The 144179-nt window shown below is 45.3% G+C and overlaps 1 protein-coding gene across 2 annotated transcripts; it reads right to left on the bottom strand.

Moving 5' to 3' along the window:
- Positions 1–53232: 53232 nt before the first annotated feature.
- Positions 53233–121012, bottom strand: LOC137335827 (PH and SEC7 domain-containing protein 4-like). 2 transcript variants are annotated; one of them, XM_068001278.1, is made up of 16 exons: positions 120859–121012; positions 116342–117490; positions 99573–99684; positions 99021–99462; positions 94335–94526; positions 92131–92211; positions 91874–91986; positions 90532–90590; positions 89017–89106; positions 87920–87963; positions 85292–85467; positions 83356–83426; positions 80296–80441; positions 76826–76970; positions 74650–74793; positions 53233–57140 (listed from the first exon to the last, which is right to left on the bottom strand). In XM_068001278.1, exons 2-16 carry the CDS (start codon positions 117386–117388, stop codon positions 56895–56897), a joined length of 3108 nt encoding a protein of 1035 aa, XP_067857379.1. In that variant the 5' UTR covers positions 117389–117490; positions 120859–121012; the 3' UTR covers positions 53233–56894. The 2 variants fall into 2 exon arrangements, with proteins under 2 accessions (XP_067857379.1, XP_067857380.1); XM_068001279.1 differs by having other exon boundaries at positions 116342–117487.
- Between the last annotated feature and the right edge of the window lie 23167 nt (positions 121013–144179).

The following is a 144179-nucleotide window of genomic DNA, read 5'->3' as shown; positions in this document are numbered from 1 at the left end:
TATGCCACCGAACTTGCATATCCAAAATACTCACAGTGGTCTGAGGCTGCAAGCTACTCCCCATCTCCTGCTATCTCAAGGAGTATGGTGGGGGGAAGATTGGCTGAAGTGCCCTTTCATGTTTTTCAATTCTTTGTCAGTTGTCCTTTTGTGAGAAACCTGCATTGGAGCTGATGAACTTCCTGCTTTCTCATCTATCTGTATTATAACAAAAAATTCAAATGTTTGATGCCTGTTGAGGCAGAGAATAGAAAATCATTTAAAAGGGAATTGGATAAGTATTTGAAAAGAATATAAAAGGAAAGGGCAGGGAAATGGGATTAAAGTAGACAACACAGTTGAAAAGCCAGCATGGGTTCAGACATAGAATCATAGAAAGGTTACAGCATGGAAGGAGGCCATTCGGCCCATCGAGTCCACGCAGGCTCTATGCAAGAGCAATCCAGCTAGTCCCACTCCCTTGCCCTATCCCCGTAGCCCTTCAAATGTTTTCCTTTCAAGTATTTATCCAGTTCCCTTTTGAAAGCCACATTGAATCTGCCTCCACCACTCCCCTGGCAATGCATTCCAGATCCTAACCACTCGCTGAGTAAAAAAGTTTTCCTCATGTCACCTTTGGTTCTTTTACCTTCAAGGCCAATCATCTTAAATCTATGTCCTCTGGATCTTGACCCTTCCGCCAATGGGAACAGTTTCTCTCTATCTATCTATTCTGTCTAGACCTTTCATGATTTTAAATACCTCTATCAAATCTCCTCTCAACCTTCTCTGTTCCAAGGAGAATAACCACGTAACTAAAGTCCCACATCCCTGGAATCATTCTAGTAAATCTTTTCTGCACCCTCTCTAAGACCTTCACATCTTTCCTAAAGTGCGGTGCCCAGAACTGGACACAATACTCCAGTTGTGGTCGAACTAGTGTTTTATAAAGGTTTATCATGACTTCCTTGCTTTTGTACTCTATGCCTCTATTTATAAAGCCCAGGATCCCGAATGCTTTTTTAACTGCTTTCTCAACCTGCCCTTCCACTTTCAATGATTTGTGCACATGTACCCCCAGATCTCTCTGTTCCTGTACCCCTTTTAGAACTGTGCCCATGATATGTTAAAAGTGATTAATATACAGAATTTCATTAAAGGTTTGGCTGAATGGTGTAAATGCAATGTCAGTGGTAAATTATCGTGTGAGAAAGCGGGAAGTACTGTGGTAATGGTTCACAGTAAGGAGATGTGGTTTAAACACACTTAGCACCACAAAGTCTTAATTGCCATAGACTGCACAATTCTGGCCTTTGGCATGAAAATTAAAACATGCAATCCAGCTTTTCTAAACACAGAAAATAATTTAAATATTGATTTTTGTTGATCTTAACCAGGGCACATTTGGGGACTACAATAGGCCTGAGTGCTCCTGAGTTGGGGAGGGAGGAAAAAATCTGCCAGGGTTCCTGCTCCTGAGCATTATCCAATGGATGTCAGGTGAGAACAGGATCAGACTTGACTGTGATTTCACCCCCTGCCGATCCTGTTGACACATAGAGCCTGAAATTCCAACTGTTTGGTAGGATGTAAACCTGGCAGATTGAACTGTGCGAGAGGGGCAGAATTTGGGACTTCGAGGATATGCCAGTTTCATGCCACTTTTAAGTTCCGCCCTAACTTCCACTGGAATTGAGGGAGAGTGCAGCCGTGTAAATGTTGGGATTAGATCAGATGACGTCAGGGTTTTGAGAAATAGGTCCTGAAATTTGGGTTGCTCGGCTCCTCAGCTCCTCAATCATTTCACCCTTTGTAGGGAAACAGCACCCTCCCTTTCTTCCACTTAGATTTTCATTCTCACTAGTGCTCAGTGCTTCACCAGTGAAAACCTTTCTGATTCACTAACGCCTTTCTCCTGGGGAGGTGCCTCTGAGCTGGTGCTGGGGCAGGTAAGATGTCATGATGGGATTGGAGATGATGTGATAGAATTTGCAGATCTGGAAGTGACAATCGGTTTGGCTCTCAAAGTGCCTGGTGGCCATTGGAATGGCTGATCTCTTCTTACAAAGCATCCCCTATAATGTGAAACATAGAAGAGCTTGTTTAGCTGTGTGCCGTATGGAGTAATTTTAACTTGAAGTCAATAGACAGGAAAACCAGGTAGGTTTTATAATTGGCAGTCGGTCCGATACCATCTGTTTTACACCATTGCTGAGAGTTAAAACTACCCCTAGTGAAATTTTCCCTGGCTGAGGGTATTGCCATACTTTGAAAGAGCACATAATGCTGCCACTACTTACGATGAAATTTACCAATTCCTCATCTTCTGGCTTTCTTGTAGGTGTGATTCATCCTATGTCAATTTCTCATCTCGGCTATCTGAATCACCTGAGTTAATCTGTCTGGATTGGTGAGTGTAAGGGATAATCGAGTGGGTCAATTTCTGCTGGCAGTGCCAGGTGTTGAAGATTCTGGCATTGGCTCTTTCAATCTCGGCAGTTTCTTTCTTGCTTCCAACTTCCGTGGAGATAAGAAGAGTGAGAAATGTAATGAGTTTCCTGCTGTCCACTTTTTCCTTCCTGGTAGGCTCATGTAAGGGTCTCCTCAGAATATTAGTCGCAAAAATAAAAACCATGTCTCACCTTTGACCATTAGCATTTAGTCAGCACAAACCATCCGTGAGTGCAGGCCCTCCCACGTTTCCATCTCCTACAGCAATAGCTAAGTGAGTTCCTGGGATTTGCCTTGCTTCCTCTTCCTGCTGTCACCTTCTGATAGCCTGTTATTCTCAGGAATTGTATGCAATCTTTTCCTGCATGACAAAAGAATGCTTGTTATTGTCAGTCGCAGGATATTCAATTTGACAACTATTTCGGAATTGTCATTGCCTCTCTTGAGAAATTCCCACCGGTAGGGATACTGTATCCATTTAATTGAAGTCTTCCATGTGCAGTTGTCACTACAGATCCTTCACCGTACAAGGTGGTACCCTTAGATCTGTGAATGCACTTTTAGGGCAAATATAAGTCTACTGTCTAAATGCACAATATCTAAAGAAATGCAGCTTGTAGCCATCACACTTACGTTTGCTAACCTTGTGAGGTCGTTAGATGTTGTTGTGCATTGGAGAGGGATCCTCTGGGTAGGGAGTTGCCACTTACTACTTGTGCCACTTCTTTCCACATGCTGTACTGGCAGATCACTTGCCATCCACTCCCACTATTCCACGCACCCACACCCCACCCGCGCCCCCCCCCCCCCCCCTTCCTCCACTATGCCTAATTTCAATTAGAATCATATTTACATAATTCTCCAAGAAGTTTCAAGACCCCTGGTTCTTTCTTGGATTTGGAATTGGTGCATGCTGATACTGTTCTAAGAGCAGTACAACTTTAAGAGCAGCACTTGCACCTTTACCAGAGATTCCTCCACCCATCACCACCCACAAATGTTCCAGCTTTCCGGCGTAACTGGGCAGTTGCTGTCGACACAGATGCTTTTGTCCCGCCCTGCACCATGTACATTTTCTGACCCTGCAATTTAAGATCGGGTCAGCATCAGGTCAGTTGGTTTGGTGGGACTTCTGCTCTGCTGCACTTATGCTAGATTATGGGACTTGGAATTTAGGGGCCCTTGTGCCCAGGCTCACACAAGGATAGTCACTTGGGTGAAGTACAAGAGGGTCAACAGGGTCCTGGAACAGTACAACACAAGTCAATGTCGTTGGGAAAAGAGAGAAACTTGGAAAAAACAAAACATAACAAATAATGAGTGATAACAGATAATGTCACAGCTGATGATACAGTCAGCCTGTATTGGCCATGCCCGATGGTAACCAATAACCAGTCAGAAATCTAAACAATGGATTTATTTCTTTCAGAATACTAATGCGACTATAATTTCAGTGAGAGGACATTTGTATTTTAACAGTCCACGGCTCCAGCACTGTTACACTTACAGCTCCTTGTTCCAGTTCAGAATATGTGTCCTTAATGGTTCGCTTTGTTTCCAAAGAACCAGTGATATTCCTAAAACTCTGTAGGTACCTAATTGGTTTTTGACTGAATGTGATCAACCCTATAGAATCTGTTTGACAGAATCTACTGGAATTTTGTGGACTGATTCCAGGATTTAAGAGAACATTGGGTGTAGGTTTTTAATTTCAAACATACACTGTCATGAAGCAATACACCCACCTCCCTCCCCTCCCAACAACAAAAAAGATCTGCAGTCATTTTACGATCCCCTGTCAGGCTTTGTCAGTGCATGTTATTGCATTTGACATGGCAGCTTGTCAAAAGTCAGCTGTCAAGAGATGCCATCCTGGGACCAATTAGTGTCACACAAATAACAAAAGAATGAGCAGACAGACACTGTGGAACTACCAGAGTATGTTAGTGTCAAAATACATCCCAGAATTTGGTTTTCTAACACTTGTCTGGCAACTCCATAGTAAATACCTACCCAGTGTAGTGATTACTTCGGGCACCCCTGTACCACATGCTATTTGATAAGCACAAAGGTGGGCCGTTGCACTGTGCCCAACTCTGTCAATACTTTCCAAACGATAACTGGGAGGTCATCGTAGCCTTTCCTGTCTCTCCACTTTATCAATACTATGACCAGTACCTTCTTTTATTCATTCTCGAGATATGGGCAAGGCCGGCATTTATTGCTCATCCCTAGTTGCCCTGAAAAGGTGGTGGTGGGCCTTCTTCTTGAACCGCTACAGTCCATGTGGTGAAGGTACTCCCACAGTGCTGTTAGGTAGGGAGTTCCAGGATTTTGACCCAGCAACGATGAAAGAACGGTGATATGTGCCCAATTCAGGATGGTGTGTGACGTGGAGGGGAACCTGGAGGTGATGGTGTTCCCATTCACCTGCTGGCCTTGTCCTTCCAGGTGGTAGAGGTCGCAGATTTGGGAAGTGCTGTCGAAGAAGCCTTGGTGAGTTGCTGCAGTGCATCCTATACATAGTACACTCTAAAGCCACGGTACACCAGTGGTGGAGAGAATGGATGTTTAAGCTGGTGGTTGGGGTTCCGATCAAGTGGACTGCTTTGTCCTGGATGGTGTTGAGCTTCTTGTGTGTTATTGCAGCTGCACTCATCCAGGCAAGTGGAGAGTATTCCATCACACTCCTGACTAGTGCCTTGTAGGTGGTGGAGAGGCTTTGGGGAATCTGGAGGAGAGCCACTCACCGCAGAAAACCCAGCCTCTGACCTTCTCTAGTAGCCATGGTATTTATATGGCTGGTCCGTGGTGACTCCAGGATGTTGATGGTGGGGAGGACGCGACAATGGTAATGCCAGTGAACATCAAGGCGGGGGGAGGTGGTTGGATTCTCTCTTGATGTAAATGGTAATTGCCTGGCACTTGTGTGGCACAAATATTATTTGCAACATCAGCCTGAGTCTGGATGTTGTTACGGTCTAACTGCATGTGGGTATGGACTGCTTCATTATCTGATGAATTGCGAATAGAGCTGAACTCTGTGCAATCATCAGAAAACAGCCCCAATTCTGACCTTATGACGGAGGGAAGGTCATTGATGAAGCAGCTGAAAATAGTTGGGCCTAGGACGCTCTTCTCAACATTCCTCTCTTGTTCCTCCTGTGCTCCAAACACGCCATTCTAAGCAGTCTTCCTCATTTTCACTGTGTTGAAATCAAAACTCATCATACCTTCTCCTTCTCTAACGCATTCTTTCCGAGGCACTGAATGCTGTATCTCGTGACCCTCTTTTCAATTTTGGCGGCATGCTGTCCTATGGGGCGTTATAAACCTCGGTTTCTCCATTTGAAAAAAACGTTGTGCCATCCTCTGGAGCGGAGTCACACTTCTACTCAGCACCTCCGTCAGATGGACCAATAAAGAGCAGGAATCCATATTATGAGGGAATCCAGGTCCGGTGATGCAGCAAGTTAGTGCCGTACAGGAATGAAACTCATTTACCAGTTGCATCACATCTCTTACTCTAATACATTCTTTTTCAAGATCTCAAAACTGTGGCACTCCTCACCCCCCTCAGTCTTCCCTTCAACCTGCAGTCTACATGTTTTTAAAACGTAAGCTTGATGTCACCTAACATTAATTCTTGCTTTTGTTTGTCTTCTCTCCTATTCTTTTCAACCGCAGTGCCGTCCTGAGTCCTGGCCCTTCACCTGAGTTTCTCAACAAAATAAAAAATCCCCAAATCATGCCTGGTTATGATTACTTCTTAATTAATGAACTGTACTATGGTTTCCTTCAAAGCCTGTTTTATGTAATTCTCAGGGAATTTTTAATCGTCACTGTAGTATTGTGAAAGGAAAAGAAAGAAAATAACACCTGCCCACTTTTTTTAAACCTTTACAATTTTTTTATGATGAATTCACTCTCTTGAAACCTAGCTTCAGCAACGTTGAGATCTGGTGGGCTGTGCAGTGAAGTCCATAGACACACAAGCCATATGATGAGTCCCCATGGGATTTATAAACATTGCATTTGATTTATTGGTTGGTTTGACATGCGCTGGTTTTAAAGATTCAGGGTTAATAAACTAAACCTGGGTGATGAATTAAAAGAATCTGCAGAGTTACACCCTGCGAATGCCAGTGAGGGCGTTCAGTCATTCCCCTTTATTTTCCTAACACTATTCTGACTCTTGCTGGGATAAACATGGATACTGGTCTGTCTGTAATCTCTAATCATTTCTCAGTGACTCTTTCTTTGCTGAGGAGATTTAACTGTATCAGCTTCCAACATCTTACAGGAGCAATAGAAAACCAAAGAGGCATATTTAAAACTAATACCCCAGTATCTCAACATTCCTAGCCATAGCTGATACCCAATATATTGGGGCCTGCTGAATGTGTCCTTACAGATGACTGTACACCTGATGAGAATTTGCACATCATGTGTATCAAGGTCACCAAGCATATCTGCTAATTATTCTGCCATTAATCTGTGCCAATTCAGACTGGCAGGCAGTTTCTCCAAGGAGAACTGACTGATGCATGACTGCCAGGTAAGACGTTGAACTACAATAGTTCCTGATGACAATGTCAAAAGCTTAAAAGCCATGCAACAAAGCATAAGGAGGTGATACTGCCACAAGAATTGTCATAAACCCTGATTTATTGAGACCCTATCCAATAGCACTGGGGTCTCACTGGCAGCAGATGGAGGTCATAAAATGAGGCCTTTAAGCTTGTGCGCCACATTCCTACTAAACCCAATTATCTGGCAGCCAATTTAGTGAAGGATGAGTAGGTCTCACTGCAGACTTGAGAATGCCTGCTTTACATAGTATGATCATTCAGAAGTTTCCATGCTGAATTTCTCAGTGTTGGGCTATGTTTTACCTCAGTGCTCTCCTTGCCCTTATAAACTGGGCGCTTCTCTGGGAAACCAGCCGAGCCTGCTTTATATCTTTTATTAAAGCTAGTGCCTGCAGTTTTGGCCATCACTGCCACTGTAAAGGGTGCAGCTAAAGCTAGGTAGGAGGATGGGGATCCTTTTGGGTATTCCAGTCATGCTGCATAATGTGGATGAGCACGATGACTTCACGAGGGGACATCATCTTCAAATGCAAAGGTATGTGCACTCTTAGCAATACCCAGAATAAACATACTATGCCAGTCATACCAGAGCATATCAGAGATCTGGCTCCAACATCTCTGCTTCACTGGAGAGGCAGTGACCAAGCTGTGCTGTAGATGCTCTTCAGATCAGGGAGTCAAAGGTTATAGCAGGTAGACGGGAAAGTAGGGTTGAGGTCAGAATTAGATCAGCCATGATCTTATCAAATGGCAGAGCAGGCTCGAGGGGCCGAATGGCCTACTCCTGCTCTTAATTTGTATGTTCATATTACATGGTATGGCTCTCTGTAGCTGTGATGGTGACAACCGTATTAACTTCTTGTGTTATAGGATTTTGCAGGGAACATCAGTCAAATCTTGATCCCTCCTGACTCCCCAAAGCCTTTCCACCATCTACAAGATACAAGTCAGGAGTGTGATGGAATACTCTCCACTTGCCTGGAAGAGAGCAGCTCCAACAACACTCAAGAAGCTCGACACCATCCAGGACAAAGCAGCCCGCTTGATTGGCACCCCATCCACCACCCCAAACATTCACTCCCTTCACCACCGGCGCACTGTGCCTACAGTGTGCACCATGCACAGGATGCACTGCAGCAACTCGCCAAGGCTTCTTCGGCAGCACCTCCCAAACCCACTACCTCTGCCACCAAGAAGGACAAGGGCAGCAGGCACATGGGAACAACACCACCTGCATGATCCCCTCCAAGTCACACACCTTCCTGACTTGGAAATATATCGCCGTTCCTTCATCATCGCTGGGTCAAAATCCTGGAACTCCCTTCCTAACAGCACTGTGGGAGAACCTTCACCAGATGGACTGCAGCGGTTCAAGAAGGCGGCTCACCACCACCTTCTCAAGGGCAATTAGGGATGGGCAATAAATGCCAGCCTCGCCAGCGACGCCTATATCCCATGAACGAATAATTTTTAAAAATCAGCCAATCTGATGTCCACAGATGCATAAACTAAGTGACATGCACCATGTTTGCCAGTGGAAATACCTTCATAACTTTCTGAATGAAAAGGATCCAACACCTGAAGAGGGCACAGAACTTTTTCAAATTGGTAGGGTTTCCAAGAGTGCAGTGCATTGTTGTTGAAAAGGAGGAGGAAAAGGAGGAGTATAGAAGAAGCAGGTAGGCAGAATGGATCAAAATACGCTAATCAATAATTAATTTCAATAATGGCACCTCCTGCTACTGCCCAGCTGTGGCTGTGCATTGTATCCTTCCCCATGCTGTTTGCAGTCTCACCAAATCTTTCTGCTTCCCCTCCTGCCACCTCTAGTTGATGATCCTCACTTGTGATTTGTGTTTCACCCAGTGTCCTTTCCTCAAACACATCAATTGTAGGCTTTGGGGTGCTAGGATTTGAGCTGGAGCTTGGGGCAGGTGGAGTGCTTGACGCAACGTGCTGTAAAGTGCTTAGATCAAGTCACAACTTCCTCAAGGCTCAGGTTGGGAAGAAACAAGAGGAATAGAAAAGGAGTATATTTTTCAGTGTAATCCCAGGTAAATGACTTCCAAGACAAATAAAATCATGCAGCATCGTGCAGATGAGTAACAATTATAGCCCCTGCTGGCAGGATTTTAAAATGGCATCACAATCTGAAATATCAGAACAAATGCAGGGTATTTGCTGGATGGTGAAACCACATGACTCCAAATTCACCTTTCCCTGTGGATTTCCATCTAAACAGGACAAATTTGCTGTCAGCTGCTTCAGTGTTGGCCCACTCCAGTCCTAGATTTCTCCCAATGATTGTGGGCAACCTTGGATTGTAAACAGAGCAGTTGAAGTGCATCCCCTGTGGCTCCGACCACTTCCCTCCATGGCCCTAACTACTCCAATTCGTTCAGATAGGGTTTTTCCATCACAACTCTTTTGTAGTTGGCCTGTCAAGAGGTCTGTGCATGGAATTATTGGCACCCCACTGGCAATGTGCCATGCAACATCTGTGAAATGAAGGTGTGCTGCAAAAAGGCAAAAATTCTGTGTGTTAGTTTGGCAATGATCTCCTTGAGGGACTGTCAAAATGGGGTCATGTCTTGTATGAAGGAATAGTATGAATGTATGCAAAGGTGGCTACACTTGAAACATCTTTTGATGCCACTATACTTTTTCTGCATTTGGGCTTGGGTGCATCTGAGAGCTTCATTCACTCACCCTGCAACCTCCTCCCAGCTTGGGCTTCTGCTTTAAGAGGTGGGTATTCTTCCACTCCAAAGAGTACCACCTTCCTTCGCAGCACGTCCTGCAACAGGACCAACAAGGCATCTTTACTGAAGGCAGGGTCATCATTGCATACATATCAAAATGTTTGCTGCACCTCCACCTTCGGCCAGCTGGGCCATTCTTCAACACCCTTTAAAGGTGAACAGTTGCTGAATAATCCAAATTTCTGAGCCAAAGTCAACCAGCTTCTAAATCTGGAAAATATGCACAGGGAGCCCATTCAAATTAAGGGGTGAGGCTTAAATGGGAAAATTGGGCCTGGGCAGTCCCCACATTGCTGCCATGTGTGGGTGTAGCCTTGATATTACCAGGATAGGACCCATAGAGGAGATTTTCATCCCATCATTTAGGTAGGATCAAATCCGGGTCCCAAGTGGTGAGACACCACTGTCTTGCTTAACACATTAGCCAGTTCCCTCATCTTTGGCCAGTTTCATTGAACAGATGGTTGATATGCAATTTGTTGTCAAATTATGTTTTTTGAGAAAGTAGGACACAACAAGGCTACTGTAATGAAATAACAAAATAACTGGTTTCTTTTTATGAATAAAACGTCCATATGTCTATCCCACCACATGCACACGTCTAGAGGGCCCAGAACAGTAATAATACATTCACCAGAAAGCCTTCTCACCCCAACCCTGCAGCTACAGCAGGAGATGTCGTCTGTAAAAGGAGGTAAACAGGGTGGTGGGGGGGGGAGAAATCTGAATAAAGTCATCATTAAATAATCAAGAGGAGGATCTAGAATAAGTTCAATAGGAACATTATTTTTCCTTTAGTAGTAATTTCCAGTAAGATGCATACAACTGAATATCCCTCTCTCTATACAAAGAGAAAGGAACTATACAAGCAAAGGTGCTGAGTTGTTAGTCTTTTCTTTTCTGCAGCCTTGTTAAGGAATACAAATTTGGAGCTCAAATAGGGGATGCATTATAGTTAAAATTAAAGACATTAGCATTTACCATTAGCTCCCCTTAAATGACCATCCTTTTCACTTTCTTCTTAAAGGGTTTGCCATATATGGCAAATTTAATCCCATAATGGCCCTGTGATCACTGAAGTGCTGCAGTTTCATTAGACGTAAATCAATTGTGTAACAAAACCTGAACGGAAACAAATACACTCTGAAGTCAACCTGCTTGAACCATCCATTAACATATGACAGCCTTTTATTTGCATATTAGAATAGGCCTGGACTCTCTGGGGACAGGTTAACCCTAGTGATAGCCGCAGCGCTAATGAGATTTAATTCCTTAATCCAATAAATAAATTGGCATGGCTGTGTACAATGCCTGTTTGAAAAATCTGCCAAGAAAAGGCCGAAAGGCCTTGCTTATAAACCAGGTTTATTTTCTAACACATTCCACTGAGAAGGCTTGGCTGCTGCTTAGGTACAGTTTACCGTTGTTGAGTAAGGAACTCGTTTGCTACGGGCTTTAATTTGTTGATCAGGATACTCACAAGGGGTGTTTGATGTCCAGATTTATTTGCGGAAAGCCAGTGGTTTCATTCTCTAACAAACCTAAAATGATTCAGTTTGTACAGAGTTCTGTGGATCAATGTCCCCAACCTACCCTCCACAATCAAAGATGTACACCATACACTTCAACTAAAAGATTTACACAAAAGCTAGAGCAGGGATGATCAGTGAGGGTTCCTGTTCCAATTACTATCTGTTGATGCTTGTGAATGTGTGGAAGTTGGGTATCAACAGGATCAGGATTGCTTGTGCTGCCCCCATAATCGAATAGCTTGGCAACACACACTGTTCAAACTTACCTCACCCAGATGGCCATTATTCTTAAGTATCAGTAGACACCTAGGCCTTGATTTTAATCCCCCACCCCTGACGGGCAGGAAAGGGTCGTGCAAGGGGTTAAAATCCTGAAAATCGAGATCTTGCCTTCTACTCGCCATGTTCCTGGCCGACATAATATCGGCAGTGATTCATGGCCTGAACGAGGCTCCCGCTAAAACCAGGCATAGGGCCTACTTAAGATTCAAAAGTTGTGGCCTAATGATGTTCATCAGTGCTGTGACATATGTTTAACCTCCACGTAGGGGGATTCCCATGCTGTCTGTTGCCCAGCAGCAGCTACATGGCAGGAAGAGCCGAAGAGGCTCAGTTAAGTTTGAAAACTTTGCCTTTCTTTGGACTCCTTGTGGGCCAGGAACACCAGGAGCACTCCCCACCAAGCCCCTCAAGGAGTCCTTGGGCCTCCCAGCCCCGGTATTCTCCACCATCTTCGGGGAATCCCCAGCACAGCCTGCCCCCATTGATCACTGGAAAAAAAAACAGGCCTCCCCCTCCCACTGCGATTAGAGGGAATCCCCTCCAGCCACTGACTGCTGGGGACCGTTCCCATGGGTCCCTGGCTGCGGCCAAATTTACACTCCCACCCGCTGGCCAGGTAGTCAATCGGGCGGGACTCTGGAAATAATTATTCAAATGAGGCCCTCCCATTAAGATCGGCAGGACCTCCACGTCCCCGACCTTTGCCAGGTTTGTTGCCCGCCACCGGGCTCCACCGCCCCTTCCCACCCCCCTGTAAAAATTGAGGCCCTGGTGCCAGTGGAACTGTACCTCATTAAGAGTCAGCACCTTCAGCACAATAAGGAATAAAATGCATTACCATTAGTGGGAACCTCTTCAATAGTTTATTAAGGTTTATTATGTGTTCAAGTAAAACGTCTTGCATGGTATTTAACAGCTCCAAGCAACTCAGTGCATGCGGTGACATCACCAAAACAATGATATGCATATGGATTGAATTTTAAAAAATTTTTAATTATCAATTGCAATTACGATATGGTGAAAAATGATGAGTTAATGCAACACACTGGACTGTAGACACATGCCAAGAAGTAGTTTCAGGCTCACACCTGCAGTCATTCACAAACTCAATCTCAGCTGTGCTGTGACAGGGCCACTCGGTCTTTAAATCAAATATCGATGAGCCCACATGTCCCTCATGAGTACTCTTGATCAAAGAATCAAAGGCTGTGACAAAAGGGTCCTCACTTAAAAGAATCGACTGTATCTAAGCAGTGGCAAGGCCTCCTCAATGGAATGTAGTAGAAAACAATCTGCTGATAAGCAAAGCTTCTTGGCCTGTCCTTGGACCAACAGAGAGGGCAGGCGCTTCCCTACAGGGAGGGAAGGTTCCCCCAGAGCACTTGCACACACAACTCATAGTTACAAATTTCAAAGCAGCACTGCTTGAATCCTGGGAACAGATTGCTTGTTTACTCACTCCACCAGTGATGGTGTGTGGTGGAGGAAACCCCAAGAAAGGGGATGAGGAGAAAATGCTTGTTTTTCCCTGCCTGGAGCTAGTGCCTGTTTAAAACATTCTTACTTGCAGTACATTATGTGCACTGCCTCTTCCTCTTTTGACAGACAAGGAACTGGGGCAGTGGCACAGACCAATAAACCGCATAATTTTAATTTCAACCCGTGCTGCATCAATAACATGGCAAGTAATTCTTCCAGGCCTGTTGTTCTAAAACAGAAATAGTGACAAAACCTTCATTTTTGCAAGCAGAATACACTTATTGGTTTATATTTTAGTCAATTTTTTTAATGAATATTTTTGGGCAACAAGATTTTCTATTTTTGAGGCAGTATAGTGAAACACTCTTACAATTAACTTATACTTGTCATAACAAACTTAAGACGAGAGTTGACACTTGGACTAAGTTCAGTTGGGTATTTGAATCTCTCACTATGAAGTTAAATTACACAAAAAAAACACCCATTAGAAAGGGATTACACTCCTCCTTGTGCTGTACTTGACTTGATGTTGAAATTTGATTAAAAAAATAACAGAAATTCTGCTTTTTGAAGAACACCTCATGTAATTCCAAATATTGTCACAAATGTAGATTTTTCTTTTTTTTACTTGTGCTTTCCATAACATTTGACGTTTGATCCTGGCTCAAACTAACTTTGTTGGGGGAGTAGTTAGGGGCCTTGATCAGTGATCTATGTGCTCATTGTGGCTCAATCCCCAATGGTTACTCCCAAACTTGATCAAACTAATAAAAGTGTTATAAATTAGACACAAGTTAGCCTGTCTTGGAGACAAAGCAATGCAAAACAGGGTTCAAATCTGGACCTTTAGTCCAGATTCAGGAAATCTGAGCTGTGTCAAGCCAAGTCAAATTGATTAGGTGTAAACCTGTGGCAGGGTGCAGGTGTGCCAGTTCCATTTAGATGCGGGATCACTCATCCAACCTACATGTGGAATTTTGATTAGAGAATGTTAAATGATTCTCAGTGTTTTATGGTTTTGTAATAGATGGGGGTTAAAGTCCAAATGAAACGAATTTCACAGGATCCAACAATTAACTTATAAGCACCACCCTTCAAAACACAATGGGCTGTAAGACTATGTGCTGTATTGTTGTTTGAATTATAATATGTTAGGGTGAATATTAAGGTGCCTATTATAACACACAGTAACATATTGTTTTCATGGTATACTATATATTTGGTTCAGAAAGAATGGTGGTGAGTGAGCTTTGCATAGTGGCTTACAGACAAGCCAGGAACTGGTCCTGGTGAGGGCTGTAGGTATTTAGCCATATTGCACTGCCTGTTGCATCAATGTCCATTGCGTTTTTTGGTCATGTTACCATGGCTTCATGAGTCAGTTGGATTTTTGCATGTCTCTTCTTGTGCTGCTTGTTCTATATTGGGAACAAGGATTGTATGTTAGCCAGCTGTTAGTAGTCAGCCAAGAACAACGGCCAGATTTTAGGGAATTTCTCCTGATTTAGTTTCATTAAATAAATTAAGTTTTCTGGACTGGACGAGAATCCATAGTGCCTCAGCCCACACTAAACTGGGGACTTTAAAATTTAGAAATGATTATCAGGAAATAATATTAAGGCATTCCTTGAACAACAGAGAACAAATATTCACAAAAGAAATTGCTATTTGCTCATCACCCATGAGGGCAGTAATATGAGACTACATCTAGTTGGGCTACTGGAAACAGTGAAACATAGTATAGTAATAGTGCATATCTCCCCGCCATCACTTGACTATGTTAGATACAGCAAAGCCTCTGAGGAAGTAAGTACTCACAATAAATTTTGAATTTTAAAAGAAATGACAGTAAAAAAGTCTGATGTATTTATTTTAGAGAAATCAATGTGAACAGCCAAGGCCCATCATGCAGGACACCACCAAGGTTGAAAAGAATATGACTGAAGACAGGAAATAGTGATTAGGTGACAGTATACATGTTTTAAAAGTATTTTATAGGAAGAAGAGAAAACTGAGGAAGGTGAGATGATCCACAAATTTTGAGGTCCTGGAAAGAAATGAATCAAAGTAGGAATCTGTACAACTGATTTCAGCAGTTATACAATGAAACTCACATTTCTCAGCATTTTAACTGTATGAATAGGATTTTATTTTCTTCTCTTCTATCTTAAAGACATTGACTCAAGGCTAGGATCCACGGGTGCCGTTCACTTTATAGTTCCTTGGCAAATGACCATCCTTCAAGCATGAAACCTGACTGTAACTGTTAGAAGGCTATTCCAGCAAGGGTGCATCACAGCCAAGCCAGAACAGATTTTCCCCTTCCTAACTCAGGGACATTGAAGCTGCTTGTAGCCCACAGCACTGCCCTGGGATCAGCTACCCAAGCACACAAAGGGGCTAGAACCTGGGGCCTTCTTGGTTGGTATGGCTGAGCTACCACTTTTAACTACTGACCACAACCTAGATCTAGTACGCTTTATTTGTTTGGATCACTGATTATCCCGTCAGTTATTTATCCTGTTTAAGTCCCAGTCACGAACACTGTGTTCCATTATTTTCTATCAGAATAGGCATGGTAACAAAAGAAATAAGTGTGTGACAAAAAGTGGCTGCACAACAAACTTTTTCTTCCCTTGACTCTTGAATTTCATGGTCCTACAGATCAAAATGGTTGGTGTTACAAAAATACCACTGACGCATACAGAATGCTGGGGTCTTGATTGCACCTAGAAGAGAACTCTTTTTACTTGTTCTTTCTAACCTTTGGTCGGTTTTCTCAGTAACCTATTAATACCAATCTGAAAAAATATTTGTGAGGAAATACTGTTTTTTTAAATAAAACCGCAATTTATATGCTTTCATTTAAAAAAAGTGTCAGTTGTAGAGAGGATAATTTATCACCTTGCTGTTGGCAGGTGCAGTGGAATTCTGCAGAGTGGAAACTGTTTTATTCTGTAATAACCAGAGCCCTGAGTGGAGGCGGAGATGAAGGAATAATTGGAAATAAAACTTCATGATGCAGAAAATAAAAAGGAGATTAAACAGATGTGCATGTTTTAAGGATCATTGGTTTTGTCCTTTTGCAAATCACTGTATTTTAAGCCAAGCCTCCTGTTCATTTACATTAACTTAAAGCTGTACCACTTCAGAGCAGCAATAACCACTAATACAGTGATTATACAGTGCTTGATGTGGACGTTAAACATGGTATATTTGAAAATGTACTTATTTTAATTTCATGCAACATGCAAACTTACCTTTTTTCCATGAGGAATAAGTAACAGACTTCCTATCTAATACAAAACAAATCAAATCAAATCAGAGTCAAATCCAAACCAATATCTGCACTGAAATATGTAATGTTGCAGCAAGTAGTAAGCTAGCGAAAATAGAAAAGCTTGAATTGCCTTGCAAGAGCACTGGGTCTTGGGTTGCAAGAAATTCTAGCAGGTTATCAAATTGAAAGAGTAGCTACACAGATTTACAAGGAATGAAAACAAAAGAATTGTACCCATCCTGAGTAGTAAAGAATGAGTCCAACTCAAGATGTTAAGCACAGTGAAATGCCACAGCATTGTGTTAAGGTTAAGATTAAGCACGGTGAAATGCCACAGCACCCATGACTTCTCACATGCTATCATTCCAAGTTACTTTCAGATAGCTCCCAGAGGTTAACAGAAGCATCCAGAAGTAGCTCACCCACCTGCCCTCTCAGCTAGACCATGGCATGTGGGGAGCAGCACAACAATACAGGAGGAAAATAAATTTTAAATTGGGGCAAAAAAATTAAAATATGCTATTTGGAGATTAGAATCCAAGGTGAGGTGAGAGAAGGATGATCACTAGGTTTCAAAATGAATGTCTTGGCTGAAATAGCTGATATCAAATGTGAGCCATATATTTTATGTAGAAAGGAGTGACCACCAGGTAAGATGATTTGCCCTCCGACAGTCGTAACCAGTGACCACTGAGGAGACAAAGGTAATCAGAGTTTGCAATTGCAAAATTACCAACCTCCCTCCAATTTTTAAAATGATATCAGAGAGATCAGGTCAACTAAATTGGAAGAACTCTAGTTGTGCACCCAAGAACCGTGGGTGGGGATTGAACAAAGTAGTTGTTTCCACTCGTTTTTTTCACCAGTGATAGTCATGTGTCTGATCTAAGTACTGCCAGAACACCATGATAAATAATGTTGCAATTACCAACGGCAATGATAAATGCACCAAATGGAGGGTGGGCAGATTTCCCAGAGAGGAAAATCCAGCCTTATCTTTTTCTTTGTACCGATTTTCATCCCCTTTTCCTCTCCTGAACATGTAGAATCCTGCTGGGGTATGGTTCTGTGGTCACTGATAACCCTGTACAACCTTACCCAAGTGGCCATTTTTCTGTGTAAGCACAGACCAGCTATTCAACCACAGAGACATCACAGCTAAGTCAGTTCTTGTCCTCACCTGACATCCACAGGTGTTCACTTTCCAGAAGGAATCATAGTATAATGATCAGGGAGAGAGATGTGCAGCTAATTTTCCTCCCCTGCTTGGCCCAGGGATATTTGAGTCCAATTGTAGTGTTTCCCAATGCAACCCTAAATCAACTAACTTAGCACAGCAATGTTATCTTTTAAAAACTTGCCCTTTATTTAATCCATTGTTTTCACCTTCTCTTTAGCTCTCATCTTGTCTCACAATAAGTTGCTTGGCATGAGTAGATGCCAGGCAACTTTCTTCTTCTACATTTATTAGCAGCTGGGTCAACTGAAATAATGGTCCTGGAGCAAATCACCTACCCACCCACTTGCAAAGAGAATGACGGGAGGTACTACTACTCTTACTGATTGCTTATTCCACCAATGGGGCGTGGCAGTGTGTGTGCGAAATTTTCAGCCTTCTCAGTCTTGCATCTAGTGCCGTACAGTTGAGCTTATTTAGTCCTGCACAACTGCATGGGTCCATGGTTCTTGGTTGGCCTCAGGGCCTTTGCCAATCTGAAGGGAACCTTGATTGGATGCCTGTAGGGCTCTTTTCACGTTAAAGTTCTCATCTCATCGCATGACATGCCCAAATAATTGCAGTCAACGGGAGGTGAAAGTTGATGGTTTCAGAGACAGAGGGTTTTGCTGTGTGCCTCCTGACTGCCCAGTTCCTGACGTAGTTTTACCAACAGACTCCAAGTATTTATTGGAGGCACCATTGGTCAAAGATATCCGGTCTTAATTTGTCACAAACTGTAGGAGTCCATGTGTCTGCTCCATACGTCAAGACAATAGTATAATTTGAGCTTAGTTGCTCGTTGAATTCTTGACTTCTACATGGTCGTGTGAAAAGGTCACATAACACCTCTGGTGATCTATTTGTTGCCACATCTCTCCTTCAAAAGCACCTGAGCTGTGTATCGAACTCCCAAGGTAGTTGAAATTGTCAACTAGCTCTATGGTTTCATTCTCTGTAGTGGAAACTGGAGCGTTTGCTACTCCGAAGTGCTGCACTTTGGTTTTCTGCCAGTTGAGCTCAAGGCCCAATAATTCACTCTCATCGTTGAGGATACTCAGTGCCAGATTTACTACCTCTAGCAATACCACAAGGGCAATATTGTACGCCTAGTCAAAATTGGTGAATGCTTCCAAACCTAGTTCAACACCGTTCATACTTTGAACAACAGTGCACTCCAAGATCCAGTCCATAGGTAGCAGAAACAGATCAGAGCTGATGATGCATCCTTGTCATACTCCAGATCCAGTTTCAAAGAAGGGGCTAGTATCATTGCCTATGTGCACGCAACTGGTTGTATTTTTGTTTAAATTGAACCAATTTATTCAGAACACCCAGTCGCTTTAGAAATAACCAAATAAGTTCCTGTGCAAGTCAAAAGCTGCCCTGAAATCAATGCAGGCTACCCATAGTAGTTTTTTGGTGTTCACTGCGTGTTTGGGCTATGATGTTAAGCCCCAATATTTGGTCGGTAGTGGAGCTATCTGGTGTGAATCCACTCTTCTGCGGTCATGTCTTACTTAGAGTAGATCTTTAATCCTTCCAAGAATTGTGTGTGCAAAGGCTTTTTCTGGAATTGAGAGGAGGATGATTCTTCTGCAGTTCCCACATATGGTTTTGCTATCTTTGCATTACCCAATTGGGATTATTACTCCACACTTCCGATCTTGGGGTATGACCTCTTTCTCTCAGGCACTACATATCAACTGATGTCGGAATTTAGTGTCTGCATCTCTGACTCCTTTCAGCAATATTCCACGTATAACTGGAGACCGTCTGTTCTTGAGTATCTTAAGCCTCTGCTTTCGAGACAGTCGGTGGATTACAGTGATTGTGTAGTCTGGTATGGCTTCATTTGTTGCATCTCGCATTGCCTCAGAAATCTTCGTAGGGTTGGGGGGTTCAGAAGGGTTTCAAACCAGCTCTTCCTTTTTACCATTTTCTCAGGTGTGGTTGATAGTAGCTGACCATTACTATCTTTGACTGAACCAGAGGTTGATTTATGATGCTCACAGAGCAGCTTAATTTTTCGAAAAGTGGTCCTTGTGCAGTTAGATTTTAATAGCTGCTCTGCTTCATTTGCTTTCTGAAAGGGCCAGTTTTTTTTTATTCATTCATGGGATGTGGGCGTCGCTGGCGAGGCTGGCATTTATTGCCCATCCCATGAACGAATAAGAATTTGCCTTCATACTACCCTGAGACAGCATCCATGTAACTGTTCATATGTGCCAATCTCCTTTTCTCCACAATGTCAAGGGCTTCTTGGCTTATCCACTCATTATGCCTTCTCTTTGTGGTTCCAAGGGAAGATTTAGCTGATTGCATGAGTGCTGATTTGAACAAGAACCATTGTGTTTTGATGTCATCCCCAAGGCAGTCAGTCTCCAATGCTTCTGGTACCTACTGTTGGTAGACCTGCAGATAATGCTCCTCCTTTAATTTGGTGATGTCCAGATGCACCAAGTGAGACGAGATTGTTCTGTTTGTTGGCAATCTTATGGAGATATTAGCGATTAGGATACAGAGGTTGGAGCTGCAATCAGTCCTGCAGTAGAGGAAAAGTCAATTGAAATGGGGGGAGGGCGGATATAACATTTAAAGGAATAGTTTCCATTGTGGAATGGATCAGCAGCAGTTCAGGCATGAGGTTTAGACACTGAGGAGTTGTTGCATCAGGTTGCTAAAGAGCTTGTAGCTTTTAAACACAAAATAAATGCAGCACATGGGGAGCTGACTGCTGTTGTATCTATTAAGTCTTCCCTGATCTTGGTGAAAGTGTAATCCATATTGTCACCAGATATCTCAATCTTCATCTCAGCTCCCCTTCCCCTCTCTCCTCTGAATTCATTGCCCTCCTGTCCTCCCTGAACCTCTCCCTCGATGTAAACTCTCCTACCCAGATAAGGCCTTACTATCACCTATGGCCTCTCGACTCCCATCGTCTCAATCACAGACAAGGCCAACTCCAAGCAAGAAAGATGAATGACACAAGTTAGAATGCTAAATTAATAATAAGTAATTCTACAAGAAGAGTGAGTCAAATTTTTCGACAAGCCAAGTAACCCAGGAAGGTCCTAGGTTTGACCCAGGGTTTGTGCTGAGTTAGCTGATCTTAATCAGGATGGGAATAGGGAGACCACTAATGAACTTAGCACCCATATACTAGAAAAGAGGAAAATGATCCAATCATTATCCAGTGATTCCTGTTCGAAGTGCAGGCATGTGGCGGTCACATAAGAGAACTGAGGTAGATCTCCAAAGTTAAATTTCATGCTAACAATCACTGACAAGGCTCACATATAATGAATGGCCACTTGGACAAGGTACCGCAGCAACACTTAGCATCCCAGAACTGTATCTCAGCAAGGAGTTAATGCCTTCAGAAGAAAAGAGAGAGAACTGGTGAGGTAAAGGATTTTTTTTGTTTAAGTGTGAATTGGTAGCAAGTCAAATGACCATTTTGGCAGGACATCTGTGTGTGTGTGTGTGTGTGTGTGTGTGTGTGTGCTGGCTGAACCTTCCCCCCAACACACATACACATGCTGATTGAAGTTTACGTTTTCATATTGCGGGAGAATGCCTGTTTTCTTTTCACCAGTCAGAATTCCTGGTGTGAAGAGACTGATAGAAAAATAACAAGGAAGTTGAAGTGGGCAGCTTTAGCACAGAGGAAGTAAGTCATTTGTTCCTGAGCAGCCAACCACGAGAAGAATGAGAGTCAGTAGAGCTGGAGGATCCCCTTTTCTCTGACTTGTGAGGAGAAGCATTGTCAAGTCAGTGAAAGCAAATCCATAAACTGTGCCACACTTTGGAGAAAAGTTACTTTGCAAAGAATAGTCCTCTCTTCTGAACTCTTTCAGCTCCATGCTCCCTGGAGAGAGCATTTTTGTACTAATACTCTTCATTAAAAGATGTGCCATTTATGTTTCTTGTAATTGTATTCAAAAAGTAGATGCTTTAACAATTCCTTTTCCCCTCCCATACTTTTAATCTTTCATTTTCTTTCTTTACTTTGCAATTGGAAGCGCTTTTCCTCATCCTTGGTGGTTTCCTCCATCTAGGAACGACTGCAGAATTGAGGTTTCTTGACCAAAATGTGACCCAGTACAGATTTTTTCACAACCAGGGTGGTTTAAAATATTGACTTTTCCATGAACAAGGTTGTACTGAACAGTTTGCGATGTAAACTTTTCCATTACCTCCAGTGCAAGTCAGCATTACAAGCTTGGCTCAGTTGTTAGCACTCTTACTTCTGAGTCAGAAAGTTTTAGATTCAAGTCCTATTCCAGTACCTCAGCACATAATCCGTTGTGACACTCCAGTGCAGTACTGAGGGAGTACTGCATTGTCAGAGGAACTGTGGTGGCTATTCTTCATCTGTGAGTGTAGATAGTGAGTGTTAACAGGCTATTTGACCCTGGAGAGCCTCACGGCTGAGACCGATCTGTCTTTAACAAACATTCACAAATGTGCTTTCCAGCAGGGGTCACTGGATAGTGCTCTGGAACGGGAACCCAAGCTGATTTCCCCCCGATCCCCTCTAATAGCCGAAGGGAAATGAGGCTAACCATAGTGTTCGAATTGCTGCCTCTGCTGAGGAATCTTATTTTTAAAAACTGAATCGGAGTGAAATTCCACAGGGGTAATGGCTGGCAATGACACTCTTAAAAGGAGAGCAACTGTGTTTGCATAGACAGTAAATGACTAAACATACAGCCATTCATGCATGCGATTTATCAGAGCACTTCTGTGCTACTGAGCTTCAGTGCTTTTCAGTTCTACATCCTGCCTCTTCCAGTACACTTACTTTGAGACAATGGACACACAGTGAGGTAAATTTTGGATTCTTACATTGCAGCAAAAATACATCATTTCAGCATAATCCAAATTAACTGGTCAATTCTGCTCCTCTCATTTTCCATGGCACACTTCATTTTGTGATATCATAAAGAGAGGCTGAGAATTAATGTAACACTCACTCACTGCCAATGTTATTTTGTCTGAAGTGACATGCCAGTCATGCTGCGCATTACTCTACACTAGTGACAACTCTCAGCGCATATTTTAGGGAAGTTCTTGCAATAAATAAACATCAATATTTGACCCAGAGATCTTTGATTGAAACAACCACTCTTCATGATAAAAAAAAGTAAGCCTTTTTTTTTGCTCAAGAGGGAATAATCTCAGTATTTGTGTTGTGCTGTGCAAGATTATTTCCTTCCTGGTGCCCTTCTGGAATTTTGGCATATTAATGGAGAGTGTAATAAATCAATGGAATTAGTTAATATTTATTCAACTAAAGTGTTACTTTGCTGTAGTGTGGATCAGCATTCAGGTAAATATTAAAATTAGACATTTAGGATATCTTGACTCAGCTGGTCATGGGATATAAACAAGATACATAACTGATGGGATAATCAGTAACCCAGTCAAATTGTGTGTATTACATCTGGGTTGAAGTCACCATTAAAAATGATAGCTCAGCTATATATACCAAGCGAGTCTCAAGTTCCATCACTGGTCTGTACTGAGTTAGCTGATCTTGGAAACAGGGGTGCTACAATTGGACTCAGTCTCCCTGGGCTAAGGATGGATGGAGGAATCAGTCAGGGCTCTTGCTCCTGATTGATATCCATCTACTGGTGCTGGAAGTGCTAATTTGTTTGACCCAAGGTGAGGATTGGCTGAGTCATGTCCCTCTGAGGTTGAACAGCCTGCTCACACTCAGTCTGGCATACAATTGAAGAGTGGGCACTTGGAGAAGAAAATGGAGTGCAAACCATGCCCGTGGAACTGTGTCCCAGCAAGAAATTAACCTCTTCCAGAGAAGGAAGGAAGGGTGAAACATTTGGCAGAGAAAAATTAAATTAAAAACTGGACTCTACCCATTATGCTTGCTTGTGTATGATAAATCAACCTCTACTTAGACAACAAACCCTGACTGCACAATGTTTTCAAAAAAACCTGCTTCAAGTCACCATAAATTCAGCTGACGGAAGCAAACCAACAATAGAATTAAAATCACACATTTGCTTACTTTTAATATCTTGCCTATAGTACACTGACGTATCTGCATGTACTAAATGTAACTTTACATCACTTCATAATATAGTGAAGTTATGTCAGTGTGAGATGGTGACATTTCTGCTGCATGTAAGGACCGTACCTGAGCAGCTAACACTGCTTTCATCAAACAGAGGAAGTGAGGGCAAAAAATGTGAAAACAGAAAAAAGCACCATGTACAGACTGCAATAAAAATTCTGAAAGAAGGGAAACCAAGGAAGAAAAAGCACCTCCTAAACCTTGAGGCTTTAGGTCACCCACCTAGCCATTATTATTCTAGTTAGGCTCTAAAAGTAATGCCAGACTGCCTCCAACATTTCTTGACTCCTGAATTCCTCATTGTTAATTAAGTTAAAAAATCACTGTCACTTTTCATTAGCTAAGCTGTGCAGAGTAATATGGCAGACCTCCCATGCCTTGTTTTACTTGAATCCTGATTTCTATAATGACATGTGATGCAACATATTGTTCCTCATACCTAATTAGTCTGAAAACACAAAGGACAAACACAGTAATATCAGTGGTGTGTAACATGGCTCAGAGAAATTGCTTACTGCTAAGGATAGAAAGGGTGACTATTAGAAGGATAGAAAAAAAAACCTGTCATGGTTTAGAATCCTGACGGTGTGTGTGTAGGAGCTGGACAAAGAAATCAATGTGGCATCACCAGCTTGTCTAAATGTTTATGGCACTTGTATAAAACACTGGCTCTGCATCAGCAGAATGTACCCAAACTGCTCCTAATTAGGAATGGGAGGATGCTCACCATGTCTAATGGCCTTCCTATTAACCTACTGAATGAGTTTCTATATATCATTATTGGTATATGGCCTTATCACTTGTAAACTTATAATGACCAATATAATATAAGTGTTTCTGGGATATTATAATGTATTATTGTAAATATATTGCTACCAGTCTTCTATAAGATGTAACCACATATTTGATGACTGTATTACATTTTTGAAGACTCCTACACCTTATTTTTAAAATGATTTTTCTCATTTTGTTAAGTCCCTCATATGTCACACACAATTCTCCAGCTGACAGATCAGGCAGGCGAATTATTTGCAAATATCAAGCAATGGCGCTCATTAACTATATATAAGGTGTGAAAGCCGCTTTGGTTGAATTGTCCCACTGATTTTCCTTCTCTTCCTACAGGTAAGCACTTAGCTTCCTCTTACAGTAGTTGGGTCAGGGAGCATCTATAAAGGAAGGAGAAACAGGGATGGGTCAGGGAACGTCTGAAAAAGGAAAAATTTAAGGATGCATTTAAGGGGAAGCTAGATAAACATATGAGGAAGAAAGGAACAGAAGGATATGCTGATAGGGTTAGATGAAGAGGGGTGGGAGGGGTCTCATGTGGTACATAAACACCGGCATAGACCAGTTGGGCCGAATGGTCTGTTTCTGTGCTGTAGACTTTACGTAATAAAGCCACCCCATGATGATCAGCCAAGATAGGAATCGCAACATTTGAGCAATCACAAGCATGGTGTCACTTTCTTTTCATTTTCACATATTTTTCACGTGTAAGACTTTACATCAAATACTGGCAGCCCCTCCAACTGTCGAGGGCATCACAACCAAACACAATACGGTCCACACCTCATGATTACTTTCCAACAGGGTCCCAGAAATGGAAATGCTGGCTGATTTCCCCTCTCCCAGCCCATGGGCACTGAAGCCAATTGTAGAATCCTTACCACCACCCTAGATGAGATCAGCTAACTCAGCACAGACTAGGCAAAACCTGGGACCTTCCTGGCTTGGATAAATTCACTGACTCACTGGATTTAAAATAAATTATTACAAGCGGCTCTCCCGTTGTATTGCACATTATAAATCAGTTGATACGCTGTTTTACATTTACTTTATAAACTATAATGCACAATGTAATATACTGTAGTTAAAATGGAGCTGTGTTTAATCTGGCATATCCTTTTATGACTAAAAAGTATAATCACTGTAAATAAACACAGCCTGAGGTCTATCACAGTTTCGTTGCAGTGGGAGGTTTGTACATCGGAAGACGCTTGTAAATTTCTAGCCCCTGGTCAGAAAAAACAGTGCAAAATGACTGCCCTTTTTCTCCTTCTATATTTGTGACACTTTGAAGTCTGTCGAATTCTGTCAAACTTACATTTCAACAGATCTTCCATGGCTTTGCCCCTGGTGAGTCAGAGGTTATGCTGTTGTAAGCAAGAAGGGTGCACATTTCTACTGAAAACTATTCATAAGGAAGTTTGTAAGAGATTTGTTCCGAGATAGTGGAGTAAGTATTTTTCAATATTAAGGGCATTGAGGGGACTGGGAACAACTTGGGGTGGACTGGTAACCTGGAATTACTCTGTGTATATTGTGTTAGACCTCTGAAGAATGATCAGAAAATGGATAGGATCAAGATTCTGCAGGGAGCATGGGAAATTGGTTGACCCTTCGAGATTCTAGCAGAGGTGGTTAACATGGACTGCAGCCAAAGCGTAAGAACTACGGCAAGTGCTTGAAGGAGAAAAAATTGCAGGGCTATGGGCAAAGGACAGGGAAGTGAGACTAATTGCTCAACTCTTTCGAAGAGCTGGCACAGGCACGATGGGCCGAATGGCATCTTTCTGTGCTGTGTCATTCTACGATTAGGTAAAGAAATAGGAAACCAAATAATACAAACTCCAGCTATGTACTCTAAATGAAGCCTGAGGTTCCTGCCATATAAGTAGACTTTCCAACAAAAGGGAACCCAAAAATCTTCTACAGGCATATAAATAGTAAACGGGTAGCAAGAGGAGGGGTGGGGCCGATTAGGGACCAAAATGGAGACCTACTCATGGAGGCAGAGGACATGGCTGAGGTACGAAATGAGTACTTTGCATCTGTCTTTACCAAGGAAAAAGATGCTGCCAAAGTCACAGTAAAAGAGGAGGTAGTTGAGATACTGGATGGGCTAAAAATTGATAAAAAGGAAGTACTAGAAAGGCTGCCAGTACTTAAAGTAGATAAATCACCAGGTCCAGATGGGATGCATCCGAGGTTGCTGAGGGAAGTAAGGGTGGAAATTGCAGAGGTATTGACCATAATCTTCCAATCATCCTTAGATATGGGGGGTCGTGCCACAGGATTGGAGAATTGCAAATGTTACACCCTTGTTCAAAAAAGGATGTAAGGATAAATCCAGCCACTACAGGCCGGTTAGTTTAGCCTCAGTGGTGGAGAAGCTTTTAGAAACAATAATCCGGGACAAAATTAACAGTCATTTGGACAAGTGTGGATTAATTAAGGAAAGCCAGCATGAATTTGTTAAAGGCAAATCTTGTTTAACTAACCTGATTGAGTTTTTTGATGAGGTAACAGAGAGGGTTGATGAGGGCAATTCGGTTGTTGTGGTGTATATGGACTTCCAAAAGGCATTTGATAAAGTGCCACATAATAGGCTTGTCAGCAAAGTTGAAGCCTATGGATGAAAAGGGGCAGTGGCAGCATGGATACAAAACTGGCTAAGTGACAGGAAACAGAGAGTAGTGGTGAACGGTTGTTTTTCGGACTGGGAGAAGGTGTACAGTGGTGTTCCCCAGGAATCAGTACTAGGACCGCTGCTTTTCTTGATATATATTAATGACTTGGACTTGGGTGTACAGGGCACAATTTCAAAATTTGCAGATGACACAAAACTTGGAAATGTCGTGAACAGTGAGGAGAACAGTGATAGACTTCAAGAGGACGTAGACAGGCTGGTGGAATGGGTGGACATGTGGCAGATGAAATTTAAAGCAGAGAAATGCAAAGTGATACATTTTGGTAGGAAGAATAAGGAGAGGCAATACAAAGTAAAGGGTACAATTCTAAAGGGGGATAAGGAACAGAGAGACGTGGGGGTATGTGTGCACAGGTCGATGACGGTGGCAGGGCAGGTTGAAAAAGCGGTTAAAAAAGCATACGGGATTCTGGGCTTGAGAGACGTAGAGTACAAAAGCAAGGCGGTTGTGATGAACCTTTATAAAACACTGGTTTGGCCACAACTGGAGTATTGTGTCCAATTCTGGGCACCACACTTTCAGAAGGATGCGAAGGCCTTGGAGGGGGTGTAGAAAAGATTTACTGGAATGATTACAGGGATGAGGGACTTCAGTTTCGTGAATAGACTGGAGAAGGTGGGGTTGTTCTCCTTCGAGCAGAGAAGGTTCAGAGGAGATTTGATGGAGGTGTTCAAAATCATGAGGGATCGATACAGAGTAGATAGAAAGAAACTGTTCCCATTGGCAGAAAGATCGAGAACCAGAGGACATAGATTTAAAGTGATTGAACCAAAGGCGACATGAGGAAGAACTTTTTTACGCAGCAAGTAGTTATGATCCGGAATGCACTGCTTGAAAGGTGGTGGAGACAGATTCAATCATGGCTTTCAAAAGGGAATTGGATAAATACTTGAAAGAAAAAAATGTGCAGGTCTACGGGGAAAGGGCAGGGGAGTGGGACTAGCTGGATTGCTCTTGCAGAGACCTGGCATGGACTCGATGGGCCAAATGGCCTCCTTCTGTGCTGTAATCATTTTATGATTCTAAATGTTTTTTTGGGGGCATTTATGCTATCAAGGCAACTCAATGAATAAGAACATTCATTTTATTCTGAATTATTTTAACTTATGGGTTTATTATATATATTACTTTTCGCAGTAAATCTTCAGATAGTTGAAAAATCAGGATGGCAGCTCAAACCAACATCACCAAAATTATTTTAGGAATTTGAGGGGTCGCTACCTGCTACCTGCCAGTTTCAGGGCTGGTAGCTTTCACGGAAAAAATTGCTCAGTATTCTGTTGCCTTATCGTTGCTTGATCATACTGGACTACTTTAGAGTCATTCAAGGTTTAGTCAATATGATATTCAATGACAATTTAACAGATAAATCCTCACTTCAGTCCATCACCAATGGCATATGAACATGTGACACCCTGAGGTGTGTTGGGACAGACATTTAAATGTATAGATGGAAGATGCACATATTTTCCTATTTGTTTTCCTTATAATGTGTCCCATTCTGTTTTCCTTACAACTTACGAAAGTAGTAAGGTTAAAAATATTCCTATTAATGTCCCTTTTAACTGGTCATTACCCTTACCTGGCACCATTAACCGTCCGTCGACCCTTGCAGCCCACGTGCCAATTGCGCGCCAAAACTGCCGCATGCGCATATAAATCGGGCCCGATGATAGGCATGAGCAGATCCGCGCATCGGTTGCCAATGCCAACCGAGGGCCTGTGTGTGAAGTTCGGGAGTGAGTGATGGACAGAACGAAAAGGAGAAAGTCAGGGGGACAAATACAGAAACTCAAAGATTAGAAACGCAATCAGAGGAAAAATGGTAAGCTTATTGGAGCTGCCTTTTACTAACGACATTATTAGCGAGAACTTAACAGCAGAGTTTGCAGGACGTTAGTACATCTGTATACAGTTGTTGGCTCCTCTGGTGGGCACTGTGTCACCAAAACCCACAGACATTAAGGAAGTCTTGGGAAACACTTTCAGCTCCCCTGATGTCTCAGCGAGTTTATCCATTGAATAGATGAGCCATTCGGATCGGAAAAATCCCAGGCTCAATCTCTTGTTTGTGCTGAGTTACCTCATCTCAGCTGAGACTGTGGAAAGATGCTACAAAAGGTCTCCGAACCCTGGCCTCGGGAGGAGGACTTGGGTGTAATGCTCTCCATAGTCAAATAATCTGCGAACACCCATTTGGCCCATGTGCCAAGGTGCACACATGAATAATACCCATTTTGGTGAGGTATCAGAGAGTGTTTGGTGCCTATGAAATAACTCGTCTGCTAAGCAATTAACATCTTCAGAAAGGGAGGGGGAAAATTGTTGAGACTAAAAGAAAATATTTTTTTAAAAATGCTTAAATATTCTCAACTGTGTTCAATCACATGCTGAATTGTTTTTGTACAGTAAGTTACAATTGGCAGTAATTTGATTTAAGGACTCAAGCTGTTTTAATGGATGAGCACAAATGTCAGTGTGGGGGAGAGATAGTCAACACTGTAATAAAAAGAAACATTAGGTTTGCAACTGCTTTCAAACTTTCACTAACTGATGACACCGGTTCCCTCTTTCCCCCCTTCTCCCTCCCCTGAGATTCAAAACAAAGACAAAAGCTGGTTTTGGCTTTAAAAACCTTGGATTTAATAGGGCACAGATTATTTAAGATCAAGATTAGTATAGCCCTTGTACAGGCGTGAGCCTGCATAACTGTTGAAAAAGTTTATGACCCTGGAACCCCTTGCCAAGATGTGGTTCACTGATAAACTTCCTTAGCAACAAAGTAGCAAACAGTCACTGTTGGTTGTAAAAACATGCCTCATCTTAAAAAACAGGTTGAAAGATTCTAGACTAATTGAGCTACAGGGCTGCTTTGTGGAGCAATCCTTGAATACAAGTCATAAAACTTTAACAGTCATGATGTTTCAGAATTGTACCTGAGAATACCAAACCCAAGATTTAAGTGTAGGCCAGTATGACTTGAAACTATTCCAGTAATATCTGTCCATAGAAGAATTTCAAATAAAAGTTTAAGAATATAGTTTTTTTTTGTGAATTCTCTCCCCCTCTCGGGGCATTGCCTCCTTGCTGCATGCGATACACCACCACGGAGATCGGTCATGCTGTAGTGTCTTACTCTAGTTGCCAGTTTTCATATGTATGCTTGGATAGTGAATGTTGGCACACTGTTTGACCAGGGAGGGTAACAAAAATGAGCTCAATCCAGTCCTAAACTGATGACCATATGCATTCACTTTCTAGCAGGGTTCACTGGATTGGGTGAAGAGAGAGCCTGTCTCACTTTTTCCCCTCCTTTAGGCCAAAGTGCGAAGGTTAACTGTGCCCTTGCTCCCCATTCTGGCTGAGGAAACAGTTCTGGGTTGGATACAGTTATCCTGAGCTGCCAGAATCCCCCCAAACCTCGCCCCCCCCACCCACCGCCCCCAACCCAATATCACATGAAGGAGGTTGTATGATTTGAAATAAAGACAGCAAACACATCATTGATTCCCTCTAACTTCAAGTATTAGATTTTTGTTAAAAAACAAAATATACAGCAAACATATTTTCATCAATATGAATAACAAAGTGCTTTTCAGGATTACGGGATATGGGATAACAAATACAAACAATGGGAAAATGTAAGAAATGAGACAGGTTCTTAGTATAAGTTTATTTACTAATCTGTTGCAAAACCCTTATCATTTGGATTTCTACTTGCTCCAATGGATTCTATGATTGCAAATCCAACGTTCAGCGCACAAAATAAATTACAAGGTAATTGTCTGCAAAAATTCCGAGGTATGGTTTTTTCCATATTCTGTTGTTAGTGCAAAAGCTGGTATGAGTAGAGCTGTCAGCTTTGGCTCAGCGTAGCACCCTTGGGCATGATTTTAACTCGGAAAAATGGGTGGGTTGGGGGCGGGGGGGGGCAGCAACTATTTAAAATCTAAAACCTGTCCCCAACCCGCTTCCAACCCACCCATTTACGGTTTTAACGGAGGTGAGACGAGGGACAGGCGACCAACCTGCTCTCAGGAGGCGGTTTGGTCACTAAAAGCTTTCAAGGAGGCTGCGGGCCTCCATTTTGATAGTTTTTTTGTTTTTAAACCCTAGGGACTGGGATTCCCGTGCCTATTATTTTGCGCCACGTGAGAGGAGGTGAGAAGGCCCGAAACAGGAGGTAGTTGCCTTAATAGCACAGCTTGTGGGCCTGGAGTGCTTCCCCAGGCCCAACAAGCCAACCAGCAGCGACCAGCCCCACGGTCTCCGACCCCTCCCCCACGATCTTTGATCCCCCCCTCAGGAACTCCGATCCCCCACAGGATCTCCGACACCCCCTCATGATCTCCAACCCCCCCTCACGATCTCCAAACCCCCCCACGATATCTGACCCATGTGATGACCCCCGACCTACCCCCCGATGACTGAGCCCGCCGATGACTGAGCCCGCCGATGACACCTCCTCCCGATGACACCTCCTCCCGATGACTGAGCCCTCCGATGACCCCCGATGACTGACCCCCCCCCGATGACTGACCCCCCCCCGATGACTGACCCCCCCCCCGATGACTGACCCCCCCCCCCGATGACTGACCCCCCCCCCCGATGACTGACCCCCCCCGATGACTGACCCCCCCCCGATGACTGACCCCCCCCCCCCCCGATGACTGACCCCCCCTCCCGATGACTGACCCCCACCCCGATGACTGACCCCCCCCCGATGACTGACCCCCCCCCCGATGACTGACCCCCCCCCCGATGACTGACCCCCCCCCCCGATGACTGACCCCCCCCCGATGACTGACCCCCCCCCGATGACTGACCCCCCCCCCCGATGACTGACCCCCCCCCCCCCGATGACTGACCCCCCCCCCCCGATGACTGACCCCCCCCCCCCGATGACTGACCCCCCCCCCCCGATGACTGACCCCCCCCCCGATGACTGACCCCCCCACCCCCGATGACTGACCCCCCCCCCCGATGACTGACCCCCCCCCCGATGACTGACCCCCCCCCCCGATGACTGACCCCCCCCCCGATGACTGACCCCCCCCCCGATGACTGACACCCCCCCCGATGACTGACCCCCCCCCCGATGACTGACCCCCCCCCCGATGACTGACCCCCCCTGATGACTGACCCCCCCTGATGACTGACCCCCCCCGATGACTGACCCCCCCCGATGACTGACCCCCCCCGATGACTGACCCACTGACCCCCCCCGATGACTGACCCCCCCCGATGACTGACCCCCCCCGATGACTGACCCCCCCCGATGACTGACCCCCCCCGATGACTGACCCCCCCCGATGACTGACCCCCCCCCGATGACTGACCCCCCCCCATGACTGACCCCCCCCCGATGACTGACCCCCCCCCGATGACTGACCCCCCCCCGATGACTGACCCCCCCCGATGACTGACCCCCCCCGATGACTGACCCCCCCCCGATGACTGACCCCCCCCGATGACTGACCCCCCCCGATGACTGACCCCCCCCGATGACTGACCCCCCCCGATGACTGACCCCCCCCGATGACTGACCCCCCCCCCGATGACTGACCCCCCCCCCGATGACTGACCCCCCCCCCGATGACTGACCCCCCCCCGATGACTGACCCCCCCCCGATGACTGACCCCCCCCCGATGACTGACCCCCCCCCGATGACTGACCCCCCCCCCGATGACTGACCCCCCCCCGATGACTGACCCCCCCCCGATGACTGACCCCCCCCCGATGACTGACCCCCCCCCGATGACTGACCCCCCCCCGATGACTGACCCCCCCCCGATGACTGACCCCCCCCCGATGACTGACCCCCCCCCGATGACTGACCCCCCCCCGATGACTGACCCCCCCCCCGATGACTGACCCCCCCCCCGATGACTGACCCCCCCCCCGATGACTGACCCCCCCCCCGATGACTGACCCCCCCCCCCCGATGACTGACCCCCCCCCCCCCGATGACTGACCCCCCCCCCCCCGATGACTGACCCCCCCCCCCCGATGACTGACCCCCCCGATGACTGACCCCCCCCCCGATGACTGACCCGCCGATGATTGAGTCCCCCCCCCCCGAAGGTTGAGTCCCCCCCCCCCCGAAGGTTGAGTCCCCCCCCCCCGAAGGTTGAGTCCCCCCCCCCCCCGAAGGTTGAGTCCCCCCCCCCCCCGAAGGTTGAGTCCCCCCCCCCCCGAAGGTTGAGTCCCCCCCCCCCCGAAGGTTGAGTCCCCCCCCCCCCGAAGGTTGAGTCCCCCCCCCCCCGAAGGTTGAGTCCCCCCCCCCCCGAAGGTTGAGTCCCCCCCCCCCCGAAGGTTGAGTCCCCCCCCCCCCGAAGGTTGAGTCCCCCCCCCCCCGAAGGTTGAGTCCCCCCCCCCCCGAAGGTTGAGTCCCCCCCCCCCCGAAGGTTGAGTCCCCCCCCCCCCGAAGGTTGAGTCCCCCCCCCCCCGAAGGTTGAGTCCCCCCCCCCCCGAAGGTTGAGTCCCCCCCCCCCCGAAGGTTGAGTCCCCCCCCCCCCGAAGGTTGAGTCCCCCCCCCCCCGAAGGTTGAGTCCCCCCCCCCCCGAAGGTTGAGTCCCCCCCCCCCCGAAGGTTGAGTCCCCCCCCCCCCGAAGGTTGAGTCCCCCCCCCCCCGAAGGTTGAGTCCCCCCCCCCCCGAAGGTTGAGTCCCCCCCCCCCCGAAGGTTGAGTCCCCCCCCCCCCGAAGGTTGAGTCCCCCCCCCCCCGAAGGTTGAGTCCCCCCCCCCCCGAAGGTTGAGTCCCCCCCCCCCCGAAGGTTGAGTCCCCCCCCCCCCGAAGGTTGAGTCCCCCCCCCCCCGAAGGTTGAGTCCCCCCCCCCCCGAAGGTTGAGTCCCCCCCCCCCCGAAGGTTGAGTCCCCCCCCCCCCGAAGGTTGAGTCCCCCCCCCCCCGAAGGTTGAGTCCCCCCCCCCCCCGAAGGTTGAGTCCCCCCCCCCCCGAAGGTTGAGTCCCCCCCCCCCCGAAGGTTGAGTCCCCCCCCCCCCGAAGGTTGAGTCCCCCCCCCCCCGAAGGTTGAGTCCCCCCCCCCCCGAAGGTTGAGTCCCCCCCCCCCCGAAGGTTGAGTCCCCCCCCCCCCGAAGGTTGAGTCCCCCCCCCCCCGAAGGTTGAGTCCCCCCCCCCCCGAAGGTTGAGTCCCCCCCCCCCCGAAGGTTGAGTCCCCCCCCCCCCGAAGGTTGAGTCCCCCCCCCCCCGAAGGTTGAGTCCCCCCCCCCCCGAAGGTTGAGTCCCCCCCCCCCCGAAGGTTGAGTCCCCCCCCCCCCGAAGGTTGAGTCCCCCCCCCCCCGAAGGTTGAGTCCCCCCCCCCCCGAAGGTTGAGTCCCCCCCCCCCCGAAGGTTGAGTCCCCCCCCCCCCGAAGGTTGAGTCCCCCCCCCCCCGAAGGTTGAGTCCCCCCCCCCCCGAAGGTTGAGTCCCCCCCCCCCCGAAGGTTGAGTCCCCCCCCCCCCGAAGGTTGAGTCCCCCCCCCCCCGAAGGTTGAGTCCCCCCCCCCCCGAAGGTTGAGTCCCCCCCCCCCCGAAGGTTGAGTCCCCCCCCCCCCCGAAGGTTGAGTCCCCCCCCCCCCCGAAGGTTGAGTCCCCCCCCCCCCGAAGGTTGAGTCCCCCCCCCCCCGAAGGTTGAGTCCCCCCCCCCCCGAAGGTTGAGTCCCCCCCCCCCCGAAGGTTGAGTCCCCCCCCCCCCGAAGGTTGAGTCCCCCCCCCCCCGAAGGTTGAGTCCCCCCCCCCCCGAAGGTTGAGTCCCCCCCCCCCCGAAGGTTGAGTCCCCCCCCCCCCGAAGGTTGAGTCCCCCCCCCCCCGAAGGTTGAGTCCCCCCCCCCCCGAAGGTTGAGTCCCCCCCCCCCCGAAGGTTGAGTCCCCCCCCCCCCGAAGGTTGAGTCCCCCCCCCCCCGAAGGTTGAGTCCCCCCCCCCCCGAAGGTTGAGTCCCCCCCCCCCCGAAGGTTGAGTCCCCCCCCCCCCGAAGGTTGAGTCCCCCCCCCCCCCGAAGGTTGAGTCCCCCCCCCCCCGAAGGTTGAGTCCCCCCCCCCCCGAAGGTTGAGTCCCCCCCCCCCGAAGGTTGAGTCCCCCCCCCCCCCGATGACCGACCGAGCCCCTGATGACTAACCACCCGATGACACATGAAAACAGACCCCCCCAATGACTGAGGCCCCCGATGTCTGATCCCCCGATGACACATGAAAACAGACCCCCCCAATGACTGAGGCCCCCGCGATTCCTGACCCCCCCCGATGACTGACCCCCTGATTGTCCCCCCGATGACTGAGTCCCCTTGATTACTGAGCCCCCGATAACTGAGCCCCCCTGATGACTGAGTGACCCCCGATGACCCCCCCCGATGACTGAGCCCCCCCAATGACCCCTGACTCCCCCGCCCCTGCCGCACCTAACACCTGCTCGCATCATCTTCCATCCTCTTCTCCCGTCCGACTGAGGCTCGCCTTGCAATCAGGCTGGCCTGTCGGGTGGAAAACTGCTAAAAAAAATAAAAGGTGCCCGAATGTGAAAATCATAAGGACGTCCGGGAAACCCGTACTTCTGGGTTTCCTGTCAGGAATTCCACCCCCCCGCCCCTTCCCGGCTCCCTGATAAAATCATGCCCCTTGTGTCTGAGTCAGAAGGCCATGGGTTCAAGCCCCACAACAGAGACTTCATCACTTACTCTCGGCAGACACTTTCGGATGAGACGTTAAACTGAGGCCCAGACGGCCCTCTCAGGTGGACGTAAAAGATCCCTTGGCAATATTCGAAGAAGAGCAGATAGGTGTTCTGGTGTTCTGGTCAACCTTCATCCTGCAACCAATGTCAATCGATAATCTGGTTCATGATTTCATTGCTGTTTGTGGGACCTTGCTGTGCTCAAATTGGCTGTCACAGTTCTCTGCATTAGAATAGTGATTTCATTTCGAAAGTAATTCATTAATAGTGAAGCGCTTTGGGACGTCCTGAGGTTGTGAAAAGCCCTATATAATTGCAAGTTCTTTCTTTATTAATGAATGGAAGACAATGCACCTCTACAAGTACTACATAGTTTAATATATTGTGCATAGTTAATTTGCCAGTAGTGAGTCTACTGTGGCATGTTCATGGCAAGTAAAAGAATCTGTTAGAACATAAGAACAAAAAAATAGGAGCAGGAGTCGGCCATACGGCCCCTCGAGCCGACTCAGCCATGGCTGATCTTCGGCCTCAACTCCATTTTCCCACCCAATCCCCATATACCTTGATTCCCTGAGTGTCCAAAAATCTATCGATCTCAGTTTTGAATTAGAAGTTTGTGAGAGACAGTGAAGGAAGTGGATAGTGATGAAGTGCTTTTTGATTGGTTACTGGAAAACTTGAGCAAATCAGAAAAGCATGGCAGACATTTTGTGTTGTGGACATTTTAAAGTGTGACGTGTACGATATGAAAACGTCCAATATATCAGCAGTGAATCTCCCATGATGTTACTCACAGGTGTCATCCAGGACCAGAAGACTTGGGATTGGCTGCCTGACTAGGAGTCCAGTGGAAAGACTCAGCAGATGTCTCGGTTTGGAGTGGAACTACAGCACTTGGAGACCGCGCACGCAGGAGGCTGGGACCGCGCACGCAGGAGGCTGGGACCGCGCACGCAGGAGGCTGGGACCGCGCACGCAGGAGGCTGGGACCGCGCACGCAGGAGGCTGGGACCGCGCACGCAGGAAACTGAGATCACGCACGCATGAAATTGAGATCAAGCTTGCAGAAAACTGAGACCGTTCATGCAGGAAACTGAGGCCATGCACGCAGGAAACTGAGATCACGCATGCACAGAAGCTTGAAAGAGAAGGTCTAGTTGTACAAAGCAATCTCCAGGAAAGGAGTGAAAATCAAGCTTGAGGATGCAGAATTTTATGGGTAAGTGTAAAGATGTTTTTTGTGACTAATTTAAGTTTTTATGAGTATGTCATTCTACAAATCTTGGGGATAAAAATCTGCAGGAGTGGATCGTGATGTGTGACATGGGCCGCTGACCTCGCCAAAGCTCATTGGGCTGGGGGCATCGTAATTAAAGAGGTAATAACAGGGACCCACCCCGGTGGGGAATATCTTGGACTCCAGCCATGAAGAGGCTGGGAATCCCGGCGGAGGTTGCTGGTTCTGGAAGGGGTGCGGCTTCCCCCCCGGAAGTTAGTAATACTTGGCCCCCTTTGTAAGTGGCCAACTTTTGACACAAAAGAAATCTTTGGTATTCAGGGATCTAGTCCAGGACCCAGGACCCAGGCCTGGACTCCCCAAGTCGTCCCTGCGTATGCCTTTTGGCTGGCCAGTGCACCCTGGTCTCACCAGGCTGCTGAGGATACACCAGGTCCCTTTGTGGGCCAGTAATGCAGAAACTACCAGTATTGGGAGTCTCTCGCCTCACCCCCTCTTTTGTCAATGGCCTTATTTAGGGTGGGCAGAGACTCCGCCCCCATCAGGCCATTCAGGAAACTCTGTCTTCAGGCCAGGACATGGTGTGACTGGATCCTTGCCCAACTTGCAGGTGTTCCACCAAAGTTAGAGGAAGTGAATCCCAAAGCCGTGGATTTCTGGCCTACTTATTTTTAGTGCTGTGTCCTCAACAATATGATGGCTTAACCATGTTGAGCAATTATGAAGCCTTTCTGCTTTTTGCTAATTTTCTATTGTTAGCTGTTTGCTGACTTATCATTCTTGGCTTTCCTACCTGCTCAGGAATATTTTGTGCAAACAGTATTTTTAAGTTAACAGTGATTTGTTGCTTTTTTTTAATGAACATAATCCAATAAGTGTGATGGACAGTGGATATAAGCCTAGGAATCACTTTTGGTAATATTTGCAAATGAACTTTTGACACATTTGCTAATATTGGGATAGTAATTTCTATGCTTTAGTGTGCAGTTTTTATTAGTAATTTACTGCTGAACAATCATTGTCATGCTGTGGTAGGATGTAAGAGTTGTAGGTCAATGGCATTGTGTGATACACCTCCAGCTGCTACATAACTATTGGCACGTTCACTTAGCTTGAGTTATTCCGCTGCACTTAGCGCAACTGCCACATAACATTAAAAGTAGTTGAAGAAATTTTTTGAGTGCAGTCTATGAACAATATATTATACAGAATAACGAAAAACTGCCATTGAGTTTGAAGGGGAAAAAAAGTGATTTTAGTAACGTTTATAAACTGCTTTCGTGATTAATCATCAGAATGCACCTTGAGCACTTGGCATCGTTTAAGAGACAGTTGTGCGCTGTGTGGGAAGGATTGCAGGTTTTTCTGGATGGTCGAGCTCGGATGGACTGATTGTCCTTCCTCATTGGTATTTATCTTATGATCCTGTGACTCATTGCTAACCATCTATGATCCTGTATATATTGGTCCCAAAAAGGAAATACGATCTATGCATTGTGAAAAGACCACTCAGTTGATCAAGGCCGTATCTGTTGTTAAAAATCCTTTGAAATCTCTGACTTATCGGACACCATCTTGTCCTGGATTTAGTCTTGCACTGCTCCACAATCTCTTGTACAGCAGAAATTTGTCAAATTCCCTCTTGAAATAGTTCCATGCCAACTGTACTATTATTTGAGATCTAAATACAGGAATGATGACATTCCTTTTCTTTCTAGAAAGGGGATCCACACTGCCCGGTATTATCCCAGTCTAAGTGGAGATACATCATGTGCTTCAACAGGCACATGTCTCATGGGTGCTTAAAGGATATGTTTGTGATGGTGGCGGGACTGCAGTTTATTGCCGCCAGCAGTGAAGGTTGTGCTAATCTGTGGATCACAGTCTAACTTTTGAGCTCCATGGGGCAGGCCCAACAGAGTGGACTTGAAGGAATGTCCTTGATAGTCACAGGAGCGTCTGTCACTTGCCCTGTGGCACACCCCCACGGAGAAAGGAACAGGATGAGACAAGAGCAAGAGAGGGTGTGGGCATCATAAGAATAACGACCCAACCTGAAAAATAGGCCGACCTGTGCATATCCTTGGCCAACTACCCCGTCACTTTATAGTAGGCACAATTATGCTGACAGACTCATTATATTAGTGTATGCTGCTAGAAATATCGTAGGAAAAAAGTATACAATGGCTCACCTATATGTAAACTAATGCATGATTTTTGTTTAGAATTTTTTTTAAAGTAGCAATACGCCTAAAGCAGAGAATGAATCTTGCAGCTGTTTATATGACAAAAATGCTTTTGGATTTATTTTGGAAAGAGTATATAGCCTTTAATTGTCGTAAATGTGCATAAACAGGAAGCTCTGGCCACTGTCTCAGTTTCCCAGTTAATGAAACTGGTAAGACTTGTTTTTCTTTGAGCTCACATCTGTAGCAATCGATCATTGCAACTGGTTGTTCCTTGTTTGGTGGAAAGTTGTGCATGCAGCCCAATTCCACCTCATACAGATAGATAAGGAGAGATGAAAGGGGGCACATGTGAAAATAAGAGGAAATGCAAAGCTTGGGACAGGCCTCGGGCCCAATAGCCCCTCTTCTTCATTAGCAAAGCTATCCTGATAAGAGTAATAGGTAAAGGTCTTGACCTCCTACCCTCTGGCTAGAAGGTGATCCCACTGTAGTTTACTCTTTAAGTGAAAAGGTTCTCTGTGAATGTGAGGGTTTGAATGAATAAACTCAGATATGTAAATTATGTACCAGTCAATTAATAAGGGAAAGAAAAAAATCTTTAAGGAATTGCAATGGAAAAAAAAGGCTAAAAAAATGTTCGACATAAAAACTGGGAGTTGGCACTCTTGAACAGGAAAATAATTTTAAGAAACAAATGAGTATGTACAGGTTGTTCAAATAATGTGTCTATGTTATCTGTCACTGAATACAGAGTGTTGCTGATATGCGTAGAGTCCTAGTTATAAAGTGACCAGTAATTCACATTTTATATGGAACGTATATATAACACTGTGAATATTAATTAACAAAAGGGAACGTTCAGGCAATCCACTTTAAGCACAATTAAAAAGTGTTCTTGCTTCATCAAGAATCATACAATCTTACAGCACAGAAGGAGGTAATTCGGCCCATGCTCTTTGATTATTTTATCTATTTAAATAGTTAAAAGGTTCCTCCAATGCCTTTTGGTGTAGTGCTAAGTTATAGAGACCAGAAGCTTCCGAGTTTGATTCCCTTATTGATCTTAACCAAGCAGCAATTGGAGTGCTGCAGTTTGGCCTATAGCACCCTGAGCTGGGAGGGGGAAAATCAGTCCCTGATTGCTTGCTAATGGCCCTTGTTGGAACTATGGGTATGTGGAAATCTGGAGAATCTGTTGGTTCACATATGAAGAATGATCACTTAGACAAACTAATGGAAGGCTTTTGGCCCTTGTGGAACTGTAACTGGCAAGAAGTCAAAGGCTTCAGGAGGGGAGAAAATGAGCAATCCCCCCCAAAAAAAAGTTATGATATTACTAGAATTGAATGCAAATGCTGATTTTTTTTTTTGGTTGCAAAAAATTGATACAGTCTAAAGTATTAAATATATATTGTATAAGCAACTATATAGGATTTTCTAAAGTAATATCCAGTGCAAAAAGGGCTAAATGTCATAACACATTTGATCAAATGCACTAGAAATGCCTTTTGCGCTTATTTGGTGTATTCTCTGTTGGTTTATTCATTGATGTGTGAATTTTGTATTGATGCATTTTGCATGTATGTAAATTAGCTGTTTCAGAGTGTATTACAATTCAATTCGCAAAATCTTTGTTTAAACATGTCCAGTTTTTGTATTGTTTACTCTGGAGTTTTGTTATTTTCTCCTCCTCCTATTTTCGCTCCTCCCCTTCTCTTCTGTCCTGAAGGCGTTGACTCTTCGCTGGGGTTTGTTTCAATGGTTACTGGTCGTTCCCTAGTAACCGAGGCAAAAATGGCCATTCTTCATGGCATTGCCAAGACAGAGCTTGCACAACAGCCGAGCTCAGTCCTGTCCTCACCTGACATTCCAAAGTGAGATGCTAGGAATATCATCATGCACGGGTTTGCACATATCTCTGGCTGTATTCTAAAGTTCCTCACCCCTGGCTGTTGCCTGGGGTTTGAGAATTGGATTGCTAGGGCTCAGGATCCTCCTGTGAACCTGGGACTGCAGGGTACACATCCCTGCCGTAGGTCATTAGATTTCAGTCTGTCTTTTATCAGATTTCAGTGTTGTTCCTATATTGTTGAGTTGGTAATATGTTATTTCTGTTACTGTGTAGAATAAAACATTTTCTGGTAGTGACAGCATTGTTTTCCTTTAGGTAACTGATCCTGTTTTTCAAAGTTACAACAGGGGCTCACTGCAGTGTATCAATATTTGCAGGAGTCTTTTCGCATAGAAACGTTTGAAAACCACTGATAAAAAGGTAGCATTTTCTTTAATTGCTCCCCCCTCCCCTTGCCCCTGACATCAAGGCCAAAGATGTGGAACTTGCCATATGAGGAAGTGAACATAGATGGGCTTAAAGAAAAACAGAAAATACCAGAAACACTCAGCAGGTCAGGCAGCATCTGTAAAGAAAGGAAAAATAGATGTGCTTAATTTAGTCACTGTACCATTTGATGCCACTCCAACCATAGTATGTGAATCCTTACTATCGGAAGGCAACAGAGGAGGAAAATATTGCAGTTGTACTGAGTAGATCCGGCCTGCATCAAGTGATCTCACACCAGTAATGTCGTGCCGTCAAATTTAATGTAACCAGTCATTTCCACCATAAGTTCCAATTTGTTTATGGCTTTTTTCAGTACTGTTGTTGTGCTCCAGGTTTGAGCAGACGCGGTTGTTTTTGCTTGCATTTAACAAGATTCCTGTGAAAATCTTAGGTTACAAAAAAGCACGCTGTATGACGACCAGTCTCCATGGAATCCTACACGCAGCACTCTGCCCTCGTAGGCATCCAATCAAAAGTGACAGGAAACAAATGGGGCCTGACCCACACACACCAGGAGGTGAGATGTCCTCAAGGCATCAGGGAAGATGAAATGACAGTGTTATTTTGACACAATTTCTTAGGGCTGTCATTTGATCCCAGAAACACACAACACCGTGTTACACAGGTTTTGAACACACCAATTGGCCTATCTTTTAAAGACTGTGTCAAATTTTCTTCCTCGGCCCCAGTCTCCCACTGAACTCTGTGTCCTGTCCTTTGTCAGGGTCCATCAATTTTTTGAAATATTTTGGTTAAATGCGCTTTTATATTGGGTCATTTGTCCTCTTTGCTTCCCGTTACTGTACCAAGGAGTACTGTGGTAGTGTTCCCAGTAACAAACACTCTTGTGTGTGACCCAGATTGTAAAACAAATTCATGTAATGAAGGTTGGAGCCTTAATCAGCTGAAATACTGTAATTTTAAATAAACACACAACCTAACTTAGAGTTAAGTTTGCTGATGCTCGTGCTTATTCTGCTCATTTTTTGTGACAGTGCAACATTTCACTGATCTTTGTTTCAATTTTTAATCAGAGATGTGGATGATGGTGTTTTTTTGAGCTGTACAGACCACAAGATCCCAGTTTGATTCCTGCTCCATACTGAGTTAACTGATCTCACCCAGGATCGCAGTTGAGGTGCTCAAATTGGTTACAATGCCCTTGCATTAAAAATCAACCAGAGTTTTTGCCCATGATCTTTACTCAGAGAGTGGTTAGAATGTGGAACTCGATACCACAAGGAGTAGTTGAGGCGAATAGCATAGATGCATTTAAGGGAAAGCTAGATAAGTACATGAGGGAGAAAGGAATAGAAGGATATGTTGATAGGGTGAAATGGAGTAAGGAGGGAGGAGGATCGTGAGGAACATAAACACCAGCATGGACCAGTTGGGCCGAATGGCCTGAATCTATGCTGTAAATTCTATGATTATTATCCAGTGATTCCTTTATGTCATCTGAGGACACGATCAAGTTAAGTTATGATGCTCACCACTGTCAAATAGTGTGCCAGCGGGCACTGACTGAGCTTCACGTATGATGAGTAACCACTTTGGTGAGGTACCGAAAGATTGCCGGCAAGAAATCGGTGGCTTCAGAAGGGGAGGGAGAAAATTGTCGAAACAAATATTGCAATCAAAAAAAATCTATAAGTAACATGCTTCTCCTCTAGATGCAAAACCTTGAAAATAAATCTTTAAAACTGAAAATCCACTGTGGTATTTAATTTATCAGCAATATCTGAGGATTTCTAGTCTCCAACCAAGACATTTTTCTGCAACACATTTTCCCAAAAGGTATTGCTTTATTTCATGCTCCCTTTCATGTTTATATTGGAATGGTTCCAATAGAGTCCATAATCCAGTCTCAATGTAGAACCCCCTGGAACTGTATTGCTGTGCATGCAGTGCGTGCATTTTGCCTGGAGAGCTGAGCTTAATGACCTCAAAGTGTGTGCAGCGGTAGGGTGTGAGTTTAAACAGCAAGAACCACATAGCTTACCAGCACTGGTAAGCTTCCCCGCTGTTTGTGCAGCCAGGACTATTCTCCTGTCGGTGCATTGGCTTGCATGGCTATCTGGAACAGGACTACTCCTGAGGTCCCATTAATGAGTCACGCTGGCTAGTGCCCTGGGGTACTGCAGATCTGCCTGGCTCAGGTATCAGATACTCATCCAGTGACCAAAATTATTTTCTTAATGAGCAGCATGAATCTCCTGGGTGTGGTTGTCCGTACAACTCCAGTGCATCGGGCGTCTAATTTTCTTCTCTTTCACCTCCTTGAAGAGGCCATCAGGGTCATTTCAGCCATGTCACAAGTGCCTACTTGTAAACTCAGGTTAGGATCTGAGATGAAAGAGGTGCATTTCAGTGTTCAGGCCAGCTCTTTCCTTATAAAAACTATCTTTGAAAGATTTCCTCTCTGTATTGATCCATCAGGCACGAGAGGGTGAGTGTCACAACTTCCTTTTTAATAGAGAAAATGAAGAGAGGGATGTAATTTATAAACAGCATGTGCCTCGTGGTGAAAAAAATGCAGTGTTTCAAATGGGATTCTCGACAGGATGAGCTGCATAGTTCAGAATACAAGATAAAGCATGAGTAAACTTTTGAAATGGACTATTTTTTTAAAAATTGGGCAGGGATCTTCATTTGTGTGATGGCACCAATGCATTAAGAAATTGAAACCTTAAGGCAATATTGTGAGTCTGCACTGCTGGTAAGCTTTGTCACTATCGGTGTTGATAATTGTAAACAATTTTACAACACCAAGTTATAGTCCAGCAATTTTATTTTAAATTCACAAGCTTTCGGAGGCTTCCTCCTTCGTCAGGTAAATGTTCAGGAGCTCCTTGAAGCCTACGCATTTATACATATAGAACAATACATGGTTCTATATGTATAAATGCGTAGGCTTCAAGGAGCTCCTGAACATTTACCTGACGAAGGAGGAAGCCTCCGAAAGCTTGTGAATTTAAAATAAAATTGCTGGACTATAACTTGGTGTTGTAAAATTGTTTACAATTATCAACCCCAGTCCATCACCGGCATCTCCACATCATGACTATCGGTGTTGGCAGTGTGGACTCACAAAATGAGCCCATTTATCGAGATGCTGTAATCTCAGACTGGTAACAGTGTACACTATGCATCTCTTCACAGTAAAAGATTTTCACAGCGGGGTTGCCACCCATCCAGTTTTGAAACTGAACCATCTGGATTTTGAGTCATATGTTTAAAGACTTGTAAAACATAAAGCAGATGCCAAGAGTGTTTTACGCTCACTTTTTTTTGTATCTTGTGTTATAGAGTCACTAGGCCTTAAAACTTTTCAAGAATTTTCATCAGCAGCAAAGCAATGCTCAGAATTTGAGCCATGATCAGTAGTATATCCTGGTTCTGTCGAGTAAGTGAACAGTATATTCAGTTACTACAAAATAAGTGAGCAGTAAATTAGTAACTGCAGAATAAGTGAGAAGTTTATTCAGTAACTGCAGAATAAGTGAGCAGTTTATTCAGTAACTGCAGAATAAATGAGCAGAATATTCAGTAACTGCAGAGTAAGTGAGCAGAATATTCATTACAGCAAAGTAAGTGAGCAGTCTATTCAGTAACCGTAGAATAAGTGAGCAGTATATTCAGTAACCGTAGAATAAGTGAGCAGTATATTCAGTAACCGTAGAATAAGTGAGCAGTATATTCAGTAACCGTAGAATAAGTGAGCAGTATATTCAGTAACCGTAGAATAAGTGAGCAGTATATTCAGTAACCGTAGAATAAGTGAGCAGTATATTCAGTAAATGTAGAGTAAGTGAGCAATATATTCAGTAACCGGAGAGTAAGTGAGCAATATATTCAGTAACCGGAGAGTAAGGGAGCAGTATATTCAGTAACTGTAGAGTAAGTGAGCAATATATTCAGTAACCGTAGAGTAAGTGAGCAATATATTCAGTAAATGTAGAGTAAGTGAGCAGTATATTCAGTAAATGTAGAGTAAGTAAGCAGTATATTCATTACTGCAAAGTAAGTGATCAATATATTCAGTAACTGTAGAGTAAGAGAATATATTCAGTAACTGTAGAGTAAGTGAGAATATATTCAGTAACTGTAGAGTAAGTGAGCAATATATTCAGTAACTGTAGAGTAAGTGAGCAATATATTCAGTAACCGTAGAGTAAGTGAACAGTATATACAGTAACTGGGGTTTAAGGTTGCGGTATATACAGTAACTGCAGAGTAAATGAGGGTTAAATTCAGTAACCGTTGTGTAAGTGAGTAGTACATACATTATCTCTGTAGAGGAAATATATGTGCAACACATTCATCTTCTTTGATGTAAAGTGCACAAATGTAAAGTGTTCTTGACTAGAACTCATATTTTTTTACTTTTATCTACCTACCCACCTTTCCAGCCAGACAGCCATTTCTGTCCGGCAGGCTGCTGGTCTAACTGTTCCGTCTGTCTGAATAGAGAGATGCATGCAACATTCACACAGTCTCGGTGAACATGATTCATATTCACAATGCTACTCGTGGTTGTGATATTTTAAATCTGAGCAGCCCAGCAAGAGTTTAGAAGCATTGGGTCCAGTGCCCTTCAGTTTTAGAGGTTGGTTCCAGGACATGTGTTTAAAGACACTAAACAGTTCTTTTTGCTGTTTCATTTGGATGGTTTCCCATTTCCCTCCGTTCTCCACCTGCAGGCAATGAACTGACAGTACAACCAATTCAGGGTGAAAGATCAGCTTCACAGAACATTAACCTCAGCATATATTCATTTACCAGAGAAGAAAAGAAATCGGATTATTGGAAGTCTTCTAATAAGTGTTACCTTTCAAAACTGGGCTCAGCTTCAGACTGCAATGTATTGTAGAGCTGGACTATCTGGTTTGTGCTTTGCACAGGCTTACTCTTTTTAAAGGGTCATCCTTCTTTCTTTAGACACAATGCATTCTCCCGCTTTCTGTAGCTTTTTGTGAGTTTAAGCTAAATACACTTCTAAGGGTACGGTAGCGTAGTGGTTATGTTACTGGGCTAGTAATCCAGAGGCCTGGACTAAAATCCAGAGTCACGAGTTCAAATCCCGCCACGGCGGCTGGCGAATTTAAATTCAATTATTAAATTTTAAAAAAAATTCTGGAATTAAAATACTAGTATCAGTAATGATAGCCATGAAACTACCGGATTGTCGTAAAAACCCATCTGGTTCACTAATGTCCTTTAGGGAAGGAAACCTGCCGTCCTTACCCAGTCTGGCCTATATGTGACTCCAGACCCACAGCAATGTGGTTGATTCTTAAATGGCCTAGCAAGCCACTCAGTTGTAAAAATCTCACTAGGGATGGGCAATAAATGCCAGCCTTGCCAGCGATGCCCACATCCCGTGAACGAATAAAAAAAAAATGCAAGTCAAATGTGCTGTATTACTGTAAGGAGGTCCTGCCTAATCAACAGGGTCAGCGTTAAAGATCAGGCCATAGTTCCTGTAATGGCCTCATGGCTAAATGTATTGCCCAACGGAACACGAGGCCCAGAAAGCCTCAGGTTTGATTTTGTAATGAGTTAGTGGTTTTATCTAATGGCTCCCGCAGGAAGGCACGTTGGACCTCAAAGCTGTGAAACTCCTTATCTCCCTCAATATTCCAAAATCTATGGACTTATAACCTTCTCAAGGGCAATTAGGGATGGGCAGTAAATGCCGGCCTCGCCAGCGACGCCCACATCCCATGACCGAATTTTTAAAAAAGATTGTCATCACCAATCTATAATTAATTGATTTATCCTACTCTTTCCGACTTTGACCTTATCCTATACTATGGACCACGACCCTTCACCTAAGTTTCTTCATAAACAAAATGCCACCTTGGGCCTCCCTAATATCCCTGAATATCCAAGTTATTTGGAGATGGTCTGCTATCTGTAACTGTACTGCTGTTGTGCAGCGTTGCGGTTTGGCTGTGAACTGTATGATGTGCGTACTCAGAACGCTGCTGAACTGTCAGTCGGCATTGATATAGATACAACTTTGGAACTAAACCGTAATGTAAACCCTTCGTACTGATCTCCTGCTGTTACAAAGCTCACATCGCTAGCTCTTAGGCACATACCAGGCTGTCACAAATAGAAAGGTACAGAATTTGAATATTCAACTGAGTCTCTGGAATTAGGTTTGGCACTATTTTAGTCTTCACAGCTCAGTTTTTAAGTACGATGTCCAAAAATTTGCACAGTAAACAAAACACCAGTAGCCTGCTTCTAAAAGTAAAGGTCACTATTTTCTAGTTCTTTGTTTTATGATGGGGAGGTGTTCGTGATAAGGGTTTCTGATCAATTCTCAAATCTCAGGACTCGGGTCACGATCCCACAGCCTTTCTTCACCTCCACACCATCCCTTGTCTGGTTTTCGTCTTGGCAAAATATGGCCATGCTCCTTTTATCAAATACTCAAACAGTTTCCCCGTTACTGCACCTTCACAGAGAATTTATCACTACCGTCCCAGCCAACATTCTTCCATCAACCAACACCACCTTAAAAGAAGATTAACTGGTCACTCATTTAATTGCTCTTAGTGGGACCTTGCAATGCATTGACTGGCTTCTGCATTTGTCAACGTAACAACAATCAGTGCACTTCAAAATATTATTTGCATAATGGTTTAAGACATTTCAGAGAGGAATGATAAAATGCTATAGAAATGTAACTCTTTTGATTTACATCAGTCAGCTTTTAGCTGTTTGTAAGTGTGCAATTTGTACACCGATCTGGGCCCTTGTGTATTTGACATCATTACATGAGGGTGTATTGTGTCCAGTTGCATTGTGCACTGGTGTATACTCGAATAGCGAAATCCTACCTGCATATAATGAATATGTTCTTGAAAACTTGGGTCTTCAATGATTGACATACTTCACAGCCATCAGTAATGATGGAATCTACCTTTGATCTGTGCTGTCTGTCTACAAGATATAAAGAACCATACGATGATGTAGCTATATTTCATTTTCTATTCTCAGTGCCTGTGTGTATGGAATATAAAGCCCTAAAATTGACCATGGTGTAAGCACTCCAACTTTTGCATCCTGACCAATCTGGAGTTACTTCTGCCATCCGCGTAAACAACACTTGGGGCTTTTTTTACTTGGAAAACTGAGGCTTTTTTTCATTAGAACAATGCAAATTATGGGGCACTATGATAGAAGCGTTTAAAAGTATGGGAGGATGGGACAGGGTAGATAGAAACTGCTTGCAATAGTTAGGGTGTCTGGAACAAAGGGTCATAGATACAAAATTAAATGTAAGAGATTTAGAGCAGATTGGTGAGGCCGTGGAATTCACTTGAATTCACTTCCAGGGTTAGCGGCTGAGGCAAAAATGATGTCAACATTCAGGATTAGATTGGGTAGATGGATGAAGGAAAAGGCAATACAGGGATATGGGAACAGGTCAGGTAAATGTAATGAAAGAAAGAAAGTAAGTTACATTTATATAGAGCCTCGCGACCTCAGGACGTCCAAAAGCGCTTCACAGCCAGTTAATTAGTTTTGAAGGGTAGTCACTGTCGTAAAGTAGGGAAACACAGCAGCCAATTTATGCACAGCAAGGTCCCCCAAACAACAATGAGATAAATGACCAATTAAACTTTTTTTAATGGTATTGGTTGAGGGATGATTATTGGCCAGGAGAACTCCCCTGCTCGTCTTCAAATAGTGCTGTGGGATCTTTTAGGGCAATTTTCTCGCATGGACGGTAAACACATATACTGACTTGTTGGGCCAAATGGTCTGTTTCCATGTTGTGTAATTTCTATGTAACGTTTCGGAGGAAGGACCTTGCCTGAACTGGGATCACTGTTGGTATCTGTGTAAATGATAGATCCTTGGACCAATACCCTGCTTGAGCTGGAGTCAGTCCCATACTTGTATAAGTGCTGCTTTGTAGAATCATGCGACAGTGGCCTCACTTCATTAATAGTTTTTACAGTGCGACTAGACAGTACAACATCAAATCCTGCAGAAAATGCTGTCGTGCGTACTCAATGGCTTTTAAGTGAGTGTTCACCATATTCGCCTAATCATTACTTTGTGCAGTGAGTAAGAACGCGCAAACTGCTGACGAAAGTTTTTAATCCCTTTTTAAGAGTTTCCTGCAGTCTCCTTTTGAGTGTCTTTAAAGCTAATCTTTGAATAAGAGAGAGTGAAGTGGAGCCTGGAGTGGCTCTCCTGCCGGGTTAATAGGGCGCTAATGAAGTTTGGGCTCCACTGTTTGTTTTCTTAATGAGTCTAACAGAGAAACAAAAGTTACAATGGAACATATTTTAGAATGTACTACTGCAGTGATGGCCCCCTGTTGTGTTGGTATTTTGCATCGCTTTGGTTGATGGTTTTATACCACTAACTATAAAAGATGCTCTGATTTCATATCTTCAGTGAAATGAGCTTTAAAATATTCACTTATTTCCTATTAAAAATGTGTTGCCGACAAGAAGACTTTAATGATGTTTTGCCAGAGCATAGAATCTACAGGCCTTTAAAATCCAAGCTTTGCACCTAATCATTACTTCCTGATGTACCTTGACTTTTCTCCGACTCTTTCAGCCTTAGTGATGTCCTACATTGAGTTTTTCAATAATAAAAATATGTGCCTGGTTTGGGGTAAAATGAATCAGATACATTGGGATACAGAATTGTGCAATAATACTGTATGAGAAAGAAAGAATCTGCATTTGTGTAGCATCTTATCACATCTCTTACAAACATTCCAAAGCATTTCACATTAAATGAATTACATTGTGCAGTTGTTATGTGGATAAATATGGCAGCCATTTTGCACATAGCAAGATTCCACAGTTAACATTGAGATGAATTGCCAGTTAATCTGTATTTTGGTGGTGTTGATTTAGGGAAGAATATTGGCCAGGACACTGGATATGGGATGGTTAACTTTCATGTGAACCACTGGAACAGGTAGACAGGACCTTGGTTTAACACCTTATTTGAAGGAGGGCACTCCTGACAACGTAGCACTCCCTCGGTACTGCACCGCAGTGACAGCCTCGGTCATGTACTGGGGTAAGAGTGGTTTGAACACACGGCCACCTGACTCGGATGAGTGCCAGCAACTGAGCCAAGCTGGCACTTGAGATGTGTAAATGGGCGGGGTGGAATCACATTTTGGGTAGTTTTCAGGGTTCCTTCCTGTTAGTCTTTTCTTTTGCTCTTTTTGTTTTCTCCCATTGTTCCGACTATCCTTTCTTTTGATGTTTACTCGACTCTCTTCCCTCAGTTTTTTTGGGGAAGAGGGAAATTCCTCTGTTAGTGGAAAAGGAGCATGTCTGTTCTTCCCCGTAAATAATGACCCACTAATGAAATTGCATTCTCAAAAACTATAAATGTTAGCTAAGGGAGGTTAGACGGGGCCGTTAATATAGGGAAAGTAAAGGGGCTGACAACTTGTTAAAACATCTCCAACAGGAATTTCTAGGTTAATATCACTAATTTCCTGTTAAAAGAGGAATGTTGGGCTCAAATTTGCCTTCAACCTGTCTGAATCTGTGTGCAATGTGAGCGACTTGCTGTCAGGTGGCCAGTTTGTGCACTGTGACCATCACGAGTGACATCAACCTAGTAATTTCTGTTGGCAATATAACGGGATGAGCACTAATGCATTTGTATGACATTCCACTAGCTGTTACTTTAACAAGCAATGCAATGCAGGGTGAGATGTGGACTCTGCAAGTACTCTCTCGGACAGCATGTAGTGTTCATACAGCTGCCGTCTGTCACTCGGTGATTGTGAAACTAGGTCTCATTAGTTTATTAACTTTATCCTTGTTGGAAAAGAGGTGTGCTGAGTAAAAGCTTAATTTTCCCCGCTTGTCGGCCAAAACCTAAACTGGGCACAAAAATATGCCAGTCTTTTTATGAAGCTGCACAAAACAAATATACAAAACATTTTGATTTATTCAACAGCTATAATCTACAAATGGGACTTAGAAAACAGTTATTATATAGACATCTTGTTGAAGAACTTCTGTTCGAATATTATAATACTATACGGCACACATTTTACAAACGTTAATTTTTACTAAAAAAGCACATACAATTAATTTTCATTTAACAGAAAATAGACCTTTTTGAACATATTCAACATTTCATCTATATTCTTGTCTGTATATTGCACACTCAGTATTATATATTCTTCATCCAATGACCTGAGTTGCACATATATGCAATAAAAGTAGAAAATGCTGCAAATACACAGCAGGTCTGTCATCATCTGAGAATTGACGAGTTAACATTTCGCATTAGATTTTTCATTAGAATTAGAAATCAGGACCTGAAATATTAAACCTGACCTTTTCTCTCTTTGGTTGCGCCTGTGTACTTCCAGCATTTTCTGTTCCTATTTCAGTTTTCCAGTTTTCTTCTTTTTATTTGCATTTAAGAGCTGGTTTCTTCCACAAAGGCAGAGGCTGCCCCCTTGTGGTTCCATTCTGCAAGATCCGTTTTCGAGATTCCTCAAGACGAGGTAACATCTGCACTGCCAGTAATTTTTTAAAATTTGTTCATTTTTTCCATCAAATAACCATTCAAAAGTAATTGGCCTTGAGGAAACTTCATTTTCACCTTCTTTCCATCAGACAACTCGTATGGGACGAGACAAAATTGTTCGGATGAATGGTCTTTCTCTGCTTCTAAAAATTCTTATTGATGACGATAAACCCGTTAAAATAAACAGGTTACGGCCTGCGTTAAAACGGCAGACATAAAATGCGCTAAGCGTCTGTCTACTACTATTATTAACTGTGATTTCTAGGCTCTTGTTTTTTATATAATGAAACATGGCTGGCATTAACCGTGAGGTGGAGCCATTATGGCTGCAGTATTCGAATTTGGACACTTGTTTGGATTTTTAAAAGGGAGAAGCAAAGGGACAGAATATATCCCTCATTATCACAGGTGAGAGTGCTATATTTAAAAAATTTTTTTGACACTTTCACTTCCTGATAGACTAATTGAATGAGGAGGAGTAGATGTTTCTGACCGATCTGTGCTCGGTGTGTGTATTGAGTAGCTAGTGTTGAGTGTGATGGTGATTGGTTTGTGAATGAATCTCATACACATAAGCTATGTGTCTGTCCAGTCACTATGCTAAAGAGTACAAGTAAGAATTGCCACCAGTTTGACACACAGAACACGATTGTGATAATCATTTGGAGAACCCAAAGTTTGGACCCAATCAGTGACAAAAATTAGATTCAAATAAGCTGATTTTTTTTGTTCTAACTCATCACTTCCCTGCTGACTGGGAACATTTTGTTAATTTTTTTTTTAGCATATACAGGACTGGAAGAGGCGATTACAGCCTATCTGCTGTTGGTCAATTCTTACACTCGCTTGCTTCACTCCTCCGCCATGAGGATTGCCGGACACAGTATTTCCAGGACTCCGCTCTTGCTGCCCCCGAGCAGTCGGCAGGAGGAATGTGAAGGTAACTGCCCACTTTTGGCTTCTCCCTCCTTTGGTGGAAATGAGCTGCACGCCCTCTATCCCTCCTTACACACACCGCCCCAGCTGGGATCGTGGCAGCGGCCCACAAAACCGAATCCCACGTGGAAAAACCGGCACAGTGAAAATTGCCTGTTTATTTTCTCAGGACCAAAAAAAAAATTGTCCAGTTGTAGTTGAGAATTGTAAAGCTGTCTCCGTCCAACTACCGAGCAGTCCAGCTTAATCGTGCTTAACAAAAGTTACAAAGTGCATGGCAGATTAGTACTCAGAATTATCGGTGGGTTTTCCGTATAATGTACTGCTAGGTGTGTGAAATTTTCATACCGCGACCACTTGAATTGTGAAAAACGCTCAATTGAAGATTGTGTCCTGTCTGGAGAGAGTACTTTGAGCTGTAGAACACTGGTGTTACGTAATCTTTTGAAAAGAACATGTGGAAGTCAAGAATCCGACCAGTAACCAAGCTCAAATTATACAACTGTCTTGACATATGGAGCAGACACATTGGCTCCGACAGTTTGTGACAAATTAAGACCAGATATCTTTGACCAATGGTGCCTCCAACAAATACTTGTCCGTTGGTAAAATTAGGTCAGGAACTGGGCAATCGGAAGGCACACAGCAAAACCCGCTGCCTCCAAAACCATCAGCTATCACCCTGTTTGGAAAAGCTGAAAGTTCCCCCTGAAAATGTACATCTTATGGTCCTTTACAATTACTATTTACTGACTGTGGTCCTCTGTGCTATTCACCTTTGCGCTTCTGCCATCTCTGACTGAATCACATGCTTAATTTCAGAGCATTGGTAATTCAGTCACCAGTTGAAATAAAAGCAGGAATTACTGGAGACACACAGCAGGTCCATGAACATTGGAGAGAGAAAAGACAGGTTAACATTTCAAATGGTACCCTTCATCAGAACTCCGCTGATGCATTCTGATAAGGGGCCTCCACCTTAAACGTTAACCTGTTTTTTTCTCTTTCAGGTGAAGTGGACCTGCTGCGTATTTCCAGTGTTCTCTGCATTTTTCTTTACCTCTACGAGAAACGTAAATCTTGTTCCTAGGCTCTTCTACAATTGCGTGAGAAGTTGGTTTCGAATTCGATACATGATTATTCTGTGTGAAAATGAATTCATACCTGAGATTCAAACAGTTGGACTTTCATCCAAATTATTTCAGCAAAAACAAAGAAAGTGAAGACTGAAAAAAGTCTGGAAAAAGTGCAAACAGACAAAAGATCTGAAAATAAAGCATATGTCGACCATCTGTTAGCAAATCTGGGCTTTACAAAAAGCAGCATGAAGCATTCCACTCATAGTGCAACAGCAGCATGGTCTCGGAAAGCTTCTTTCATCGGCAATATTTCAGGGAGGGAAACCTTCTTAGTGCAATCGCCTGGACAGGTGATACCTGCAGCCAATCTGTATAGGGCTGCAATCCCTGGGACAGAGCAGCCTTAATATCGAGCTGAACAATCATTGGCAGGACCTTTAACATTTTGTCTGTAGCAGAAGGTGGGGTTGATCTGGAGAAAAGGGACAGGCTTTGTTAGCTCGAAAGGCCTTTTCCTCTTCCTAAAATTTCTTGAAAGGACTTTTAAAAATTCTGCAGTTAAAGCTAGTTTATCACAAATAATTCCACTTCTAGCTTTGAAAAGACAATCTCCTGGACATGGTTAAAGCAAGACACCACGATTTAAGTCTCCACCTTTGTTACAGACTTCCACACATGCTGAGGTTGGACGTGAGGGACCACACACATTGGGGCCTGCTCAATACTGCCAGATCCTGGTGTGGAGAAGAGCCAGCACTGCAGCTCCTGATCGAGTCCGAAACACACCTCGTCATTGCCAATGCTGGACTTTTCATTCAAAGTACTAATAGATTTTGGCTGCAATTTAAAAGGCTCTGCATTCTATTGCGAGAGCTAGTCAGTCATTGGAATCAGATTAACACCCCAGCAGCCAAAGCTGTGCCATAGCCAGTCAGCTTCGCAGCGTCGAAGCTAGCAACAGATCTCTGAATCAGCTTCAGTTCTTGGAGAGGTTTAAATGATTGATCTCAACATCATCACAGGTCGGGAAACCACTGTTTAGTGACCTGTAGCAACGGTCGTCCGTTAAAAAATAATTCTTTACGTAGCCTGTTGTCTGTGGGAACTTCACCTTCATAAACACACACAAACAATGCTTCCTTGATGGCTCAGTGAGTTTATCCACTGAGTAGTGGAGTCACACGAGGACCACAATGGTCTCTATGTTCCAGCCCCCACCAAGGAGTCAATGCCTTCGGGTGGTGGGGGGAGAAAAGAGAGAACAAAATATGCACACAAACCCCATCCTTTGGGGGGAATGCTGACTTTGTGCGATCGTGTAAAACAGGCGATAGCGAATCGGCAGCCCATTTTATGTCCCTCCCCATTTTTATTTCCATTGAAGTCAAATGAGATATAAAACAGGCTGCCGGTTCCTTAGGGCTCATTTTACACCATCACGCGAAGTCAAAATTACCCCCACTGTGTTGAGCTGTGGGATCTGTGCTGCCCAGCTTCTGGTAAAATACAAGCATCTCAAAGAGGAACCATATCGTTACTAAAAGCTGCATCTAAATCCATAGCAAGGGAAACGCACAAGTTCTGTGTGTTGCTTGGTAACCGACAGACACCTCATGGTTCCTTTTCCATTCTGCCAATGGTGATAGGAATGATCTTTAAATTATTTAACTACGGTGGAGGCAGCAATTGTACTTTTTTTTCAGAAGAGCCAATTTATACAACTGTTTTAATAGGTTTTGGTGGAGCTCTCTGCTGTTTGATACGACAGTCGAGAGGCTTCCTTGCATGCCAACTTCTACATGGTTGATTCTGGGCAGTTCTTAATTTTGTTTCTGCCCTCCTTACTGGAGTACTGTTCAACGGACGCCAGCTGTTGCCTTTCTTTATGTATGACCCTGGACTGTCTACCTTGGCGGGTATCACAGTCAAGCTCCATGCAAATTTCACCCAATGCCCGCGAATAGAATTACACAGAAATTACAGCACAGAAACAGGCCATTCGGCCCATCAGGTCCATGCCGGTGTTTATGCTGCACACGAGCCTCCTCCCACCCTACTTCACCTTACCCTATCAGCAAATCAGAAATGTCCCAAAGCTCTTCATGTACAACAAATCTGTTTTTGTTGATGTTGTTTGAGGGAGGAATGTTGGCCCAGGAGACTGAGAAAACATTTTCCAGCATAAGTCAGTGGAAAGCGATCAGGTGCTGGAAAACTCGGCTGAGGTCAATTTGATGCCTCGGCTCACTCCGCACAGATCAGGGAATCAATTGGCTTGAGTGCTACACCGGGCAGCGCTTTGATCCATTAAGGCCATCGGTGGAGCTGCCTTGCAGTTTCACAGGGCGTGAGGGAGCCTGAGCGAATCCAGTGCGGTTCCACAGCCAGTGAAGGAGCTTCATGTGAGCTACAGTGTGGGTGAGCCAGGAGGCCACGTACTTAAACAGCAGGAAGTGCTTCAATAAATGTTATAAATTACAAAACAAATTTAAAGTTCACATTGAAAATACAAAAATAAAAGGACCTGCCCTCCCATATTCTTCCCTAATATTTTGCCGAATATTTTCCAGACTATTTTTCTTGATTTCCTTCATATGCTTGGTTACACCTGGGGGCTGATTTTCACAGCCCCACTCAGTTTTTTTTTAAATCAAAGATTTGACCTTCAAATATTTGTTTTGAATTCCTTTTTCGGGTAACAGAATTTTGTTGCAGTTGGTTTCATATCAATTTTCTGTGCCTGCTGGGAATAATCTTCCGGTAGGTTCTCCGCTCTGACACGTTTCTCTTCACCTTGACAACTGGCGCCGATTCCAGGTTGAGCGACGGACTGGAGTGCGATTTCTTTAGGGGGCTGCTTTCTCTTTCCATGGTGTCAAACAGCTGAACCTCCAGCTTGTCCAGGTCATCAGTGGCTCCGTTCAGCTTCACTTTTAGAAGCTTCACATAAGTGTCATATCGGCATTTCTACAAAAAGAGTAAAAGGATTTGAAAATTGGCAGCACAGTGTTTTAGTGAGAAACCCAGGTGAAGGGTCAAGGCCCACAGCGCTAAAGGTTGCGAAACGTTGGAGAGAAGATGAGTTAAATCAGGAAGTCAAAATTAGGTGATGCCAAGCATCAGTTTAAAACCCTCAAGATTATGGGAGAAAAGAAAGGCTAGATTCTCCTCACCCTTACACCTTCCACCTCCCTAACATTAGGCTTCTCCATACCATTACTTCTCCAATACCAGGCTTCTCCTCATCTTCCACCTTCACCTTCTCCAATACCAGGCTTCTCCTCATCTTCCACCTTCACCTTCTCCAATACCAGGCTTCTCCTCATCTTCCACCTTCACCTTCTCCAATACCAGGCTTCTCCTCATCTTCCATCTTCACCGTCTCCAATACCAGGCTTCTCCTCATCTTAAACCTTCACCTTCTCCAATACCAGGCTTCTCCTCACCCTTACACCTTCACCTTCTCCAATACCAGGCTTCTCCTCATCTTCCACCTTCACCTTCTCCAATACCAGGCTTCTCCTCATCTTCCACCTTCACCGTCTCCAATACCAGGCTTCTCCTCATCTTCCACCTTCACCTTCTCCAATACCAGGCTTCTCCTCATCTTCCACCTTCACCGTCTCCAATACCAGGCTTCTCCTCATCTTAAACCTTCACCTTCTCCAATACCAGGCTTCTCCTCATCTTCCACCTTCACCGTCTCCAATACCAGGCTTCTCCTCATCTTAAACCTTCACCTTCTCCAATACCAGGCTTCTCCTCATCTTCCACCTTCACCTTCTCCAATACCAGGCTTCTCCTCATCATAAACCTTCACCTTCTCCAATACCAGGCTTCTCCTCATCTTCCACCTTCACCTTCTCCAATACCAGGCTTCTCCTCATCTTCCACCTTCACCTTCTCCAATACCAGGCTTCTCCTCATCTTCCACCTTCACCTTCTCCAATACCAGGCTTCTCCTCATCTTCCATCTTCACCGTCTCCAATACCAGGCTTCTCCTCATCTTAAACCTTCACCTTCTCCAATACCAGGCTTCTCCTCATCTTCCACCTTCACCTTCTCCAATACCAGGCTTCTCCTCATCTTACACCTTCACCTTCTCCAATACCAGGCTTCTCCTCATCTTCCACCTTCACCTTCTCCAATACCAGGCTTCTCCTCATCTTCCACCTTCACCTTCTCCAATACCAGGCTTCTCCTCATCTTCCATCTTCACCGTCTCCAATACCAGGCTTCTCCTCATCTTAAACCTTCACCTTCTCCAATACCAGGCTTCTCCTCATCTTCCACCTTCACCTTCTCCAATACCAGGCTTCTCCTCATCTTCCACCTTCACCGTCTCCAATACCAGGCTTCTCCTCATCTTCCACCTTCACCTTCTCCAATACCAGGCTTCTCCTCATCTTAAACCTTCACCTTCTCCAATACCAGGCTTCTCCTCATCTTAAACCTTCACCTTCTCCAATACCAGACTTCTCCTCATCTTCCACCTTCACCTTCTCCAATACCAGGCTTCTCCTCATCTTCCACCTTCACCTTCTCCAATACCAGGCTTCTCCTCACCCTTACATCTTCACCTTCTCCAATACCTGGCTTCTCCTCATCTTCCACCTTCACCTTCTCCAATACCAGGCTTCTCCTCATCTTACACCTTCACCTTCTCCAATACCAGGCTTCTCCTCATCTTAAACCTTCACCGTCTCCAATACCAGGCTTCTCCTCATCTTCCACCTTCACCTTCTCCAATACCTGGCTTCTCCTCATCTTCCACCTTCACCTTCTCCAATACCAGGCTTCTCCTCATCTTCCACCTTCACCTTCTCCAATACCTGGCTTCTCCTCATCTTAAGCCTTCACCTTCTCCAATACCAGGCTTCTCCTCATCTTCCACCTTCACCTTCTCCAATACCAGGCTTCTCCTCATCTTAAACCTTCACCGTCTCCAATACCAGGCTTCTCCTCATCTTAAACCTTCACCTTCTCCAATACCAGGCTTCTCCTCATCTTAAGCCTTCACCTTCTCCAATACCAGGCTTCTCCTCATCTTCCACCTTCACCTTCTCCAATACCAGGCTTCTCCTCATCTTAAACCTTCACCGTCTCCAATACCAGGCTTCTCCTCATCTTAAACCTTCACCTTCTCCAATACCAGGCTTCTCCTCATCTTAAACCTTCACCGTCTCCAATACCAGGCTTCTCCTCATCTTAAACCTTCACCTTCTCCAATACCAGGCTTCTCCTCATCTTAAACCTTCACCTTCTCCAATACCTGGCTTCTCCTCATCTTAAGCCTTCACCTTCTCCAATACCAGGCTTCTCCTCATCTTCCACCTTCACCTTCTCCAATACCAGGCTTCTCCTCATCTTAAACCTTCACCGTCTCCAATACCAGGCTTCTCCTCATCTTCCACCTTCACCTTCTCCAATACCAGGCTTCTCCTCATCTTCCACCTTCACCGTCTCCAATACCAGGCTTCTCCTCATCTTAAACCTTCACCTTCTCCAATACCAGGCTTCTCCTCATCTTCCACCTTCACCGTCTCCAATACCAGGCTTCTCCTCATCTTAAACCTTCACCTTCTCCAATACCAGGCTTCTCCTCATCTTCCACCTTCACCTTCTCCAATACCAGGCTTCTCCTCATCATAAACCTTCACCTTCTCCAATACCAGGCTTCTCCTCATCTTCCACCTTCACCTTCTCCAATACCAGGCTTCTCCTCATCTTAAACCTTCACCGTCTCCAATACCAGGCTTCTCCTCACCCTTACATCTTCACCTTCTCCAATACCAGGCTTCTCCTCATCTTCCACCTTCACCGTCTCCAATACCAGGCTTCTCCTCATCTTCCACCTTCACCTTCTCCAATACCAGGCTTCTCCTCATCTTAAACCTTCACCTTCTCCAATACCAGGCTTCTCCTCATCTTAAACCTTCACCTTCTCCAATACCAGACTTCTCCTCATCTTCCACCTTCACCTTCTCCAATACCAGGCTTCTCCTCATCTTCCACCTTCACCTTCTCCAATACCAGGCTTCTCCTCACCCTTACATCTTCACCTTCTCCAATACCTGGCTTCTCCTCATCTTCCACCTTCACCTTCTCCAATACCAGGCTTCTCCTCATCTTACACCTTCACCTTCTCCAATACCAGGCTTCTCCTCATCTTAAACCTTCACCGTCTCCAATACCAGGCTTCTCCTCATCTTCCACCTTCACCTTCTCCAATACCTGGCTTCTCCTCATCTTCCACCTTCACCTTCTCCAATACCAGGCTTCTCCTCATCTTCCACCTTCACCTTCTCCAATACCTGGCTTCTCCTCATCTTAAGCCTTCACCTTCTCCAATACCAGGCTTCTCCTCATCTTCCACCTTCACCTTCTCCAATACCAGGCTTCTCCTCATCTTAAACCTTCACCGTCTCCAATACCAGGCTTCTCCTCATCTTAAACCTTCACCTTCTCCAATACCAGGCTTCTCCTCATCTTAAGCCTTCACCTTCTCCAATACCAGGCTTCTCCTCATCTTCCACCTTCACCTTCTCCAATACCAGGCTTCTCCTCATCTTAAACCTTCACCGTCTCCAATACCAGGCTTCTCCTCATCTTAAACCTTCACCTTCTCCAATACCAGGCTTCTCCTCATCTTAAACCTTCACCTTCTCCAATACCTGGCTTCTCCTCATCTTAAGCCTTCACCTTCTCCAATACCAGGCTTCTCCTCATCTTCCACCTTCACCTTCTCCAATACCAGGCTTCTCCTCATCTTAAACCTTCACCGTCTCCAATACCAGGCTTCTCCTCATCTTCCACCTTCACCTTCTCCAATACCAGGCTTCTCCTCATCTTCCACCTTCACCGTCTCCAATACCAGGCTTCTCCTCATCTTAAACCTTCACCTTCTCCAATACCAGGCTTCTCCTCATCTTCCACCTTCACCGTCTCCAATACCAGGCTTCTCCTCATCTTAAACCTTCACCTTCTCCAATACCAGGCTTCTCCTCATCTTCCACCTTCACCTTCTCCAATACCAGGCTTCTCCTCATCATAAACCTTCACCTTCTCCAATACCAGGCTTCTCCTCATCTTCCACCTTCACCTTCTCCAATACCAGGCTTCTCCTCATCTTCCACCTTCACCTTCTCCAATACCAGGCTTCTCCTCATCTTCCACCTTCACCTTCTCCAATACCAGGCTTCTCCTCATCTTCCATCTTCACCGTCTCCAATACCAGGCTTCTCCTCATCTTAAACCTTCACCTTCTCCAATACCAGGCTTCTCCTCATCTTCCACCTTCACCTTCTCCAATACCAGGCTTCTCCTCATCTTACACCTTCACCTTCTCCAATACCAGGCTTCTCCTCATCTTCCACCTTCACCTTCTCCAATACCAGGCTTCTCCTCACCCTTACATCTTCACCTTCTCCAATACCTGGCTTCTCCTCATCTTCCACCTTCACCTTCTCCAATACCAGGCTTCTCCTCATCTTACACCTTCACCTTCTCCAATACCAGGCTTCTCCTCATCTTAAACCTTCACCGTCTCCAATACCAGGCTTCTCCTCATCTTCCACCTTCACCTTCTCCAATACCTGGCTTCTCCTCATCTTCCACCTTCACCTTCTCCAATACCAGGCTTCTCCTCATCTTAAGCCTTCACCTTCTCCAATACCTGGCTTCTCCTCATCTTAAGCCTTCACCTTCTCCAATACCAGGCTTCACCTCATCTTCCACCTTCACCTTCTCCAATACCAGGCTTCTCCTCATCTTAAACCTTCACCGTCTCCAATACCAGGCTTCTCCTCATCTTAAACCTTCACCTTCTCCAATACTAGGCTTCTCCTCATCTTCCACCTTCACCTTCTCCAATACCAGGCTTCTCCTCATCTTAAACCTTCACCTTCTCCAATACCAGGCTTCTCCTCATCTTAAACCTTCACCTTCTCCAATACCAGGCTTCTCCTCATCTTAAACCTTCACCTTCTCCAATACCAGGCTTCTCCTCATCTTACACCTTCACCTTCTCCAATACCAGGCTTCTCCTCATCTTCCACCTTCACCTTCTCCAATACCAGGCTTCTCCTCATCTTAAACCTTCACCTTCTCCAATACCAGGCTTCTCCTCATCTTAAACCTTCACCTTCTCCAATACCAGGCTTCTCCTCATCTTAAACCTTCACCGTCTCCAATACCAGGCTTCTCCTCATCTTAAACCTTCACCTTCTCCAATACCAGGCTTCTCCTCATCTTAAACCTTCACCTTCTCCAATACCTGGCTTCTCCTCATCTTAAGCCTTCACCTTCTCCAATACCAGGCTTCTCCTCATCTTCCACCTTCACCGTCTCTAATACCAGGCTTCTCCTCATCTTAAACCTTCACCTTCTCCAATACCAGGCTTCTCCTCATCTTCCACCTTCACCTTCTCCAATACCAGGCTTCTCCTCATCATAAACCTTCACCTTCTCCAATACCAGGCTTCTCCTCATCTTCCACCTTCACCTTCTCCAATACCAGGCTTCTCCTCATCTTAAACCTTCACCGTCTCCAATACCAGGCTTCTCCTCACCCTTACATCTTCACCTTCTCCAATACCAGGCTTCTCCTCATCTTCCACCTTCACCGTCTCCAATACCAGGCTTCTCCTCATCTTCCACCTTCACCTTCTCCAATACCAGGCTTCTCCTCATCTTAAACCTTCACCTTCTCCAATACCAGGCTTCTCCTCATCTTAAACCTTCACCTTCTCCAATACCAGACTTCTCCTCATCTTCCACCTTCACCTTCTCCAATACCAGGCTTCTCCTCATCTTCCACCTTCACCTTCTCCAATACCAGGCTTCTCCTCACCCTTACATCTTCACCTTCTCCAATACCTGGCTTCTCCTCATCTTCCACCTTCACCTTCTCCAATACCAGGCTTCTCCTCATCTTACACCTTCACCTTCTCCAATACCAGGCTTCTCCTCATCTTAAACCTTCACCGTCTCCAATACCAGGCTTCTCCTCATCTTCCACCTTCACCTTCTCCAATACCTGGCTTCTCCTCATCTTCCACCTTCACCTTCTCCAATACCAGGCTTCTCCTCATCTTCCACCTTCACCTTCTCCAATACCTGGCTTCTCCTCATCTTAAGCCTTCACCTTCTCCAATACCAGGCTTCTCCTCATCTTCCACCTTCACCTTCTCCAATACCAGGCTTCTCCTCATCTTAAACCTTCACCGTCTCCAATACCAGGCTTCTCCTCATCTTAAACCTTCACCTTCTCCAATACCAGGCTTCTCCTCATCTTAAGCCTTCACCTTCTCCAATACCAGGCTTCTCCTCATCTTCCACCTTCACCTTCTCCAATACCAGGCTTCTCCTCATCTTAAACCTTCACCGTCTCCAATACCAGGCTTCTCCTCATCTTAAACCTTCACCTTCTCCAATACCAGGCTTCTCCTCATCTTAAACCTTCACCTTCTCCAATACCTGGCTTCTCCTCATCTTCCACCTTCACCTTCTCCAATACCAGGCTTCTCCTCATCTTCCACCTTCACCTTCTCCAATACCAGGCTTCTCCTCATCTTCCATCTTCACCGTCTCCAATACCAGGCTTCTCCTCATCTTAAACCTTCACCTTCTCCAATACCAGGCTTCTCCTCATCTTCCACCTTCACCTTCTCCAATACCAGGCTTCTCCTCATCTTACACCTTCACCTTCTCCAATACCAGGCTTCTCCTCATCTTCCACCTTCACCTTCTCCAATACCAGGCTTCTCCTCATCTTCCACCTTCACCTTCTCCAATACCAGGCTTCTCCTCATCTTAAACCTTCACCGTCTCCAATACCAGGCTTCTCCTCATCTTAAACCTTCACCTTCTCCAATACCAGGCTTCTCCTCATCTTCCACCTTCACCTTCTCCAATACCAGGCTTCTCCTCATCTTCCACCTTCACCGTCTCCAATACCAGGCTTCTCCTCATCTTAAACCTTCACCTTCTCCAATACCAGGCTTCTCCTCATCTTAAACCTTCACCTTCTCCAATACCAGACTTCTCCTCATCTTCCACCTTCACCTTCTCCAATACCAGGCTTCTCCTCATCTTCCACCTTCACCTTCTCCAATACCAGGCTTCTCCTCACCCTTACATCTTCACCTTCTCCAATACCTGGCTTCTCCTCATCTTCCACCTTCACCTTCTCCAATACCAGGCTTCTCCTCATCTTACACCTTCACCTTCTCCAATACCAGGCTTCTCCTCATCTTAAACCTTCACCGTCTCCAATACCAGGCTTCTCCTCATCTTCCACCTTCACCTTCTCCAATACCTGGCTTCTCCTCATCTTCCACCTTCACCTTCTCCAATACCAGGCTTCTCCTCATCTTCCACCTTCACCTTCTCCAATACCTGGCTTCTCCTCATCTTAAGCCTTCACCTTCTCCAATACCAGGCTTCACCTCATCTTCCACCTTCACCTTCTCCAATACCAGGCTTCTCCTCATCTTAAACCTTCACCGTCTCCAATACCAGGCTTCTCCTCATCTTAAACCTTCACCTTCTCCAATACTAGGCTTCTCCTCATCTTCCACCTTCACCTTCTCCAATACCAGGCTTCTCCTCATCTTAAACCTTCACCTTCTCCAATACCAGGCTTCTCCTCATCTTAAACCTTCACCTTCTCCAATACCAGGCTTCTCCTCATCTTAAACCTTCACCTTCTCCAATACCAGGCTTCTCCTCATCTTACACCTTCACCTTCTCCAATACCAGGCTTCTCCTCATCTTCCACCTTCACCTTCTCCAATACCAGGCTTCTCCTCATCTTAAACCTTCACCTTCTCCAATACCAGGCTTCTCCTCATCTTAAACCTTCACCTTCTCCAATACCAGGCTTCTCCTCATCTTAAACCTTCACCGTCTCCAATACCAGGCTTCTCCTCATCTTAAACCTTCACCTTCTCCAATACCAGGCTTCTCCTCATCTTAAACCTTCACCTTCTCCAATACCTGGCTTCTCCTCATCTTAAGCCTTCACCTTCTCCAATACCAGGCTTCTCCTCATCTTCCACCTTCACCGTCTCCAATACCAGGCTTCTCCTCATCTTAAACCTTCACCTTCTCCAATACCAGGCTTCTCCTCATCTTCCACCTTCACCTTCTCCAATACCAGGCTTCTCCTCATCATAAACCTTCACCTTCTCCAATACCAGGCTTCTCCTCATCTTCCACCTTCACCTTCTCCAATACCAGGCTTCTCCTCATCTTAAACCTTCACCGTCTCCAATACCAGGCTTCTCCTCACCCTTACATCTTCACCTTCTCCAATACCAGGCTTCTCCTCATCTTCCACCTTCACCGTCTCCAATACCAGGCTTCTCCTCATCTTCCACCTTCACCTTCTCCAATACCAGGCTTCTCCTCATCTTAAACCTTCACCTTCTCCAATACCAGGCTTCTCCTCATCTTAAACCTTCACCTTCTCCAATACCAGACTTCTCCTCATCTTCCACCTTCACCTTCTCCAATACCAGGCTTCTCCTCATCTTCCACCTTCACCTTCTCCAATACCAGGCTTCTCCTCACCCTTACATCTTCACCTTCTCCAATACCTGGCTTCTCCTCATCTTCCACCTTCACCTTCTCCAATACCAGGCTTCTCCTCATCTTACATCTTACACCTTCACCTTCTCCAATACCAGGCTTCTCCTCATCTTAAACCTTCACCGTCTCCAATACCAGGCTTCTCCTCATCTTCCACCTTCACCTTCTCCAATACCTGGCTTCTCCTCATCTTCCACCTTCACCTTCTCCAATACCAGGCTTCTCCTCATCTTCCACCTTCACCTTCTCCAATACCTGGCTTCTCCTCATCTTAAGCCTTCACCTTCTCCAATACCAGGCTTCTCCTCATCTTCCACCTTCACCTTCTCCAATACCAGGCTTCTCCTCATCTTAAACCTTCACCGTCTCCAATACCAGGCTTCTCCTCATCTTAAACCTTCACCTTCTCCAATACCAGGCTTCTCCTCATCTTAAGCCTTCACCTTCTCCAATACCAGGCTTCTCCTCATCTTCCACCTTCACCTTCTCCAATACCAGGCTTCTCCTCATCTTAAACCTTCACCGTCTCCAATACCAGGCTTCTCCTCATCTTAAACCTTCACCTTCTCCAATACCAGGCTTCTCCTCATCTTAAACCTTCACCTTCTCCAATACCTGGCTTCTCCTCATCTTAAGCCTTCACCTTCTCCAATACCAGGCTTCTCCTCATCTTCCACCTTCACCTTCTCCAATACCAGGCTTCTCCTCATCTTAAACCTTCACCGTCTCCAATACCAGGCTTCTCCTCATCTTCCACCTTCACCTTCTCCAATACCAGGCTTCTCCTCATCTTCCACCTTCACCGTCTCCAATACCAGGCTTCTCCTCATCTTAAACCTTCACCTTCTCCAATACCAGGCTTCTCCTCATCTTCCACCTTCACCGTCTCCAATACCAGGCTTCTCCTCATCTTAAACCTTCACCTTCTCCAATACCAGGCTTCTCCTCATCTTCCACCTTCACCTTCTCCAATACCAGGCTTCTCCTCATCATAAACCTTCACCTTCTCCAATACCAGGCTTCTCCTCATCTTCCACCTTCACCTTCTCCAATACCAGGCTTCTCCTCATCTTCCACCTTCACCTTCTCCAATACCAGGCTTCTCCTCATCTTCCACCTTCACCTTCTCCAATACCAGGCTTCTCCTCATCTTCCATCTTCACCGTCTCCAATACCAGGCTTCTCCTCATCTTAAACCTTCACCTTCTCCAATACCAGGCTTCTCCTCATCTTCCACCTTCACCTTCTCCAATACCAGGCTTCTCCTCATCTTACACCTTCACCTTCTCCAATACCAGGCTTCTCCTCATCTTCCACCTTCACCTTCTCCAATACCAGGCTTCTCCTCATCTTCCACCTTCACCTTCTCCAATACCAGGCTTCTCCTCATCTTAAACCTTCACCGTCTCCAATACCAGGCTTCTCCTCATCTTAAACCTTCACCTTCTCCAATACCAGGCTTCTCCTCATCTTCCACCTTCACCTTCTCCAATACCAGGCTTCTCCTCATCTTCCACCTTCACCGTCTCCAATACCAGGCTTCTCCTCATCTTAAACCTTCACCTTCTCCAATACCAGGCTTCTCCTCATCTTAAACCTTCACCTTCTCCAATACCAGACTTCTCCTCATCTTCCACCTTCACCTTCTCCAATACCAGGCTTCTCCTCATCTTCCACCTTCACCTTCTCCAATACCAGGCTTCTCCTCACCCTTACATCTTCACCTTCTCCAATACCTGGCTTCTCCTCATCTTCCACCTTCACCTTCTCCAATACCAGGCTTCTCCTCATCTTACACCTTCACCTTCTCCAATACCAGGCTTCTCCTCATCTTAAACCTTCACCGTCTCCAATACCAGGCTTCTCCTCATCTTCCACCTTCACCTTCTCCAATACCTGGCTTCTCCTCATCTTCCACCTTCACCTTCTCCAATACCAGGCTTCTCCTCATCTTCCACCTTCACCTTCTCCAATACCTGGCTTCTCCTCATCTTAAGACTTCACCTTCTCCAATACCAGGCTTCACCTCATCTTCCACCTTCACCTTCTCCAATACCAGGCTTCTCCTCATCTTAAACCTTCACCGTCTCCAATACCAGGCTTCTCCTCATCTTAAACCTTCACCTTCTCCAATACTAGGCTTCTCCTCATCTTCCACCTTCACCTTCTCCAATACCAGGCTTCTCCTCATCTTAAACCTTCACCTTCTCCAATACCAGGCTTCTCCTCATCTTAAACCTTCACCTTCTCCAATACCAGGCTTCTCCTCATCTTAAACCTTCACCTTCTCCAATACCAGGCTTCTCCTCATCTTACACCTTCACCTTCTCCAATACCAGGCTTCTCCTCATCTTCCACCTTCACCTTCTCCAATACCAGGCTTCTCCTCATCTTAAACCTTCACCTTCTCCAATACCAGGCTTCTCCTCATCTTAAACCTTCACCTTCTCCAATACCAGGCTTCTCCTCATCTTAAACCTTCACCGTCTCCAATACCAGGCTTCTCCTCATCTTAAACCTTCACCTTCTCCAATACCAGGCTTCTCCTCATCTTAAACCTTCACCTTCTCCAATACCTGGCTTCTCCTCATCTTAAGCCTTCACCTTCTCCAATACCAGGCTTCTCCTCATCTTCCACCTTCACCTTCTCCAATACCAGGCTTCTCCTCATCTTAAACCTTCACCGTCTCCAATACCAGGCTTCTCCTCATCTTCCACCTTCACCTTCTCCAATACCAGGCTTCTCCTCATCTTCCACCTTCACCGTCTCCAATACCAGGCTTCTCCTCATCTTAAACCTTCACCTTCTCCAATACCAGGCTTCTCCTCATCTTCCACCTTCACCGTCTCCAATACCAGGCTTCTCCTCATCTTAAACCTTCACCTTCTCCAATACCAGGCTTCTCCTCATCTTCCACCTTCACCTTCTCCAATACCAGGCTTCTCCTCATCATAAACCTTCACCTTCTCCAATACCAGGCTTCTCCTCATCTTCCACCTTCACCTTCTCCAATACCAGGCTTCTCCTCATCTTAAACCTTCACCGTCTCCAATACCAGGCTTCTCCTCACCCTTACATCTTCACCTTCTCCAATACCAGGCTTCTCCTCATCTTCCACCTTCACCGTCTCCAATACCAGGCTTCTCCTCATCTTCCACCTTCACCTTCTCCAATACCAGGCTTCTCCTCATCTTAAACCTTCACCTTCTCCAATACCAGGCTTCTCCTCATCTTAAACCTTCACCTTCTCCAATACCAGACTTCTCCTCATCTTCCACCTTCACCTTCTCCAATACCAGGCTTCTCCTCATCTTCCACCTTCACCTTCTCCAATACCAGGCTTCTCCTCACCCTTACATCTTCACCTTCTCCAATACCTGGCTTCTCCTCATCTTCCACCTTCACCTTCTCCAATACCAGGCTTCTCCTCATCTTACACCTTCACCTTCTCCAATACCAGGCTTCTCCTCATCTTAAACCTTCACCGTCTCCAATACCAGGCTTCTCCTCATCTTCCACCTTCACCTTCTCCAATACCTGGCTTCTCCTCATCTTCCACCTTCACCTTCTCCAATACCAGGCTTCTCCTCATCTTCCACCTTCACCTTCTCCAATACCTGGCTTCTCCTCATCTTAAGCCTTCACCTTCTCCAATACCAGGCTTCTCCTCATCTTCCACCTTCACCTTCTCCAATACCAGGCTTCTCCTCATCTTAAACCTTCACCGTCTCCAATACCAGGCTTCTCCTCATCTTAAACCTTCACCTTCTCCAATACCAGGCTTCTCCTCATCTTAAGCCTTCACCTTCTCAAATACCAGGCTTCTCCTCATCTTCCACCTTCACCTTCTCCAATACCAGGCTTCTCCTCATCTTAAACCTTCACCGTCTCCAATACCAGGCTTCTCCTCATCTTAAACCTTCACCTTCTCCAATACCAGGCTTCTCCTCATCTTAAACCTTCACCGTCTCCAATACCAGGCTTCTCCTCATCTTAAACCTTCACCTTCTCCAATACCAGGCTTCTCCTCATCTTAAACCTTCACCTTCTCCAATACCTGGCTTCTCCTCATCTTAAGCCTTCACCTTCTCCAATACCAGGCTTCTCCTCATCTTCCACCTTCACCTTCTCCAATACCAGGCTTCTCCTCATCTTAAACCTTCACCGTCTCCAATACCAGGCTTCTCCTCATCTTCCACCTTCACCTTCTCCAATACCAGGCTTCTCCTCATCTTCCACCTTCACCGTCTCCAATACCAGGCTTCTCCTCATCTTAAACCTTCACCTTCTCCAATACCAGGCTTCTCCTCATCTTCCACCTTCACCGTCTCCAATACCAGGCTTCTCCTCATCTTAAACCTTCACCTTCTCCAATACCAGGCTTCTCCTCATCTTCCACCTTCACCTTCTCCAATACCAGGCTTCTCCTCATCATAAACCTTCACCTTCTCCAATACCAGGCTTCTCCTCATCTTCCACCTTCACCTTCTCCAATACCAGGCTTCTCCTCATCTTCCACCTTCACCTTCTCCAATACCAGGCTTCTCCTCATCTTCCACCTTCACCTTCTCCAATACCAGGCTTCTCCTCATCTTCCATCTTCACCGTCTCCAATACCAGGCTTCTCCTCATCTTAAACCTTCACCTTCTCCAATACCAGGCTTCTCCTCATCTTCCACCTTCACCTTCTCCAATACCAGGCTTCTCCTCATCTTACACCTTCACCTTCTCCAATACCAGGCTTCTCCTCATCTTCCACCTTCACCTTCTCCAATACCAGGCTTCTCCTCATCTTCCACCTTCACCTTCTCCAATACCAGGCTTCTCCTCATCTTCCATCTTCACCGTCTCCAATACCAGGCTTCTCCTCATCTTAAACCTTCACCTTCTCCAATACCAGGCTTCTCCTCATCTTCCACCTTCACCTTCTCCAATACCAGGCTTCTCCTCATCTTCCACCTTCACCGTCTCCAATACCAGGCTTCTCCTCATCTTAAACCTTCACCTTCTCCAATACCAGGCTTCTCCTCATCTTAAACCTTCACCTTCTCCAATACCAGACTTCTCCTCATCTTCCACCTTCACCTTCTCCAATACCAGGCTTCTCCTCATCTTCCACCTTCACCTTCTCCAATACCAGGCTTCTCCTCACCCTTACATCTTCACCTTCTCCAATACCTGGCTTCTCCTCATCTTCCACCTTCACCTTCTCCAATACCAGGCTTCTCATCTTACACCTTCACCTTCTCCAATACCAGGCTTCTCCTCATCTTAAACCTTCACCGTCTCCAATACCAGGCTTCTCCTCATCTTCCACCTTCACCTTCTCCAATACCTGGCTTCTCCTCATCTTCCACCTTCACCTTCTCCAATACCAGGCTTCTCCTCATCTTCCACCTTCACCTTCTCCAATACCTGGCTTCTCCTCATCTTAAGCCTTCACCTTCTCCAATACCAGGCTTCACCTCATCTTCCACCTTCACCTTCTCCAATACCAGGCTTCTCCTCATCTTAAACCTTCACCGTCTCCAATACCAGGCTTCTCCTCATCTTAAACCTTCACCTTCTCCAATACTAGGCTTCTCCTCATCTTCCACCTTCACCTTCTCCAATACCAGGCTTCTCCTCATCTTAAACCTTCACCTTCTCCAATACCAGGCTTCTCCTCATCTTAAACCTTCACCTTCTCCAATACCAGGCTTCTCCTCATCTTAAACCTTCACCTTCTCCAATACCAGGCTTCTCCTCATCTTACACCTTCACCTTCTCCAATACCAGGCTTCTCCTCATCTTCCACCTTCACCTTCTCCAATACCAGGCTTCTCCTCATCTTAAACCTTCACCTTCTCCAATACCAGACTTCTCCTCATCTTAAACCTTCACCTTCTCCAATACCAGGCTTCTCCTCACCCTTACATCTTCACCTTCTCCAATACCAGGCTTCTCCTCATCTTCCACCTTCACCTTCTCCAATACCAGGCTTCTCCTCATCTTCCACCTTCACCTTCTCCAATACCAGGCTTCTCCTCATCTTCCACCTTCACCTTCTCCAATACCAGGCTTCTCCTCATCTTCCATCTTCACCGTCTCCAATACCAGGCTCCTCCTCATCTTCCACCTTCACCTTCTCCAATACCAGGCTTCTCCTCATCTTACACCTTCACCTTCTCCAATACCAGGCTTCTCCTCATCTTACACCTTCACCTTCTCCAATACCAGGCTTCTCCTCATCTTCCACCTTCACCTTCTCCAATACCAGACTTCTCCTCATCTTCCACCTTCACCTTCTCCAATACCAGGCTTCTCCTCATCTTCCACCTTCACTTCTCCAATACCAGGCTTCTCCTCATCTTCTACCTTCACCTTCTCCAATACCAGGCTTCTCCTCATCTTCCACCTTCACTTCTCCAATACCAGGCTTCTCCTCATCTTCCACCTTCACCTTCTCCAATACCAGGATTTTCCTCATCTTCAACCTTCACCTTCTCCAATACCAGGCTTCTCCTCATCTTAAACCTTCACCGTCTCCAATACCAGGCTTCTCCTCATCTTAAACCTTCACCTTCTCCAATACCAGGCTTCTCCTCATCTTCCACCTTCACCTTCTCCAATACCAGGCTTCTCCTCATCTTCCACCTTCACCTTCTCCAATACCAGGCTTCTCCTCATCTTCCACCTTCACCTTCTCCAATACCAGGCTTCTCCTCATCTTCCATCTTCACCGTCTCCAATACCAGGCTTCTCCTCATCTTAAACCTTCACCGTCTCCAATACCAGGCTTCTCCTCATCTTCCACCTTCACCTTCTCCAATACCAGGCTTCTCCTCACCCTTACATCTTCACCTTCTCCAATACCAGGCTTCTCCTCATCTTCCACCTTCACCTTCTCCAATACCAGGCTTCTCCTCATCTTCCACCTTCACCTTCTCCAATACCAGGCTTCTCCTCATCTTCCACCTTCACCTTCTCCAATACCAGGCTTCTCCTCATCTTACACCTTCACCTTCTCCAATACCAGGCTTCTCCTCATCTTCCACCTTCACCTTCTCCAATACCAGACTTCTCCTCATCTTCCACCTTCACCTTCTCCAATACCTGGCTTCTCCTCATCTTCCACCTTCACCTTCTCCAATACCTGGCTTCTCCTCATCTTCTACCTTCACCTTCTCCAATACCTGGCTTCTCCTCATCTTCCACCTTCACCTTCTCCAATACCTGGCTTCTCCTCATCTTCTACCTTCACCTTCTCCAATACCAGGCTTCTCCTCATCTTCCATCTTCACCGTCTCCAATACCAGGCTTCTCCTCATCTTAAACCTTCACCTTCTCCAATACCAGGCTTCTCCTCATCTTCCACCTTCACCTTCTCCAATACCAGGCTTCTCCTCATCTTACATCTTCACCGTCTCCAATACCAGGCTTCTCCTCATCTTAAACCTTCACCTTCTCCAATACCAGACTTCTCCTCATCTTCCACCTTCACCTTCTCCAATACCAGACTTCTCCTCATCTTCCACCTTCACCTTCTCCAATACCAGGCTTCTCCTCATCTTCCACCTTCACCTTCTCCAATACCAGGCTTCTCCTCATCTTACACCGTCACCTTCTCCAATACCAGGCTTCTCCTCATCTTCCACCTTCACCTTCTCCAATACCAGGCTTCTCCTCATCTTACATCTTCACCTTCTCCAATACCTGGCTTCTCCTCATCTTCCACCTTCACCTTCTCCAATACCAGGCTTCTCCTCATCTTAAACCTTCACCTTCTCCAATACCTGGCTTCTCCTCATCTTAAACCTTCACCTTCTCCAATACCAGGCTTCTCCTCACCCTTACATCTTCACCTTCTCCAATACCAGACTTCTCCTCATCTTCCACCTTCACCTTCTCCAATACCAGGCTTCTCCTCACCCTTCCACCTTCACCTTCTCCAATACCAGGCTTCTCCTCATCTTACACCTTCACCTTCTCCTCCAATAGGCATTACAACAGCAAAACATTCCCAGGGTTCAGAGTTGACTGAAGAGAGTGATGTTCAGAAGTAGCCTCTCCCTTAATATCTGAATAACCTTTCAGAATTACTGTAACTCGTGCAGTCCTGATTATGGTGTCCCATTATTACTTTTTGAGTTTTGAATTTATTTATACAATTACTTTAACAAATGGACTCACATGTTTTCTTTTTGCATTTTCCAGCCAATTTGTAATAAACAACTTTAAAAAAATGAAAAATAACTGAATTCGGATTGGTTGATACGGCAGGTCACAATGCTTCTTCACGTCTGGGGTAACCCGACACCCATCTCGCCACTGGCTGTTGGGGTGTTGCATGAAGTGAGTTTGTACATTCACAATCTGGGCCCTTGGGATACGAGCATATAAATGCAACCTTCTTAAAATAAATGGGTTAATGCCTCCACCGTGTTAGTTGAGAGAGGCATTTCAAATGGAGGTGTTTAGATTTTGTCCACCAGTACTGCCTGGTGCAATTCAGGGTCCTGGTTTCTCGTGGGTGTGGGCTCACAGCACACAACTGCCTGCAACTCAGCCAAATTGGCACTAAATTTACGATCTTGCTCAACGAGGCCACAAGAATGACAATGGTGCAGTCGAGGCTGCTCTTCTGAGGTCAGGTAATATAAAGGGGGCTTTATTCTTACACAACCTTTTTTTTAATTCGTTCACGGGATGTGGGCGTCGCTGGCGAGGCCAGCATTTATTGCCCATCCCTAATTGCCCTCGAGGACCTGTTAGTTACCTGTACAGAAGGGCGGGACACTGGTGCCTAAAGTGGAAACTGTGCCCCAGCTCCACCCCCCTCATCTTGACGAGCACAAAAGTTCACCAAATATAAACCTAAAACCCATTTTATAAAGCCTTACCTCATATTCCAAGTAATCTTGCTTCACTTTGTACTCCTCAAACTCCTTTGCTTTTCCTTTCTTGTCCGGAAGGTTCAGTTGATGATCTTCGAGGTCATCCGATATCGATTGCAGCATCGAATCATGAGATTCCAGCTGCGCCTCCTAAAATAGACCATGAGGTTTATTATAGCTTGGCTTTACTCAAACCCACCCGAAGCAATCTCATTTGATCTAAGGCAGTTCTAAAATAAAACCTCACTTCCTTCTTCAGCTCAGTGGTCAAAGTGTAAAATTGGCTCCGTTCCAAATTGTCATGTCACCAGTTGAAAATCAAGCAGAACCTGTAGCTTTCTACTTCCCCAGACCAAAGTTGGGACAGGTTCCTCTGCCTTATGTTCAGTTGCGTACAGTTGAGTTCATCTTTGTGTTAACTCGTAAGTGCAACTCATTCATACCACTCAAAATTCAACCTTGAGAGTACTGGAGTGAATTTGTAAAGCTTCATCCTTATCATAATCAGAACACTGGTCACTTCAGACAACAGTTGAGAGAGTTCTGTCTTATGTGCGACCCCAATAAATGTGCTAACACCTGTCTCTTAGTGAATGATGGATTTCTCAAACTAAGGACAGAGCTCCCAGAATGCACCATCCTAGTGTGACATTCTGCAAGGGGAGACCTGTCTGTTTCTTAGAAACTTAGGGGGTACATTTCCTCAGGGATTCTCCCACTCCCCTGCTGTAACATCGATGGAAGTTCAGAAAACTTACTGCAACGGTGCAGGAGAATCCCCTTCAAGTTTATGGCTGTGGCCATTCTTCTGGAAAATGGAGACTCTGTAGCTCCAGCTCAGGAGCTGCATAAACTGCAAAGTGATAACGACCAAATAATCTGGGGTTTTTTAGTGATGTTGTTTGAGGAATAAATATTAGCCAGGACACTGGAGAGAACGCCCCTGTTCTTTTTCGAATAGTGGCCATGGGGTCTTTTACATGCACCTAAGAGGGCAGATGAGGCCTTGGTTTAACGTCTCATCCGAAAGACGGCACCTCCGACAGTGCAGCACTCCCTCCTAACTACAGTGGGAGTGTCAGCCTAGATTTTGTGCTCCAGTCTCAGGAGTGGGACTATGAACCCATGATCTTCCAACTCAGAGGCAAGAGTGCTACCAGTGAGCCAAGGCTGACAGAAACAGCAGCAGAGAGAAAGGGAGAGGGAGATTTCCAGAGAGGTAGAATGTGTCAGAGGCAAACGTACAGAAGAGAGAGGAGATAGAGACTTAAAGAAAGAGGGAAACAAGGATCAAAGACCTGCAGATCCAAAGGACATAAGAACTCAAGAAACAGGAGCAGGAGGAGGCCATATGGCCCCTCGAGTCTGCTCCGCCATTCAATAAGATCATGACTGATCTTCTACCTCAACTCCACTTTCCTGCCCTATCCCCATATCTCTTGATTCCCTTAGTGTCCAAAAATCTATCGATCTCAGTCTTGAATATACTCAACGACTGAGCATCCACAGCCCTCTGGGGTAGAGAATTCCAAAGATTCACAACCCTCTGAGTGAAGACATTTTTCCTCATCTCGGTCCTAAATGGCCGACCCATTATCTTGAGACTATGACCCCTAGTTCTGGACTCTTCAGTCTGGGGAAACAGCCTCTCCCCATCTATGCTGTCAAGCCCTCTAAGAATTTTATACGTTTCAGTGAGATCACATCTCATTCTTCTAAACTCCAGAGAATATAGGCTCATTCTACTCAATCTCTCCTCGTAGGACAATCCTCTCTCATCCCAGGAATCAATCTAGTGAACCTTTGTTGCACCCCCTCTAAAGCAAGTATATGCTTCCTTAGGTAAGGAGAACAAAATAGTACACAAATAGTGTGTGAGCCTTGCAGAGAGATAGAATGAGAGAGAGACGGGAAAAGTGGAAGATAAAGATAGAGGGAAATGTGAAATTTTGTGGAGTGGGAGGCAGTTATAGGACGAGAGAGTCACTTTTTTTGTGTCTGTGAGCAATGCCTCAGATTAACCAGTTATTACAGAATCTCTGGGAGATTGTATGACTGCTGCCATTTTGGATCGGTCAAGCTGTTGATGTGAAGTTTCTGTCCTGGAGGAGGGGATACGTAGCCTGTAATAATTCAGCAATAATAAATTGAACCAAACCATTCAGTCCACACAAGGCTGTACCTGTGTGTGTTTAGAGGTTACGGATGGAAGTATGGGACGGCTAAACTTCCTCTTCGATCCAATGGCTGCTGGGAACGGAGGAGAAGAAAACATGGCAGCCACTAGATTGATGCGGGTGATCCAGGAGTTCATCTGGTCAGCACTTCTAATGGAAAAGACAGGAAAGAAGTGATATTGAAATACTTCATACATTTGAGATCTCATCATTTAAAAATTATTTTTTGCCTTGTCGATTGGTTTGGGAGGGAGAGCTTCTAAGGGTGGGATTTGTGGACATTGGAGGACAATGCAAAACTTGTGATGTGACTATACTATTCAGATACTGCAGGGTTTGCACAATGCTTGTGTCGATACACAGTGATTGTGCCCAAGAGCCCAACAGAGTTTGTAAGGGGTGATTCCATGGCCTGGGTTTTCCAGAGAAGAGAACTACGCACAGGGAGCAACTCAGGAAATCAATGCCCATGATTTCCTAAAATCTGCTCCCTCTGAGCACCAATCTCTGCTCGGAGCTCTGGATCATAGAATTACCCATGCAATGACCCATTCTCTGTTTTTTTTTTTGCCTCTCTCATGAGATTACATGGCTGCCAACGTGGAGAAGAGGCAGGAAGTGCTTAGTCATGATGGTGCAGCCATCATGGTGTGGGGCAGGCTTGATGGACCAGCTGGTCTTTTCCTGCCTGTCAATTCGGTATGTTCGTATGACACTACAGAACCCGAATGAATAAATTGCATTTAATTACTCATAATGTTCCATTTGTTCCTTCCACAGAGCAAGGAGAACATAGTCACCCTCCAGCTCAAACCAAACAGCACCACTCACCAAAGCACTGTCATTACTCCCCACTTGAAACCACACAGCACAGGTACACATACTTCAAGAGAAGTAGGTGGTGATGTTCAGAAGGAATCACAGGGTGAACTACAGAGCGCTGATGATGAAGGATCAGCAGTAGAATGGTTGGTGCGTCCACAGTTGGTATAGCGTGGGACCTAGAATGTTGAATGCCCTTCCTGGGTTGCATGGGGATTCCAGCCCCTAGAGGGCTTTCTTTGCAAAAGGAGCAACATAGTAACATGGAAACATGGAACACAGGAGCAGGTGTAGGCCATTTGACCCTTTGAGCCTGCTCCGCCATTCAATATGATCATGGCTGATCCTCTATCTCAATACCATATTCCCGCTCTCTCCCCATACCCCTTGGTGCCTTTTGTGTCTAGAAATCTATCTAGCTCCATCTTAAATATATTCAGTGACTTGGCCTCCACAGCCTTCTGTGGTAGAGAATTCCACAGGTTCATTACCCTCTGAGTGAAGAAATTTCTCCTCATCTCAGTCCTAAATGTCCTACCCCGTATCCTGAGACAGTGACCCCTCGTTCTGGACCTCCCCCAGCTAGGGGAAATATCCTCCCTGCATCCAGTCTGTCCAGCCCTGTCAGAATTTTATATGTTTCAATGAGATCGCCTCTCGTTCTTCTAAACTCGAGTGAAGACAGGCCAAATCGACCCAATCTTTCCTCATACCACAGTCCTGACATCCCAGGAATCAGTCTGGTGAACCTTTGCTGCACTCGCTCTGTGGCAAGTATAGTCTTTCTTAGGTAAGGAGACCAAAACTGCACACAATACTCCAGGTGTGGTCTCACCAAGGCCCTGTATAACTGCAGTAAGACATCCTTGCTCCTATACTCAAATCCTCTTGCAATGAAGGCCAATATAGCATTTGCCTTCCTAACTGCTTGCTGCACCTGCATGTTTGCTTTCAGTGACTGATGTACAAAGACACCCAGGTCCCTTTTGTACATCAACATTCCCCGATCTATCACCATTTAAATAATACTCTGACTTTCTGTTTCTCCTTCCGAAGTGGATAACTTCACATTTATCTACATTATACTGCATCTGCCATGTATTTGCCGACTCACTCAACTTGTCTAAATCGCCCCGAAGCCTCTTTGCATCCGACTCACAACTCACAATCTCACCTAGTTTTGTGTCGTCAGCAAACTTGGAAATATTACATTTGGTTCCCTCATCCAAATCATTGGTTTATATTGTGAATAGCTGGGGCCCAAGCACTGATCCCTGCGGTACCCCACAAGTCACCACCTACCACCCCGAAAAAGACCCGTTTATTCCTACTCTCTGTTTCCTGCCTGTTAACCAATTTTCAATCCATGCCAGTATATTACCACCAATCCCATGTGCTTTAATTTTGCACACTAACCTCTTAGGTGGGACTTTATCGAAAACCTTCTGAAAATCCAAATGAACCACGTCCACTGGTTCTCCCTTATCTATTGCGTTGTATTAAGGAGTCACATGCCTTCACCACAGTGGAAGGTGGTCTGGGTGGTGAGAAAGTCCAAGACCCAGATATGCTTTGCCATCTTCCATACGAGTGAAGTAATGGAGCAGTTGTCTGCAGTGCAGTTTGCCACATGCATTGCCTGGATGAGTGCAGCTCCAACAACACTCAAGAAGCTCAACACCATCCAGGACAAAGCAGCCCGCTTGATTGGCACCCCTTCCACCACCCGAAATATTCACTCCCTTCACCACCGGCGCACAGTGGCTGCAGTGTGTACCATCCACAGGATGCACTGCAGCAACTCGCCAAGGCTTCTTCCACAGCACCTCCCAAACCCACGACCTCTACCACCTAGAAGGACAAGAGCAGCAGGCACATGGGAACAACACCACCTGCACGTTCCCCTCCAAGTCACACACCATCCCGACTTGGAAATATATCGCCGTTCCTTTATCGTCGCTGGGTCAAAATCCTGGAACTCCCTTCCTAACAGCACTGTGGGAGAACCATCACCACACGGACTGCAGCGGTTCAAGGCGGCGGCTCACCACCACCTTCTCAAGGGCAATTAGGGATGGGCAATAAATGCCGGCCTCGCCAGCGACGCCCACATCCCATGAACGAATAAAAAAAAGCTGTGACTCAAAGGGTAGGTGATCTGCTGCCAGGCCTCTGTTGCACCAGTGTTGGATGCTCCTTCTGTTTGCTCCTCCCTTACTACTGGGATGTGCCTGGCGTCTACTCGGCATTGTAGCCAAGATTGGGAACTTATTAGGCCAGTTGAATTGAACTAGTGCCCCACCATTCTGCTTTGAACTGTGTTACCTTGTAATTACATTGGTCCTCCACTGAGCAGGGACAGCCTTTGACTGGAATATTTATGAATCACCAGTTTATTTATTGAATATACCATCCCTGCCATTGCAATTCAGAATTACGTGACAAGGCAGCCAGAAAATGAGTTGCTGAACCAGTCATTTGGGAATCGAAAGTCATCTGCCACCTTTGTGTAACTAGCCCTTTTGGAGCCACAGTAATGAGGATAGTGGTTCAGCTGGGTGGTGTGGGAGAGCAGTGCTGCTGACGTGACGTATTGATGCTATTTAACCTCCACTGGTCTTTTATCGTACTGCAGAGTTTGCTTTACACTTACTGAGCCTGGAACAGAAAGATTCGCCAATCTGCGGTCTGTAGACGGAAAACGTGCGGCCGTTTGTTGTATTCAGCGGCTTTGGTGGCCAGTGAGTGATGAATACTAATCGCCTCCTCTGATGACTGCTTGTCAGGTCTGTATTCATCCTGGGGATAGCAATGAGAAAGTGCAATTCATTGTTTCTGGAGCAGTTTGCTTTATCTGATGAAATTGCTTCTAGTGACAGGGAGCACTGAAATTCCGTGCCTTGCGGTTGGAAGACAAGTTGGGAGCACTCTTACCACAGGACCATAACTAGATTGCATCTTCAGGTTCTATCAAATCATACCTAAGACAGACATGCAAATATTGTAGCATGGGGGGAGACACTGACTTTCAGCTGAGCTTTTAAAGTGAGACCCTGAATCTGCCTGACTTCGTCATGATTCCATAGCCCTTCTGGAGCCAGCTGTCGTTCCTTGGCTTGCACTTTCTGAGAAACTGCCAAATCCTTACCCCACCTCTGGTGGCCCTACTCAATCATTGAGATTAATGCAAGTTAATGCAGCACTGTTTCTGAAGCCCAGCCTTCTCTTTGCAGTTGAACATATTGGTGAGTAAAAGATACTGAAGACCAAAGGAGATGAACAGGTCTATAAGCTCATCCCATTGCTTTGCTGAACACCTCCGCTCTGTCCGCAAGCGTGACCCTGGCCTGCTGGTCGCTTGCCATTTTAATTCCCCTTCCCGCTCCTAGTTTGAGCTCTCTGTCCTCGGCCTCTTACACTGTTCCAATGAAGCTCAATGGGAGCTTGAAGCACCTCACCTTTCGATGAGGCATTTTACAACCTTCCGGACTCAATACTGATTTCAATAACTTCAGATCATAACCACTGCTCCCATTTTTTCGGTCAGCTCGTGCTGGTAATGGTTCTGCTGCTGCCATTTACAGCTACTCCTGATCAATCTTTTGTTTCTTAACCTGTCCCATTACCACCCTCCTTGCCTTGCACCATCATCCCTTTTGTCATTTAATCACTTCTGCCCTCTATCCTATCACAGACCCTCCCTTTTGCTCTTTCCTCCCCACCCTCCCCCCTTTCCCTGGCTGTGTACTTGCTCAAAAACTTTAAATTTTTTAACATCCTCCAGTTCTGACGAGAGGTCTTCGACTCTGCTTCTTTCTCCATAGATACTGCCTGACTTGCTGAGCTTCTCCTGCATTTTCTGTTTTTATTGCAGATTTCCAGCATCCGCAGTATTTTGCTTTTGATATAAGTTCATCCCCATGGTCCAACACTACATGAGGAACTTTGGTACAATCAAACTTGTTAAAAATCTTCAGAGTTAAAATATCATAATTTCTCCCTCACTATTTTGTGTAATACAGACCGAGTTCGAATTCTTTTTTATGAATGCACCAGATGTATTCAGTTCCCAATTTTGCTGTGCGCCATCTTTTCTCTGGTGTCCCATGAAGGACACTAGATGGTGCTAACAGAATGCTACAGCACTCGACAGCAGCACAGCACTGAGCACGCTGCATTTCATTTCAGGCAGGAGATGTTGGAAATGCCCAGCTTGAACCAGTCCACGCCGTGAATACTTTCAGCGTTTACGGTGCTGAACTCGTGATCAAAGATTTGGGGGTCGGCTTTAACTTGGAGCAGGTTTCGGGTGGGCAAGCGAAACGCACTCGCTGGCCTAAATTTCAGGCACGGGCGATTTTAACTCCTGGACCTCATTTAAATGAGCGGCTGCCGGCAGGTGAAGGTCGTGTGGCCGAGGGTCACCTGCCGGCTTCCAGGGGGGGGGGGGGGGTGGTGGGGATTGCGGGGCAGGGTTGGCTACAACTTTTCCTTGTTCTGCTCCTCCTGGCCCCAAAGAGAAAGTTTTAGACTTACCAGAAGGGCCATCTGCAGACCTGCTTCTGTCTGGTGGGAGAGCCTTGGGCGGTTTCTCTGCTCGGGCCCCTGTTAAAACTGCATCGGGGTCCCATTGATGTAATAGGAAGCCCGACTTGTGTAAATCTATGGGGCTTCTGCTTGCCTCATCTGCCTGCAAAACCCTGCAGGTTAATATTGGTAACAGTCGGGCTCTGAACAGGTAAGTAACCTGCTCGCTTTTAACAACCCACCTGTCCAGTGTAAACCAGTGGGTAGGGTTCAAATCAACACCTTGAGGTAAGTGATTGTGCACAGCACTGCCTTACACTGGCCTGTGTACTGTTGTATATCAAACAAAGTTGAATTTTTTTTAACATAGAATTCTGTAGCATGTTCAGCACAGAAAAAGGCTATTTGGCCCAACTGGTCTATATCGGCGTTTATGCTCCATACGAGCCTCCTTCCTCCCTACTTCATCTAACCCTATCAGCATATCCTTTTTTTTATTGCATAAACAGGAAAAAATCTCATGCTTGCTCAGCTCAAGGTACATTATGGAATGATTGATTACAAATTGATGGTATTTGTCGATATAGTTTTGTAAATTTGAACGACTGTACTCGTGTATCTCCTTTTTGCTCTTTTTTTCTCTTTCTTTCTGTCTCTCACTGTTCTTTTCCTCCCACCTCCCAGGAGGTTTGGAGCCAGAACTCGGGCTCCGAACTTGTGATCGCCGCAGAAGTGATCTAGCTGTCGATATGAAGTAACTAGTGAGGGCTGGAGCCTGGGTATAATCAGTATGTTTGGGATAATTCAGATGTTCTGCAGTGACAGTTCATGGACAAGTCAACAACTTGCAATCTACATATTGCCTTTAATGTATTTTTTGTTCTCCAAAATAAAAATACTAAATTGTTTGCCCCTTGACTGGGATGGAAGTGACTCCTCCTCTCCAGACTCCACCTCCCTTTAAGGCCATTTTTTCCCCATTGGAGAAGGTAGCAACATTCAGATTGTGGAAGGAAGGAATGGCTGAGGAAAGTGAGGAGTTCCACAGTTGGAAGTTTCTGAGAAAGAATATGTGTTGAGTCTCGATTCCAACACAGCCAGAATGCAGCAAGGGTGAAGAGTATCAATAAAACAGAGAGAAAGGGCTGTGCTGGAGAGAGGTTGGAAGCCAGAGGTGGGAGATTACCTTCAGCAGATAGATGATTGTCCCCTTTAATACAGCATAGAAGGTTTTCCAGCTTCTCTTTCCCCATGGTGCTGTGGAACATAAGAAAGCAAGAATGAGGAATGGCCACTGCTCCCATCCAACTTTTACTGTCTTTTAGGTCCTTTCTTCATCACTCGCCTGCCTAGGTTGCCAACCCTCCAGGATTGTCCTGGAGTCTCCAAGAATAAAAGATTAATCTCCTGGACATTACTGCAAGCAACAGGAGAAAAATTATCGGGGCATTAAGAAAAAAGTGGCTACTGAATCAGAGTCAATCACAGCATTTAAGAGGAAATTAGATAAAACACTTGAAGAAAAACATTAAAGGATATGGGAAAAGAGCAGGAAAATGGGATTAGAGTAGATCGGTCCGATGGGGAACTGGTACAGATGAAATGGGCTAAATGGTTTCTTACGTTGCTGAAATTTCTATGTTTCTGGTCAGTAAAAGAGCTTGGACCCAAAGACCTTCCGAAGACCAAACAACTTTACAGTGACAAGATTTGACTGCATTTGAAGGTTCCTCCCCCTCCTTCTGATAGCTATAGAGAATTCTAAGTTCATATACAGATATTAAAAGTCATTTTTAACGCCTTCTCCAGAGCAGCCCCACAGTACAAATTGTTCCCTGACCAATTTCTTACAGGGCTGTGTCACATTCAGCCTCTGACTAACTTTGTGCAGGGGATCACTCTCTGTCTGCTCGCCCCCGCTCCCGCCATTGCCTCATGAGGCCCAGCTGAGATTGAATGCTCACCCTGCATGTAGTCACCCATGTGAACCCACATCCTTCCTCTGCATGGTGCCGCACATTGATACGTGCTGGTTGTCGTGTCAGCGGTTATGAGAATTCTGAGGTGAACTGGCTTGGCCATCTGCAGCAAAGAGTTCTCAAATTGTTGCTAATTGTAATTGGTGATTTGCTGGTATCTCTGAGGAAGGCCCAGGGGGATAGAGAATTATGTTGCAAATGGAGATGCCTTGCTGCTACAACAGGGATTTGTCTCTTTATGTTTAGGTTGTTGGAGTAATGTGAGACAACCCCACAATGTACAGCGTCAGGTCTGTGCCATACCTAACTTACAGTATGAGGGGGTGGTGCAGTAATTTGGTGCCAATTATGGGAAAGTGTGCATCCTTCTTTCCTCCTCATCCTTTGACCCATTTTGGTCTCTGTGAGCTCTTTGGCTCCCCTAAGCCCCCCACCACCATACATACATACTGCATTCTCTGAACAACTCTCACATCTGCACACACACATGCTCTTGTTTTAGTGGACTCTTTTCCTCCTCCCCCCACCCCCTTCTTCCTCCTGTCTGGTCTCTGAATCTCTCTTGCTTCCCTTCCCCTCCCCCCTCCCCCCACCCCCGTGGTTCATTTGGTAGCCTGTGAGTCAGAAGGTTGTTGGTTCAACTCCCACTCCAGAGACTCGAGCGTACAATCACTCCAGTGCAGTACTGAGGGAGTGCTGCACTGTTGGAGCTGCTGTCTTTCAGGTGAGGTGTTAAATCGAGGCCCTCTCTGCCCTCTCAGGTGGATGAAAAAGATCCCATGGCACTATTCGAAGAAGAGTAGCAGAGTGCTGGCCGATATTATCCCGCAACCAACATCATTAAAAATAACAGATTATTTGGTCATTTATCTCATTGCAGTTTATGGGACTTTGCTGTGCGCAAATTGACTGCCATGTTTCCTACATTGCAACAGTGACTACACTTCAAAATTACTTCATTGGCTGTAAAGTGCTTTGGGACATCTTGAGGTCGTGAAAGATGCTATGTAAATGCAAGTTCTTTCTTTTTTTCATGCATCACTCTCTTTCTTTCCTTCGCTCTCCCTCTCTTAAAGGAGGGAATATAATGGTGTGAAGCCCTGGGATCCCATCAACTGCAAATATAGTAGGGGAATCACTAACTTTTTTTGCCATCAATGTCTGCGTGGACTTTGCGACTCAGAAATCCTTGCTTGTAGGTGGCAGCTTTGTGATCGTGTGGGACTTCCAAGAAGGGGCTGCCTTTGTCTGTGATGCGTATCATGTTGCCAGAATCTTCAGGTATTGGCATGATAGATTTCTGCAGCTCTTCTTCATCTCTGGAATAACAAATGAAAAAGTGGCTGACCTCTGATGCCATCTGCTTTTGTCTGAAGTGTCAGAGTTCTTTATCATTCGGTAAAATGATTTGTTATCACTCAGATCCACCTGGAACCCACCATTTTAACTGGCTCAGGGACTTCGAATGCAAAATGACAGTAACAAATACACACAGAAAGTGTAGAAACTCACCAGACTTGTCATATCATACCATTTACTTTGCCGATTTAACATTTAATTTCCAGATTTAAAATATTCAAAGAGTGTTGAGATAACAAGAGTGGTGATATTATCAGGCACAACTATAACTGATATGTATCCCATACCTGTCACTTGTCTGGTTCTGGATCAGTCTGGCTTTTGAAAGGTGTGTCTGAAAGTTTCTAAATTGTAAACCGAACACCAAAGTCTGATTTTGTTTTAAATAAAAGTTAACCTTTTCCACATACCTTGTAGCCCGTGATGTAGAGATGTTAATTATTGAGGTTCTCAATTCATTTTCATCACCATCAAAATAAACCTCAGAATTTGAGTCATGATCCCACTCCTTACCTCTCTCCTATCCCACCTTCTGCCCTGCTCCTATGCTAATCTCTCATTGGGCTCTGTGTATACCTGATGTCCCTCACTGGGCTCTGTATATACCTGGGGCGCTAAATTGGGCCATGTGGCGCCCATTGTTTCAGCACGACGCGGCCCCCTCGACATCCAAGATGGTGTCTTGGATGCACATGCATATTTCCAGCGTGACGTACACCAGACGCCATTTTGGTATAGGAGTTAGCGCGGGCGCAGATAACGAACGGTGGAATCATGTGAAGTAGGGAGAAAATGGCTTCAGTCAGTGTACAACACTGATTTAAACTGACAGACACTATTTTGGGACTTAACACTCAACTCAAGACATAGTCTTAACCCCGACCATCTGAACGTGTCTTAGAGTGCCTGGAGGACCCCCCACCGGCACTATTTCAAGGGACCATGCAGGATTTACAGGTTAGTGGCTGGATTATTGCTTCTGGCTGCTGAGACATTTGTAACTGTTTTCGGAGGTCTGCTTGAATACGAGGACGCAGGGACATAGCCTAACATTTGGAGCCAGGATGTGCAGGAGCGAAGTTATGAAATGCTTCTACGTGCAAAGGGTGGGAGAAGTTTGGAATTTGGAACAGTCTTCTGCAAACAGCAGTTAATGCTAGCTCAATTGAGAATTCTAAATCTGAGATTGATAGATTTCTGTGAACCAAGGACATTAAGGGATATGGGGCTAAGGCGAATATATGAAGTTAGGTCACAGGTCATAGGCCACCCTGACCTGATCAAATGGTAGAACAGGCTTGAGGGGCAAAATGCCAACACCACTTGCTGCCTCCTGATATGTGCCAGCTTCTCCTGCAAGAAAGTGGGACGTGTGTCTGGGTGATGTGCCTATCATGGTTAAATAGCTGCCAGTGTTTGTGGACTGTGAGTTTTGGGTGGGTGGCTTGCAACGGCGGTAATGTGTAAGGGTGAGAGGGTTGAGTATTGATGGAAAGAGTTTGTTGGTATGTGGGTGATGGGGGGTGTAGTGCATGGAGCAATGGATGCAGCTCGTGGTGTAGTTGGTAGGAGACGCCATTTGACAGTTGACCTCACTCATCTTGACCACTCATGTCAAAGCATTGAACTTCTTCCTGTTCTGCATCCACGTTCATGATGCGGTGCGCCTGGCATTGACTTCATCCTCCACTGCCTCCCACTACCTTTTGGGTATATGTCTGGAGGGCCTCTTGCTTGCCCGCCCCCCCCACCCCTGCGGATATAGGATGTCCCTCCTTCTGGCTACCTCTTGCACCAAGGCATCTGGTGCATCAGCAGAGAACCTTGGTGCACAGAGTCTCAGATCGGCAGATTGGTGAGGTCTGGCATGCAGATTGGAGGATGTGGGATTTCGTGGTGCGGAACCTTTATTCAATGTTTTAACATAACTAATCAGTATGTAAAAATAGGGATGGGACCTGCATCTGTGCTTTATGTGTGCGATGTCTGATCTCCGTGCAGACAGCAGGCTGTTATATTCAGCAAATAACAGGTGCCAGCTACCTTTAAGAGATTTCTAACAGACAGCCTGCCTTTAAGAGATTGGAGCTTCCCCCTGCTGGTGGAAAGTGCGAATTGTATGGAATCCTCGTTCAACGCTGATTTCCAACGCAGATTGCAGGTGAGTCCTCAGGCCTGACAAAAATCTCGTCCTGCCTGCGCAGGGACCATTGGGCGCGGGTTAATAGGGGATCGTGCTACTCCTGCCCAAAAACAGGCCGTATCCAATTTTCCCCCCCTATGTCCCTCACTGGGCTCTGTATATACCTGATGTCTCTTTATAGGCTTTCTGCAGGAAAGTAATTGGAGAGGATCATTTTTATTATGAAAGAGGCAACTCCAGTTTCCGGGAGTATTTTTTTAGCTACTTACATTGCCCATTCCAGCTTCTCGCTTTTTATTGAGTGGTACATAGCCTAGAAAGCAGAAACAGAGAGAGTCTTTGAAAATTGTTCAACAGAGACAGCTGATGACCAGACTGTTCAGAACAAAAAAAAAACATTTTCAGAATTTGACACTGGTTTACATATTACTGCAGTTGTTATATATCCCACTTACACAGAATTAACAGAAGGATATTTTAATATGTGAATCTGTTGTAAAATCCTGCATATTGACAATAGTAGTGTTAAACACAACTGAATCAAGATACTTCTAAGGAGGGGGGAGTAATAGGTATAGTATTTATATTCTGTTTGCTTCTGGGAAGAATTTTTTTTAAAATTAGATTGAAAATACTTTTTTGTGAGTTGCTTGTCTCAGCAGCACCGAACAGCTGCGTATTAACAGATGTAGAAATGTTATAGCTCTTTTGGAGGTTTAAATTACAGCACATTATTGATTTACATTGCAGTGGAAGCAGCTAGCTTATTCACAGATTGTTTTATTTGTTATGCATGTGCCTTGAGAAATCAACATACAGGCTGCCCTTCCCATTTATTTTACTGAAGTAGAAAATCCATATATGCCTAGAAATGACTGTTTGGAATAATATTGCACAAATCCGTAAGCACATTTGTATAACACTGCTTTGTTCGCTGTTTCAATGGAGGTGTTAGCTCATGCCCTAGATTATGCTGGAAATTACTGTTACTGAAAGTCCCCTACTTCTGGCCTCAATCTGTGCTGAATCAACTGGTTTCACCTGGGGCGTTGGTATGTGCTACAGTTCACCTTCGTGCCCCTGGGTGGAGGAGAGTGAAAATCAGCCTGGGCTACTGATCACTATCCGGTTATCCCTGCTGGAAAGTACTCATGTTGGACGTAGAGGGGATCAGGCTTAGCCAACTGGTTTGAATTCCCTGCTAATACTTGAATCAATCTTCGGTTCAATTATGAAGAAGGGCCACTTGGTACCCGGAAGGTAAATGACATTCCTGAAACCATATCCCAGCGAGAGTCAACACCATCAAGTGAGGAGGGGAGAAAATTGTTGGAGAGGGGGAGAAAGAAATAACCTCAGCTGCTACCTTCAGCAAGTCTTTTGGAAAATCCTTCCCGTCATTCATGCCTTCCAAGTTAATAATGAAGTCGTGGCTGGACATACTTTTTCCGATATTCTAAAACAGCGGAAAGACAGCAAGAGAAAACAGTCAGAAGTGCAGCAACAAGATATCCAAAGAGACATCATCTCTCTCCCAGGCCTGGCCTCAGGATTAACCGTAAAAGTGAAGTCCTGTGCTGATTTTTAGAGTCCTGATGCAATGGGTGCAGCCATTTCAAGTAAAGTTATCTTATCCTGAAACATAGACGAGTGGGTTATGGCTACACGCTTTATTGATTATCTAGTCTCTGATTTTCAAGCACAACAAATGTGATCTAATTGAGTATTATGCGCAATGTCAGTCCCATTCTGTGCTGCCTCAGCTGACCTCAACCAAGATAGCAGTAAAAAGGCTACAATTGGCCTCACAGACCCTGAGATAAAGAGGAGCAAAATAGAGCAGGCTACCAGCTCCTGATTACTATCCAGTGACTTCTGCTGGAAAGTGCACACATGTGGATGTCAGGGGTGGTCAGGATTGTGCTCTGAATAGCTTGCTGACACTCACTGTCAAGAGAACAAAATTGGAACTTAACAACAGGATGCATTTCACTCCCTTGGAGGCTTGTGTGATATAATCTTAAAAGAAACATGCAGTGTACGCATAGCTGTCACAAAGGTTAGACTGCTTATAATATTGTCTCCCATCTTCAGCACAACTTACCCTGCTCTCTAATATAAGCTGTTTGGCTTTGATGCGCACACAATCTAACCGGTTGTCAGTGTACATGTGCAAGAGTGAATGAATCTGCAAGGGTTGTTGCCTTTTGGCCAGTTCAAACAACCCAACGAGGGAAAAGCATTTCTGAAAAAAGCTGTACGCATGTGTGAGAACAAACCCAATGCGGCATGCACAGAACAGTCGACTCACACATTTGCAAACACAAAACAGATTCACTTATACATACACATGGGCTTTTAGCTCTCGGTTCAACAGTTGGAAACCAGGTACCGTGTTTGCGGACTTTGTTACACTGCCCCATTCTCAGTTATGTGCTGCTGTGGTATTTTGTACTTGCTATAAAAATAATAGCCAGCTACACTACACCATGTTTCCATAGATAGAATCATAGAATCATAGAAGTTACAACATGGAAACAGGCCCTTCGGCCCAACATGTCCATGCCGCCCAGTTTATACCACTAAGCTAGTCCCAATTGCCTGCACTTGGCCCATATCCCTCTATACCCATCTTACCCATGTAACTGTCCAAATGCTTTTTAAAAGACAAAATTGTACCCGCCTCTACTACTGCCTCTGGCAGCTCGTTCCAGACACTCACCACCCTTTGAGTGAAAAAATTGCCCCTCTGGACCCTTTTGTATCTCTCCCCTCTCACCTTAAATCTATGCCCCCTCGTTATAGACTCCCCTACCTTTGGGAAAAGATTTGTGTAATTCACTCTCACGTACAACTGTAACCTGGTCTCCAGAAAACTTACCTGGCCATGAAGATCTGTGTTTAAAAGCATGAGTGCACAGGTCATAGTGTGAACGGCATCTACAAAGGACAAAGGACAGAAGGGACAAGGTCAGACAGGCTCTATTTTTGCTTTTTAGTTTCATTATTCTTTTTAATTCCAGGTTTAAATGTGATATAGTTGGAAGCCCAAACAATTGGCCAATTGGTTAGTCGATTGTTTAATTTGCTGGCACTGTCCTTTCACCTCTGGAATGTATATAGAGTGAATTAAAGCTTTTTCTGATGGGGAATTGGATGGTACAATGTCTTTGAACACTGACCCTTTTCCTGCTGAGACCCGGTGGCGGTGGAAATTGGTTTGCGCCATCAAGGCCAGTGAGAACTAGGTGTGGGGAACAATCCCTGCGCTGGAACAGGTAAGCCCGAGGCCTGATCGATATTGGGTCTCGGGCCTCACGTTAGTAAGACTGGCAATCTGCGGAGTCCTATCACCCGTCCCCAGGCAGCTCGCCAGAGATGCAAGGATGAATGTTGGGCCGCTGCAAGGCCAGAAGCAGCCCCAGGTAGGTTCTGGGGGGGGGGGGGGTGTTGGCGGGGAAAGATGATTGGGAGGGGGCTGGCATCGGCCCATGGCATTGGTGTGGAGGCAGGAGAAGCACTCCTGCGTCTTCTGGCTCCACTTTAGATAAGTTTTAAAAGAAAAAGTTTGAAGCCAAAATAATATCTCGACATCGGCGGCTTTCAGTGGTCCCTTTAAGGACTGCTGACAAGGTCACTGTGGAACTGCAAAAACTAGTCGGAGCTTGCGTGGAGCAAATTCCACCTCGCTGTTGACCTAATTGAGAAAGGGGTCCTAAAACTGGCATTAGGCCCCTTATTAGCATGTTCAAGGGACCTGAGGCTTGTTTTAAGTTGACGCCAGGGACATCTCTACAGCCAAACCAATATAGCGCCGATGTGTTTCCGACGCTGTTCAGGAAGTCGGCCCCCTAAATTAGACCTCTGCGCCCCCATTTCCTGGAAAACTGTCGCAACAAGGTGCAAATTTTGTACCCCCGGTGTCTCTTTGGTTTTGTATAATTCAAGTAGCTACAATTTAAAAAGGGGGCTTCTCTTTTTGCTACGAACAAAATGGTGGACTAGAGACATGTCTGCTGTCTTTAATTTAGGTGAGCAAGAATTCCTTTTGATGACTGACAGCATATTGAAAATATTAACTGAAGGGGCATTTGTCAGACAAATACATCATTTCAATTTGCGGTCGGGTGGAAAATGCCATCAGGAAAACAACTCTTCATATCAACGTGCATTGAAGGAACTCTTTGCTTTAAAGTGAGGATCGCCTGCCTATCCTTGCATACCTCTGCTGTGAATGATATCCGGATTACACTGGTGGAAACGGCTGGAGAAGTGATTCAACACTCGTTCCCGTTCCTGAGTCTCTCCAGTCAGTACAAATGCCATTAGGAATTTTCTGCAGTCACAAAGGTCAGGGTCAGAAAGATGCCCACCAATCCTAGCATCAATAATTTATTTAAACTATTTAAAAATCTTTTTTTTCCCACAAAATGGTGTTTCAACAATAACAAACTCAAAAGATATCCCAGACCCATCCTACCTTAGAGACTGGTCAAGGGTCATGTCTCTGAAGTCAAATAATTTCAGGTACTCCTCAGCCACCACCTGACTGAATTCATTACTAAAACATGAAAAAGGAGAGAAAACAAAATTGAAAAGACTAGATCAGCTTATTCCAGCTAACGTGGGCTAGCTTGGTAGTCTTGTAATATTCGTTAATAATAGTTTGGCCAAAGGACATTTGTGCACAGCAGCCTTAGAAATGACAGTTTGCAATATTAGCGTAGAATGATGAACACATTTGTGTAACATTCCTCTGTCCGATATCCTAATGGAGATATTAACCTATTTATTCGAGCAGGTTAACAACTCCATGAAACTAGCGGACAGAGGAATGATACACGAACATGTTAAGAATTTGTACCCTATCATCACAAACAGGCTCTTAAGTGTTCCAATAACTTGGCTTTTAATGTATTGAGAATTACTTATTGTACCTTCTGCACAATTTTAGATAAATTCCTTCATACAAGGGACCTCTGTCATCTGCAGGAGATATTGAGGTTATTAATGCAATATTAATTACCTGCGGCTAATATTTATGTAGCAATTGGAAACAATACTTGGACCTTATGAACAGTGTGATGGCTAAAGTGACATGATTAGGACAGATATAATCAGATAACATTACACATTTGACTCCCTGCGACCTGTTCATGCACCAGTGCTCAAACCCCTGGTAAAATTACGAAACACAAAAATTGCATGGAGCTTGGAGATAAAGGCACCTTGTTGACTGTAAGGTTGATTACACAGGATCAGAAGGCTCAGTAAGTTCTATCACCATATTCGAGAAAAGAGATGCATATACGCACAATGAGAAAAGGATAGTAACAAAAATGGTGAATTTGAGCCTGGAGTGATTTACATTTTAGTGAAATTATAATTTCAGTTCCTATTCACGAGATAAAAGTGACTCAAGTATTTGAAAGACCTCAGCCAGTGGTTGCTAAAAGTGCACTGCACACTGTTAGGAGTCAGCGATCAGCTCTCTTATCAGTGTCATTGTGCAGTGCACTTTAGGAACCATTGGCTGAGATTATCTGACAACCACCAAGAACTTGTCACAAAATGCTATGTATGTCAAGCCTAAATCAGAGCATAATTACTTTCAGTCTGAATATCTAATGGTCCGTGCTCTAACTTTTCATTCATCCTTTAAATTGGCTCACTTGTGACCTGATTCTTTATCAGACAGGACATAAATCGAATGCAGAATGAATAAGTCTCCAACAGAATTAATGCCACTTCTGATCCTGAGCCAGTAAGACATTTTCTCTCCTTCCAATTTTCTCTCCATCCCCATCTTTCCTGAAAGCGTTAATTCCTTGTTGGGGTTCAGGGTCAATCCAGCACTTCCAGCATGGAGTTGCACTTGCATTTGGGATTTCCCACAATGCGTTCCCTGTAAATGTGCCTCCCTGTTGGGAGTGAGGGATCTTGGAGTCTGCCTCCTGGTTCCATGGGCGAAGTGTGCCCTCTGGTATCTCACCCCAGTGGCAGATCTTCATGTACAACCAAGGCAGTGAATGTCAACAGACTTTTCAACCATAGAGCGTATCACTGCCAACCCTAGTAAGTGGGTTAACCAAACCCGCCCCCCCCCCCCCCACACACTAAAAACTATGAACTGTTAGATTAAAAAATGCCAAGCCTGATACTATCCCCACACACAGTGGTCAATGGTTAGCGATTGGGAGATTTAAGGTCTCACGCCCATTAGTTTGAGACCCATTTTAGCACTTCGACCGGCACTCTGGCTGAGATCAGCTAATTCAGCACCAATGAGGGATGGAAACTGGAAACATTCTGGCCTGTGTGGCTCAGTTATTGACTAGATAAGAGTAAACTTTACAATTTAACACTCCTGGCACAGATCTTTGTTTGACCAGAGTGCACAGCAGGACTTTGGTTGCCGAGGTCAATGTGACCACTGATGACACAATAGAAGTAGAATGTGGAATGGATAAGCAATCTCCTACAGAGCTGAGCCCACCTCTGACTGTGAGCTCCTAATTTAGTTGGTCTTTTGATACTGGCAGTAGAATGAATCCTTTATAGGGTTGGATTGCATACACTCACAGATAAACAGCCTGTTTCTTAGTTTATTTCTCTTCTCTGCCTTTTTTCTAATTCTGTAAGAAACAAAATACAGGCAGGAAAGCTACTGTCCAATAGACCTACTTCTTATTTAGGTAGGGTGCAACATCTGTCCGCTTAAATCCATCCAGATTGTAAAGCTTGCGAGCCAGCCTAGTGGCAACTTCTCGATCTGGTTTGTTCCCATTAGCCAGTAGAATTTTAAGGTCTGTTGTTTCCGCAGCGATACCGGTTTCTGGCTCAGTTTCAGGTTGTGCTTCAGTCTGAATGACATCACTATATCAAGACAAATAAAACAACAGCTTTGTTAAGAACATAAAACCCTGTAATTCTGTGGGCGTTCTCCCCGTCTCCCACCATATTTCCGGCAGGAGACTGCGAAAACCCCCAAGGAATATCAGGGCCATAAGTGTTTTGGGAACAGGAAAAGGCCATTAGGCCCAGCAAACCCATCCCCTTTTGATATATCAACCCCACCTGCCCACCTTTTTTTCCTTAATAAGCCTTAATACCATCTCTCCCCAGTAACACATCTAATTATCTATTCGATCTATTTATACTGTGTGCTTCACTTGTGTTCTCATTTGTATATTTTTGCACCCTTCTTTCAGGTTTAGTCTCATTGTTTATCCTTCTGCAGCTTGGAGCTTGGGAAAATGGATCACGTAATCCCATCCGCCACCATCTTCCCCACCAGTGCCAGTATCATGCAGTATAACTGAGTGGAGGTCGCCCAGAATTGGTCCAATTTAAATTGGCATGTAGCACATGGCAGAGGAAGAGGCAGGGACTTCCTGAGTTGATATCCTAATTATTATTGAGCCTTTAACATGATTCTCACTTCTCTGGTTTCAGATCTCTGCACCACATTGGCTCGACCTCCATTAGACACTGAGGGTGGTCCCCCTGCTGATAGCGAAACTCCATTTAGCAAAGAGAGCTAAGAGTCACTTATCTGCAATGCGGATCCATAACCACAGTGGAGCTAAGTGAGTGCCTTAACTACTACACTTGTAGGCTTTGAAGGTCTCTGCTGTTTTGCATTTTACTTGTTAAACATGTGATTTATGAAAATTACTCAACTTATACACAGAAAACCAATCACTATCATTATAATTCAGTCTTAAATATTTTAAGGACAGTGGACCCTTAAACAGACAATCACTTGGAGCACTGACATACTCCTGCTCTAGGTACAGTCATTCCTGGTACTGCACTGTCAGATGGATATGCTGCTGCTTCGATTGCAAGGCTGGAGGCAGTGGCACTGAGCTGGTTTTTATTTTTGTGGGAGGAAATACGTTTTTTTTGTGTGCTGCTAATTCACTTCAGCCGCTTCTTAGTGTACAATTCATATTGTAGAACTGTTTCAAGAGGATATTATAAAACTGTTTCAAGAGGAAGTGGTTCTGCATTAGCAGAGACTGTCGGTGATATATAATACACCCTGTTTATATTGTGGGGTAGATTCCATAGCACCAAGTGAACAGCTGCACTTGTGCAAGCTTGCACAGGTAGACCTGTTTGAGTGTCATGGCTTCACTTGCGGCCACCAGTTGACCGAGGAAAGTGCAGTCGATTATGACGAGGAAACCTCATTGCTGGCCTGTTGGTTGAGCACCCAACTCGCTGGCAGCAAGAAAAATGGGAGTAAGGTAAAAATAGCACGACCTCCGGCACAAGCACGTGTTGGTGAACATGCACCTTGTAAGAATGTTAAAGACACGTGGTAGCGACCGATGCATATATTAAGGTTCTTGTGCTCAATCACCAGGATGATGGCCACAAAGTGGGGTACAGAGGGGATGATTGGACAAGCAGCAGAACATCCTGGTGTTAATATGGCAACAGATGGGCTGGCAAAAGACACAGTTGCTGCAAGCTTGGGAAGTCCAGGCTTTTTTAAACCCACGGCCAGGTTCTTACACGGTATGCAATATGACCCATTGGCAGAGGTGGGATCACACCTTGCTGAATGACTCGGGTAGAACAGGGAATGTGTAGTAGGCCTGACCTAAGACAGAATATAATTTTCATAAAATTCAATCAAAAAGTAAATCACATTAGAGGGATAAAACAAAAAAAAGTGCTCGCAACTCACAGCAGGTCTATCAGCGTCTATAAAGAGGAAAGACAGGTTAACGTCCTGGGCACAGACTCTTCGTCAGAAGCCTGTTAGATTCCAAAAGGTAGAATTGGCTTCTGATAAAAGGTTTACACCTGAACCATTAGCTCGGCCTCTCTCTTTACAGGTGCTCATCAACCTTATATCTCGACATTAAGGAAAAGACAAGTGACAAAAATTACCGCCGCAGAAGGAAGACATGATGGGCTGGATTCTCCTTCGGGGCAGGTTCACAGCCGGAGATGGGGTGTGGGCATGTCTATTGCCCGCTCTTTCGACTCTCACCATGACCACCGATCCATTTCCCTGGGTTGTGGCTCATTAATTATGCAGGGTGGGCTCCGAGTGGGGTCCCAGTCTTACAGGAGTCCATTGCAGCTAAGCAGATCCCACTCCAGCACCTCAGTGAGAAGGAGGGGATATCTTAAATGGGCAGAAGTGCCCCAACATCTTTCTTTTCAGTTTAAATAAAAGAGGCTCTTGCTGAACCATCTGCAGGTAAGAGGCTTGCAGGCACTCTCCCTCCAACATTGGCAATAGCAGGCTTGTCGCTGCTGCCTCAGGGTGTACTGCCACCACTGTCCTAGCTGTCCCAGGGGTCCAAGGAATTAAAGTAGGAGGCAGGAAAATCAGCCGGTTTCCTGTGTCCCGTGGCCCTGCCGTCATCTAATTGTGGTGGGACAGTCAAGGATCAGGAGGCCAAGTTCATTGCTGGGGGGAGTGGGGGGCGGGGGGAATTTCCTGTGGTGCTGGCAGGGTCGGGGATCAGGCGGTGGGTTCTCCTGCTCCTCTTCCCTTCATTTTCTGCTGCTATTTCACACTAAGGAACAGCTCAGACCACCTTTAGTTATTCCCAATCGTAAATGGGAATCAGACTAATTCCATTAACAGCCCAGTAGTGGAGCATGTCAAGGACAGGATAATACTGGGATCCAAGGCAGAAATCAGTTGATTAATTTCGTTCCCCCCCACTCCCCACTTCAGCTAAAATGGATGGAGATAAATAGGGTAAATATAAAATGAGTCCTGATATTAACCAATATGATCTTAGCAGATTTTCACTCATTATCACAGATATTTTTGACAAGTTTTTCAAGACATTCAGGATTTTAGTGCATTGGAAAAATAATAAATGACAAGAGGTAAAGGAAACAGAATAATAAATGCACAAACCAGTAGCAACTCTTTACTAATTGTCCACCTGACTACTTCTGCTAAACTGTTCCCTTTCCAAATCTGCAGCCTACTAAGCTTTATGTGGGCTGACTCACTGGTAGGGTACATTTTAAAATCAGTCAGCTTTCTTTTCTCCTCCTGTTTCATTCCCTCTGCCTCTCTTAAAGGTGTTGATGTTTGCTAGGATATGCTTTAATGGGCACCTAATGCCTTTTGCTACCGCATCAAATGCCCATTCTTCATTTATAAAAGTGAAAGTGAGAATAGACAGGTTGTTCGATCAAGGGGGCATTGCAGCCAAGCCTTGTTCATCTACACTCACACGCACACGCACACTCACGCACTCACATGCACTCAATTAACTAACTCTGCAGAGACTGGGACTCAACGACTCACTAGCTTAACCAGCTCAGCTGTGGGAGGAGGCAGTTAAGATCATTTAGCTTTTAAAAGAGAAATGATCAGGATGACTAGCTACAGAACGGTACAAGGTATTGTTATCTTGCCAAAGATTTAGCATCCTATTAAAGGTTGAGAGCAGGGATATTTGAACTGTAAACAATAAATTTATAAAACAGAAATTCGATACAGAAAGCAATGACAGAGCAAATTTGCATTTGGGCTTATAATTGCAAGAGACTCCTGTCATCGAACCTGCTCCTCACAATATCTTCTGTCTATTATACAAACTCTGTTGACCTAATAACAAGGCTTATTGCATATATGGTGAGTGGATAACAATTTCTCTCGTAGAATCATACAAAGGTTACAGCAGGGAAGGAGGCCATTCAGCCCATCGAGTCTGTGCTGGCTCTATCCAGCTAGTCCCATTCCCCTGCCCTATCTCCTAGCCCTGCAAATTTTTTCCTTTCAAGTACTTATCCAGTTCCCTTTTGAAGGCCATGATTAAATCTGCCTCCACCACCACCTCGGGCAGTGCATTCCAGATCCTAACCACTCGCTGTGTAAAAAAGTTTTTCCTCATGTCACCTGAAATCTATGTCCTCTGGTCCTTGATCCTTCCGCCAATGGGAACAGTTTCTCTCTATCTACTCTGTCTAGACCCTTCATGATTTTGAACATCTCTATCAAATCTCCTCGCAACCGTCTCTGCTCCAAGAACAACCCCAACTTCTCCAGTCTATCCACGTAATTAAAGTCCCTCATCCCTGGAATCTTTCTAGTAAATCTCTTCTGCACCCTCTCTAAGACCTTCACATCTTTCCTAAAGTGCGGTCCCAGAACTGGACACAATACTCCAGTTGTGGCCGAACCAGTGTTTTATAAAGGTTCATCATGACTTCCATACTTTTGTACTTTATGCCTCTATTTATAAAGCCCAGGATCCCGTATGCTTTCATATTAAGAAGTAATTATCCAACATTGCTGAGTGCCTTTATGGGCAGAATGGCAGATGAGGTTTACATCAATATCCGAAAATAAGTTAGCTATATTTTGAGTTTCCTTACTTTTCTGCTAGGACTTCTGTGATTTCTTCATTTTCCTCTATTTCCTGTTCTAGAAACGATTCATTCAATTCCAGTTCTTCTACTTTTTTATCGTCATTATCACATGTGCAGTTGATTGGGACTTTGTTTCCTGTCATAGTGCATTCTGCTGTATCTTGCTCCTGTACCAAGTACAAAGCCATGTGACTGTCCATATTTCTGCTCCATGTCTCACTGTTAGCCATAACAGGGGGCTGGTTTGTTTCCTGGCAACCGCAGAGTAACAGTTCTGTGTATTCTGAATTCCGCATCTGGCAGGTTTCCTGCGGATCAACAGAGGCACCCAAGTTTTGGCAGGCACCACCATCACGTTCCCTGAGAATCTCTCTCACCAAAGGATCCTGACTGCCAAAGAACAGAAGTGCTCCAGACGCTGGGGTGTTGTGTGTGTTCTGGACGATCTCTTTTGTATGCGGAGAGCAGAGAGAAATGATTAGAGGCAGCAGGGGAGATCAGGGACTCTGAAAAGTGGTCAGATTGAAAAACAAGAACCAGTGAGAGGCAGCCACTTACCTGCTGCTGATGCACTCTCTGGGCTGCAAAAACTGGATAGGGATTCCTCGCTGATCAATGCTTTCAGATCGTTGGAAGACGGCTGATTTTCAAAGGAAAAACAGACAGTGCCCTGTGGCAAGAGAAATGGATCATCAGTTACATGTGAACAGCTTTTATCTGTGACTTTGAGGAACCTCGAGGATCCTCTACTGTGACACTTTGCTGGTGTTTCTGTAGCAACACCTTGATGCATGTTTTCCTTATGGAAACTACTATTTATGTAAAGGGTGAGCTGTCATCTTGCTTAAAAATTCAGTGAAGGCTGTCCCTGATGATACAACTAGCTTAGCCAGATTTTAGCTGAGCCTGGAAGACCTGGAAGATCCCAGGTTTGATGCTCAGCCTGTGTCTGGTGATGGTAGAGATACGTTAAGTGTCCTGAGCACCCCTTTGGCTGAGGAGAAGCAAAAGCAGCCAGGGTTCCCACTTTTCTGCAGGCTCGAGGGGCTGATTGGCCTACACCTGCTCCTATTTCTTATGTTCTTGTGTTTTGATCCATTGACTCCTGCTGAAATGTACCTGTGTCTGGACTTGGGGTGAAGAAAGGATTGTGCTTGGCAGTGATACCCTCCATGGGGGAATAGTCACTCACTATCTAGACCGACACTGGAAGAATGAGCATTTGGGAAAGTTATTGGAGTTAATAGCTTCAGGAGAGGATGTGGGGAGTCAAATTAGTACCCAGTCAGGAGCAGTTTTATGCTGGTTTGCGGCTGTGCAAAGTCATTTCACACTGAACCTGTACGACTTATCCGAGAAAGGAAACTTTCATTCCATGTCTTGACCGAATTTGAACTCAGAACTCAGAGCTGAAAGGTCAGAGTCTTACCGAGCACACAGTCCCGTCCCCCAAATCGTTATTGGGATGAAATCACACTGCAATTTTAGTGTCTCTGCACGTAACACGTTCAAGTTAAATTCCTTTGTTCATCATTGTAACCCAGGTTAGGAACACATTTAAGAATTTGTCACATTGACATTGCATAGTGGGATTTCACCACAAATGTTGATACTGACAAGGTTTTTGGAGTTTCCTAATCCAACATTGTTCTTGCAGATGATGTTCATTGAACCCCCTAGTTTTATAATCCATACATACCTAAGACAGTTAGTTGAAATTTTTGGACTTAATAGATGAAGTTCGTAATTGGTTTGGAGAATGTACGTGTTTGGTGGATTTTAACTCGGAGCGAATTTCCGAGGGAAAACAGCTCCGGCGAGTTGTTTTTCCACCCGACAGAGGCAGCAGGAGGTCGCGGCGATTTTAACCGTTGGGCCCCAATTAAATGCCACCTATAAAAACCGACATAAAGAGGGATGATGTGGAGATGCCGGTGATGGACTGGGGTTGACAATTGTAAACAATTTTACAACACCAAGTTATAGTCCAGCAATTTTATTTTAAATTCACAAGCTTTCGGAGATTTTCTCCTTCCTCAGGCAAATGTTTTTCATTTGCCTGAGGAAGGAGAAAATCTCCGAAAGCTTGTGAATTTAAAATAAAATTGCTGGACTATAACTTGGTGTTGTAAAATTGTTTACAAAAGACATAAAGAGGGTGCAGGGCGGCCCTTGGCTTCCAGGTAAGTGGTGAAGAGGGGGTGCCGGGTGGGTCTCAATGGCGGCGGGAGGGCAGGGGAAGGATGGTGGTTGCAACTTTCCTTGTGGGGTCCGGAGGAGGTCGGGTTCTTCTGGCCCCATAAAGGAAAGTTTTAGAATTATCAGAAGGGCCTCTTCTGTCTTCAGACCATTTGCAGACCTGCATCTGTCTGGTGGGAGAGCCGTGAGCGGCTTTTCCGCTCAGGGCCCCGTTAAAACTGCATCAGGGCCCCATTGACGTAATAGGAACCCCAACTTGTGTAAACTTATGAGCTTCCCCCCCTGCTTTCGGTGTGCACCATGTCCACCTGTAAAACCGTGCAGGTTAATATCGGAAATGGTCAGGATCTGAGTGGGTAAGTAACCTGCTCGTTTATAACTGCCCACCTGCCCGGCTTCTGCCAACCCCAATAGTTGAGTTCAGGTGTTCATATCAAGACTGTATAAAACACTGGAAAGCACAGTGGGAGGAATATTTGTTTGACGCCCACTGATATCATCCATATCATCAATGAGTAGGCAGAGAGCAGAGAACTACAGTGCCAATTGCCTAGTCAGGGGATGGGGAGTTTCACCAGGCATCATTTATCTTCGTGTTCTCCCCTGCTTCCCCCGTCCCTCCCGCCCACTGACTCCCCGCCAACCCACTCCTGTGCAATGCTACTTTTAAACTGGTCGTTTAAAAAGAGTTTATTTTATTTTCAGGAACGCAGGTGACAACCAAGCCACAATGCACGACACCACCCAAACTGAAAAGAGTGGATGAGCTGAGGTTAGTCAGGAAGTAGTGATTCATTTTCTTAATCTTCACATTTACAACAATCCACGTTACTGCCTGATTGCATGCAGTTGTTTTCAGTGTGGAACCATAGATTGGGAATGCAGCCTATTTGGCAAAGGATGGTAATTTCAGATGATTTCAGTTGTTGGTTGGGCCTAGCACAGCTGCCATTATTAACAGCTTTTCTCATAAGGGGGCCTGGGTGATGCAGTAAGTTAGACACTTGCTTTTCACCTCTGGGTCCTGGGTTCAAATTCAGCCCAGATTGATCATGAAAGTCTTCTCCGTCTGCTGCTTCTAAGTAAACTTGTGAAGTAAATTTGGTCAACCTCGAACCAATTCCTTGTGATCATGGACCTACAGTGCAAACTGTCCACAATTCAGCACTAAGTGGCACCAAATTGGCATTCTCAATTGGAGAAGTGCAAACACTGCCTCAGGAATCATAGAATCTTACAGCACAGAAGAAGGCCATTCAGCCCATCGTGCCTATACCGGCTTTTTGAAAGAGCTCTCCAATAATTCCCACTCCCCTGCTCTTTCCCCATAGGCCTGCAAATTATTTTCCTTTTCGAGTATTTCTCCAATTCCCTTTTGAAAGTTACTGTTGAATCTGCTTCCACCGCCCTTTCAGGCAGTGCATTCCAGATCATAACAACTCGCTGCGCAAAATAATTTCTCCTCATCTCCCCCCTCCCCCCCCCCCCCCCCCCCGGCTCTTTTGCCAATTATCTTAAGTCTGTGTCCTCTGGTCAGCGATCCTCCTCCCAGTGGAAACAGGTTCTCCTTATTTACTCGATCAAAACTCTTCATAATTTTGAACAATTCCATGAAATCTGGTGCAATAGGGGTTCGCTTCTGGAGCTGGAGATGAACAATATTTTAGGGACAGTGAAGGGGGAGTTTTACTCTGAATCAGCCCCTGCCTCTACTGTACATGACTGGGGAGTGCTTGATACTGACACGAGGTGCCCAGAACAGATATATCCTGGAACAGCTGCACATCCAGCCAATTTAAGGAGCTGAGCATCGTTTCCACAAAATGGGATTGTTGGCACCAGCAGCTCTTCGGATCACGTGTCTTTCCGATTTCAATAAAAATAGCGACCAAGGGAATTATCCCCCCACTCAGTGTGTTCCCAGCCTGGACCGAATCATTGAATAATGAAATAAAACTGCACATCTCTCACTCTTTCCCTTCTCCTGCAATCTACAGGCTTCTAATACCCAAGCTCATCATCATCAAATTACTATTTCCTAATTTATCTCATCTTCGCTTCTGCCCTTTTCAGCCTTGGTGATGCCTGCCCTTCACCTTGTAATAATACTTCTTAAAAAAAAAACCTAAGAGCTGTTGAAGGTATTCAGGATGCTGTCATGTGAGAAGGGCAGAAAAATCACCGACAAAGGCCTCACTTCCCCCTGTTGCACCCATCTGGATTAAAGCTCTGCCCTCCGCCTATCAGCCACGCATTGATGTGTATCTGGAGAGAATTGAAAGGGTGATAAAGCAAAAACATGTACAGGGAAGGAAGGCAATTAAAGAGTTGGTTGGTAAATCTATGTAGAAGTTGAAACCAGTCCAATTGAAAAAGAAATAGGAAAAAATTCTCATTTGTCTGGTGGGTGTTTTCAGTCGTGTTGGCGTGTTTGATATGAGGTAGCATTTCAGAGTTGCGTTGCCATGCGTCCTTGCATTACTCATTTACCACAAATGTCACCCTTACTCTCAGTGTCCTAGCCGCCTACCAGATCCTGCTCTGACAGTGCTCCTATAGCTATTAAAGTGTGCTGGTTTCTAGCTGCTTCTTTGGGGATGACTCAAAGGACCATTCTTTGCACCACTGTAGAGTAAGTAGAGGAGCCATAAGGGCGACACGTCCCGGCTTCCAATCCCGGTCTATGCTGAATTATTTGATGACAGCCACAGCAGCAGTTCGGCTGCTATCTTTGACCTCAGTGCCATTGTGTTGGTTGGGCTTTGTGGGGGGTGGGGGGGTGGAGGGGAAGTCGACCAAGGTGAATTTTCCCAATTCTCCCAGCCCTCTTGTGGGAAGATAAGTTCAAACTCTACGTATCTCCTGTTAGCACAGTCTGTACAGATAACTTACTGCACAAGGAATAAGAGAACCCAGCCGCCCACCTATGCCATGTGTATGTTTATTTCCCCTTTGTCCCGATTTCTTGTGTTTTGTGATTTACTTTTTGTGAAATTTATGGACATCAGGTTTAGGGGTATTAGTGGTGAGGAATGCAACACTTTCCATTTCAGGATCAATGTCAGCATCAAGCATTCCCAAATCGGGTACAGTATGGGTAAGATACAGAGTACAATTCACTCTATCTACACTGTCCCATCAAGCACTCCCAGGTCAGGTACAGCATGGGTTAGATACAGAATACCCAGAGAATGGTTAGAAAGTGGAACTCGCAACCACAGGGAGCAGCTGAGGCGACTTGCATGAATGCACTTAAGGGGAAACTAGATAAGTACACGAGAGAGAAAGGAATAGAACGATATGCTGATAGAGTTAGATGAAGTAGGGTGGGAGGAGGCTCGTGAGGAGCATAAACATTGGCATAGACCAGTTGGGCTGAATGCCTGTTTCTGTGCTGTAAATTCTATGTCAAAATACAGCCCTCTACACTGCTCCAATGATATGCCTCAATCTGCAGCCTCAGGAGAATGTCCCCTGATGCCCCAAAGTGACTTTTTTCATTTTTTCCTCCAACTCCCACACCAGCCATCCTGGGACCTCTCTGACTGAGATTGGGAATTTAGTGCCAGTTAAAGTTGAATTATTGTTTTGTGCTGTATGGTGTGTGTTGATTCCTCAATAGGAATTGGATGAAGACTGCCCAAACTCATCGATCTATTTTTTCAATAGGATGCATGCTTTCAAAGATTATTTTGACAACATGTGAAAACAGCAAGTTTGCACTGCTGTTAGCCTCGATCCTACTGACATATAATAGGCTTGTTCTCGTGATCAGCACAGTCCTCAATACTCATAGCTCTGAACATGCCATATCCTGTGCAAACAAATAGTGATGCATGCTGCATTTTAACAGCACGATGTTTAAGTCAGAATGAGCAGCTATGCTTTGCTTTTGATAAAAAATTTAATTTTCTTCACTTTGAATATGGTAGTAATTTAATGAAAGAACATTAATCCACTGACTAATGGCTGAATAATCCACAGATTAAGGCTGTTGATTTTTTTTGAAAGTTGGAGGTCAAACACCCAAACACAATCAAAGCTGATAATCCACTCCAATTTGTTTGCTAATCTTTGTTTGTGGAGCCTCACAGCTAGAAAACCAGAGTAACAGGAACATTGTGTAAAGCTCCTTTAGATTGTTGATAATGGTGCTCTCTGTTTTCTAGATCTTACACTGTGTGATCCCATTCACTTGTGCTACTCAGTATGGTAACATTTGTTATGTGCTCAGTAAACCTTCCACCAACCTTGCACTTACACTTAAATTGTGACTATTCTCACTGGCCAACCACAGTACTCTGCATAAAGAATGCATCGTTTTTATCAGCTGCTCCCTTTAAATAAACTCGCGGATCCAAACTGTGCTGTATGGTCGCAACGTTAAAATAGCATCTGCCCTGTTCAGTCTTCAGGCTTCAGTCCTCCCAATGTTTAAATGGAGGAAATGTTGTCTTATTCAGGACATATTCAAAACATTTACCTGACGAAGGAGGAAGCCTCCGAAAGCTTGTGAATTTAAAATAAAATTGCTGGACTATAACTTGGTGTTGTAAAATTGTTTACAATTATTCAGGACTGGCTGTCGGACAAGCAATCTGACAACGCAAAGGCAGTGGAGGGGTCAAGAGAACTGTTGGTGCGGTAGAACTGGGTGTCATCAGCGTACATATGGAACCGGATATTGTGTTACAATCATAGAATCATAGAATGGTAATGGCACAGAAGGAGGCCATTTGCAAGAGCAGAGAGTGTTTTCAGATGATGGCATCGAGGGGCAGCACGTAGATGAGAAATAGGAGGGAGCCAAGGATAGATCCTTGGGGGACTCCAGAGGTAATAGTGCAGAGGCGGGATGAGAAGCCATTGCAGGTGATTCTTTGGCTATGACTAGATAGATAGGAATGGAACCAGGTGAGCGCGGTCCCACTCAGCTGGACGACGGAGGAGAGGCGTTGGAGGAGGATAGTGTGGTCAACTGTGTCAAAGACTAATCGAGAAGGATGAGGAGGGATAGTTTACCATCGTCACAGTCACATAGGATGGTATTTATGACTTTGATAAGGGCCATTTCAATGTTGTGGCAGGGGTGGAAACCTGATTGGAGAGGTTCAAAAATAAAGTTGCGAGAAAGATGGGAACAGATTTGGGAGGTGACAACATGTTCAAGGACATTGGAGAGGAAAGGGAGGTTGGAGATGGGGTGGTAGTTTACAAGGACAGAGGGGTCAAAGGTGGTTTTTTGAGGAGGAGTTGGTAATGGCCGATTTCAAAAGGGAGGGGGACAGTACCTGAGGAGAGGGAACCGTTCACAATATCAGCTAGCATTGGGGCCAGGAAGGCTGGTCAGCAGTTTAGTGGGAATAGAGTTGAGAGAGCGGGAGGAGGATCTCATGGACAAGATGGGCTTGGAGAGAGCATGAGGGGAGATAGGAGAGATGGGAACCTTGGGGGAAGCTTGGCTTGGTGGACAAGTGGGAGGGAGGGATGCGGCAGAGACAGCTGAACAATGGTCTCAATCTTAGTGGCAAAGAAGTCCATGAGCTCCTCGCACTTATTGTTGGAGGGCAGGGTAGAGGAGTTTAAGGGGGGGTTTGACAGTGGAGAAGAGAAGCCAGGGATTATCTTTGTATTGCAGGATGATCCTGGAGTCGTGAGCAGTTTTGGCAGAGGGTAGCAGGACCCAATAGCGCATGATGTGGTCCAGTCAGATCTGATGATGAATGGCTAAACCTGTTATGCACCATAAGCGTTCAAGTCTGCGTCCCTTGGACTGAAGGGAGCAGAGATAGGTTCTGTACCAAGGGGAATGACCAGTGTGGGAGAGAGTGAGGGTTTTACTGGGTGACAGGCATCATAGGCGGAGGTGAGTGTGTGATTGAGCAGATCGGTAGCTGCAGAAGTATCGTTGTGAATGGAGGGCCAAAGGCTCGACAGTTGGGAGTTTGAAAGTGTCATTGTAAGTGACTTGGGGGAGAGTTTTTTCCAGGAGAGGATGCAGAAGGAAGTGGGATTGGAAGGGGGAATGAGGATGTGAGTGGTGAGGGATACAAGGAAGTGATCAGAGATGGTCTTACACAATGGGAATAGAGAGATCACGTGAGATGGCAAGGTTAAGGGGTGTGGCCATGAATATGGGTTTGAAAATTTATGTAGAGGGAGAGGTTAAGGGAGGACAGGAGGGCAGTGAACTTAGAGGAAAGAGGGCACGGTGAGTTCAGATGGAGATACAGTATGGATTTCAGAGCCTATTCGGGAATCCAACTACTGTCAATCTCTACCAAGAGTAAAGTAATTTAGACTTGGATTAGCCATCAGCCTGTCTGCAAAGACCACTTGACATCCAAAGTTAACCTCGAGGTGGCTGTTAAAAGCAATTTCCACGACAAGCACAGAAAATGTTTTATCTATCCATATGTATTTACAATATATTAAAAGTCTTGCATCCAGCATGCATTTCTTGTAAGTATTACATAGAATTCCATTGAAATTACAACATGGAAACAGGCCATTCAACCCAACAAATCCTTGTTGGTGTTTATCCTCCACATGCGCAGCAGTCCTAATCCCATATCCCTTTATCTCCCCTTTTCTTCAACCATCTATCCAAACTTTTTTTTTATTCGTTCATGGGATGTGGGCATCGCTGGCGAGGCCAGCTTTATTGCCCATCCCTAATTACCCTTGAGAAGGTGGTGGTGAGCCGCCTTCTTGAACCGCTGCAGTCCATGTGGTGAAGGTTCTCCCACAGTGCTGTTAGGAAGAGAGTTCCAGGATTTTGACCCAGCGACGATGAAGGGACGGCGATATATTTCCAAGTCAGCCCTTGTCCTTCTCGGTGGTAGAGGTAGTGGGTTTGGGAGGTGCTGTCGAAGAAGCCTTGGCGAGTTGCTGCAGTGCATCCTGTGGATGGTACACACTGCAGCCACAGTGTGCCGGTGGTGAAGGGAGTGAATGTTTAGGGTGGTGGATGGGGTGCCAATCAAGCGGGCTGCTTTGTCCTGGATGGTGTCGAGCTTCTTGAGTGTTGTTGGAGCTGCACTCATCCAGGCAAGTAGAGAGTATTCCATCACACTCCTGACTTGTGCCTTGTAGATGGTGGAAAGGCTTTGGGGAGTCAGGAGGTGAATCACTCGCCGCAGAATATCCAGCCTCTGACCTGCTCTTGTAGCCACAGTATTTATGTGGCTGGTCCAGTTAAGTTTCTGGTCAATGGTAACCACCAGGCTGTTGATGGGTGGGGGATTTGGCGATGGTAATGCCGTTGAATGTCAAGGGGAGGTGGTTAGACTCTCTCTTGTTGGAGATGGTCATTGCCTCGCACTTGTCTGGTGCGAATGTTACTTGCCACTTATCAGCCCAAGCCTGGATGTTGTCCAGGTCTTGCTGCATGCAGGCTCGGACTGCTTCATTATTTGAGGGGTTGCGAATGGAACTGAACACTGTGCAATCATCAGCGAACATCCCCATTTCTGACCTTATGATGGAGGGAAGGTCATTGATGAGGCAGCTGAAGATGGTTGGGCCTTGGACACTGCCCTGAGGAACTCCTGCAGCAATGTCCTGGGGCTGAGATGATTGGCCTCCAACAACCACTACCATCTTCCTTTGTGCGAGGTATGACTCCAGCCACTGGAGAGTTTCCCCCCTGATTCCCATTGACTTCAGTTTTACTAGGGCTCCTTGGTGCCACACTTGGTCAAATGCTGCCTTGATGTCAAGGGCAGTCACTCTCACCTCACCTCTGGAATTCAGCTCTTTTGTCCATGTTTGGACCAAGGCTGTAATGAGGTCTGGAGCCCAGTGGGCCTAGCGGAACCCAAACTGAGCGTCGGTGAGCAGGTTATTGGTGAGTAAGTGCCGCTTGATAGCACTGTCGACGACATCTTCCATCACTTTGCTGATGATTGAGAGTAGACTGGGGAGCGGTAATTGGCCGGATTGGATTTGTCCTGCTTTTTGTGGACAGGACATACCTGGGCAATTTTCCACTTGTCGGGTCGATGCCAGTGTCGCTGTACTGGAACAGCTTGGCTAGAGGCACGGCTAGTTCTGGAGCATAAGTCTTCGGCACTACAGCCTGGATGTTGTCGGGGCCCATAGCCTTTGCTGTATCCAGTGCACTCAGCCGTTTCTTGATGTCACTTGGAGTGAATTGAATTGGCTGAAGACTGGCTTCTGTGATGGTGGGGATATCGGGAGGAGGTCGAAATAGATCATTCACTCAGCACTTCTGGCTGAAGATGGTTGCAAACGCTTCAGCCTTGTCTTTTGCACTCACGTGTTGGACTCCACCATCATTGAGGATGGGGATGTTTACAGAGCCTCCTCCTCCTGTTAGTTGTTTAATTGTCTCCCACCATTCACGACTGGATGTGGCAGAACTGCAGAGCTTTGATCTGATACGCTGGTTGTGAAATCGCTTAGCTCTGTCTATAGCATGTTGCTTCCGCTGTTTAGCATGCATGTAGTCCTGAGTTGTAGCTTCACCAGGTTGGCACCTCATTTTTAGGTACGCCTGGTGCTGCTCCTGGCATGCTCTTCTGCACTCCTCATTGAATCAGGGTTGATCCCCTGGCTTGTTGGTAATGGTAGAGTGAGGAATATGCTGGGCTATGAGGTTACAGATTGTGCTGGAATACAATTCTGCTGCTGATGGCCCACAGCGCCTCATGGATGCCCAATTTTGAGCTTCCACATCTGTTCTGAATCTATCCCATTTAGCACAGTGGTAGTGCCACACAACACGTTGGATGGTATCCTCAGTGCGAAGATGGACTTCGTCTCCACGAGGACTGTGCGGTGGTCACTCCTACCAATACTGTCATGGACAGATGCATTTGCGACAGGTAGATTGGTGAGGATGAGGTCAAGTAAGTTTTTCCCTCGTGTTGGTTTGCTCACCACCTGCCGCAGGCCCAGTCTGGCAGCTATGTCCTTCAGGATTCGGCCAGCTCGGTCAGTAGTAGTGCTACCGAGCCACTCTTGGTGATGGACATTGAAGTCCCCCAGCCAGAGTACATTCTGTGCCCTTGCTACCCTCAGTGGTGTTCAACATGGAGGAGGACTGATTCATCAGCTGAGGGAGGGCGGTAGGTGGTAATCAGCAGGAGGTTTCATTGCCCATGTTTGACCTGATGCCATGAGATTTCATGGGGTCCAGAGTCAATGTTGAGGACTCCCAGGGCCACTCCATCCTGACTGTATATCACTGTACCGCCACCTCTGGTCAGTCTGTTCTGCCGGTGGGACAGGACATACCCAGGGTTGGTGATGGAAGAGTCTGGGACATTGGCTGAAAGATATGATTCTGTGAGTATGGCTATGTCAGGCTGTTCCTAAATGTTGAAATGTTCTCTGCTTCTATCACTAACTCTGGTAATGCATTCCACAGCCTCACAGTCCTCTATGTAAAAAGTTTCTCCTGCTCTCCATCCTAAATCTCTATCTTTTATCTATGTTTCCTCATTCGAGACCCCTCAACTTCTAGAAACAGTCTGTTTCTATCTACCCTGTCCTATCCCTTCATAATTTTAAAAACTTCTTTCAAATCACCCTATAATCTCTGTTTGAATGAAGACAGCCCCAATTTTTCAAGTCTTTGTCTTGTTTTTTTCAGTATGTGGATGGCCCGACTAGAGAGGGGGCAAAACTTGACCTCCTCTTGGGAAATAAGGAAGGGCAGGTGACAGAAGTGTTAGTGAGGGATCACTTTGGGACCAGTGATCATAATTCCATTAGTTTCAAGATAGCTGTGGAGAATGATAGGTCTGGCCCAAAAGTTAAAATTCTAAATTGGGGAAAGGCCAATTTTGATGGTATTAGACAGGAACTTTCAGTAGTTGATTGGGAGAGTCTGTTGGCAGGCAAAGGGACGTCTGGTAAGTGGGAGGCTTTCAAAAGTGTGTTAACCAGGGTTCAGGGTAAGCACATTCCTTATAAAGTGAAGGGCAAGGCTGGTAGAAGTAGGGAACCTTGGATGACTCGGGAGATTGAGGCCCTAGTCAAAAAGAAGACGGAGGCATATGACATGCATAGACAGCTGGGATCAAGTGGATCCCTTGAAGAGTATAGAGATTGCCGGAGTAGAGTTAAGAGAGAAATCAGGAGGGCAAAAAGGGGACATGAGATTGCTTTGGCAGATAAGGCAAAGGAGAATCCAAAGAGCTTCTACAAATACATAAAGGGCAAAAGAGTAACTAGGGAGAGAGTAGGGCCTCTTAAGGATCAACAAGGTCATCTATGTGCGGAACCACAAGAGATGGGTGAGATCCTAAATGAATATTTCACATCGGTATTTACGGTTGAGAAAGGCATGGATGTTAGGGAACTTGGGGAAATAAATAGTGATGTCTTGAGGAGTGTACATATTACAGAGAGGGAGGTGCTGGAAGTCTTAACGCGCATCAAGGTAGATAAATCTCCGGGACCTGATGAAATGTATCCCAGGACGTTATGGGAGGGTAGGGAGGAAATTGCGGGTCCCCTAGCAGAGATATTTAAATCATCGACAGCTACAGGTGAGGTGCCCGAAGATTGGAGGGTAGCAAATGTTGTGCCTTTGTTTAAGAAGGGCGGCAGGGAAAAGCCTGGGAACTACAGACCGGTGAGCCTGACATCTGTAGTGGGTAAGTTGTTAGAGGGTATTCTGAGAGACAGGATCTACAGGCATTTGGAGAGGCAGGGACTGATTAGGAACAGTCAGCGTGGTTTTGTGAGAGGAAAATCATGTCTCACGAGTTTGATTGAGTTTTTTGAAGGGGTAACCAAGAAGATAGATGAGGGCTGTGCAGTAGACGTGGTCTACATGGACTTTAGCAAAGCCTTTGACAAGGTACCGCATGGTAGGTTGTTACATAAGGTTAAATCTCACGGGATCCAAGGTGAGGTAGCCAATTGGATACAAAATTGGATTGACGACAGAAGACAGAGGGTGGTTGTAGAGGGTTGTTTTTCAAACTGGAGGCCTGTGACCAGCGGTGTGCCTCAGGGGTCGGTGCTGGGTCCGCTGTTATTTGTGATTTATATTAATGATTTGGATGAGAATTTAGGAGGCATGGTTAGTAAGTTTGCAGATGACACCAAGATTGGTGGCATTGTGGACAGTGAAGAAGGTTATCTAGGATTGCAATGGGATCTTGATAAATTGGGCCAGTGGGCCGATGAATGGCAGATGGAGTTTAATTTAGATAAATGTGAGGTGATGCATTTTGGGAGATTGAATTGGGCCAGGACCTACTCCGTTAATGGTAGGGCGTTGGGGAGAGTTATAGAACAAAGAGATCTGGGAGTACAGGTTCATAGCTCCTTGAAAGTGGAGTCACAGGTGGATAGGGTGGTGAAGAAGGCATTCAGCATGCTTGGTTTCATTGGTCAGAACATTGAATACAGGAGTTGGGATGTCTTGTTGAAGTTGTACAAGACATTAGTAAGGCCACACTTGGAATACTGTGTCCAGTTCTGGTCACCCTATTATAGAAAGGATATTATTAAACTAGAAAGAGTGCAGAAAAGATTTACTAGGATGCTACCGGGACTTGATGGTTTGACTTATAGGGAGAGGTTGGATAGACTGAGACTTTTTTCCCTGGAGAGTAGGAGGTTTAGGGGTGATCTTATAGAAGTCTATAAAATAATGAGGGGCGTAGATAAGGTAGATAGTCAAAATCTTTTCCCAAAGGTAGGGGAGTCTATAACGAAGGGGCATAGATTTAAGGTGAGAGGGGAGAGATACAAAAGGTTCCAGAGGGGCAATTTTTTCACTCAAAGGGTGGTGAGTGTCTGGAACGAGCTGCCAGAGGCAGTAGTAGAGGCGGGTACAATTTTGTCTTTTAAAAAGCATTTGGACAGTTACATGGGTAAGATGGGTATAGAGGGATATGGGCCAAGTGCAGGCAATTGGGACTAGCTTAGTGGTATAAACTGGGCGACATGGACATGTTGGGCCGAAGGGCCTGTTTCCATGTTGTAAACTTCTATGATTCTATGTATTTATATTTCCATATCCCAGGCAGCACTGAATCGGCACCATGTGTTCTTGGTATCACCTCAACATCCTTCCTCTAGTGTGGAGACCAAAACTGCACACAATACTCCAGCTGTGGTTTTACTTTGATGTACGTTGACCATTACATCTCGATTTTCAATCACACCCATTTCCTGTATCTCTTGCCCCATCATACTCTTGACTGCCTCAAAGTAAAACAGCAGCAAATAAGAACTAAAGAGATAGGGAAGTAAAGAATCAAAAAATTAGGAAAGTGGTTGGAGTATTACAAAAAAGAAGCTGCTAACAACAACAACTACTTGCATTTTGACGGTGCTTTTAAGGTAGTAAAACGTCCCAAAGCGCTTCACAGGAGCATCATCATACAAAATTTGACACCGAGCCACATAAGGAGATATTAGAACAGGTGACCAAAGCTTGGTAAAAGAGGTAGGTTTTAAGGAGCGTCTTAAAGGAGGAGAGAGAGTTAGAGAGGCGGATAAGTTTAGGGAGAGAATTCCAGAGCTTAGGGCCTTGGCAGCTGAAGGCACGGCCACCAGTGGTGGAGCGAAGAAAATCAGGGATGCGCAAGAGGCCAGAATTGGAGGAGCGCAGAGATCTCGGAGGGTTGTAGGGCTGGAGGAGGTTACAGAGATCGGGAGGGGCGAGGGCCAAAGAGGGATTTGAAAACAAGGATGAGAATTTTAAAATTGAGGTGTTGCCAGCCCGGGAGCCAATGTAGGTCAGCGAGCACAGGGATGATTGGCAAACGGGACTTGGTGCGAATTCGGATATGGGAAGCAGACTTATGAAAACAACTAAATCTGATTAGCCAGTCATGGGAGCCTACCGCTACTTTTTTTTAAGAGGTGAGCCAATTGATTCACTAAAAATGCTTTATGAAGAAATTATGTCGCCATCTTTTACTCAGTGATTGAAAATTCTAATGTACAAAAGTAAAGTTTTAATGAAAATAAAAATTACATATTTCACAATAACATGATTAAATTTACCCATTGAATTGTATTTTAATGCATTCAGTAAACTTTTTACTTGAAGGCCTCAGCTTCTCCCACAAGCCAGGGCTTAGTATTGATATTGATGCCCAGAGCTTTAACTCTTTTAGCTGAACGAAGATCCTACATGTGCAGTGTGCACAATTTCCGAGGATGCATTAGCAGCTTTTCTGCTAAAACATTTCTCTTCAGCTTCCAGCAATATCTGCTTGGGGTGTTTCAAGTAAAATGAGAGGATATATTTCTAAAATTTTATTTGGGTAAAGTTTGTCTTGAGTTTTAAAAAAAAAGAGAGAGAAGCTGTTGGTGTGTGCGACAGAGAGAGATGTCCACTTCACTATTACAGACCAATGTGCTCCATTTCCACCTGAGATGGTGAGAGGCACACACAAGCACACGTCTCGGAACCAGTCCACAAAATACTGAACTCAGTGTTTAAAGAAATCTTTTAGAGACTTACAAATCAGTGGTACCCAATTCCAGCACCGTCACCGTCACCACAGTGCGGCCAAACCCCGTCACCGTCACCACAGTGCGGCCAAACCCCGGCACCGTCACCACAGTGCGGCCAAACCCCGGCACCGTCACCACAGTGCGGCCAAACCCCGTCACCGTCACCACAGTGCGGCCAAACCCCGGCACCGTCACCACAGTGCGGCCAAACCCCGGCACCATCACCACAGTGCGGCCAAACCCCGGCGCCGTCACCACAGTGCGGCCAAACCCCGGCGCCGTCACCACAGTGCGGCCAAACCCCGTCGCCGTCACCACAGTGCGGCCAAACCCCGGCACCGTCACCACAGTGCGGCCAAACCCCGTCACCGTCACCACAGTGCGGCCAAACCCCGTCACCGTCACCACAGTGCGGCCAAACCCCGTCACCGTCACCACAGTGCGGCCAAACCCCGGCACCGTCACCACAGTGCGTCCGTATCCCAGCACCGTCCCCACCCCGCGTCCGTATCCCAGCACCGTCCCCACCGCGCGTCCGTATCCCAGCACCGTCACCACAGCGCGGCCAAAACCCAGCACCTTCACCACAGCGCGGCCAAACACCGGCACCTTCACCACAGCGTGACCAAACCCCGGCGCCGTCACCACAGCACGGCCAAACCCCGGCACCTCCACCACAGCACGACCAAAACCCGGCACCTCCACCACAGCGCGACCAAAACCCGGCACCTCCACCACAGCGCAGCCAAACCCCGGCACCGTCACCATAGCGCGTCCGTATCCCAGCACCTTCACCATAGCGCGGCCAAACCCCAGCACCGTCACCACGGTGTAACCAAAACCCCAGCACCGTCACCACAGTGCGGCCAAAACCCCAGCACCGTCACCACAGTGCGGCCAAAACCCCAGCACCGTCACCACAGTGCGGCCAAAACCCAGCACCTTGACCACAGTGCAACCAAAACCCCAGCACCTCCATCATAGCGCAACCAACACCCGGCACCTTCACCATAGCGTGTCCGTATCCCAGCACCTTCACCACAGCGCGGCCAAAACCCAGCACCTTCACCACAGCGCAGCCAAACCCCAACTCGTACATCTTACATAATATCTTGATGTGTATTACCTCAGCATTAAAAATGGCAAGAGCTAATAGTTATATACAGAGGTGAAGAAATAAAAATAGAATAAAGCCCACTCATTTCCAGTTATCAGAGGATAATGGTCAGAGTCACTGAATTTGATCCTCAAAGCACGAGTGGAAATTCCAAAATGCCGCTTAATAAAAATGGAATTTGACTGACTCAGTCACTGTAAATTGCTGGCTCTAGTACATTATGTAACACTGATTTTTATAGAACAATGTATTCTCTGACTAACTGTCAACAATGCCAGGGGAGACCTGCTAGCTTCTGTATCAATGTTTTGGGAATGAGTGTCCCGCTCCAGACATCACACTCCAAAGTGTCGGAAGTATGTTCAAACAGAAAGACCAGTCACTCCATGTTTTCTTTTCCTGGCCTGGAGCCAGACATTTACAAGCACCTGGAAATCTGCAAACTTTTTAATAAATAAAAGATGGAATCAAAACTTCACACCAAAAGGGATGAATGAAGCTCAGTGGTCACAAACCTCTATTTCTACATCTTCACATGGTTAAAAAGATCCATTACCTCAGTTTCTGTTGGTTCGTTGTTCCATACTACCAGCTCCTTGTGCACTGAAGCAATGTATGAAGGCAATGTAGATGCTGAATCACATGTGCTTGGCCCATAGCAGGTTTCTATAAGAGCTTCTCCGACCCCATGATTTTCCACTTCACTGCTTGATGGATCACAGTTCATGGGCATTGCCACGGGTTCCAGGTTATGCTTATCTGCTAACACCTCGTGCTCAGTGTTGGGAATTTCTGTGGTGGAAATTGGAACAAAAGCTTGGTTCTGATGCCACACGTCATGTTGTAAAAAAGCAACATCTGATGGGTCCATAACAACTTCATCAGGAGTTGTGGCTGCACCAGATGTCTGAGCCAAATCTCCAGCTTTTTCCTTCAAGAGCTCTTCATCAGTTTCTTCACTAAAAGAGGGTGTTAATGGTTCTGAAGTACTTGGGCTCTCAGTTAACATCGAGTCTGAATGATTAAATAGCTTGTCATTACTTTCTCCAGTACAGTTTTCTGTTTCCTTGGTCCTGTTAGTCACTAATACAGCTTGTACCCATGGAGTGCACCCATCACTTTCCAATGAACTTGTGCTTCCTGATTGACTGGAAGCATCTGATTTGTCTTCAGTGTCCTCATAAAACTGACTGTTTGTGCATTCACTAGTATATGTTTCAATTGGTCCTGAATCTAAACTTTCACTCTGGTAGAATGTGCTTTTGTTTTCTAAACTGAAAGTCATGTCTGGGCTCTCTGCAGTAACATTATGTTCCTTCTGTTCTTCATTGGCACCCTCCATATACCTGAAGTCACCTGGCTCTGTCTGGTTAATATCTGGATTGGCTGAGATCTGAAAAAGGTTTGTTTCGAAGAGGGTATTGCTGCCCTGTGTCTCTGGCTCAGAAAATCCTAATAACCCAGAGCTGTCAACGCTGAAAGAGTTCACGTCTTGTGCACTGCTGCCATTGTCTTCTTCGGTGTTGCCATCTCCTTCTGTACCACCGGAATCTTTTGAGGAGGCTATCTGTTCCATGTTACTCAGGAAATCAAAATGATCCATCTTCAAGTGTCAAAGGGAACACGACCAAGTCACACAAGATCAGCTTGGAAGATTTCAGTGGATTCTGGAAAGTTGCAGTCAGCTTTTTGCCATGGTGATCTGCTAAATAATAATTAGAGTGACTGTGAAAACTTTGTGCAAACATATCAGCAAATTCACATTTTTTTTGTTGTCTTGCACAATTTCCAGAATTAATATTTTTGGAAGAAGAATGATAAAAGGCAACTGTCAGATCTGCAAAGGATCTATGAATGAGGCCTAAGTGAGTGCAACTCGAGCATAAATCGTCCGATTCAGTGCAGGTCAAGATTCAAGCCACTTTGTTCCTCCTGACCTACTGGTAGTAATATGACTGTCTACTTGAGGCAGTAAACTCTTTACATCTCAATTTAATCTGAATAAAATGCCTCCAGGAGGACATTGACCTATTTTATTTCCCTTTGCTTTTTGCTTAACAAATAGCGTATCGTATGTGACTGGCATTCGAGTGTTAAAGTGGCCCACAGCAGAGCTCAGTCAGAGCTTCACCTCAGCCAGAACATATTGACCACGTTTCAAACGTACTTTCACCAAAAGATGTAGGTCGATGAAATAAAATTCTTTTAATTTAAAGTGAATGAATGAAAGCGACAGTGGCAATGTTAAACAGAATGGGTTCCAGGGTGTGATGGCAGGCGGGGTCCAAACCATGCTGGAGGGTGTCACAAATAACCTGCAGATCAATGTCCTTTAAAGAGGTACTTGAGCTAAAATTAATTTTTAAAAAAAGACCTTGCATTTCTATTGCCCCATTTACGACCTCAGTATGTCCCAAAGCGCTCTCCAGCCAATGAAGTGTAGTCACTGTTGTAATGGAGGAATCCATTATATTTGGAATGCAGAGACAACTTTTTATATTTATTTCCTTAATGGTGATTTTTTTTTGCTGAGGAGAGATTATCGTTATTTTTATTTGTTCAGTTAAGAAATTCTAGCCTAGATCACAGACAGGAGAAGGTGGATTCTAATTATTAAATTTAAACCTCTCTTCAACAGTTCAGCTATTATCTGACCTAGCCGGTGTTGTTCTAGTCGACTTCCTATTGAGAAACTGCAACACTTCAGCAATTACAAAGGGAAGTTCCGAGTGCGAGGCCATGTAAAGTTCCAGAATAACGATAACTACAGCAAACTACAGGAGCTAAACTGTGCCCTTATTGCATTGTGGAATATTGCAAATAGGGAATACCACATCATCAAATTCCTACAGCAATTATTTAAGAGAATATTATCATACAACTCACAGAATTGTAGAAATTACAGTACAAAAAGAAGCCATGGGCCATTGCACCTGTGCCATTGCACCTGCACCTCCTTCAACTGGAGCTGCCCATTCTAATCCTATTTATCTGCCCTTTCTCCTTGTCCTTTTATATTCTTTCTTTTCAAATACCTATCCAGTTTTTGTTTAATTGATGTTATGGTTTCTGCCTCAATAGCCCCTTGTGGTCAAATATTCCATGTTCCTCTGTTTGGAACAAATTTTCCTAACTTCCCCCTTTGTTCATCCAGTGATAGCTTCGGAGTCCATGCCCTCTCGTTATTAATTCGTCAATCTGAGGAAACAACCTTTCACTGTTTATCCTCTCAAAATCTTTCATCAATTTGAAAACTTCTATTAAATCCCCCCCCAACCATTAACCATCTCTATTTCATTCTAAAAAGCCTCAAGTTTTTACACCTTTTATCTCATTTTTGCATTCACAGCTATATTTATATTCCTAATACTGCATTTTATTGGGATTAAATTTAATAGTTTAATCTTCACTCATTTTACTGGACTTTAATACATAGAATTGCATAGAATTTACAGCACAGAAACAGGCCATTTGGCCCAACTGGTCCATGCTTGTGTTTATGCTCCACTCGAGTCTCCTCCCACCCCTCTTCATCCAACCCTATCAGGCTATCCTTCTATTCCTTTCTCATTCATGTGTTTATCTAGCTTTCCCTTAAATGCGTCTATGCTATTCGCCTCAACTACTCCACATTCGAATCACTCTCTGGGTAAAACAGTTCCTCCTGAATATAATTCCTAATATAATTGTAAATTAAAGAAAGAATGTTATTAATTGAAATTCATTGTGAAGTCTCAGTGAAAATGTTGTGTTTGAGGCAGATGGTTACCCCTGTGTTGTCCTTGTAATGTCACTGGCTTTCGAAATAAAAAGGCTTCAGAATGCTGCTCACTTCATGTGATTCATTTTGTGGGTTTGCTTGTTTTAGCAGCAGGGACAAATAAAAATTTATATTGCCCCAGGTCGTGTGACTTACCAGTACGCACTTCGAACAGAAGAAGAAAATGGTCACAAAAAGCAACCTCCGTACAATCAATTAATCAACAAAATTATTTCCCCCAAATACGAAAAAAAATTATGTCTCTGAGGTCACACCCCCTCCGACCTCATAAATGAAACCAGACTTGTTATAAAAATATTATTGTACAACTTGTAGGTTTGGGGCAAATTAGGGGATTGCAGAGTTACCTTCCTTCACCTTTCACTTGTGTACGAACTCTGCCCTGGCGTTAACAATCTGTTATTCCTGTTGCTGCTCAAGGTGACCTTTACTACTGTTCACTTTCTATGTTATCATTGACACCAGGACAAGTTGGGATTGGGAGTGGGGATTTTGATCCTCCAAATTGTAAGGTTGATCTTTATAACTGTGGGGGTTATATTTTATCTGTTCGAAGAATGGCTGGAGTGTAAAGTTATTTTATAAGGGTTCTTTATAATTCAGCCACATGCACTATTGAAATGTCAGTCTATTTCTGATCCAAGTAACATACGTTGCTTTCAGTCTGATAGTAACTTGTCTCTACCCTTAGGAATTTTAAGGAAGACAGAAAACGTTTGTTCCCAATTTGTCTCCAATGAAGCCAGTTAGTTGAGGCACTCGGGCGGAAATGAGATTGTTCTCAGTAAGTAAAACCCACAATGATTGACTTGTATATGTTTGAGAAGTATTTCACTTCCAGGACTTGGCTCCCTGCTTTGAGTGCAGGTATTGGGACTGTGTTACACTGGGAGGCAATGCAGCCTGCAGTATACATGAAACCTACTGACATGGCACCTGTATCAAGAGATCACCTGTCTCAAGGATCAAACCTAGAGCAAAGAAGGACTGGCAGTAAATGTGACATGTGGTGAGAGGCAGGGGGAACTTCTGTGTGACCGTAATAGGTCAATTTTAACTGCACGCAACTTAACAGAAGTTTTTTTTTCGACAAATATCATCTATGTTCAATCCAGGGGGTTTATTTGGATGAGATTTGTGTAGTTTTACTTTTAAAAGACTGCACAGACAGTGTTTAAACTGTCACTTACTAAAACATTTAAGACAACTAACTACCTGATGGAAAAAAAGGCCTTGTTTTTGCTTAAATCTGCCGATTAGGTTAGTGTTTGAAGTAAAGTTTGTGAACTTACCCGTCGGGCTTCGCGTGTGTCACTGCATCTCTTACGAAGCCAGCTCCCTGAGAAGTTGGCTTATGTTGCTGTCCAAGGGGGGCCTAACCAGTGAAGACTTTTCTATTCTGTCCTGTTTTTCTAACAAGCAGCTCTAATTTTTCAAAGTCTCCGTTCAAGTTGACACATGCTCACTTCCTTCCGCAAGTTCAACGTTTGACAGAAAATTAGTGAAGTGGGAGGATCCACAGCAACTAGTTGAGATACAGGACAGTTAAAACCGATCTCTTTGTGCCTCTGAACAAGTATCAGCAAAGAGAGATTCAAAGGGAGATTTGCACAGCTGCTGTGCAGTGTTATGTGCTGTGCCTTAATCTGTGCCCTAGAGCATGTACAGTCTCACAAATAATTCTGCTGCTCCCCTATTTGAAAGTGGTTCTTTCCACCAGTGACAATCCAAGAGGCTTCCGTTGTCTAGATACGATCAAATGCTCTTGCATGCAAGACATAGGAAAATAATGCACTTCTGACCATCCGACACCTGCTAGAGTAGAAGGCCACTGCTACTTCAAACGATATTAATAGAGGTTTATTTAAAGGAATCAGCATCCCTATTGTTGGCCAGAGCTGAAGTGTTAAATAAGCTTTTAACTCTTTCGAAGCTATTATCAAATATAGCGCAGAATGATTCAAAATCAGGTCAATGCTTTTAAATTGTTTAAATCTGCAAGAAACAGTTACTTCACCTTGCAGACTGGCTACAATTCTGAATGAAGGAGTGTTACAACTGAGCACATTTCCAATGAGATTTTTTTAAAAATTGAGATTGCTGGAAATCTGAAATAAAAAATACAGGAAATGCTGGGAATACACAGCAGGTGCATCAGCATCTGAAAAGAAAAAAGACAGTTAATATTTTGGAAATGGATTCTATGTTAGAACTCAGTTTCCACCCAAAAGATTAACCTGTCCTCTCTCTTTTCAAGGGGTGATAAGTCGATTGGTGGCCGTGCCTTCAGATGTCTAAGCCTTAAGCTCTGGAATTACCTCCATAAACCTCTCCGCCTCTCCACCGCTCACTCCTTAAAACCTACCTCTTTGACTAAGCGTTTGGGCACCTGTCCGAATGCCTCCTTCTTTGGCTCAGCGTCAATTTTGTTTGTCTGATTAAGCTCCTGTGAAGTGCCTTGGGATGTTTTACTACGTTGAAGGCACCATATAAATGCAAGTTGTTGTTGTTGTTTATTTCTAGCATTTTCCACTTTTATTTAAGGCCAATTCTAATGTTGGACATTAAATCCTTTGCCACTGACTCCTCTGTGCTCTTGCCAGGTGCTGCGAATCATTACAGTAAACACTCACACTTGACTATGTTGCTGAGTAATACCACTGTCATGCTTTCTTCACACGTGCCACCAATTACAGCATTTAAGTTCGGTCACTACTGGGACTAGTTTTGGCTGTTACAGGTGTTGTGTACCTGCCCCGAACAACTGCTCTGTAACACTTAAGCATTACGAATTAAACCCAGCATTGAGAGAGCTGAAACACGTCGTCATATTCAAATTGTCCTTGGAAATTCTTCGTGCTTTTCATTAAGCCAATAAATAAAGTTTACCAATGAGAACATTGGCTCCAGTCTGTACACAGTTAACTGATCTCACCCAGTTCAGTGGTACAGTTACCACAATTGACCTCAGGACCAAATGTCAGCCAGGGTTCTCACTGCTCTTCACCATTAAATGACCTGTGCTGGCTGTGTCCGCTTGTTGATTTTGAGTGAGCACAGGATCTGATGCAGCTGTACCGACCACTCCCCCGTGGTTGAATACCCTCGGGGTAATTTTAACCGAAGTCGTCGGACGGGAAACACATGGGATTGGGTGGAATGCTGGTTTTACACCCTTCCTGATATTTCTCTCCATTGACTTCACCATCGCTTCAATGGTGGAGTGATAAAAATCAGGGATGCGCAAGAGGCCAGAATTGGAGGAGGAGCGGAAAGATCTCAGAGGGCTGTCGAGCTGGAGGAGGCTACAGAGATAGGGAGGGGCGAGGCCATGGAGGGATTTGAACATGGGGATGAGAATTTTAAAAATGAGACATTGTTAGACTGGGAGCCAATGTCGGTCAGCGAGCAGAGGGGTGATAGGACATGGAGTCTGCTTACAGGAGGGACTGATGATGCTGAAACTGATAAAAATCTCTTGTTCAGACCTGACTTCTTGAACAAACTGTTGCAGATATCTAAACACAGCTGCAGCACCTCAAATGCCAAAAAGCCCCGAAGCATGGGAGTTTTATCCACTTGAAATGAAATTGTACCTCCAGCTTTAACTGTGCATAGTAGCTAAGTGATACCAGTAACCATAGGGTAGCAGAGTTGAGAACAGTGCAACAGCAAGTCTGATCCTCTTAACCACATCCAACTACAATCCCACAACGAGGAGTACCCTTCTCATTTTGTGAAGTGATTTTGATCTGTGTTTTCCAAATTTCAATAACTGGAATCCTAAGTCTATTTTATATTGTGTTTATCCTGCTGCCATCGGTCAGTAGCTGCAGTTCAGGTTCCAGCCAGGCAGAGCCCAGCTTACGTTACTAAGGTGCTGCCTGGTGGGAACTCGAATTGTCCTGTTTAGGAGAGAGCCCTGTGCATGCCTGGATACATGCAGGCAAAAGCTCTCTCTGCACAGTTAAAAATGTTAACATGACTAGAATGCAGAGGAGAGACTCTGTGCTCTCTAAACATTTCTTAAAACGTGCCCAGGTCCAGCGGACTCCCTGAGCACTTTATAAACCTGGTTTGACACCACAATGCATTTACTCTCCATGGGGCATCAAACCAAAGAGGTGTCAAACCATGAGATATTGTCAGACTGGGAGCCAATGTAGGTCAGCGAGCAGAGGGGTGATAGGACATGGAGTCTGCTTACGGGAGGGACTGATGATGCTGAAACCGATAAAAATCTCTTGTTCAGACTTGACTTCTTCAACAAACTGTTGCGGATATCTATGGGGCATCAAACCAAAGAGATGTGAGACTGTCCTCATCAGGGAGTCTCACTCCACTTCGCTGCAGAGTTAGGTCAAGGACAGACTTCAGATTTACACTGCAAGGTTAGCGTTGGTCCAAAGCAGATAGCACTTAACAGCATTCGTAAATTTGCAGTGTAAGTGCATCCATAGGTTGAAGGAATCACTCACTACCTGTTATAAACACAGGCTACTATAGTATGTCAGGCTGAGGATGGGTTTACAAGTGTGCGATGAGACTGTGAGAGTGTAGCAAATACAAAATTATATCGTTCAAAACAATAAAGACTGGCCCCGAACTCTTTGGGTCAGCTGGGCATCTTGGCACGTCAGCCTTATTGTACAAACTCTCCTTGCAGATTGTTGGGGCCGCTGTGTTTCTTCTCTTAGTGAAATAAAAACAGAAAATGCTGGAAATGCACAGTGGTCTTGACACCGTGCTTTGCAGGGGTATTTTATTCTCTTAATGTAGTGTTGTCCAATATAAATTTACTCGCTCAATTGCTAAATTTAAATGTGAGATAGATAGCTTTTTGGTAACCAAAGGTATTCAGGTGTTTGGAGCTAGATCACAGATCAGCCATGATCTTATCAAATGGCGGAGCAGGCACGAGAGGCTGAATGGCCTACTCCTGTTCCTATATTCCTATGTCCTATGTTCCTATAAATCGCTGACAAGCCACACATGGCTTTGGCAACACCGTTTTGGCCGCATGCACTAATTTTAGTAGAAAACACCTTACATACTACACAATACAGGTAAATGTACTTAACCTGTATATTTGCTTAACACACATCGACCACCATTCAGTAATCAAGGAAGTAAAGCACTCACAACGATCAAAAAATAATCACACAATCTGCTTTTCTTTTGTCTTACCGTTTTACCAACAAACTGCCTTCTGTGTTCTTGTCATATTTTACCAACAAACCCACAGAAAGGTTAAAGTTCACATGCATACGCAGTGGAAACACGAGTGTTGAGATCACATATCCAAGGACGTGTCTATTACTCATTTTTTGTTTACTAATCAGCAATGCAAGTTGCCACATTATGAGTCTAAAGTTCTCTCGATTCAGGAACCATTCCTTTAGATTGGAAAATTGCACATGTCACTCGACTATTTAAGAAAGGTGAGCGAGGGAAACTAGGAATTACAGACCAATTAGCCTAACATCTGTTGTCGGGAAATTACTAGAGTCTATAATTAAGGATAGAGTGACTGAACACCTTGAAAATTTTCAGCTGACCAGAGAGAGCCAGCCTGGATTTGTAAAGGGCAGGTCATGCCTGACGAGCCTGATTGAATTTTTTGAAGAGGCGACTAACGTAGTGGACGGGGGAATGTCCATAGATGTTGATTATATGGACTTCCAGAAGGCATTCGATAAAGTCCCTCATAAGAGACTGTTAGCTAAAGTTGAAGCTCATGGAATCGAGGGCAAATTATTGACCTGGTTAGGAAAGTGGCTGAGCGGCAGGAGACAGAGAGTCGGGATAATTGGCAGGATGTGACTCGTAGTGTCCCACAGGGATCTGTGTTGGGGCCTCAACTATTCACTGTATTTATCAACGACTTAGGTGACGGGATAGAGAGCCAGATATCCAAGTTTGCCGATGACACAAAGATAGGCAGCATTGTAAGCATAAAATTACAGAGACATATTAATAGATTAAGTGAATGGCAAAACTGTGGTAAATGGATTTCAATGTTGGAAAGTGTGAGGTCATCCACTTTGGACCTAAAAAGGATAAATCAGAGTACTTTCTAAATGGTGAAAAGCTCAAAACAGTGGAGGTCCAAAGAGCCGGCACGGACTCGATGGGCCGAATGGCCTTCTTCCGTGCTGTAACCTTGCTGTGATTCTATGACTTAGGGGTCCATGTACATAGATAATTAAAATGTCATGGACAGGTACAGAAAATAATCAAAACGGCTAATGGAATGCTGGCCTTTATATCTAGAGGACAAGAATACAAGGGGGTAGAAGTTATGCTACAGCTATACAAAGCCCTGGTTAGACCACACCTGGAGTACTGTGTTCAGTTCTGGGCACTGCACCTTGGGAAGGATCTTTTGGCCTTGGAGAGAGTGCAGCGTAGATTTACGAGAATGATACCTGGACTCCAAGGGTTAAATTATGAGGAGAGATTACACAAACTAGGGTTGTATTCCCTGGAATTTAGAAGATTAAGCAGTGGTTTGATCGAAGTTTTCAAGATATCAAGGGGAACTGATCAGGTAGATAGAGAGTAACTATTTCCACTGGTTGGGGAGTCTTGGACCAGGGGACACAACCTAAAAGTTAGAGCCAGCACTTTCAGGAGTGAAGTTAGGAAACACTTCTACACGCAAAGGGTGGTAAAAATTTGGAACTCTCTTCCACAAACAGCAGTTGATGCCAGCTCAATTGTTAATTTTAAATCTGAGATTGATAGATTTTTGTTAACCAAAGGTATTAAGGGATATGGGGCTAAGGCGAATATGTGGAGTTAGGTCACAGATCAGCCACAATCTCATTGAATGGCCTCCTCCTGTTCCTTTGTTCCTATGTTCCTATTCCCAATTAGCCAATAGTGGATAGTGGCTAATGTGTTGGACGATATTGTCTTCGTGGTTCCTTTGCATGAATTCCATTCTCATATGATACAGCTTTCAGAGCACTCAGAGATATCACTACAATGATGCCAGTTTACACCTCATTGGGGGCCTCAGGCTGTGCATTTGTACTGTAGTTAGATGCATTCTAGTCATATTTTGTGACAGATCCAGTCAATTAGATAATTGTGACTGGAAGTATTTCAAGAGAGTGTGCACCGAGGATCACGTAACTGAAGAAGATGATGTAATGAGCAATGTATCTGTGATCTTTATTCATGGCTGCACTCAGCAGACTCTTAAGAAGATGCCTGCTCTCCCGTTGGAGGAACCCTTCGATCCACCTCATAAAACCAAGACGGGCCCACCGTTGTGAAGAACTGAATTTGCCATCCCACTCGCTACGTGTAATTAAATTTAAGATGTTGGAGATATGCCACTCCAGACAGCAGTAGAAGCACAGTATAAAAATCAGTCCGAAAAACTAGGCATAATTCATAAAACCATAAGAGAGCGGAGCAGGAGTGGGCCATTCGGCCCCTATAGCCTGCTCCACCATTCAGTGAGATCATGGCTCATATGATTTTTACCTCAACTGCACTTTCCTGCCCTTTCCCCATATCCTTTGACTCCTTTGCTGATCAAAAATTTGTCTAACTCAGCCTTGAATGTATTCAATGACTCAGCCTCCACAGCTTTTTGGGGTAAAAAATTCCAAAGATTCACGACCCTCTGGGAGAAGAAATTCCTCCTCATTTCCGTCTTAAACAGGCGACCCCTTATTCTGAGACTGAGCCCGATATTAGGAGGGAGGCGAGTTGCCAGCGGGGGGTTGACTGGGTGCATGGGTAACGCGGCCAGTGAAATCGGTGTGCTCCGCACGCGATCGCAGCCTAATTGAAGGTCCTTACGCATGCGTCCGGGTTTCCCGTTGCAGACCTGTGCAGCGGGCGCACTGCGCACCTGCATCGCAGGCTGTCAGCAGGAGGAGCCCTATTTAAAGGGGCAGTTCTCCAATGCTCCTCCTGCAGCAAAGAACCATATTGGCAGCATGGAGCAGGCCAGAGGCAAGGCTGCTCCAAGGTTCTCTGACTCCTCATTTCAGGTGCTGCTCGATGGGGTCAGGAGGAGGAGGGAAATGTTTTTCCCATCAGACGGGAGGAAGTGGCCTGCCTCTGCCAGCAAGAAGGCCTGGCTCGTGGTGGCAGAGGCGGTCAGCAGCAGCAGCAGCAATGTCGCCTGGGTCCAGTGCAGGAAGTGCTTTAATGACCTAACCAGGTCAGCCAAAGTGAGTATATTTGCGCGTTCTCCCACACTCCATCTTCTACATCACTTCCACCACCACACAATTCCTTCTGCACTGCCACCACAACGCTCTCGCATCACTCCTCACATCCACTCAACCATCATCCTCACCTTGCCTGCACGTACTCACCGCCCCAGTTCCCATTCGAACGCTACCACGCAACCCAATCCTCTTACAATCTCATGGCTATGTCTCACACGCACCCTCCCATGCATCTCCCTCATGCTCTCCCCCACCCACATCAATGCATGCAGCGGGTCACTGTGCAGCCATCACTCAATCACGCCTCTCCTTGATAGGAGAAGAGATGCCAGAATGCCCGGGAGAGGGCAAGGACCGGAGGGGGCCCGCCACACCAGGTGGTCCAAACGGACGCGGAGCAGCAGGCACTAGAAATAAGCCGCACGGCTGGAGTGCCTGTCTGTAGCGGACTGCCGAGACTGGGAGCGCACAAACGGCTGGTGACAGAAATCTAACACTCAGCACTCATGATAACGAATGATCTTAACATCATTTGGCATCTGCTGCACCTCAACATCTGTCCACATGCTTAATATTGCTTTCTGTTCTCTTGCAGGGCCACCTGCGACAGCCGTGACTGCGGAGGGCGATTCCTTAAAGGACCTGCTGGCCTCTGAGGGGGCATTGTCACATCTGAGCTAGCCATCCACCAGAGCAGATGTGGCGAGGGTAGTGCCTCCTGCGACGCATCTCTCTCTGTGGTTGCCCTCCCTCCTGCTGTGCAGGTGGATGTGTCACAGCACTGTGTTATGGAGCTCCACATGTCTGAGGTGGCCGGCGAGGCTGGTGATGGTGTTTGTCCTCCGATGAGGTCATGACTGCAGCTATGGCGGCCCCCATCCTGAAGATGTACGTTTGAGGGGGTCCGCAAGGTTGGTAAATGTGTCTGCACACCGGAGTTGAGGTTCCAAGTTGGTGAATTTTAGTGTTAGGAGGAGGGTGGTGCAGGTCAAACTTTGTCCAAAGTGACAGAGTGGACTCCTGCAAAGAGTGAGGGTCTCCCCCTGCCAACTGTCAAATGGACCTTTGCAGCTCCCACTGGATGGTGGCTGCAACACGTCTGTTGCAACTGGGAGTGTTTCCCCCAGCACGGGAAACACGCTCTATTGAGATGAAAATCCCACCCCTCCGAAAATATAGTCCCAATCAGATCTGCAAACGACCTGAACTATGTAATCAATTGCTTTAAGTGGGATCCCGGGGGCTGCGCGCGCATCATTGGGGAACCTGGAAGTGGGCGGGTTGCAGCCGGGCTCCGGACCCGCTCCAGGAATCCCCAATTTTAGCAGCCCCCTGCCACAAACGCACCCGCTCAGCCATCCGAAAATTGACCCCATGGATGGCCGACCGGGCGCATTTGTGGCGGGGGGGTTCCTAAATTGGGGAATCCCGGAGCGGGTCTGGAGCCCGGCTGCAACCCGCCCACTTCCGGGTTCCCCAATGACGCGAATCGGTGCGCGCGCAGCCCCCGCATGCAGGACTCCCACCGGCAATTAAAGCCAACGGGATGACAGTTTTGATTGTTAGGGAGGTACTTGAGGTCATTGACAGACCTCATTGTGAAGAGATTTTAGCAGGGATGTGATTTTGGACTCTCCTCAGCAGCCATTGGGAGATACAGAGGATTCCTTGACAATTGGGGGTAATACCTCATTCATTGCAGCAGGGCACTCTGTCACCTCAGACAAAGTTTTGCCTGCCACACCGTTATCTCCACACTCAAAATTGTTACATCATACCCTAAACTCTGCTGTCCAAACACATTTACCTACTCTGTGGACCCCCTCACACTCACACCGTCAAGATGGGCGGGGGGTGGGGGGGCGTTCCATAGCTAAATTCATCACTTCATTGGAGGACGAGCAACATCACCAGCCTCGCCAGGCACACCGTCCACCTCCGCCACGTGGAGCTACACAACACAGTGCTGCGCAACAGGCACCTGCACAAAGTAGTCGTGCAACTACACATACACCCACTGTAGGGTGACCCAATGAGTGGCATCAAGGGTGTTCATGGAGAACCTCATGAAAGGGCCTTATTGCACAAGCCAGTCAAGAATGGCCAATACGTGGCAGTGGTGGTGACAATATAATATGTAATGTGAGTTGATCAGAAATCAAATATAAGTTAAAAACCATGACAAACCCTCAAACACCCTTGTGCATCCCCTTCATGCTCACGACACGTTTGCCTTACGCTTCTTACAACACATACGTGATGCATGCCCTGTGGCTGCAGCACAGGTAGTGGCAGGTTGGGTGAGGCTGACCGTGAAAGAGATGCATGAGAGGGTGAGTATGAGACAGAGCCATGAGATTGTATGAGGATTGGGTTGAATGGTAGTGGTGGGATGAGTACTGGCGAGGTGAGGAAGTGCAGGTAAGATGAGGATGAGGGTTCAGTGGGTGTGAGGAGTGATGTGATAGAGTAGCGTTGGCAGTGCAGAAAGGAGATGTGGGGTGGGGGCGTGATGTGGCAGACGGAGTGCAGGGGAATGAGTAAGAGTACTCACTTCGGCTGACCTGGTGAGGTCATTGAAGCGCCTCCTGCACTGGATGCAGGTGCGTGATATGTTGGTGGTGCTGGTGACCTCCTCTGCCGCCTCGAGCCAGGTCTTCGTAGTGGCAGAGGCAGTCTGCTTCCTCCCGTCCGCCGGGTGGAAGATCTCCCTCCTCCTCCTCCTCACCCCATCCAGTAAGACCTGGAGTGAGGCATCATTAAACCTGGGAGCAGCCTTCCCCCGGGGGTAATTTTGCCTACTTTTTGCAACATCAGTCAATGGAGGACTGCCCCTTTAAATAGGGCTCCTCCAGCTGACAGCCTATGATGCTGGTGCGTAGTCCGCCCGCTGCGCAGCTTTCCAGCGCGAAACCCAGAAGCCAAGGTAAGTGGCTTCAATTTACTTACAATCGCATGCCACTGATTTCACTGGGCGCATTATCCACGTGCCCAGTTGACCCCCCGCTGCCAACCCACCTCCCCCCTAATATCGGGCCCCATGTGTCCTCCTCGCAACTTGCTTTTCCACCTATCTTTGTATCATCAGCAAATGTGGCCTCAAGACACTCGTCCAAGTCGTTGATATGTATTGTAAATGGTTGATGCCCAAGCACTGATCCCTGCAGCACCCAACTAGTTACAGTTTGCCATTTTGAAAATGACCCTTTTATCCCGACTCTTTGTTTTCTGTTCGTTAGCCAATCCTCTATCACTGCCAGTATATTACCTCCAACACCATGAGCTCTTATCTTGTGCAGTAATCTTTTATGTGGCACCTCATCGAATGCCTTTTGGAAATCCAAATATGCTTTTTTTTTATTTGTTCACGGGATGTGGGCGTCGCTGGCAAGGCCGGCATTTATTGCCCATCCCTAATTGCCCTCGAGAAGGTGGTGGTGAGCCGCCTTCTTGAACTGCTGCAGTCCGTGTGGTGACGGTTCTCCCACAATGCTGTTAGGAAGGGAGTTCCAGGATTTTGACCCAGCGACAATGAAGGAACGGCGATATATTTCCAAGTCGGGATGGTGTGTGACTTGGAGGGGAACGTGCAGGTGGTGTTGTTCCCATGCGCCTGCTGCCCTTGTCCTTCTAGGTGGTAGAGGTCGCGGGTTTGGGAGGTGCTGTCGAAGAAGCCTTGGCGAGTTGCTGCAGTGCATCCTGTGGATGGTGCACACTGCAGCCACAGTGCGCCGGTGGTGAAGGGAGTGAATGTTTAGGGTGGTGGATGGGGTGCCAATCAAGCGGGCTGCTTTATCTTGGATGGTGTCGAGCTTCTTGAGTGTTGTTGGAGCTGCACTCATCCAGGCAAGTGGAGAGTATTCCATCACACTCCTGACTTGTGCCTTGTAGATGGTGGAAAGGCTTTGGGGAGTCAGGAGGTGAGTCACTCGCCGCAGAATACCCAGCCTCTGACCTGCTCTCATAGCCACAGTATTTATATGGCTGGTCCAGTTAAGTTTCTGGTCAATGGTGACCCCCAGGATGTTGATGGTGGGGGATTCGGCGATGGTAATGCCATTGAATGTCAAGGGGAGGTGGTTAGACTCTCTTGTTGGAGATGGTCATTGCCTGGCACTTATCTGGCGCGAATGTTACTTGCCACTTATGAGCCCAAGCCTGGATGTTGTCCAGGTCTTGCTGCATGCAGGCTCGGACTGCTTCATTATCTGAGGGGTTGCGAATGGAACTGAACACTGTGCAGTCATCAGCGAACATCCCCATTTCTGACCTTATGATGGAGGGAAGGTCATTGATGAAGCAGCTGAAGATGGTTGGGCCTAGGACACTGCCCTGAGGAACTCCTGCAGCAATGCCCTGGGGCTGAGATGATTGGCCTCCAACAACCACTACCATCTTCCTTTGTGCTAGGTATGACTCCAGCCACTGGAGAGTTTTCCCCCTGATTCCCATTGACTTCAATTTTACTGGGGCTCCTTGGTGCCACACTCGGTCAAATGCTGCCTTGATGTCAAGGGCAGTCACTCTCACCTCACCTCTGGAATTCAGCTCTTTTGTCCATGTTTGGACCAAGGCTGTAATGAGGTCTGGAGCAGAGTGGTCCTGGCGGAACCCAAACTGAGCATCGGTGAGCAGGTTATTGGTGAGTAAGTGCCGCTTGATAGCACTGTCGACGACACCTTCCATCACTTTGCTGATGATTGAGAGTAGACTGATGGGGCGGTAATTGGCCGGATTGGATTTGTCCTGCTTTTTGTGGACAGGACATACCTGGGCAATTTTCCACATTGTCGGGTGGATGCCAGTGTTGTAGCTGTACTGGAACAGCTTGGCTAGAGGCGCAGCTAGTTCTGGAGCACAAGTCTTCAGCACTACAGCTGGGACGTTGTCAGGGCCCATAGCCTTTGCTGTATCCAGTGCACTCAGCCGTTTCTTGATATCACGTGGAGTGAATCGAATTGGCTGAAGACTGGCTTCCGTGATGGTGGGGATATCGGGAGGAGGCTGAGATGGATTATCCACTCGGCACTTCTGGCTGAAGATGGTTGCAAACGCTTCAGCCTTGTCTTTTGCACTCACGTGCTGGACTCCGCCATCATTGAGAATGGGGATGTTTGCAGAGCCTCCTCCTCCCGTTAGTTGTTTAATTGTCCACCACCATTCACGACTGGATGTGGCAGGACTGCAGAGCTTTGATCTGATCCGTTGGTTGTGGAATCGCTTAGCTCTGTCTATAGCATGTTGCTTCCGCTGTTTAGCATGCATGTAGTCCTGAGTTGTAGCTTCACCAGGTTGGCACCTCATTTTTAGGTACGCCTGGTGCTGCTCCTGGCATGCTCTTCTACACTCCTCATTGAACCAGGGTTGATCCCCTGGCTTGTTGGTAATGGTAGAGTGAGGAATATGCCGGGCCATGAGGTTACAGATTGTGCTGGAATACAATTCTGCTGCTGCTGATGGCCCACAGCGCCTCATGGATGCCCAGTTTTGAGCTGCTAGATCTGTTCTGAATCTATCCCATTTAGCACGGTGGTAGTGCCACACAACACGTTGGATGGTGTCCTCAGTGCGAAGACGGGATTTCATCTCCACGAGGACTGTGCGGTGGTCACTCCTACCAATACTGTCATGGACAGATGCATTTGCGACAGGTAGATTGGTGAGGACGAGGTCAAGTAAGTTTTTCCCTCGTGTTGGTTCGCTCACCACCTGCCGCAGGCCCAGTCTAGCAGCTATGTCCTTCAGGACTCGGCCAGCTCGGTCAGTAGTGGTGCTACCAAGCCACTCTTGGTGATGGACATTGAAGTCCCCCACCCAGAGTACATTTTGTGCCCTTGCTACCCTCAGTGCTTCCTCCAAGTGGTGTTCAACATGGAGGAGGACTGATTCATCAGCTGAGGGAGGGCGTAGGTGGTAATCAGCAGGAGGTTTCCTTGCCCATGTTTGACCTGATGCCATGAGATTTCATGGGGTCCAGAGTCAATGTTGAGGACTCCCAGGGCCACTCCCTCCTGACTGTATATCACTGTACCGCCACCTCTGGTGGGTCTGTCCTGCCGGTGGGACAGGACATACCCAGGGATGGTGATGGAAGAGTCTGGGACGTTGGCTGAAAGATATGATTCTGTGAGTATGGCTATGTCAGGCTGTTGCTTGACTAGTCTGTGGGACAGCTCTCCCAATTTTGGCACAAGTCCCCAGATGTTAGTAAGGAGGACCTTGCAGGGTCGACTGGGCTTGGTGTTTTGCCGTTGTCGTGTCCGGTGCCTAGTGGTCCGATGCGGGTGGTCCGTCCGGTTTTATTCTTATTATGACTTTTCGTAGTGAGATTTTACAACTGAGTGGCTTGCTAGGCCATTTCAGAGGGCAATTAAGAATCAACCACATTGCTGTGGGTCTGGAGTCACATATAGGCCAGACCGGGTAAGGGCGGCAGGCTTCCTTCCCTGAAGGACATTAGTGAACCAGATGGGTTTTTACGACAATCCGGTAGTTTCATGGCCATCATTACTGATACTAGTATTTTAATTCCAGATTTTTATTTAATTAATTGAATGCTGCATCCATTGGTTCCTCTTTATCCACCCTGCCCATTACTTCCTCAAAGAACTCTAATAAGTTTGTCAGACATGATTTCCCCTTCATAAAACCATGTTGCCTCTCCTTGATTGTATTATGAGTCTCCAAGTGTCCTGCTACGTCTTCCTTAATAATGGATTCCAGCATTTTCCCAATGACAGATGTCAGGCTAACTGGTCTATAGTTACCTGCTTTCTGTCTCACTCTCTTCTTGAATAGGGGTGTTATGTTTGCGGTTTTCCAATCTGCTGGACCTTTCTAGAATCTAGTGAATTCTGGAAGATTACAACCAATGCATCCACTATCTCTGTAGCCACTTCCTTTAAAACCCTCGGATGCAAGCCATCAGGTCCAGGGGACTTGTCAGCCTTTAGACCCATTAGTTCACCGAGTACTTTTTCTCTCGTGATAGTGATTGTTTTTAGTTCCTCCCTCCCCTTTGCCCCTTGATTTTCTACTATTATTGGGATGTTATTGGTATCTTTTAGGCTCACCAGGGGAAGGTGACAGCGGCCAGGTTCATGGCACCGTGGCTGGCTCTGCTGCACAGGAGGGCAGGAAAAAGAGTGGCAGAGCTATCGTGACAGGGGACTCGATTGTCAGGGGAATAGACAGGCGTTTCTGCGGACGCAACCGAGACTCCAGGATGATATGTTGCCTCCCTGGTGCAAGGGTCAGGGATGTCTCGGAGCGGCTGCAGGACATTCTGGAGGGGGAGGGTGAACAGCCAGTTGTCGTGGTGCATATAGGTACCAACGATATAGGTAAAAAACGGGATGAGTTCCTACAAGCTGAATTTAGGGAGTTAGGAGTTAAACTAAAAAGTAGGACCTCAAAGGTAGTAATCTCAGGATTGCTATCAGTGCCACGGGCTAGTCAGAGTAGGAATGACAGGATATCTAGGATGAATACGTGGCTTGAGAGATGGTGCAAGAGGGAGGGATTCAAATTCCTGGGCCATTGGAACCGGTTCTGGGGGAGGTGGGACCAGTACAAATTGGACGGTCTGCATCTGGGCAGGACTGGAATCAATGTCCTAGGGGGAGTGTTTGCTAGTGCTGTTGGGGAGGGTTTAAACTAATGTGGCAGGGGGATGGGAACCGATGCAGGAAGTCAGTGGGAAGTAAAGTGGTGACAGAAACAAAAGGCAGTAAGGGAGAGTGTACAAAACATGACCGGACAGATGGTCTGAGAAAGCAGGGCAAAGACCAAGGGAAGTCTAGATTAAACTGCATTTATTTCAATGCAAGAAGTCTGATGGGCAAGGCAGATGAACTCAGGGCATGGATGGGTACATGGGACTGGGATGTTATAGCTATTACTGAAACATGGCTAAGGGAGGGGCAGGACTGGCAGCTCAATGTTCCAGGGTACAGATGCTATAGGAAAGATAGAGCAGGAGGTAAGAGAGGAGGGGGAGTTGCGTTCTTGATTAGGGAGAACATCACGGCAGTAGTGAGAGGGGATATATCCGAGGGTTCGCCCACTGAGTCTATATGGGTAGAAATGAAAAATAAGAAGGGAGAGATCACTTTGATAGGATTGTACTACAGACCCCCAAATAGTCAACGGGAAATTGAGGAGCAAATATGTAAGGAGATTACAGACAGCTGCAAGAAAAATAGGGTGGTAATAGTAGGGGACTTTAACTTTCCCAACATTGACTGGGACAGCCATAGCATTAGGGGCTTGGATGGAGAGAAATTTGTTGAGTGTATTCAGGAGGAATTTCTCATTCAGTATGTGGATGGCCCGACTAGAGAGGGGGCAAAACTTGACCTCCTCTTGGGAAATAAGGAAGGGCAGGTGACAGAAGTGTTAGTGAGGGATCATTTTGGAACCAGTGATCATAATTCCATTAGTTTTAAGATAGCTATGGAGAATGATAGGTCTGGCCCAAAAGTTAAAATTCTAAATTGGGGAAAGGCCAATTTTGATGGTATTAGACAGGAACTTTCAGAAGTTGATTGGGAGAGTCTGTTGGCAGGCAAAGGGACGTCTGGTAAGTGGGAGGCTTTCAAAAGTGTGTTAACCAGGGTTCAGGGTAAGCACATTCCTTACAAAGTGAAGGGCAAGGCTGATCGAAGGAGGGAACCTTGGATGACTCGGGAGATTGAGGCCCTAGTCAAAAAGAAGAAGGAGGCATATGACATGCATAGACAGCTGGGATCAAGTGGATCCCTTGAAGAGTATAGAGATTGCCGGAGTAGAGTTAAGAGAGAAATCAGGAGGGCAAAAAGGGGACATGAGATTGCTTTGGCAGATAAGGCAAAGGAGAATCCAAAGAGCTTCTACAAATACATAAAGGGCAAAAGAGTAACTAGGGAGAGAGTAGGGCCTCTTAAGGATCAACAAGGTTATATTAATGATTTGGATGAGAATTTAGGAGGCATGGTTAGTAAGTTTGCAGATGACACCAAGATTGGTGGCGTTGTGGACAGTGAAGAAGGTTATCTGGGATTGCAACGGGATCTTGATAAATTGGGCCAGTGGGCCGATGAATGACAGATGGAGTTTAATTTAGATAAATGTGAGGTGATGCATTTTGGTAGATCAAATCGGGCCAGGACCTACTCCGTTAATGGTAGGGCGTTGGGGAGAGTTATAGAACAAAGAGATCTAGGAGTACAGGTTCATAGCTCCTTGAAAGTGGAGTCACAGGTGGATAGGGTGGTGAAGAAGGCATTCAGCATGCTTGGTTTTATTGGTCAGAACATTGAATACAGGAGTTGGGATGTCTTGTTGAAGTTGTACAAGACATTAGTAAGGCCACACTTGGAATACTGTGTACAGTTCTGGTCACCCTATTATAGAAAGGATATTATTAAACTAGAAAGAGTGCAGAAAAGATTTACTAGGATGCTACCGGGACTTGATGGTTTGACTTATAGGGGGAGGTTGGATAGACTGAGACTTTTTTCCCTGGAGAGTAGGAGGTTTAGGGGTGATCTTAGAGAAGTCTATAAAATAATGAGGGGCGTAGATAAGGTCGATAGTCAAAATCTTTTCCCAAAGGTAGGGGAGTCTATGACGAGGGGGCATACATTTAAGGTGAGAGGGGAGAGATACAAAAGGGTCCAGAGGGGCAATTTTTTCACTCAAAGGGTGGTGAGTGTCTGGAACGAGCTGCCAGAGGCAGTAGTAGAGGTGGGTACAATTTTGTCTTTTAAAAAGCATTTGGACAGTTACATGGGTAAGATGGGTATAGAGGGATATGGGCCAAGTGCAGGCAATTGGGACTAGCTTAGTGGTATAAACTGGGCGACATGGACATGTTGGGCCAAAGGGCCTGTTTCCATGTTGTAAACTTCTATGATTCTATGATTCCATGATTCTACTGTGAAGACAGATACAAAATATCTGTTCAATTCCTCTGCCATTTCCTTGTTTTCCATTATTATTTTCCCAGTCTTATCCTCTGAGGGACCAATGTTTACTTTAGCTACCCTCTTCCTTTTTATATCCTTGTAGAAGCTTTTACTGTCAGTTTTTACATTTCTTGCGAGTTTACTCTCATAATTTATTTTCTTCCTCTTTATTATTCTTTTGTCATCCTTTGCTGGTTCAGGGTTGTTGGAGAGAGGGTTTGATACAATTGGAGACCAACCTTCCATGTTTTCGAGGAAGTGGCATCCTAAGTGGACTTTAGAAAGCCCTATGATGCCCTAAAAACCTTTTGATAAAAGTTCCCCATCAAAAGCTGCTACACAAGTTTACGGCAGTCGGCTTCCTATGTTAAATTTGGAGGTGAATAAGAATTAGGCAGAAAGAGAGAAATGAACAGATAATATAAGCCAGATAAGTGCCAGGCAATGACCATCTCCAACAAGAGAGAGTCGAACCACCTCCCCTTGACATTCAACGGCATTACCATCGCCGAATCCCCCACCATCAACATCCTGGGGGTCACCATTGACCAGAAACTTAACTGGACCAGCCATATAAATACTGTGGCTACAAGAGCAGGTCAGAGGCTGGGTATTCTGCGGCGAGTGACTCACCTCCTGACTCCCCAAAGCCTTTCCACCATCTACAAGGCACAAGTCAGGAGTGTGATGGAATACTCTCCACTTGCCTGGATGAGTGCAGCTCCAACAACACTCAAGAAGCTCGACACCATCCAAGATAAAGCAGCCCGCTTGATTGGCACCCCATCCACCACCCTAAACATTCACTCCCTTCACCACCGGCGCACTGTGGCTGCAGTGTGCACCATCCACAGGATGCACTGCAGCAACTCGCCAAGGCTTCTTCGACAGCACCTCCCAAACCCGCGACCTCTACCACCTAGAAGGACAAGGGCAGCAGGCGCATGGGAACAACACCACCTGCACGTTCCCCTCCAAGTCACACACCATCCCGACTTGGAAATATATCGCCGTTCCTTCATTGTCGCTGGGTCAAAATCCTGGAACTCCCTTCCTAACAGCACTGTGGGAGAACCTTCACCACACGGACTGCAGCGGTTCAAGAAGGCGGCTCACCACCACCTTCTCAAGGGCAATTAGGGATGGGCAATAAATGCCGGCCTTGCCAGCGACGCCCACATCCCGTGAACGAATAAAAAAAAATTTTTTTAAAAAGCAGGTTCGGGGAGATGTACTGAGTGAATTGCCCCGAGAGTTAGTGTTTGATGTTTGTGACCTGGATTAACCACCTGGATTCAGAAATACAATACAAGTTCGTCAAGTTCACAGATGATACTGAACAAGGGAGAGGACATATGAGTCTGATGAAGCAGCCAAGGAGTTACAGCGGGGCCGAGACAAAATATGCAGGTGGGCAAAACTGTGGTTGATAACATTCAATCCAGATAAACGTGAGGTGTTAAGAAAAAATATGGGACATACTTACTGAACTGGCTATGGGAAAGGCTGAAAGAGATTGTAGACTCAGTATTTACCGTGTCCAGTTACTGCGGAGCAACAATCAACAAAGCAAGTAGAATTCAGTTGTATATTGCCAAATAAGTGAGGTATAAAGTCTGAGGGCTATTATTCTGATGCCATTCAGTGCTCTGATCAGGCTGCAACATGAATAAAGTGTTCAATTCTGGTCACCGAACCACAAAGAAATGTGTTAGCCCTGGAAGTGATGTGAAGAAGGGCCATGAACTTGATCCCTTGTATCAGAGACTGGGTCATGAGCAAAGGTGAGAAAAACTTGGAATTTTCATCCATGAAAGGAGGGCACATTATCCAAGTATATAAGATACAAAATAGAAAAGGGACTACATAAATGCAAGTTGTAAGTTTTTACTTTAGTGAGATATTTTTGGGTTTGCCTGTGTGTAACTTAACTGTGTGACTGGGGTTTCTGGAATGCGGAAATTGGTGAGGTCATGTGGCTGCTGTAGTGAATAGTGTATCTCCCTCGGTTGACAGATGTGTCTCACATCCTGTCACTCTCTCAACTGAAAGAACACAAAAGGCTGAAAAAATCCTTTGCATCTAAAATTACGACATGAATCAGGCAGAAGGAAATTCAGAAATCCTTAATCAATGCTGGTTGCGAGGAGAGGCGAGTCCAGGATATTGAAATAAAGTTAATTCCTCATTGAGTTTTGGATTTTCAGGGATTAAAAATAAATTTATTAATAATCATGATGAAACTTTTTTGCAATATTTGGGTGGTTTCTGATCTAAGACATGAATCTTATGCTCTCATCACATGAACGTGTACTTGGTACCCATTTTGAAAAGTTTAATGTTCCAGTTTTGGTTGATGGATGTCATCATATTGCACATTATTTTATTGAGCATCCTTTATGCACAGATGGTGAAATAATTCATTTCAATCTCATTTTAAATTTAGTTGAAAAAGAGGAAATCTCAGTTCAATGTTTTTTCATAAATGGAAATCTAACATGAATTTCTTGTTTGAAGCATCTATTTGATGTGTAATGGGGATTCAACATACTGTTCTTTTATCTCAGATCCATGTTTAAATCCAGCACGGACTGGGATGAAATGTGATGGGATGAAAGTCTTTTTTCCCTGTTGGTTGTTGGGGTTCTGTATAAAATGTGCTTGGGGCAGCCAGCAGTGTGCATGTCACCAACTCCAAAAGTGCCATGCAGCTGTTGTCAAATGGCATTTATCCAATATTAAAGTGCCTTGAAACCGAGTTCCTCCTGAGTGTAGACCTGTCGCATAAAGTTGTCCCTGATTGGACGGACATTGTTTGGCCCGAACTAGGTACTTTGACTATGATATTTAAGATGTGGAGATGCTGGTGATGGACTGGGGTTGACAATTGTAAACAATTTTACAACACCAAGTTATCGAAGGCTTCCTCCGAAAGCTTGTGAATTTCAAATAAAATTGCTGGACTATAACTTGGTGTTGTAAAATTGTTTACAATTATGATATTTAAAGTTTTTGTGATCATCCAGTGCTCCCTTCTAGTTTTAAATATTTTATCCCTGGACTTTGAAGATCAGCTCAATGTTACTTTGTCAAAATTGAATTGGAGGGTTTGAAGGCACTGATTGCTGATTCTGCCATTGCAAAGAGTTAAAATAGCTGAAGATGGTGGTGGTGCAAAGAACTGTATTTTCCACTAGGCATCCTTCAGCACAGGCATCGTCTGCCTGTGCTGAAGGAGACCTTCCTTTGTTCATCAGCTTCCTTTCTGATCAATCTAAGTAGAAAGACTAAATTAAATTAAACAGCAAAGAGGAGGATGAGCACATGTATTGCCCTTCTAGCTGTTTTACTGGACTAGCAAGGTGGACAGTACTACTTTAACTTAAAAAAAAGCAAATTCATCAGTTGAAAGAGTTACGTTTTCCTTTTAATCGGTAAGGCCTGTGGTTCTGTGCATTAAAGGAAGTGACAGAATGATGTCGATCAGGCGTCCATCCTCCACGCACTCGTTATGTGGTTTTCCGTGAACAGCCAAATTAAAAAGCAGTGTAAACCTTTTCTGTTTGTTTACCCAGGTTGTATGCAAGGTTTATTAACTGGAAGTCTTGGGGGTTTCATTTTCTCTGCATGCTATTTTTAGTGCACTAGTCAATGCATTTATGTTAAATTTCTCTCGGCTCTACCTTAACACAGTCATTCACCCATTTATTTTAAACTGGAGTTAGTGACTGGTTTAAAATATTAAGACAAATTTAACACATACATGTTAACTAAAAATCAATTCAACAAACTTCTTGCTATTTATGGGTTCTTGTTTCGACACCTAATTCGACTGGCCTGATACTCAGGGATAAGTTTAATCTTGCAAGCAGAATAGGTTAATGGTGCTTTGTTCTCTTGTTGCGTGACACAGTTGTCCACTTCATAAATTGACAGAAGGAATGGTTCCCTAATTTTAGATTGGCTCCCGAACTCGGATTGACAGAAGTTCCCCTAGCAACACGATAATGGCGGTGTCCAGTTTGGCTGCTGAGTCTGCTAACAGGGAGAAGCACTCCTGTCTGCAGTTCGTGTCAACAGTGTGGGCCAGTTGTACAAGCACCAATCAGATTCCTAGGTTCTTCTGGACTTGCACTGCGACCTGATCTCTGTAAAAATCAGATCAAAGGTCATTTTAAGCTGACCTGCCTTGCGGGAAACTGACGAGATCGGATCGGCCGTGTGTTTTACTCTCCATTGAACTCAGTGGGAATCGAATGAGGTGTAAAATGAGCGGCCCATCCAATCCCATCAGTTTCCTGCCAGGCAGGTTAGGTAAAAATTATTGCCAAATGTGTCTTATGCTTGGGGTTTAGTGCCTTAGCGGACTCATAAGTCATGACCTTGGACCCAGCCCGTGTCATCTGTACAAAGCAGAAGAGCATTATTTAAATAGAGCTCAGAATCTGTAAGATTAGATTTTATCCAGAAGCCATTCACCAGTCAATTCCCCTCCTGTAAAACTCCTGTCTGGTCCAGAACTGACAAGGATGAATGACTTTGAAATGTGGCCAGGAATCTTGTGGAGTACAGTAGCCCTGCGGTTACAGTAGTGGATTAGCACTCCAGAGATTTTGAGTTCAAATCCCACTATGGCAAGCTATGAATCTGGTTTGTGGGTTAGTACCAGAAAATGACCATGAAATCTGCTGGATTATCGTAAAAACTCAACTGGTTCACTAATGTCCTGCCATCCCTACCTGGTCTGGCCTACAGGTGACTTCAGTTCCACACTATATGGTTTCCTTTTAATGCCCACGGGCAACCAGGGATGGGCAAAGAAAGAAAGAACTTGCATTTATATAGCGCCTTTCACGATCTCAGGATGTCCCAAAGCGCTTTACAGCTAATGAAGTACTTTTGAAGTGTAGTCACTGTTGTAATGTAGGAAACGTGGCAGCCAATTTGTGCACAGCAAGGTCTCACAAACAGCAATGAGATAATGACCAGATCACCTGTTTTATTGATGGTGATTGAGGGAGAAACGTTGGCCAGAACACCAGGGAGAACTCCCCCGCTCTTCGAAACAGTGAAATGGGTTATTTTACGTCAAAAACGAGAGGGCAGACAGGACCTCGGTTTAACGTCTCACCAACAGTGCAGCACTCCCTCAGTACTGCACTGGAGCGTCAACCAAGATTATCGGCTCAAGTCTCTGGAGTGGAGCTTGAACCCATGACCTTCTGACTCAAAGGCAAGAATGCTACCACTGAGCCACATGATGATGTTCCTGGCATCAGTTAGCACATGTATATTAAAAGAGAGCTGGACCCACTCCAGCACTGCAGATTTCAGCAGCAGATAAGAATGTCTGTGTGGTCGCTGCAGGAATCTTGGGAAGCTGAAACAGTGATGTTTCTTTCTAAGCAAAGCAGTAACGACCCATAAAACTGAACCCTAAGGTCACTGTTACTGGCACTGGTACGATATCACTCATGTGAGAGCATCATTCCAAATCATTTTCTAACTCACCATCCATGTCGTATGTCACTATCTAATCATATCTCAGGCTCTGAACCACTGGGTGTCAGATTAGTCACTGCCACTAATGCGCTGTCTGTGTCCTAAAGCATCCTCCATTGTAAAAGTGGCAAAACAAGAAAACTAGCCACCCATGCTGTGCATTGTTGTTTACCCCATTGCAGAGCAGGGTAAATCATGGTCCAGAAATTGGATGGAGTGGAGGGGTAGGTTGCTTAACAAGGCAGGGAATGCCATTTTGCCCATCCAGCATCAAATCACTCAGGCCAGGCACAGCATGGTTAAATGCAGAATAATGGCCTAAATTCATGTCTTTCATGGGAATCCCGCTGGTGGGATTTCTACTCACCTGTACATGGCACAGCTCAAATAGAGCGCAACATGTAAAGCGCCATGATGGGGAGGATTTACGAGAAATAACCACCAATCACTGAAATCAGACCAAAATGTTAATTCATGTTATCTAAACCCAGGTAAGTCTTCAAGCCAATAGCCATGAGTCATATACAGACATCAGGAGAGGGTTAGTGGGGGCTCTTTTCTGGCTTCACAAAAAAACAGGCTCTATGTATGTCAACAAAAGGAGATCTCTCTCTTTTTCTCGACAGCACAGTGACTTGATACCTTGTAAACTGTTCTTCCTTACCCAGATTTGAAATTTTGCCGATTACAAACTGTCAGGTAGATTTGCTGATGTCTCTTTTCTTTCATACCTGATTTGGATTTTTCTTCAAATTCAGAGCTAGCCATGCAGCGCACGATACCTTTGCTGGAAGTCTGTTGGGAATGGGTTGTTCGGTGCGTGTATACTTTGTGTGGGCACAGATACAACCACATGGTAATCAGATTGAGCTGTAAATGCAGCCCATAGAATGAAGGCATTGGCTTTTAAGTATTCAAAGACGCCTCTCCAACTCTTAACAGCGCCCACCCAATTTGTTCATTTGTGTG

Source organism: Heptranchias perlo, chromosome 20 (assembly GCF_035084215.1).
Source record: "Heptranchias perlo isolate sHepPer1 chromosome 20, sHepPer1.hap1, whole genome shotgun sequence".
NCBI lineage: Eukaryota > Metazoa > Chordata > Chondrichthyes > Hexanchiformes > Hexanchidae > Heptranchias > Heptranchias perlo.
The sequence above is the reverse complement of the archived record's forward strand: the minus strand, read 5'-3'. Positions and strand labels throughout refer to the sequence as shown.

What these genes read in the sequence shown, in the direction of transcription:
- LOC137335827 (XM_068001278.1), bottom strand. Translation starts at nt 117,388, where the DNA reads ATGGATCATTTTGATTTCCTGAGTAACATGGAACAGATAGCCTCCTCA. An exon ending in TTCCAAAAGACTTGCTGAAG is followed by an intron (nt 87,964 to 89,016) that starts GTAGCAGCTGAG and finishes TCTGCTTTCTAG; the next exon opens with GCTATGTACCACTCAATAAA. An exon ending in AGACATTGATGGCAAAAAAA is followed by an intron (nt 83,427 to 85,291) that starts GTTAGTGATTCC and finishes TATGTTCCACAG; the next exon opens with CACCATGGGGAAAGAGAAGC.